Here is a 144,179-nt window from a genome sequence, read left to right as displayed (position 1 = left end):
TTAGGTAGTAATCTATAAGTATAAGTTCGACCGAACAGAGACTAAGTTCTTAGGTTTTATTATAGGAGTAGATAGAGTAAGGACTAACCCTAAGAAGATTAAGGCTATTTATAAGTAGTAAACTCCTATAATAGTTAAAGGAGTTTAGTCCTTTCTTAGGTTCTATAACTTCTATCGTTATTTTATTATTACCTATAGTTATATCGCGAAGCTACTCTACTAACTTATAAAAAAGGACTATATATTTATATAGAGTAAGGACTATATAAATATCTTCTAGTAACTAAAAACTACTCTTTCTTCGGCGTCTATCTTAGCGTACTACTATCCGGAGAGGGAGACAGGACTAGAAATAGATATCTTAAAGGATATTATCGCGGGAGTACTATCCTAGAAGTAGGATAGATTATAGTATCCTATTAGATTCTTCTCTAAGACTATATTACCTAGGAAGTAGAAGTAGGATATCTATAACCGGGAGATACTAATAATTATAGAGAGTATAGATAATTAGCGGGCTAAGCTATCAGGACTATAACGTAAAGAAAGATTCGAGGTCCTAACGGATTACCGGGTATTAGAGTACTTTATATTATCGAAACTTCTAAATACTTATTAAGCTTACTAGGGTTTAAAACTTTCCTAGTATTATTTTATTATCCGCTACTAACTAGGATAATAAAATACTCTTACGGATATATTATCCCGCTTCTAGGTTAAATAATAAGAGGAACTAGAGAGCTAGATATTACTACTAGAATCCTACTTAGACTTCTAGATTATAAATAAGTATAAGACCGTTCGAATTAACCGACTCTATATTAGTAGCGACTTAATTAAATAGTTACTCTTAGTAAACCGGGATAACCTAGAGCTAGAAGTATAGCGTTAGAAAGCCGAATAGGAGAATTCCTTAAGTAGATTTAACTTATAAGAAGGAGTACTAATCTGTAATAAGAAGCTTATAGTCCTAGTATATAGGTAGCTACGAATCTAGTTAATCTCCGAAGTCTATAATTAACTATTTTTAGTCTATCCGAGCGCTAAGAAGCTTTAGAAGTTCCTAGTAAGCTATTTTTAGTAGGAGACTCTTCGCTAGGATATTATTTAGTTTTTAGATAACTATATAATATATAAGTATACTAAAACCTAGCGAATAAAGACTCCGGGACTCCTAAATCTATTACTAGTACCGGATAGATCCTAGTAGTATATCTCTATAGACTTTATATACCTACTAAAAGACCGATATAGATATAATAACGCCTTAATAGTAGTCTATAGATTAATAAAGTAGATAGTTTATATACCCTTATTTAAGGATACTACGGCTAGGGATCTAGTAAAGTTATAGTTAATATACTATTATAGGTAGATAGGACTTCCGGACTTAATTATATCGGATAGAGGACTATAGTTTATTATATTATTCTAGAAGACCCTATATAAGTTAATAGGGATTAAGCGGAAGTTATCTACTCTATATTACCCTTAAATAGATAGATAGTTAGAAAATATAATCTAGTTACTATCTTAATAACTATATACCTTTATAGATAAGTTCACCGATAACTAGTCTAGCCTACTACTAATAATAGACTTTACTTAGGCGATTTTATCTTATAAGTCGACTAGGATCTTACTATACTATACTAAATATAGGTATAAGCTAAGAATAATAGTTAATTAGTAACTTAGTAGTAGTAGATAGGATCTCTATAGGCTAGACCGGGAGATAGCTCGAGACTAGATAGATAAAATTCGCTAAGTTTATAAGTTTATATAGGATAATATAGCTAAAGTATAGGAATATTAGTATACCTAGGCGAATCGATATTATAGGGAGCTAAACTTCGATATTAGGAATCTTATTATAATTACGATAAAGGATAATCGGTAGATCGTAGAAGGGCTATTAGGTAAACTCTATCCGAAAGTAGAGAGGTCTTTCCGGATTATCGAGAAGATAGGATATACTTTTTAACTATAACTACTAGAAGGGTTATTACGATATAATATCTTTAATCCGGAGAAGTTATACTATATAATAAGTATAGATCTACTTCTAGGATAGCCTATCCCTAAACCGGCGATATAGGTTATACTAGAGCTAGAGTATAATATAGAGATAATCCTTACTTCGCGAATTAACCGGTCGAAGCTTTAGTATCAAGTAAAGTAGATAGGATTCGAGAATAATATAATATAGTATAATACTAGTAATTTCCGGACTATAGCTTCGAAACTCCGGGAATATTATAAAACCTATCTGTCCTACCCTAGACCTCCGGTAAACCTTAACTATTAGTTAGAGTATAAGGCTCTTAATAAGAAGCTACTAGTATACCTAGACGATAATATACCGTAATATTACTACGCCTAAGGATAGTCGCGAGTCTAAATAGGGAGTAATATAATATATAGGTAATAAGTTAATAGTTAACTAGCTAGTCGGTTAACTAGTTCGTGAATAGACTTAGAGTATAGAGTTAGTTAGATAAGTTAACTAGTTAGTTACCATAAACTAGTAAGTTTACTAATTAGTTAGTTAGCCGACTAGCGAGTTAGTATTAACTAGTAGGTTAGTTAGCTAGTTAATAGATATAGACTTAGGGAGTTAAGGAGGAGATTATATAATCGATATTTACGTTTATAAGATTAGATATTTACCTACGTATTATTAATAGAAGCCTTATATATATATATACGCTAGAACCTAAGGATTGTTTACCTTTCGGTTTACTTCTGTAGAGGAACCTTCTATCTAGGACTTTCTATAAGGATTCTGCTACCTTACTATAGCCCCGCCTACGATAGGTATTTAAGGTAGTACTTTACCTTCCTTATTTCTTCCTTTCCTTTTTCCCCTTCGTCTTAGTTTTCTTCGTTATATAGGATATAGTTACTTCACCTTCCTTCTTCTATACGTAGGTTATCGTAGCTATACTACCTAGGAGTCATACTTATAGGTTAAGTTATCTTAAAGGTAAACTATAAAGTATAAGGTACTACTAGTAGTAACTAAGTAATAATATAAGATTAATCGCGAAGAACTAAATATATAATAGTAAATAAGTATCCTTATATATCTAGTCCTTCCTATCGTGCGATAAGACCGGGACTTATCGGTTACTAGGATCCGATCCTATTAGTTAATAAGTCCTCTCCTTGTAGTCCTATCGTAGGATAGGATTAGTTACGTGACGAGTTAGTCCTTCGTATCGTTACAGAGGTCCTTTGTAATGTTACAGAGTCTCTCGTAACGTTACTCCTACTAACTAATCTAAGTTAGTTAGTTATTAGTAACCCCTCCCCCGTATTAGCGTGTTACGCCTAAGAGTCTCGTAATATTACTAAGGATCTAGGATAGGATAGATAGATCTTATAATATTCCCGGAGTTTCGAAGCCGCTATCCGGAAGTTACTAGTATTATACTATATTATATTATTCTCGAATCCGATCTACTTTACTTAGTATTAAAGCTTCGACCGGTAGATTCGCGAACGAAGGATTATCTCTATATTATATTCCGGCTCCGGTACGATCTATATAGCTAGTCTAGGTATAGGTTATCCCGGAAGTAGATCTATACTTATTACGTAATATAACTTCTCTAGGTTAAAGATATTATATTATAATAACTTCTCTAGTAGCTATAGTCGAAAAGTATATCCTACTTTTTCGAGAATCCGGAAAGATCCTTCCGCTTTTAGATAGAGCTTACCTAATAGCCCCTCTATAATCTACTAATTATCCTTTATTATAATTATAATAAGGTCTCTAATATCGAAGTTCGGCTTCCTATAATATCGATTCGTCTAGATATACTATCGTTCCTAAGCTTTAGCTATACTATCCTATACGAATTTATAAACTTAGCAAATTTTATCTATCTAGTCTTAAGCTATTTCCTAATCTAGGCTATAGAGATCCTATCTACTACTACTAAGTTACTAATTAACTATTATTCTTAGCTTATATCCTTACTCGGTATAGTATAATAAAACCCTAGTTAACTTATAAGATAGAATTACTTAGGTAAAATCTATTATTAGTAGTAGACTAGACTAGTTATTAGCGAACTTATCTATAAAGGCCTATAGTTATTAAGATAGTAACTAGATTATATTTTCTAACTATCTATCTATCTAAGGATAATATAGGATAGATAGCTTCTACTTAATCTCTATTAATTTATATAGGATTTTCTAGAATACTATAATAAACTATAGTTCTCTATCTAATATAATAGAGTCTAGAAGTCCTATCTACTAGTAATAGTATATTAATTATAGCTTTACTAGATCTCCTACTATAGTATCCTTAAAGGAAGATATATAAACTATCCGCTTTATTAATCTATAGACTATTATTAAGATATTATTATATCTATACTAGTTCTTTAGTAAGTATATAAAGTCTATAGAGATATACTATTAGGACCTATCTGGTACTAGTAATAAGTTTAGGAGTCCTAGGGTTTTTATTTACTAAGTTTTAGTACGCTTATAAGTTATATAGTTATCTAAAAACCGAATAATATCTTAATAGAGAGTCTTCTACTAAAAGTAGCTTACTAGGAACTTCTAAAGTTTCCTAGTACTTAGGTATACTAATAATAGTTAATTATAAGCTTCGGAAATTAACTAAGTCTATAGTTAATTATATACTAGGACTATAAGTTTCTTATCGCGGATTAGTACTTCTTCTCTTAAGTTAAAGTTACTCGAGAAGTTCTCCTATTCTATCTTCTAATACTATATCTCTAGCTACGGATTATCCTAGTTTACTAGAAATAACTATTTAATTAAGTTACTACTAATATAGAGTTAGTTAATTTAAATAGCTTTCTTATACTTATTTATAATCTAGGAATCTAAATATAATTTAGGTAGTAGTATCTAGCTCTCTAGTTCCTCTTATTACTCGATCTAGAAGTAAGATAATATATTTATAAGGATATTCTATTAATCTAGTTAATAGCGGATGATAAAATAGTACTAGGAAAGCTTTAGCCTCTAGTATATTTAATAGATATTTAGGAGTTTCGATAATATAAAGTATTCTAATATCTAATAATCTATTAGAATCTTAAATCTTTCTTTATATTATAGCCCTAATAGCTTAGTCTATTAGTTATCTATACTCTCTATAATTACTAGTATCTCCTAGTTATAGATATCCTACTTCCGCTCTCTAGATAATATAGTCTTCGAGAAGAATCTAATAGGATACTATCTCTTATTCTACTTCTAGAATAGTATTTCTATAATAATATCCTTCGAGATATCTATTTCTAGCCTTATTTCCCGCTCTAGATAGTAGTATAATAGGATAGGCGCTAAAGAGAGAGTAGTCTTAAGTTACTAGAAAGTCTTTATATAATCCTTATTCTATATAAATAGATAATCCTTTCTTATAAGCTAGTATAATAGCTTTATAATATAACTATAAGCTATAATAAAATAGTAGTAGAAGTTATAGAACCTAAGGAAAGATTAAACTTCTTTAACTATTATCAGGGTTTACTATTTATAAATAGTCTTAATCTTCTCCGGATTAGTCCTTACTCTATCTACTTCTATAATATAATCTAAGAACTTAGTCTCGGTTCGGTTAAACTTATATTTATAGATAGCTACTTAAAGACTAGTAGCTTATAACTATTAGATTATAGTATAAATATATTTAATATACTTCTTAGGGTCCTCGCTAAAGATTAAGATATTATCTATAAATATAATAGTAATAATATCTAAGAGATCCCTAGGTACCTAATTAATATACTACTAGAAGAAGATAAGTCTACTATATAATCTAAATAGTATAATCTTATACTTAAAAGTCCTATATTAGGTTATAAATATTATTAAATCTTCTAAATCCGCTACTATTCTAAGTTAATAGAATCCCTAATATATATTAAGTTTAGTAAAGCGTTTTATATAATCTAACTAATCTATTATCTTATTAATAAATAGTAATAAGTAGATATCCTTCTCTATAACTATATTTAGTTATTAGTAATCTATATAGAAATATAGTCTACTATCTATCTTCTTTACTATTAGGATTAGGGAAGTAAAAGGATATCTTAAAAGAATAATAAAGCCCTTTTATAAGTTCTTAAATAGATAATTTCGAACTATCTTAAGCTCCTCCTAGTTTATCTTATAAAAAGGATAATATCCTAGTCTCTACTCTCTATTAAGAAGGATCTTATAGTTAAATAGTCCCTAATATAGTAGTAGGATATCGGACTCTTATTATAAGAAGAACTCCTATAAGTTATAGTATATCTTAGGAATTTACTATTAAATAGACTTCTTCTCTATAACTACTTTATTCCTAGGAGCTAGTTCTATAATTACTATATTAATCTTATTAAGAGTAATAATAAATATCTCGGTATTTTTAGTCTATATATAGTATTTAAATCCTACTTATCTAATAAAAGCTCGAGTAGGGCTAGGGAATATAATATTTAAATCTATATAAGATAGTTAAGAGACTAGAGTTACTAGTTTTCTATCTATAGTAGTTATATAGCTAAATACTTTATAGGACTATATATAATTACTTATAAGTTCCTTAGGAAGTTTATATTCGGTATTATATATAGTTAAGATAATCCGAGACCTATTAATCTATTCCTACTCGATTAGTTACTCTATCTTCCGGTCGCGGGCTTTAGTATAAGCTTAGTACTTCTAATTAACTATCTATAGATATATTAATACTAATAAAGGAATCTCGAGGATTAGTTTCCTAGCTATCTTATCTACTAGTATAACTTTAGTAGACTACTAGATTCTATAATTTATATAATCTAGTAATACTTAGTAATATATAAACTAGGCTTATCTAATAATTATATAGTAATACCCTAAGCTAGTAATAAGGAATAGTATTTAATAAAATTATTATCTATTAATCTAGAGAGTTAGAATAATTATATAAGTAATAGTATTTCTATCTTTCCTATTATATCCTTCTATCTTTACTAACTAGGATAATAGTATCTATAGAATATTCTAAATATCTTAGATAGTATAGGCTAATCCTTTATTAATAACTATATAGGATATTACTCTAGTATCGAGTAAAGTAGTTATATAGATTAACTAACTATTAGATATAAGTATAATTAGAAAAGTAAATTATTTATTATTTCCTAATACTATATATAAGTCTAAAGATTTAACTACTTTTATAATACTTATATCTAGAAGGAAGACTTATTCTAAGCTTAGGCTTTTTCTATCTTAGTAGCTATAGAGATCTCTTCTATATAGCTAGGATTAGGAACTAATATCTCTACTACTAATATAGTATATTTTTTATCCGGATACTTAGAGGATATATATCCGGTCTATCTATATCTAAAGTATTATCCTTCTTTTATATAGTAAGTATAGATCTCTCTATCTAGACTTTTTATATTAGATAATAAGATTATTATTATCTCGCGAGATATAGTACTTAATATTACCGAAGTCGTAGTAGCAGTCTTATTATTAGACTTCTTAGAGAAGTATATCTTAGATAATCTAGATTAGTTAGTACTTTTATTATTAGTAGTCTAGCTATATTACTAAGTAGAGATCTAACTACTTAGATAGAGGGCGTTATACTTCTTTCTAATCTTATAGCTAAACTTAATAAAAGATATAAGAGGCTTATCGATTAAGTCGATATTAATAATCTCTCGGAGTTAGGGAGTTAAGTAGTTCTAGAGAATATACTTCTTCTAGCGTTTACCTATAACTAGTTTACTAGCGTCGAAAAGATAGAAGAACTAAGATAGGAAGTCGCTAAATAACTATCTACCCTATATCTCTAAGTTCTAGAAATCTTATTTAGAATATATAGCTTTATTATAGTCGCTAAAGATAGATCTAAGATACTTAAAGAGATTATTATAGTCCCGGTATTACTCGGAGACTATATCTATTATATACTAATTAATATTTTATTCGGCTATATCTTTATATTAAGTATAAGTATAGTCTAAGACTATAGGATTAGTAAGATCTAGTCCTATATTATATAACTTATACTCTATCGCGATCTTCTAGTTCTCCTAAGTTATTTCTTTTCTATTAGTAAGTAGAAGTAGATCGGGGATCTTAAATTTATATATAATATATATAAAGTCGGAATAGCCTATTATAATAGTATCTATAGTAGTTTTATACTATTTATATTAGTTAGTAGAAGCTATAGGATAGCTTATTATAATTTAGTCGGAGGAAATAGGGTTCTACTAGAAAGTAGTTTATAAAAGCTTAATACTAGTAGTATTAAGATCGGTACGCTATTCGGATTTATAGAGAAGAGTCTTATTTATTATTTTCTAGTTTATTAGTTTAACTATCTTAGTAGTAGCTATACTAAACTACCTATATTATTTCTCTAGTTCGTTCTCGAGATAATATAATTAATTAACTATTACTTACTATATATCCTATATTAAGTCGAATACGAACCTAGGTTCGTTATATACTAAGTCGATAAAATTTTCGCGGCTAAGTTTTCTATCGCGTAAATACTTAAGTATATTATCTAGTTAAGATATAACCTAAATAAAATATATAATATAGTCTTTACGGGGAAGATTATTAGGTCTAGCTAAGAAGCTTTATCGATATACTCTATATAACTCTCTCTAACTAGATTCTTTATTAATACCTAGATATACTATATTAATAGATATTATTATATTAGTTATTAAAAGAGAAAAAGAGAAAAATAAGGAAAGATAATATATAAAGACTTAATAACTTATAATAAGTACTAGTCTATTATATATAGATAAGAGAATATAATAGGTCTTATTTTATATAACTTATAGATAGTATAGCTATATAAATCTATATATAGAAGAAAGAAGGTAAAGTAACTATATCCTATATAATAAGGAAACTAAGATAAAGGGGAAAAAGGAAAGAAAGAAATAAGGAAAATAAAGTACTATCTTAAATACTTATTATAGGCGGACTATAGGAAAATAGTAGAATCCTCCTAGAAAGTCCTAGATAGAAGATTCCTCTATAAAAATAAATAGAAATATAAATAATCCTTAGGCTCTAGTATATATATATATAAGGCTCTAACTATTAATAATATATAGATACCTATCTAATCTTATAAATATAATATCGGTTATATAATCTCCTCCTCGATACTCTAAGTCTATCTCTATTAACTAGCTAACCGATCTACTAGTTAATATAGTTCGCGGTAACTAACTAGTTAACTCCTCTTACTAACTCCGCTCTCTAAGTTCGCTCTCGAACTAGTTAACCGACTTACTAGTTAACTCTTAACTTTTACCTATATATTATACTATTATATTATTATTATTATTAGTTACTAGATAATATCTACTAGGTTATATACTATATACTTTTATATAATTTCTAGTTAGATTCGGGTATTTATAACTAGCTAGTTAACTATTTATAGTAAAAACCTCTCTTCTATAGGCTTCGTCTTTACTTCCTTCTAGTTCTTTAAAATCTATATCTTTTCCTAGTAATATATCTATAAAATCTACCGGTATAGTATAGATTTATAGTATATAGTAGAAATAGGTATTAGAAGGGATTTAAGATAGGATAATAGCTAAGACCGTGTTAATATTTACGTATTAGTTCTTCTACTATTAGTATTAGTCTAGAACTATATCTTTCTAAAATTAGTTATCTCTTTTACGTATATCTAGACCGTTTTTACTAGCCCTACTAATTTTTACTCGATTTATCTTATTTCGATAATATAAACCTTTACTTTATATACTTAGGAAAATAGGATATCCTTAGACTTAGTAGCCTCTATTCCTATACTAGAAATATCTATTAGATAACTATCTAGTAGATATATAAGAGGGGTTATTCCGGCTATTATTTTTCGTAAGAAGATACTAAATAAGAGCTTACTATTTATTAGTAGCTTTCTACTAGTCCTCTATAACTTTTAGTATATTTACCGAAAGACTATTCAAAGTATTTATTAAACTCTCTAAATCCTATCCTCCTCGGAGACTTATATTTCTAACCGCTAGATCGCTAGTTTACGGAGTATCTACTATTATTAGCTTTTTAGAAGATCTTTCTCTAGAATTAGAACTTATATTAGTATTAGTATAGACCTAAATCCCTTTATTAGATATAATATAATCTATTATAAGATCGTAATCCTTTTAGTTCTAGTTAAGATCCTTTACTATCTTTTCGATCTAGCCGAAAGAGATCTATCTCTTATTTTTCGAAGGATAATTAATATTAATATTCTCTTTCTTAATTAACTTCGATTATAGCTTCTCTAGTAGTTCTTTAATAAACTAAGTATACCGCTCTGGTTCGCTAATATCTCTCCTTTTTATAAGATATAAATATACAGAAAAAGATAGTTAAATATATATAGAAATTATCCTACTTAATATAGTTCCTATAGAATATTTATAGCTAAGTCTAGATATAGATAGCCTAAAGACTATCTATATTAAGGGGTCTATATCGTAGGATAGAGAGCCTGTTAGCTAGGTAGAGAGTCTAAGTCTATAGGGTCTGATTTCAAAGACTAAATCTTAGGATCTAGTAGACTCTACTAGTTCCTATAAAATATATATAGAGTTTCTGTGTACCGAGTTCCTATAGCCCTATATAGAGCCCTTAGGGTTATTACCCTAGGGCGACGCGGGGTTAATTCGGCTAGGAATTATCTTAGATTACTATATATAACTTATACTATAATAACTATTCCCCCTATTTATATAGGTTACCCCGACTAGGGATATTTTATCTAGGAGATACTATAATTTAGACTTTATTATAGTACTAAGCGAATAGATCGTAGGTATATTATATCACGGGCTAGTACCCGATATAGGTTATATATATCACGAGACCTTAGTATATTAACGCGGAGAACGCGCGGAATAAACTTCCCCTCCTTAAGCTTTTTATAAATAGTATATTAGCCTAGTTAGATTAAATTAAGTCTTACTTTAGCCCTTTATATACAAAAAGCTTCCTTCTATACCTAGAAGTATTATTAGTTATTAGAAAAGCCCTAAGAAAGCGACCTAGGTACTTATTAGAAATACCCCTAAATCCCTAGCGATTTAGTAATAAATATATATCGGAATAGAATCCTCGCGTATAAAACTCTTAGCGTATAAGATATACTAGAAAGCCCTAGAAGACCTTAATTCCTAGGTATATTAGAATATTAGACGAAAAGTAACCGAAGTATTACCGGTATACTATATAATCTCCTAGCGCTATATAATAGTAGGAATCGATAAGTCTTCCTAGATAGATATAAATATTATTATAATAGATAGTATAGATCTAGGCTATATAGAATAAAGAAAGGAAGCGGTATTACTAATAAGATACTACTTAAGAGGAGTAGATATATTATCTCGAAGTAATACTAAAGTAGTAGGCTTTACTAGCTATAATAATAACTATAATAAATAAAGAGTAGATAATACTAGCGTAATTAGCCGCCGAATTAGTACCGATTCTCCTATAAATAGAGATAATTTATTAGCCGAAGCTATATCTACTAGACCTAAAACTATTCGGTAGAAGTATAAGTAACTAGCTAATCTAGCGAATCTCGATTAAGAATAAGCTTAGCGTAGATAGCGAAGCTATTAGTTCTTTCTAGGATTAATTTATCTATATATTCTCTAGACTAGAGAAGCTAGTATAGAAGAATACTAAAATATTTATAAAACTCTACTAAAATACTAGTAAACTATAGGCCTTACTCGACTTCCTTAAAAGTATTTATAATAATCTAAATTTTAAGATATATATAGTAAGATAACTCTACTCGATTTAATAACTAGAGGATATAAGCTTCTCTAGATTCCTTCTCCGACTAGAGAGGGAATTTACTAATATAGATACTCTTAATTAGTATAATAAGATAAAGTAATAGATCCTTCTTAGTACTCTTAATAAGACTATAATAAATTTATTAATAAATTAGGATATTCCTACTATCTTTTTAGGCCTAATTTCCTAACTCTATAAGATTAGCTCGGATATAGATATCCTTAATATTAATAAGAAGGAATAAATATATTATCCGTAATTAACTAAATAGAATAGCGATAAAATAGATTAGGTACTAACTATATCGGTAAACTATACCGAACTATATATAAAATACTACTAACCCGAAAGTAGAATACCGAAGTAAGCTTAATAGGTTAGCTAGGATAAGATAGATTAGCGATAGGCTAAAGAGAAATACTTACGATATAGAAGATCTAGATATCTTATCGCGAGATATAGGTTACTACTAGTATAATAGCTAAATAGTATATATATCGCTACTTTCTTAAGTAAGAAGAAAAAGGGATATATAGTTAAAGTAAAGAAGTCGAAGCCTAGGAGTAATCTAGATTTAACGACTTCCGATAACAAGAGTATAACTACCGAGGATAATTTAGAAAAAGAGTAACTCTTATTCTAAGCCGCGAGTAGGAGCGAAAGGAAGTCGAAAAGCTACTAGAATATAAGATACTATTATTTATAGTTAATACTAGAGTAAATAGAATCTAATTTATATAAGCTCTTATTAATAGCGATTACTATTATTATATAATAGTAAATAAATCCTTAGTCTAGTTACTCGATCTCCTATATATTAAGATATAGCTACGAATCCTCGACGGAGTTATACCGAATTAGTATAGAATTACCTATACTACCTACTTCGATCTCGATATCTATAGCTATTAATAGGACTATATATTCGTCTATATTATTAGACTATAGAGTAATAATATAATACTTAGAGATCTATAGTTATATAATATAAATAGGCGATATTTAGTAAGAAAAGGATATCTAGATATTTCTATAAAGTCTAGGAAGTAGATAAGATATTAGAATTATATAGATTATACTATTAGACTTATTAGGATAAAGATACTATATATTACCTAAGTAAAGATACTATCTATCTAGTAACTTATATAAAGTATATTAGATATAAATCGCTTATAAATTAGTAAGGTTTTACTAGATAATATCGAGAGAGTACTCTATCCTAAGAAGTATATTAATCTAAAGGATAAGCTACTAAAATACTACTAGCGATAGATAATAGCTTTTAGCTAGTAGCTTACTAATTAGCTACTACTATACTAGCTAGAGATTAATTATAAGATCCCTTTAAAACGTAACCGAAATAGTATCGAAGAGCTACTATTATATAGTCCTCTTTATAGTATAAATAAGAAAGAACTTCTTTATCTACAAAAAATATTAATAGACTACTTAGAAAGAACTTTATATATATAAGCTAATCGCCTATAGTAGTACCGATCTTACTAGTTAGAAAGCTAGATAGAGATATACGATTCTATATTAATTACTAAGGATTAAATAAGTAAATAGTAAAAGATCGCTATTCTCTACTACTAATTCAAGAGATACTATAGAATATAGGCTAAGTCTACTAGTTTATAAAGCTTAATATTATTATAGTCTTCTATAAGATTCGTATTTATCCTAGAGAAGAATAGAAGATAGTATTTCGGACGCGATATAGGCTCTATAAGTAGAACGTAATCTCCTTTAGGCTAACTAGTATACTAGTAATATTCTAGAGATATATTAATTAGATACTATAAGAGTATCTTAATAACTTTATCTTAGTATATATTAATAATATAATAATCTATACTAATAGAACGCTTACGGATTACCGCCGAAAAGTCGGCGATATACTATAGAAGCTAATAGATACTAGTCTATAATATAATATTATAAAGTCGGAGTTTAAATAGGACTTAGTAAAATATCTTAGCTTTATCGTCGAAGCTAGAAAGAAGATCTATATTAATCTAAAGAAGGTAGAGGCTATTAGAGTATAGGAGAGACCGAAGTTAATATAGGATATATAAAGCTTTATCGGGTTCGCGAACTTCTACTAGTTATTTATACCTCGATTCGCCGATCTTTCGGTATTATTAATATAGCTTATAAAAAAAGACGCTATCTTCGAATAGGATAATAACTACTAACTAGTCTTTATAGAACTAAAAGAACTCTTTATAAATATACCGATCCTTACTTACTTCGAGAAAGATTATTAGATAGTCGTAGAAACTAATACTTCTAGCTAGACTACTAGGATAGTTCTATTATAATATAGGCCTAATAGATAACTATAGCTAAGTACTTATCTATCCTAGAAGCTATCCCTAGTAGAAGCGAACTATAAAATCTATAATAAAGAGCTCCTAGTAATTATATAGGTCCTATACGAATAAAGACCGGAACTAAAGATAGTATCCCGATTTACTATTATAATAGACTATAAGAACCTTCGCTACTTCGGTAAAGTATAATATCTTAATAAATAGTAAATATACTAGATAGATCTCCTAATAGAATTTAATTTTAATCTCTACTATTATCTAGATAAGCTTATAGTAAGATAAGATATACTATTATAATAGAGCTAAGATATACTATAGAGTATTACTAACGAAAGACTATCGAACTACTTCTAAGTTCTACTTAAAAGGATTAAGATTAAAATAGAGCGACTAGACTCTTAACTAGTAGATAAATAATCTATTAGAGAGATCGATTTTAAGAGAAATATCCCTTTCTTCGAAAAAGAAGAGCTTTAGGTAGAATAGAAAAGAATAAAGATATCCGATCCGATCTACTAATAAATCTCCTATATCTTACTAATAGAAGAGCGCTAAATTACTACCGAAATAAATATTAAGATAAGTCTATTAGAGTACTATTTAGATAAGTAGGGAGTACTCTATTTTAGGTAATAGATTTAGATTCTAGAGAGCGAGATTCTATATATAGGAATTATATAGAAAGTTTATAATTTATATATTATAGTATATCCTAGATAAGACGCTATCTATTCGATACTATCTCGATAGTTCTTCTAGCTAGGAGTAGTAAAGGATATATAATACTTTCTATAAAATTATATAATCTACGGATAGAGCTTAGTATAGCGAGATATAAAGTATAGACTATTAAAACTACTACTAATTCTATAGCGAATCTAGACTAAGATATTAGTAGACTTTATTACTAGACTACTACTCTTTAGCCCTATAGAAGTAACGAATTATATAGTTATAATTAACCGGTTAATAAAGAGTATAGTTCTAATCGGAATAAAGAATATAAGAGTAGAAGATATAGTAGAGATATTCCTTATATACTTCTATATATATTATAGGATACTACTAATAATTATAAGCGACTATAGCCCCTAATTTATAAGTTCTTTCTAGGAAAGGATATATAAAAGGCTATCGATTTAATACTAATTATCTACTACTTTTTACTCCTAGACCGATAGTATAATAGAGTATACTAATTAGGAGATCGAATAAATCCTATATATATTTATAATATATATATAGGATAATTAGAAGGATCTACTACTAATAGTTACTATAATAATTAATAATCGTAATACTATTTTAACCGGAATCTTACTATTCTTCTTTATCTATAGCTATTATATTAACCCGATTAGTATTAACGAAGTAGGATAACTAGAAGACGCCCTAATACTTCTACGAAAGATAGATAAAATATTCGCGAATTACCTATAAGAAGCTACCGATTAGGCCTAGGCCGCTATAGCTTCTATATAGGCCCTTTAAGAAGAATAAGCGAACCGGTGCTAATAGGCCGTATCTATCTATAAGAAGGATAACTAGATTTAGCTAAATCTTCGGAATATATATACTTAATAACTATTAAAGAAGTTAGATTAGCTATATACTTAATACTAAGTAGTTAATATTCTGTTACTATTTATAGTCCGACTAGATATATCTACCGGTATATACCTAGTATTCTATATTAAGTTAGTTTATCTAGTAGTAATAGACCTATTCCTATCTTAGCTAGTAGATAATCTATAGCTACCGCCTTTACTAGTTAATAGAGAGGAGGAATACGAGGTTAAGTAGATCTTAGCTATCCGATAGAGGAAGATTAGGCGAGGATATTATAATAAAGTACTAGTAAAATAGAGAGGATAGGTAGGGTAGATATAGGAAGTACTAGATTTAGTATAGGATTATAGCGTCTTAGATATCTTTAAGAAGTAGTATAGTACTATTTCGGATATAATTCGCTAGTAAATCGGTACCGAAGCTTATATTATTATACCCCTAACGAGACTAAGACTAGAAGAGGGGTATTATTACGGGCTAGTACCCGATATAGATTATATATATTATAAGATCTTAGTATATTAACGCGGAGAATGTACGGAATAAACTTCCTCTTCTTAAGCTTTTTATAAATAGTATATTAGCCTAGTTAGATTAAATTAAGTCTTACTTTAGCCCTTTATATATTATATATAGAATACTATATCCTTAATTTTAGGAGATATAGATATAAATAAAGGATTCCTATATTATATAGCCGTACTTTTCTACTACTATCGGCGATACTATTTAAAAGAAATCGAGATAGGGTATTTAATCCCTATTCGACGGATTAGTATTAGTCGGGGAGCTAAGAATCTATCTATGATAGAGTACTTTATTAACGATTCGCTCCCGAAGATATATAGAACTAATATTCCTATAGATAAGGATATTTTAACTTTAATCTATCTTCCTTATTTAAGCTTAGTTCTAGAATACCCTATTATTATCAGAATCGTCGTCGCTACGAGGCTACTAGCGGGATAGGCTATATACCTCCTACGCTAAACTTTATAACTATAAGCCCCGATTTTCTCTAGTATCTAAAGTATTTCGGTAGGGCTAAGATAGAATATAACTATCTAGTTATAATAGTCTCCTTCGCTATAGAGTATAAATTTAACTACTTAGGATTAGTACTCTATAATATCTATAAGGATAACTATAATATATATAAGACTATAAGTTTTCTACTCTTTCCTAAAATAATTCTATATTACTAATAGATTATAAGACTCTTATATTAATAATCTAGGATATATAGGTATTCTATTTTCTTCTAAAGGTTTACTAGGTAATCTTTAATAGTACTTAGGAGATTATAGTAGCGCCTAGGCTATTATATATTCCGGTTTAGCTAGTCGGTATTTATTCTAATCTATTTTAGATAAGTAAGAATCTTACTATAACTTTCTTAGGAGTCGTATAGGCCTATAAGAAGAAGTATATTTTCGAAGGTCCGAAGTATATATAAAGAGTACGGATTACCTATAATTCCTTAACGATTTATTCTAATTAATTCCCTTTATAGAGATACTATTATTTTTATTCGGAAAAGATAGCGTTATATTACTAGAATCTTATTATAGCTTTCGGTCCTCTTTTAATATATATAGACTAGTATCTCGGTCTTAAAGAAAGAGATACTAGGTTTATATTATAGTAGACTATACTAGTTAACTTTACTAAGCGCTTAGAGACTATAATAATAGTAAATAATATACTTACGGTAGAAATAACTATAATAAAGAATATAGTATTAGAGTTTATAGAGTATTTCTAATATAAATTATAGTAGATTCGATCTAGTTTCGTCTTATATATTTCTATATATTTTTAAACTTTGTAATAGATTATTTTATATTTTATATATTCTCTTTAGGTACCTATTTATTATATTTAGAGGACTAGTCTTTCTATTTAACTAGAAAATAAAGTTATCTATTAATCTTCGTCTTCTCTTTAATTTCTTTAACTTCGTATTCTTAATTATCTTTAGCGAGGTTAGGAAGTAGGAGTATTTCGGGAGTACTTCGCGATAGATTATTATACTATTTTTCTAGAAGAGAGATATAGAAAATATTATAGAGGTATATATACTTTTAGGATAATACTAGTCTATATACCTAAGTTCTAATTACTTATAGGATTTAGAATAGGCTAATCCTTCTAGAAGTAAGTTTCTTAGATTCTTTAATTTATAAGTTTTATATAGAGAGTATTATAAGATTATTATATTTAAATATTATAGAGATTCTTTTTATATTATAGTATTTTATTATTAATTCGTTAGCTTTTTACTAGTAAGTTATTAACTTCTTATATAAGCTCTATAGTTTCTCGATCCTAGCTTATACTTCTAGTAGCCCTTTTTCTTCTATAGTAGCCTTATTATATATATAGAAGAATATATTATACCCAAAGAGTACTTTATAAGAGCTAAATTTTATTATATTATTTTAGTATAAGTTATAATAGAATTCTATTATTTATAGTAAACTTAGCTATAAAGTCTATTCTTTCCCTATAAAGTATCTTAGGTAATATTTAAGGATTTAGTTTATCTATTCTATTTAGCTATCGGTTTATAGATAAAATACGGTTAAAAACCTAAGCTTCGTCTTAGAGATATTAAATAACGATAGCTAGAATTTACTAGTAAATACTAGACTATAGTTAGATATAATTTCTTCCTATAGTCTATAGACTAATCGATCTTATTATAATATAATTTAGCTAGCTATATAGCGTTAATTATTATATATACTAGGAAAAATTTTATAAATTTAGTAAATCTATCTATAATAACTAGAATCGAATTAACTTTATTTCCTTTATAAATCGTAGATAGAAGGCCTATAATAAAGTCTATCGAGGTTTCTTACTATAGTCGGGCTAGAATTAGAAGGGGCTTTAATAAGCTATACTTCTTATACCTAGGTAGTATAGCTCTCTAGTATATAGGGCAGAACTTTATATATTTTTCTACTTATTTATAGAGATTTTTCTAGTAAAATTTTCGACTAATCGATTTAATTATTCGTAACCGGCTAAAGTATCTCCCTATTACTAGATTATTATAATATAGCTTTATTAGCTCTTACTTTAATTTCTTATTAGTTAGAATATATAGTTATTCCTTAAACTATACTAATTTATTAGGATCGACTAACTAGTACCCTAACGTCAGGATATTCTAGTAAATTAATAAATAAATCTTTCCTATATTAGGATTATCTTACTAGGCCTCGAGTATTATACTTCGTAGATTGCTAGTTATATTTAAGATAATATAATTCACGGCCGGTCGGGATATACGGCCGGTCGGGATACCTAGTACTATTACAAAGATTTAAAATTAATTATCTTAACTAATACCTATTAATTTAACTAAATAATATAATTTTTATATAAAGTAATCCTATAGCTAGTTTAGCTATATCTACTATAGGTAGGCAGAGCCCTTCTAGCCGGTTAAATCGGCTAATTAGGCAAATCGACCTCCTTATACGATACTACCTTATTAGCTTTAGGTAGCTAAATTAGCTACTAAACTAGCTATAGGCCCTCTTCGATCGATAGGCCTTCCTTATAAGCTATCTACCTAGTCGATCGAGTATACTTTTAATATTTCTTTTTATTCGCTACGCGTAGATCGGCGTTTTCCTTTACTAATAAGGTAGTATAATATAAAGCTTAATAGTAGCCCTTAAGAATCTAATTAACTACTAATTTTAATAGGCTTAGAGGGCTTTTTGACCGCTAATCTATTAGCTTTTATTATTTTAGCCTACTTTTCTAGCTACTTTACTATTCGAGGCGTTTTTAGTATAAATTAGCTAGATCTACTACTTAGTCGACTTAATAGTAGTAGAGGCGTTCGAAGCGATATATTAAGCTTAGAAAGTACTCGACTAGTATTAACTAGTACGATACTAGTAGCTACGAAGCTACTTTAGATAATATTCGGTTAAAAAGCTTCTAGCCGTATACGAGGATAATCTATAAGAAAATTAAGCTTATCGATATAATTATAGCCTATTCGGGCTAGATCGCTTACGAAGCGACTATATATATACTTTAGTACTATAAAGTACCTAATATTAAGTAGCTATAGTAGATAAGACGAATATAAAGGTATATAAAATAGTATAATATTATTTTCGGTATAGATTCGATCGAATTAAGGTATAAGATAGCTACTATACCTATTAAGGATTAATAGCCGAAATCATCCTCGTACACGCGAAGTAGTATATAGAATAAAGAGCTTTTAAAGCTAGTAAAGGCCGATTTTATCGGTAGTCTAGCTATTATTCGATACTTCGATTCGCTAATTCCTAGGGATATTCGATAATTTAAACTATCTAGCGATATAAACCTAGTCTTTAAAAATAATATAGGATAGTAGCGTATAGCTATCGGCGTATATTACTTCGATCGTAGTAACCTATTCGCGATTACTAGGCTATAGAATCGATCGCTAACTATAGTATTTAGCGCGCGTAACTATCTTTTATAAGGATATAAGACCTATCACAAAGCCTATCTTATTAAAGTTATAGATATCCTCCGGTTAAATCCTATTCTCCTTAATCGTACGTTATACTATCAAAAACCACTCTTTAATAGCCTTTAGATCCTTATTAAGAGTATACTAATAATTATATCATTTAGAATAGCGTAATTAAAGCTTATCGCGCCGTTTAATAAAGGTTAATACCTAATTAATACTAATAGTTAATAGGGGGTTAGTTCTACGCGCTATAAGAAGGATATTAGCTATCTCTCGAATAGTAGAGGGCCTAGGCGCTACCCTACGCGAATCTATAGAGAGGATCTATTTAGTAAGCGAATCCTCTTCTAATTAAGTTAATTTATAACCTAATAGACGTTTATTAACGTATAAGGATCTTCTATACGCGCGCGCTATAGTATAGAGCGCGGTATACTATATAGCTCCGTAGCTACGCGAATAGATTTAATATAGCTATTTTCTATATTATTAAGGGCTAATAGGATCCTACCCTCCTAATTAGCTAATTTCTACGAAGATTTAGTACGAATTAGTAGTATAGTAGGTAGTTAAATTAGGTAGGGTAGTAGGAATACGCGATTTTAGAGTAGGCGTCCCGACCGGCCGTATATCCCGACCGGCCGTGAATTACGTTATAGGTATATTACCTAAGATAATAATCTACTATCTTTTTATAGTAGGAGTAATAGATATAATCTAGCTCTTACCTCTAAGTATCTAAGATACTATCTAGCTCTTAAATCCCCGAATCCGGTAATAATTCCTTTTTAAATTAATAAAGATCGGTTAGTACTAACTATACTACTACCTAGCTCTATTCTAGTACCTCTTCGGTTACTATTCGGGCCTATAATAGATTTAATAGAGTAGTATTTAAGATATCCCTTAAAGCTAGCCCTATTATCCTTAAGAGTATATCCGCTAGGTTTTTCTTTCCTATATAGTATAAGATTATAAAATTAAATATAGAAAGGATTATATACTATCGTACTTAATATCTATATAATCGCGGGTTTTATATAAAGGATCTTAAGTTATTATAGTCTAAAAATACTTCGATCTAGTATCGAGACTCTTTAAGGTAATATCGCTAAATCTTAAAACTATATATAATTATATATAGCTCTTAGTCTCTATTAGTATAGTAGGATTTAGTATTAGAGAACTTATAAGACTAAAATATAACTAGGTACTAGATTCCTTCGTTATCGGATTAGGATAGTATCCTAGCTATTTCCTATTATAAGATATCTGTTTCTAGTTAGATAGTATAATCGGGATCGAAATATCGTAGAATCGGTACTAACTCGAAAGTATAGAGTAAATTATAAAAAGCTTCGGTCGCGTTAGTACTAAGTTCGATCCTATCTAGTCGTTTTCTTTTCTCGAGCCCTTTTATAAGATCCGTAAGAGGTTTTACGATAGTTAAGTAGTTATAAATAAAGCGGTAATAGAAGTTATAAAATCTAAGAAAGGATTAGACCTTCTTAATTATAGATAGTAGTAGCTACTCCCGAATTAACTTAATATAAGAGGGGTCTATCGATATCCTAGTAGTATTAATAATATAGCTAAGGAATTCTATCTAGTCTTAGTAGAAGAAGTATTTATTAGGATTAATATAGAGTTTATATTACTAGAGTCTTTCGAGGATAAGTCGGATATATTTCGTATATAATTCGATATCCTCCGAGAAGATTAAAATATTATCTAGGTAGACTATATAGAAAAGATCTAGATATTCTTATAGTATAATATAGATATAGTTCTAGAATATAGCTAGAGTATTAGTAAGACTAAAAGATATAACTATATACTTATAGTAGCTATATTACGTTTAGAATACGGTTTTCTACTCGTTATCTTTCTTAATACTAATATAATAGTAAGCTTTTCGGATATCGATCTTAGAGAACTTCTTAGTATATAAGAGATAATCGAGGATTTCGGAGATAAGTAGAAGGGGATAGCGATTCTTTACCGAAATATAATTAAATCCGTAGTAGTCTATATAGAGTTATAATCCGCTATTCTTTTTTAGTATAAAGAGAATAGGTATATCTATAGGACTCTTTAATAGGTAGATTCGATTATTCTCTATATTTATATAAATATATTCCCTAAGTTCCTAGAGCTTAGTATAAGAGAGGAGATAGATAGGCCTATAGGATAAAGTAGAGTCTAGGATAAGATCGATTATATAATTAGTCTTCTTATACTAGGATAGGATCCTTATCTTTTCCGCTAAGTATAAGTCTCTAAAGTTATAGAGTTCTTTAGGCTAACTAGCGATTCCTATATAATTTATAGTTCTTCCGGGATTCCCTCTAATACTAATAGATAGAAGCGAGCTATCAAAGAGTAGATTATTAAGAGTATTAAGATCTATCTCTAAATTAATCTAATAGAATACTACTATAAAGATATATACCTTATTATATATATATTTCGCGAATTAATAGGGAGTAAGTAAATCAAGATTTTAATAGTTAACCCCGAAGTACTATTAATATATATCTATATCGATAATAATTCCTTATATATATAATCTAGGTATCCCTAGTAGTATAGGAGATCCCGTTTTTTAGTTAATAGTATAATACTCTACTATCTAGGTCTTTATAATTTCCTATTAATCGGTTACTATAATTAGGATATAGAAAGCCTTCTTAGTATTACTATATTAATCCTAGAAGTCGCGGAGCTCGGATATCTAGAGGGTAGCTTACTATAGTTTATAAGATTTTATAAGTTTATAGTTAATAACGCTTACGCTTATACTAGTATCTAGACCGATTTTAAGGATAGTATCCTAGATATATATAAGAGTCTTAATTATTAGGAGGATCTCTATAAGTAGCTATTAAGTTAGGATTATAGAGTTTACTCCGACTCGCTAGTATTTTCTTAGTCTTCTATAGTTTTATCGTTAGTAGTAATTTTATTAATATATATATTTAGGCGTTCTTAGCTAGATCTTATCTAGGGATAGTCTAGAGTAAAATATCCCTTCTTCCTATATATATAATAGGTAACTAAGATTAGATCCCTATTCCTATAGAACTAATAATAGGATAAGATAGGAGTATTTTAATTAGGATTTATAGTCTCTTATCCGCGGAATAAGGATTAGTACTTCTTAGTATTCTCCCCTTATCCTTTTTAATCCTAGTCTTTCCTATACTACTTCTTTAGGTTTATTCTAGGTAGATAAGGATTCCGATATCCTATACCTCGGCTATCCTATATATAAATCGCGGCCGAAACTATATTAGTATAATTCTCTAGGAGGTTATTCTAGTATAGTACTTTAAGTTTATTTTTAAGAACTAGATATAGCTTTATATAGTAGCTAAGAGTATACTCTTTTTCCTAAATATTTATATAGTTTTCGATAGATTAAAGATAGTTATAAAATATATATAGATCCTAGTCCTCGAGCTAGTAAGCGCTATAGTATTTTTCCGTAATATTAGCGTCGGTAAATCGACTACCCTAAATAAATTCTAGTATCTAGTTAACAAAGTTATCCTAGATAGACTATTAGACTATAAACTTAGCCTTTTTATAATTTATCTATTAAGCCTATTAGGTTGGTTCTAATATAAAGAATCCGATAGGAATCTTATATAAATTACTTATATATCGGTCGGGACTCGCTTCGAAGATATACTCTAATTTATTAAGCTACTAGATATATTACTCTAGAGTTAATATAGAGCTTAAGTAGTATAAGATATTATTAATTTTAATCTCTATATCTTAGGGTCGATAGGGAAGAGGAGATATAGATTAAAGTTTAGGAGTATCTTATTATCGAATCGTAGTCTTATATTTAAGTTATTAGATCCGTACTAAAAGGCGATCGAGAGTATTTTATTCGTTAGGTTTAGCCTACTTAGAGGACCGTATCTTATAGCTAGATATATCTTCTAGGTCCCGAGAGATTAGGCTAAGTCTACTAGAGGGTTATCTAAGTCCCTTACTAACTTATCTAGATCGTTCTACTACTATAAGACAGACGGATCGTTAATAGGTCGTTAGTATAGATATTTCTTCTCTAGGTAGCTAAATAGGAAGATTTAGTAATTATTAAGGGGTCTATATTATAGGACAGAGAGTCTATTAGCTAGGTAGAGAGTCTAAGTCTATAGGATCTAATTTTAAAGACTAAATCTTAGGATCTAGTAGACTCTACTAGTTCCTATAATATATATATAGAGTTTCCGCGTACCGAGTCCCTACAGCCCTACACAGAGCCCTTAGGGTTATTACCCTAGGGCAACACGGGGTTAATTCAGCCGGGAATCGTTTTAGGTTACTACGTATAACTTACGCTATAATAATCTATATCTTAGTACTAATATTTAAAATCCTTAAAAAATCCTTTCTTATCCTTTATCTACTAGTTAAGATTCTTCTTAACCTAGATATATTAAAGCTATCTATAATAATCTAGAAGGATATCTAGAATCCTTATATTATCTCTTATATTATAGTACTTATATATCTATTTAAAACTATCTAAAAATTCAGAAATATTTCTTCCTTCGAACCGTAATACTCTAGAAGTTCTAGGCTTAGGTATAGTTCTAATAATATATCTTAGTATTTATATCTCCGAAACTAGACCATAGACTTAGATAGGTAATAGCGAAGGAGCTAGTCTTAGAGATAGTAGTAGTAGCGGTAGTATAACTCTTTTACTAAAGACTTTAGATAAGTCTTCTATAGACTCCGAGAAAGCTCGATTACCGGGATTACGATAGGCTTCGAATAAAGTTATATTCGTAGGTATTATATTTATAGGTATATCTATAGATATCTCAGATTCTTCCGGCGGTTTAGATTTAGGTTTCGATTTCGATTATTATTTTAGCTTTATAGATTCTATTAAATTCGGATATTAATATTTTTAGGGTCTTTTAGTTATAATAGAATCTAGAGGTATACCTTTGGATTCGTAATATTCGTAATATTTATAAGATAATTAATTCTTTAAGTTTAAAGGGATCTTTAAATTAGCCGTTAAAATAGATAGTAGTATAACTTTATACTCTTTACTAATTTTCGTTTTTCGTTTCTCTTATTAGATAGGGATTTCTTCTATAGAAGAAATCTATAGCTAATATCTTAAAGTAGTATTCTTATCTAGTAATATCTTTATAGTCGTAGCCTATAGTAGCCGTTCTAAAATAATATACTAACCCTATATAAAGTTCGGATATACTAAGAATATTATTTTATATAGTTAGTCCGGAGTTATTTTTAGTAGTTAAATTAGTATCTTCCGATCCTCCTAGTATTAATTAGCTAATAACCCGCGAACTAGATAGATATATCGGTCGAATAAGGATATTATCTTAGCGGTAGAAGTAGTAGGATCCTTTATAGGCGTAGTCCCTTATATATAGCTAAAAGTTATATATTTAGCTATTTTTCTAAATTCCGTTAGGGTTAAATATATCGCCTACTCTTTTATAGTAAAGTTATAAAATTTTAGTCGTAATAGTAGTTATAGTAGTAGTTATAGTTATAGTTATAGTTATAGTTATAGAAATATTAGTAGTATTAATCTTATTATTAGATCTTCTTATAATTATACTATAGGAATAGTATAGTCCTCTATCTTAGCTACCTTTTTTATAAAGTCCCTATATCGGTTACTAATATAGAGAGGAATACTTAAGATAGTCTAATCTTACTAGATAGGTTAAGTTATAGAGGAACTAAACTATAAGTACTAGTATATACGTCTAGAGATCTCCTAGCCCGACTATATAATACCTATCCGTAAGATATTAAGAGGTAAAGATAAGGATTAAAAAGAGTATATTATTATAATAGAAAAGGAACCCGACTATAAAGACTATACTAAACTCCTATAAAGCTATTTAATCGGATAGTTACTTCTCTTCCTAGTATTATCCTTTAGGTAGTTAAGTTAATTAACCCCCTCTTCTTATATCTAAATAGCCTCTCCCGACTATAAGACTACTATTAGATATATATACCTTAGTAGACTATCTATACTATATATATATAACCGGATTCCCTACTATAATAGTAATCAAAGCTTCTATAAGTTTTAATCTTAGGCCGAACAGAAGGGAATATTATTTTTAGTTAGCGTTTCCTATATATATAAATAAAATAGTATATCTAAAAATTCTAGTTATATTATTATATAAGATACTCGAACTTTAATAGTTATAATACTAAATACTCCTATATTTTTATAGTCTAAAGCTATTCTTATAACTAGTATAGTAGGGAATCCGGTTATATATATATAGAGTAGATAGTCTGTTAAGGTATATATACCTAATAGTAGCCTTACGGTCGGGAGAGGCTATTTAGATATAAGAAGAGGGGGTTAATTAACTTAACTACCTAAAGGATAATACTAGGAAGAGAAGTAACTATCGGATTAAATAGCTTTATAGGAGTTTAGTATAGTCTTTATAGTCGGATTCTTTTATATTGTAATAATATACTCTATTCGATCTTCCTCTTTACCTCTTAATATCCTATAGATAGGTATTATATAGTCGGGCTAGGAGATCTCTAGACGTATATACTAGTACTTATAGTTTAGTTCCTCTATAACTTAACCTATCTAGTAAGATTAGACTATCTTAAGTATTCCCCTCTATATTAGTAAGCGATATAGGGGCTTTATAAAGAGGTAGCTAAGATAGAGGACTATATTATTCCTATAGTATAATTATAATAGGATCTAATAATAAGATTAATACTACTAATATTTCTATAACTATAACTATAACTATAACTATAACTATAACTACTACTATAACTACTACTACGACTAAAATTTTATAACTTTACTATAAAAGAGTAGACGATATATTTAACCCTAACGGAATTTAGAAAAATAGCTAAATATATAACTTTTAGCTATATATAAGGGACTACGCCTATAAAGGATCCTACTACTTCTACCGCTAAGATAATATCCTTATTCGACCGATATATCTATCTAGTTCGCGGGTTATTAGCTAATTAATACTAGGAGGATCGGAAGATACTAATTTAACTACTAAAAATAACTCCGGACTAACTATATAAAATAATATTCTTAGTATATCCGAACTTTATATAGGGGTTAGTATATTATTTTAGAACGGCTACTATAGGCTACGACTATAAAGATATTACTAGATAAGAATACTACTTTAAGATATTAGCTATAGATTTCTTCTATAGAAGAAATCCCTATCTAATAAGAGAAACGAAAAACGAAAATTAGTAAAGAGTATAAAGTTATACTACTATCTATTTTAACGGCTAATTTAAAGATCCCTTTAAACTTAAAGAATTAATTACCTTATGAATATTACGAATATTACGAATCCTATAGTATACCTCTAGATCCTATTATAACCGAAAAACCCTAAAAATATTAATATCCGAATTTAAGGGAATCTATAAGGCTAAAGTAATAATTAAAATCGAAGTCTAAACCTAAACCGCTAGAAGAATCCAAGATATCTACGGATATATCTACGAATATAATACCTATAAATATAACTTTATTCGAAGCCTATCGTAATCCTAGTAATTAAGCTCCTTCAGAGTCTATAGAAGGCTCGCCTAAAGTATTTAGTAAGAGAATTATACTACTACTACTACTACTACTACTACTACTACTACTACTACTACTACTACTACTACTACCTCTAAGACTAGCTCCTTCGCTAATACTAATCTAAGTCTATAGCCTAGGATCGGAGATATAAATACTAAGATATATCATCGGAACTATACCTAAACCTAGAACTCCTAGAGCGCTATAGTTCGAAGGAAGAAATAATTCTAAATTTTTAGATAGTTTTAAATAGATATATAAGCGCTATAATATAAGAAATAATACGAGGATTCTAGATATCCTTCTAGATTACTATAGATAGCTTTAACGAGTCTAGATAGAGAAGAATCTTAACTAGTAGATAAAGGATAAGGAAGTATTCTTTAAGGATTTTAAAGAATAGTACTAAGATATAGATAGCCTATAAGCTACCTATACCTAGTCTTAGCTATAAAGATTCTATAGGAACTATATTAAGTAGGATAATTTCTATATATATTTAACTATCTTTTTCTGTATATCTTTATATCTTATAAAAAGGAGAGATATTAGCGAACTAGAGCGGTATACTTAGTTTATTAAAGAACTACTAGAGAAGCTATAATCGAAGTTAATTAAGAAAGAGAAGATTAATATTAATTATCCTTTAAAAAGTAAGAGATAGATCTCTTTTAGCTAGATCGAAAAAGTAGCTAGGGATCTTAACTAAGATTAGAAGGATTATAATCTTATAATAGGCTATAATATATCTAATAAAGGGATTTAGGTCTATACTAACGCTAATACTAATATAAATTCGAATTCTAGAGAGAGATCTTCTAAAAAGCTAGTAATAGTAGATACTCTACGAATTAGTAACCCTCTAGCTAGAAATATAAGTCTCCGAGAAGGATAGGATTTAGAAAGTTTAACGAATACTTTTAATAGTCTTTTAGTAAATATACTAAAAGTTATAGAGGACTAGTAGAAGGCTACTAATAAATAGTAAGCTTTTATTTAGTACCTCCTTACGAAAAATAATAGCCAGAACGATCCTATTTATATATCTACTAGATAGTCGTAGGATAGATACTTCTAGTATAGGAATAGAGGCTACCGAGTCTAAGGATACCCTATCTTCCTAAGTATATAAAATAAAGGTTTATATTATCGAAATAAGATAAATCGAGTAAAAATTAGTAGGGCTAGTAAAAACGGTCTAGATATATATAAAAGAGGTAACTAATTTTAGAAAGATATAGTTCTAGACTAATACTAATAGTAGAAGAACTAATACGCGAATATTAACGCGGTCTTAGCTGTTATCCTATCTTAAATCCCTTCTAATACCTATTTCTACTATATACTATAAATCTATACTATACTAGTAGATTTTATAGGTATTTTACTAGAAAAAGATATAGATTTTAAAGAATTAGAAGAAAGTAAAGATAAAGCCTATAGAGGAGAAGTTTTTACTATTAATAGTTAACTAGCTAGTTATAAGCGCCTAAATCCGACTAGGAATTATATAAAAATATATAGTATATAACCTAGTAGATATTACAGTTAATAATAATAATAATAATATAATAGCGGATATAGGAGCAAATACTTCCCGAGTTTCTTCTATAGAAGAAATCCGCGATCATAAATAGGAACGCTAACTAGTTAATTAGCTATAGGTTTCTTCTATAGAAGAAATCTATAGCTAGGATAGCTAGACCTAGAAGAATAGTTAAGATATAAGATCTTTAATATCTATCTACTAGCCTAGTCCTAGAAATTCGGTAATAATCTAGAAACGTCCTAAACCTTCTATAGATACTACTACTTAATATAAGAAAGAAATTACTAGAAAATTACTAGCTATTCCTATACTACCTACGATTACTATAGGGGATTTAATATTTATATTACTATAATTATATAGTTAAGTTAGGAATTTTACGAATTCTTTTAAACCTTTAGTACCTATAACTACTACGAATTCTACTATAGCTATATACTTTACTAGTACTTAGTAGATTACGAAGGTAGATAAAGTAAATATATAAGTACTAGATCTTAGGAAATCGGTAAAAGTTATAGCGCCGCGGAATTTAGGTATAGCTAAGGAGTATACTAGAGGACTTCTATATACGAAGATATATATAACGTAATCCACGGTTAACCTAGTCACACGGTTAAGCTGGTCACCCCAGAACACCATAGTAAATGCAGTTTCTCAGGTCTCTGTATAACAACAACAAGAAGTTTATTATGTTTGATTTTTGGTAGTATAGTACATTTTAGTATAAATCCTAGCTAAGCGTGGTTAAAATATAGATGAAATAATTATTTACCTACATTACCAGAATTACGATCCCATTGAGTGATTCGGATAAAATATCTATACTGTTATCCCTTAATGTACTTATCGACCTATCAAAACACTTAATATAACATAGTAAGCACTACATTATCATAGGATCTCATACTCAGTCTTGGTTATTAAAATATCAAGTTGTAAAAAATCGCATTTACTACGGTGTTTTAGGGTGACCAGCTTAACCGTGTGACCAGGTTAATCGTGGATTACGTTATAAGGCTATAAATTAGAAGCCATAATTAATTAGGAATAATTAGTTAATCTTATTTTCTTAGAAACTACTTAAATACTAGACCTTAGTATTTAAAGAGATCTAAAGCTTTATATAGTACCTATTAATAGCCGAATATATCTATTTTATAGAGTAATAGAGGATCTATCTATCTTAATTAGTAATATTACTATATATTCCTACTATATAATTACGAAAGACTATATAGCTAAACTTCTTCTTAGATAAATCTAGCTATATAATATAATAGCCTCTACTATAGAAAAAGCTAGCGGATCTATTAAGATAGCTATCTTTTTAGAAGATCGAACGCGAAAACTAATATTTAAGGCTTACTCTCTAAGCGAGAAGACCTTAGTCTAGGAGTATTAGCTATAGCCTAAAGATTTTATAGAGTCTATAGATATAGAGATAAATTTTTTAGGATATTAGGAAGTATAATCGGCGATATTTCTAGAGTTAAAGTACCGAAATTTCCCTATAACTTACTATATATTTTAACTACGTTTTTAAAATATTCGCTAAAATTACTAAAAATATTCGAAAATAATAAACTTATAAAAATATCTCTAATTATTAAAGAATATCGTTTTAGTTATTATTATAAAATTCCTGATTAGTAGTCTTAAGATATTCCGGAGAAATATCTATAACTAAGATATCTCTTAGCTACGAATCCGCGATTTAGTTCCTCTATAAGAAGTATTCTAGTCTATACTCTATTTAAAAGAGTTACGGATAAAATTAAGCTAGTAAATAAGACTGAAAATAATAGCTTAGTATCTATAAGGTATATAAATTAGAAAGAAATCTACGAAAAGAGATACTTTACTTAGTATTACGTTTCTAATATTAAGATAGAGTTCGATAATCTATTAATTCCGCGGATCTCTATAATTATAAGAGGAGCTCATTTAATACTAGAAAGAGAGGAAAAGATATTAATTAGTAAGAATCTCTTACTAAAAGAGAGGAAGTTACTATATAAGATATTATTTAAAAGAGAAGGATATTTTATATAGGATTAGTCTTATATATCCTTAATCTTTCTAGAAGTAATACTATCTTAATATATTAAGATAATTCTATATAAAGTATAGTAATATCCTAGATTTTGTATTCCGCTAGCTCTAAAAGGGATAGTTAAAGAGATACTATAAGAAAGACTTTAAAAGGGAGTCCTTAAATATTACGATAGTCCCTACCGAAATCCTTAGTTCCTAGTATATAAGAAAAATAGAAAGTATAGATTAGTTAATACTATAATATATATTAATAAAGTAATAATACGCGATACGAATATACTACTAGATATAGACGAATTTATTAAAGAATTTATAGGAATTACGATATCTTCGGTTATTAATCTATTTTCTAGTTATAATTAGATAACCTTAGATAGTCGCGACCGAAATATAACTATAATCTAGATACTAATTAGTCTACTAAGATAGACTATCTTACTATAAGAAGCTTCGAATTCTGTATCCTAATTCTAAAGGGTAGTCTTATAGATTCTAGCTAATATTTTATATATTATAAAACTATTTATAGATAATGTACTAGTTAAAGGTCCTAAATCGCGATATAGGAATAAGTTTATAATACTAGGAATACGTAAATTTATTCTAGAATATATATAAAATCTAGATAAGACTCTATATCTTTTAGAACTTATAGGAGCTAGGGTATCTATAGAGAAATCTTAGCTAGCGATATTAGGCTTAGAAATCGTTAGCTAGATATATAATATAAATAGTCGTAGGCCTAATAAGCGGAAAATTTCTAAGCTTACTTATTAGCTAGTTCCTATAAATCGTGATAAGATACGCTCTTTTATTAGACTTATATATTACGCGGTGCCGACTGGTTACTACGAGTTAGAACGTCCTAGGCCGATACTTACCTACTATCCTAACTTCTAATCCTAAGACTTAGTCTCTCAATCGTACCGTTGCTTCGCAAAGCCTTACTACGGGTTGGATCCTATCGAGTGTCTTGTAGGACGTGCTAGAAGTACGCGCTAAGTAGGTTAATCACTAAGTATTACTACTAAGTAAATCCCCTATCTATAGGTTAGGTTTATCTTAGAGTTAAACCGTAGAGTATAAAGTGCTTTAAGGTAGTAACTAAGTAATAATATATAATTAATCGCGAAGAACTAAATATATAATACTAAAAAGAGTGTCCTTATATATCTAGTCCTTCCTATTACTAATAAGTAGAGACTTATTACTAATATACTAGGACTTATTACCGATAAGTCTATCCTATTACCGATAGGATATAGTTACGTGATAAGTTACTAGTCACCCGTACTTAGGATATAATTCCGGTACTAGTAAAATAGTAGCTGTTCCCTACGTCGCGCTAACCGTCCTATAGAGTAAGAGGGTATCGTTCGTGTTAGTTAGCCGTAGGTCGTTTCTAGCTCCCGCCCTAACTACCCTTATCTTAAGTCCCCAGGGTATACCCGAGTATACCGAAACGTACGTGATAACGCTAATCCTTAGTATCCGCAGAATGATTAGTTCTCGGTCGTTGCTTAAATAACTGCGGCCCCCGCGCTTCTTTGAGGTCCGTAACATTATAGTCTACTTTCGGATCCTAGTAAGAGATTTCTAGTATATAATAGCGCTATTATATATAATCCTATAGAAAGATTCGGTATTCGAATAGGGAGATACTAAGTAGGTTATCTTTAATAAAATTAAGAAAGTACTATATAGCTTTCTAATAGTTATACTAGTCGACTATAGCTAGGATCTATTAGATCTAATTATTATAGTAGATATATCTAAAATTAGATAGGGAGCTATTCTAATATAGAAGAGAGATAGAGTATAATAAGTTATATATTATAAGTCTAGAGTATAGTCTAAAGCTAAGTAGACCTACGATACTAGAAAATTAGAATACTATAGAGTATTAAAAGTATTTAAGAAGCTACGATACTAGCTATATAGTATTCGGTTTATATTAGAGACTAATACTAATATACTAGTTATATAGTTAAACTAACCGGCTTTAGACCTTCCTAGTATCTTAGTAATACGATAGCTAACTTAGATTCGGCTTTTTAATTTAGATATTAAATATATTCCTAGTATAAAGAATAGTATAGCTAATAGACTATCTCAAAAACTAGCTATATCTAAAGATATTAGAGAATAAGAAATAGAAAGAGATATTAATAAGTTTATTATAGTAGGAATTTCCTATCTCTATATTACAATTTCTCCTATAGAAATAATAACTTCTATTAAAATTCTAGTTTTTCGGGATATTTCTTCTATAGAAGAAAACTGATATAAGAACTAGCTAGACTAGAACCTAATTTCTTCTATAGAAGAAATTAGGCCTAATACTTAAATTCTAGATAGACCCTATTTAGCCTAATCTTAGTAAATTATAAGATTTTTAACTATATTCTATAGGCCTCTAGAAATATCTTATAGTAAGTTTAGTATCTTTAAGAAAAAGGCCTTAAAATTTTTAGTCTAAGATTAGTATCTCTTTTATAAAGAATATAGTAGAGACCTAATTATATAGAGAGTTCTAGATAATATTAGACTATAAAAGGAAGTATTAAAAAGGCTATATAAAGAGTTAGGCTATAAAGAACGCGAAGCTATATATAACCTACTAGCTATATAATACTACTAGCTAGGAATATATAATAGGATTATAAAATTTATATATATATATATATTTTAAATACTAGATATAAGATCCTACTAGACTATATAAATCTACTAGAAGTATAAGACTAATATAAATCTAGGAAAAATAGTATATTAATATAACTCTACTACTAAATAAGGAAGGCTAGAAAGAAGTTATCTAGATAAGAGATTCTATAAGTAGATAAGAGACCTATAACGGTCTAAAGGTATAGGAAGCAGTACGAGATCTGAACGGGTCAGGGAGAGGAAGAAGGGAAAACCTACCTACGTAGGGGAAAACCTCTAAACCTCTTAATACTAGGTAATAGCTAGTCCTAGCTATATACACCACATAGCACCGAGGAAGGAAACTCTATTATACCCCTCCTAGGACTAGCTATATAACTAATCTTAAGATTTAAATATATATTATATTATTTAAATCAAAATAGCGTAATAATTAATTAATTAAATAATAAAATTAACGCTTAGTAGTAGCTATCTATTTAAATAGGGTCTTTTAGTAGTAGTAAGCCAGTTGATATTAGCGTATTTATTAAATATAGACTATTGAATATAGTAGAATGATTAAGCCGCTTAAAACGCTTGAAATATTAATTAGATTTTACGTTAAATTTCTTATTAAAATCCTTATTAAATCCTTAGTTAAATTTTTAGTTATATATTTAGTTGAATTTTATATTAACTAGGCGGTTAAAGTTTATATTAAAATATTAGTTGAATATCTAGTTATATCTTAACTTAAAAATCCTGTTGAATATTTTATTAAATAGGTAGTTTAATATTATACGGGATAGAATATTATTAATTAGGTAGTTTAATATTATACGGGATAGATTAGTAAATATTATCGAAATATTAATCATCTTCGTAATATTCAAAGATATCGTCTAGTTAAAGCTTATATTAGTTAAGGTCGTAATCTTTAGTAAGATAGATTTTATAGCGAAGTTAAATATCGAATTAAATATCGGCATATTAGTGTTAAAGCTAACTTTCGAATTTAACTTCTTCTTCCCTTTTATAATATTTAATTATTATAAAGGATTAATAACTAAGATCGTTAAAGAAATATTCAACAAGAGACAGTTTAAGTTTTCTTACGTATTCGTATAGATTTTCCTTCGAAATCTTAATATTATAAGAAATAAAATTACTATAGTCGACCAGATAAACTACTATTTTTACGATAAGGATTTAATGTTTTAAGGAAAGGAAGTTTTCGTTAGAGAGAATTTAATCGTAGGTAATCCTTTAGTAGATATATTCGAATAGAGCCCTTATTAATAAGGGTTTTTGTTATTATAATAATAGTATCGAAGTAAATAATTTTATACTCGCGATCCTATAATATAGTTTTTATAGGACTATATATTAATATAATTTATATAACCTCTTAGCGTAGCTATATAAATATAATAAGCGTGATCCTATAATATAATTTTTATAGGACCACGTAAATATAATTTACGTAATCCCTTAGCGTAGCTATATAAACAAATTTTTAAATTAAATAATTCTGCTCAAACGTACGAAGACGTTAAATCTTAAGTAGAACTAATATAATCAGAGCGTTATAAGCTATAATATTCCCGCTCGAAGGAATAAAGGGTATTAAATAAATCAAGAAGAAGATCTTAAATACTAAGATAGTCGGGCTTATAACCTAAGAGACCTATAATAGTCTAAAGGTATAGGAAGTAGTACGAGATCTAAACGGGTTAGGGAGAGGAAGAAGGGAAAACCTATCTATATAGGGGAAAACCTCTTAACCTCTCAATACTAGGCAATAGCTAGTCCTAGCCATATATACCACGTAGTACCGAGGGAGGAAACTCTATTAGTAGATAGCTAGAGACGAGAATTCTCTAGAAAGTAGATAGAAAGAGCGCTATAAGATTTATTTAGGAGGATATTATTTATAGATATAGAGTCCTATAAGAGATAGTAATCGATTTCGGACCTAAGATATAATTAGAGCTACGGAACTTCTTAAAATCCTATTATATTAATATAATTTTAATCTCTATATATAACCTATAGGTAAATAGCGCGATTAAAAGAGTAATATAAACTCTAAAGGATACTTTATCTTAGCTAATAAATAGGTATAAACTATCCGAAGGAATTAAGCTAAGTTAGTCTTAAAAGCTACTAATCGCGATTTTTATAGATAGAACTACTTTATATATATATACTAGAATCTCTCTTTTTAGATTTATTTATAGATAGGATATAGTTCTACTAATAGAATTAGATATCTCTACTTAGACTACTTTATCTTAGGATAAAGTTAAGATACGTACGGATTTAATTATAATATATATAAAATAGATCGAAAAACGCGACTAGGATATTATAGATATAATACTATAGCTATAGCGGCTAAAGGTCTAGAATAAAGAATACTATAACTTATATCGGAATCTATAGCTTATATCTCTAAAAGAAAAAGATCTTATTCTTCTATATAATACTAGGCTTAAAGATAATATAATATCTAAAAATAAATTATAATTTAGATAGACTAGACTATATCGAGTACGAAGAGATCTAAAAAATAGCGCGTACGAAATTAAGGAATTAGATAGTACTCTTTACCGATAAATAAATAAAGCGAGCGCTAGTATTAATAGGAGTAGGCTAAAAAGATTTTATTACTAGGCTCTTTAGGATAAAAGAAATATAGATAAAGCTAAAAGAATTAAGGCTAAGAATATATTCCTATCTACTACGTAGAGATATAGAAGAGGATAGCCGCTATAATAGAGATAAGATTAAGTTATATTTAAATCAGATTTCCTTTATTAAATTTTAAATACTAATTAGATTATATTATACGAATATTTCGGATTTTATATTTTAAAGCTTTCTCCTTTAAAAGGACTAAATTTATTAAATTTCGGCTTTATTATTATTTAAATTTTACGAACTTTCTTTAAAAATAGCTAGAAAACAGAGGATTACTAGAGATAGTAAGATTTTTAGGATAGGAAGGGACTCTCTAGAGAAGAATATAAAGTATAGATAAATTTATACTAAATTCTATAGATTTCTTCTATAGAAGATATCGATCTATAATACTACTCTAAAAACCTATAATATTATCTACTTTTCTAGACTTAGGATTTTAGTTTCCTTCTATAAAAAAAATACTATAATATCCGCCGCGGAATAGTATCTTAATCTTATATCTTTAATACTAAATAACTAGCTAGTAGCGGTTATTTCCCTAGATTAGATTATCGAAGAGTTATAAGTATTACCTAAAGACTAGATATATTAGACTATTAAGCTCTATCTATATAAGATCTATAAGAAAGGATAGGAATTCCTAGACTCGGTTATAATTAATCTCTATACTTTTATTAAGGATAGCGAATTTTAGAGAGGATATAAGACCTAGAAGGACTTTAAAGATAGCTAGATAGTAGTAAGAGAAGTAGTTAATCGCCGCGAGTATAATAAGAATTATATCTAATAAGTAATATATATAGTACTCTAAGCTTAGAATAGTAATACTAAAAAGATTATAATTAGAGCTAGAACGAAAACCTTTACCGAAAAAGTTAGTAAGTTAATACAGAGCGGAATTAGTTTCGAAGAAATATAGCTTAGAGTTAATAATATTATTCTTTAATGTCTAGAGAAAGTAATATATAGATAAGGAATCCGTAGAGCTAAAGAGGTTATATAAGATAATCTAGATAATATATATAAGTTACCGGATTTAATAGAATTAATACTAGAACGACTATTAAAATATTATCTTTTAATTAATAAGAATAGGTTTATATATAAATATTATCTAATACCGCGGCTTATAGATAAAGAAGCTAAAAATTAGGATATAGTCTCGGATAGTAAAGAAACGTAGATTTCTTCTATAGAAGAAAATTAGCTATAAAGCCGACTATTTTCCTAGGACTTATAAAGAAATCTAATTTCTTCTATAGAAGAAATTCGGCCGCGAAAGAGGACTCCGGAACTATTAGCCCCGATTATAACTAGGAACTCGCGGACTTTATAGAATTTATCCAAATCTATATCTTATAGATATAAGATAGATTTATCTTAGCTAAAAAAGGTAATTCCGAAGGCGAAACTAAATATTAAAAGTAAATATAAAGCTCTAATAATTTTCCGGATTATTAGAAGATTAATTCGCGAAAATATAACCGCGATTAATTCTAATTCGATCTATAAGAAAAATATAACTTAACTTATATATCTATTATATATTTATACTAATAATATAAACTATATAATATTAGTATATTATCTATACTATCTTTATATATAACTAGATAACTAGGACGGAGCTAAAAGAGAGTTTAAAGCCTAGTTTAAGCTATTATCTAGAAAGGAGCTTAGGGATTATTTTCGATTTCTTCCTAAGTTATAGAAGCTACTAGTATTAGATTTTAGGAAATTATTATATCTATCTCTTTAGGATATAAGTCTTTACTATTTCGGAAGAATCCCGGATATCTTTAGGAGGAAGCTAGAAAGATATTAGGATATAGAAGGAAGTATTATTATCCTAATCTTCTTATAGCTATATAATAACTAGGATAGCTACTATCCTCGCGGTATTATAGATATAGTAGAGGAGGAATTTAATATATATAACTAGTATTACTAGTCGCGTAAGTATACTCTAAGAATTAGATAGGCTAAGAATATATAGTATAGTAGTATCTAGTAGCTAATATAGTATAACTATATCTACTACCTATTCTATATACTACTTCGATCTAATTACTAGTATCGCCTAATTTTATTCTCTTATTATATAAAAAGTATATATCCTAGTAAATAGACTACCTTTCGTTATCTTAATATAAATATAACGGATCTACTTATATCCTAATAGATAGCGAATATAATTTAAGGGATAGTCTCTCTAACTAATAAAGACTCGCGAAACTATATAGATATACTACTCGGAATATAAAATTATCTTACCGAATAGTAGTAAGATCTACGCGAATATAGCTACTAAAAGGACGGTTTAGTTTATAAAGTTTCTACTATAATATAGATATCTACTAATAAGAAGAAATTCGGTTATTTTTAGAAGAAAGTTATCTATAAGTAGGGAGAGGTATATATTTCGAAACTATATCTACCTTATAGATTAATAGGACCGGCTACTATCCTTCGGCGAATAATTTTACTATAGTTTATTAGTATTAGAGATAATTATAAGATCTTAGATAGCCCTAAATCCGGTATCTAGTCTAAACTTTTAGTATACTATCGCGATTTTTTATTACTAGAGAAGACTCCTTTAGGATAGTCGAGTTAGAAAAATAGTAGTTAGCTTATATATCCCTTCTCTATATCGATTTAGCTATAAGATTCAAGTCCGATCGGAGATACTCTTATCGGTCGTAAAAGATAGGACTTATCTACTATTATTAACGAGCTAGATATTCTATTTAGTTAGGACTAGTAATATATCTACCGATTAATTTAAAAGTAACGCGATCGAATAAGATAGGCCTATCTTCGGTATTTCTAGATAATAGTATAAGAAGAACGGGCGTAGTTTAGTATATATTCCTATTTTCTATAGAAAGAGAAAGGACTATTAGTAACGCTATAGTTTTTGTAGACTAATAAACCTTTATAAGACTCTTAGAAAAGCTAGTAAAATCCTTAAAGGATATAAGAAATTAACTAAGGGACAGTAAATTTCTAGAAGGGGTAGTATATAGTAGGGAATCCGGTTATATATATATAGAGTAGATAGTCTTTTAAGATATATATACCTAATAGTAGTCCTATAGTCGGGAGAGGCTATTTAGATATAAAGAGAGGGAGTTAATTAACTTAATAACTATATAGATAAGGAAGGATAATAAGTAACTATTAGATTAAATAGCTTTATAGGAGTTTAGTATAGTCTTTATAGTCGAATTCTTTTATATTATAATAATATACTCTATTCGATCTTCCTCTTTATCTCTTAATATCCTACGGATAGGTATTATACGGTCGGGCTAGGAGATCTCTAGATATATATACTAGTAGTTATAGTTTAGTTCCTCTATGAGTCGACCTATCTAGTAAGATCAGACTACCTTAAGTATTCCCCTCTATACTAGCTATATTTTAAATAGAATTAAAATACTAAATAAGATAAAATTACCTTTAGAAATATAGAATAATTTTTAGTATAAGAAGAATAAAACTAGATAAACTAAACTGATTAACTTAGGCTTTCTTAAAATTTAGTACTCTAAAGCCTATATTTATATTCCGAAAGAAAAAAGAACCTAAAGCTAGAAAATAGCCCTAAGAGCCTAAGATTAGTTTTCTTATTAGTTATAAAGGGGAAAATAGCTATTAATTTAGAATCTATAACCCGTAAATATATTAAGTATCTACTTACCGAGATATTATATTCTAGGAAGAACTATCGCTAGATTATTATTTTCTAAAATAAGAAATTAATATTAGCTAGAATATTAGCTTATAGGTTTTATAAAAGGAATTTAATAACTTATAGATTATTAATCGGAGTCTATAATCTTATAATATAGATAACTTTTAAGATAAGCTTATCTAGACTACCTAGTCTATCTATAGATACTAAATATCTCTAGTTATAAATATTCGAAACCTTCTAATTCTATAAGTTTAACTACTATAATACTAAATTTTATAAAATATACCAATTCTACTACTAGTCTATAGTAATAAAATTATTCTAATCTAACTAAGGAGAAGATATTTAGATACTCTATGATATAAATAAATTTAAAATATAGATACTATAGATATAATATAAAAGATGAATTATTTTATAAATTAAGATAACTAAAACGACTAAAGGTCTATAAGTTAACGATTTAATACTTTTTAATATATCTCCTAAATTACTTTTTATCCTTAATTAACCTAAAATAAACACTATAGACCTCTAAAAATTCTATATAAAAGGGCTTAAGAGATCTATAGCAGTCTAAAGATATAGGAAGTAGTGTAAGATCTAAACGGGTTAGGGAGAGGAAGAAGGGAAAACCTCTAAATCTCTTAATACTAGATAATAGCTAGTCCTAGCTACGTATACTACGTAGTACTAAGGGAGGAAACTCTATTATATCTCTCCTAGGAGTAGCTATATAACTAACTAATTTTTATTATATATATTTATAGGTAGTATAAACTAAAACGCCTAAATAAAATATATAAATTATCTCGGTAGATATATTTTAAGTAATCTTCTACGGTCGTCTTAGAATATACCGTTCGGTTTAATTTTTATAAAGATATTAGTAGTATTATCCTTACTTAGAATATTTATTAATTAAATAAGGTCCTTAATTAAATTATTACGGCGTAGTTATACGTGGTGACTTAGGATGATTCACGATCGAATCGACCCCGCGTCGCCTTAGGGTAATAACCCTAAAGGCTCTATATAGGGCTATAGGGACTCGGTACACGGAACCCCTATATATATATTATATAAACTAGTGAAGTCTACTATACCCTAAGATTTAGTCTTTGAAAATTATAACTATAGACTTAGACTCTCTGCCTAGCTAATAGGTTCTCTATCCTACGATATAGACCCCTTAATAATTACTAAATCTTCCTATTTAGCTACCTAGAGAAGAAATATCTATACCGACGACCTATTAACGATCCGCCCGTCTTATAATAGTAGAATAATCCCGACGAGTTAGTAAGGGGCTTAGGTAATCCTTAAGTAAACTTAGCCTAACCCCTTAGGACCTAGAAAATAGGTCTAGTTTCGAGATATAATCTCCCGAATAGGCTAAGTTAAATAAATAAAATACCCTCGATCGCCTCCTAGCGCGGATCTAGTAACTCGAATATAAAGCTACGATTTAGTAACGAGATACCCCTAAACCTTAATCTACGCCTCCTCTTTCCTATTAACCCTAAGACGTAGAGATTAAAATTAATAATATCTTATACTACTTAAGCTCTATCTTAATCCCAGAGTAATATATCTAGTAGCTCGATAAATTAGAATATATCTTCGAAGCTAGTCCTAACCGATATATAAGTAATTTATATAAGATTCCTATTAGATTCTTTATATTAGAACTAACCTAATAGACCTAGTAGACGAATTACAAAAAGACCGAGTTTATAGCCTAATAGCCTACCTAGGATAATTTCGTTAACTAGATACTTAAATTTATCCGAGGGAATCGATTTACGAAGGCTAATATTACGGAAAAATACTATAGCGCTTACTAGCTCGAGGACTAAGACCTATACGCGTTTTATAACTACCTCTAATCTATCGAAAACTATATAAATATTTAGGAGAAAGAGTATACTCTTAGCTACTACGTAAAACTATATCTAGTCCTTAAAAATAAACTTAAAGTACTATACTAGAACGATCTCCCGGAGAATTATACCGATATAGTTTTAGCTACGATCCGTATATAGGATAGTCGAGGTATAGGATATCGGAATCCCTCTCTATCTAGAATAAATCCGAAGAAGCGATACTAGGAAGACTAGGACTAAAAGGGATAATAGAAAAATACTAAGAAGTACCGACCTTCTTTCTATAGATAAGAGACTACGAACCCTAATCGAAATACTCCCGTCTTATCCTATCGTTAGTTCTACGGAAATAGAGACCTATCTTCGGTTATCTATTATATATATAGAAAAAAGGGATATTATACTTCTAACTATTCCCGGGTAAGACTTAGCTAAGGACGCCTAAATATATATATTAACGAAATTATTACCGATAATAAAGCTATAAAAGAATAGGGAAACGCTAGCGAGTCGGAGTAAACTCTATAGCCCCGACTTAGTAGCTATTTATAGAGATCCTTCTAATAATTAAAACTATTATATATATTAAGGATACTACTATTAAAATTAGCCTAGATATAGGTATAAGTATAAGCGTTATTAACTACGAACTTATAAGATCTTATAAACTATAATAAGCTACTCTCTAAATACCTAAGCTCCGTAACTTCTAGGATTAATATAGTAATACTAAGGGCGCTTTCTGTATCCTAATTATAGTAACTAATTAACGAGGAATTAGAAAGACCTAGATAGTAGAGTACTATACTATTAACTAAAAGATAGGATCTCCTATACTACTAGGAATACCCGGGTTATATATATAAGAAATTATTATCGATATAGGTATATATTATTAGTACTTCGGGGTTAACTATCGAAACCTCGATCTACTTATCCCCTATTAATTCGCTAAATATATATATAATAAGATATATATCTTTATAGTAGTATCCTATTAGATTAACCTAGAAATAGACCTTAATACTCTTAATAATCCGCTCTTTAATAGTTTACTCCTATCTACTAATATCCGAAGGAATCCCGAAAGGACTATAAATTATACCGGAATCGCTAGTTAGCCTAAAGAACTTTATAACTTCGAAGATTTATACTCGGCAGAGAAGGTAAGGATCTTACTCTAGCGTAAAGAGACCGATTATATAATTAATCTTATCCTAGGAGCTACTCTATCCTATAGGCCTATCTATCCTCTCTCTCGCGCTAAGCTTTAGGAACTTAGGAAGTATATTCGCGTAAATATAGAGAATAGCTAAATCCGTCTATCGAAGAGTCCTATAAGTATATCTATTCTTTTTATATCTAAAAAGGACGGTAGGTTACGACTCTATATAGACTACTAGGGACTTAATTATATTTCGGTAAAGAATTACTACCCTCTTCTACTTATCTCCGAAATCCTCGATTACCTCTTATACGCTAAGAAGTTCTCTAAGATTAATATCCGAGAGGCTTATTACTATATTAGTATTAAGAAGGATAATAAGTAGAAGACTATATTCCGAATATAATATAGCTACTATAAGTATATAGTTATATCTTTTAGTCTTACTAACGCCCTAGCTACGTTCTAGAACTATATCTATATTATACTATAAGGATACCTAGATCTTTTCTACGTAGCCTATCTAGATAATATTCTAATCTTCTCGGAGGATATCGAATTATATATAAAATATATCCGACTCGTCCTCGAAAGACTCCGGTAATACGAACTCTATATTAACCCCGATAAATACTTCTTCTACTAAGACTAGATAGAATTCCTTAGCTATATCGTTACTACTACTAGAATATCGATAGACCCTTTATAGGTTAAGTTAATCCGAGAATAGCTACTACTATCTACGATTAAGGAGGTCTAATCCTTTCTTAGATTTTATAACTTCTACCGCTACTTTATCTATAACTACTTAACTATCGTAAAACCTCTTATAGACCTTACGAAAGGCCTCGAAAAAGGAAAATAACTAGGTAGAATTAAACTTAGTACCTATATAACCTAGGCTTTTTATAATTTACTCTATACTTTCGAGTCGGTACTAATTCTACGATATTTCGATCCCGATTATACTATCCGACTAGAAACGGACGTCTTATAATAGGGAATAGCTAGGATACTATCCTAACCCGATAACAAAGAAATCTAGTATCCGATTATATTTTAGTCTTATAAGTTCTCTAATACCGAATCCCGCTATACTACTAGAGATTAAGAGCTATATACGATTATATATAGTTTTAAGATTTAGTAGTATTATCTTAAAGGATCTCGGTACCGAATCGAAGTCTTTTCGGACTATAATAACTTAAGATTCTTTATATAAAACCCGCGATTATAAGGGCGTTAAGTATAATAGTATATAACCCTCTTTATATTTAATTTTATAATTTTATACTATATAGGAAAGAAAAACCTAATAGATATACTCTTAAGAATAGTAGAGCTAGCTTCGAGGGACGCCTTAAATACTACTCTATTAAATCTATTATAGGCCTAAATAGTAACCGAAGAGGTACTAGAATAGAGCTAGGTAGTAGTATAGTTAGTACTAACCGATCTATATTAATTCAAAAAGGAATTATTACTAGATTCGGGGATTTAAGAGCTAGATAGTATCTTAGATACCTAGAGATAAGAGCTAGGTCGTATCTATTACTCCTACTATAAAAAAGTAGTAGCTTATTATCTTAGATAATATATCTATATCTCGAATATAACTAGTAACCTACGAAGTATAATCCTCGAGGCCTAGCGAGACGATCCTAATATAGGAAAGATTTATTTATTAATTAACTAGAATATCCCGACGTTAGGATACTAGTTAGTCGATCCTAATAAATTAGTATAGTTTAAAGGATAACTATATATTCTAACTAATAAGAAACTAAAGTAAGAGCTAATAAAGCTATATTATAATAATCTAGTAATAGAGGACTATTTTAGCTAGTTACGAATAATTAAATCGATTAGTCGAAAATTCTACTAGAAAAATCTCTATAAATAAGTAGACAAATACGTAAAGTTCTATCCTATATACTAAAGAGCTATACTACCGAGGTATAAAAAGTATAGCTTATTAAAGCCTCTTCTAATTCTAACCTAACTATAGTAAGAAACCTCGATAGACTTTATTATAGACCTCCTATCTACGATTTATAAGGGAAATAAGATCGACTTAATCCTAGTTATTATAGATAGATTTACTAAATTCATAAAATTTTTCCTAGTATATATAATAATTAATACTATATAACTAGCTAAGCTATATTATAATAAGATCGAATTAGTCTATAGACTATAAGAAGGAATCGTATCTAACTAGGGTCTAGTATTTACTAGTAAATTCTAGCTTTCGCTATTTAATACCTTAAAAATAAAGCTTAGGTTTTTAACCGCGTTTTATCTATAAACCGATAGCTAAATAGAATAAATAAACTAAACCCTCGAATATTACCTAAGATACTTTATAGGAGAAGAATAAACTATATAGCTAAATTTACTATAAATAGTAGAATTCTATTATAATCTATACTAAAATAATATAATAAAATTTAGCCCCTATAAAGTACTATTCGGATATAATATATCCTTCTATATATATAACGAGGCCGCTATAAAAAAAGAAAGGCTACTAGGAGTATAAGCTAGGATCGAGAAACTATAGAGTTTACGTAAGAAGTTAATAACTTACTAGCGAAAGACTAACGAATCGATAATAAAATACTATAATATAAAAAGAATCCCTATTATATTTAAGTATAATAATCTTATAATACTTTCTATATAAAACTTATAAATTAAAGAGTCTAGGAAGCTCGCTCCTAGGAGAATTAGTCTATTCCGAATCCTATAAGTAATCGGAACTTAGGTATATAGACTAGTACTATCCTAAAAGTATATATATCTCTATAATATTTTCTATATCTTCCTTCTAGAAAAATAGTATAATAATCTATCACGAAGTACTCCTAAAATACTCCTACTTCCTAATCTTATCGAAGATAACTAAGAATATAAAGTCGAAGAAGTTAAAGGGAAGGCGAAGATTAATAGATAACTTTATTTCCTAGTTAAATAGAAGGACTAGCCCTCTAAATATAATAAATAGGTATCTAAAGAGAATATATAAAATATAAAATAATCTATTATAAAGTTTAAAAATATATAGAAATATATAAGATAAAACTAGACCGAACCCGCTATAATTTATCTTAGAAATACTCTATAAACTCTAATACTATATTCTTTATCGCGGTTACTTCTACCCTAAGTATACTATTCGTAGTTATTATAGTCTCTAAGCGCTCGGTAAAGTTAACTAGCCTAGTCTACTATAATATAAATCTAGCGTCCTCTTCTTTAAGACCGAGATACTAGTCTATATATATTAAGGAAGGACCGAAAGCTATAATTAGGTTCTAGTAACGTAATACTATCTTTTCTAAATAGAAATAACGGTATCTCTATAAAGAGAATTTATTAGAATAAATTATTAAGGAATTATAGGCGATCTATATCTTTTATATATACTTCGGACCTTCGAATATATACTCTTTCTTATAGGCCTATATAACCCCTAAGAAAGTTATAGTAAGATCCTTACTTATCTAGAATAGATCGGAATAAATACCGACTAGCTAAACTAGAATATATAATAGCCTAGGCGCTATAGTAATCTCCTAGGTACTATTAAAGATTATCTAGTAAATCTTTAAAAGAAAATAGAATATCTATATATCCTAGATTATTAATATAGGAGTCTTATAATCTATTAGTAATTCGGAAGTATTTCAGAAAAGAGTAGAAAACTTATAGTCTTATATATATTATAGTTACCCTTATAGCTATTATAGAATACCGATCCTAAGTAATCAAACTCGTACTCTATAGCAAAAGGGACTATTATAACTAGATAGTTATACTCTACCTTAGCCCTACCGAAATACTTTAGATACTAGAGAAAATCGGGGCTTACGGTTACGAAGTTTAGCGTAGGAGGCGTATAGCCTATTCCGCTAGTAGCCTCGTAGCGACGACGATTCCGATAATAACGGGGTATTCTAGAACTAAGCTTAAATAAGGGAAGTAGATTAAAATTAAAAATCTCCTTATCTATAGGGAGAGTCGATTCTATAAATCTTCGGGGACGAATCGTTAACGAAATATCCTATCGCGGATAGATTCCTAGCTCCCCGACCGATATTAATCAGATAAATAGGGATTAAGTACCCTACCGCGATTTCTTTTAAATAGTATCGCCGATAGTAGTAGGAGATTACGGCTACGTAATATAGTAATCCTTTATTTATATCTATATCTCCTAAATTTAAGGATATAGCGTTCTATATATAATATACCTACGATTCCTTCCCTTAGTACTACGATAAAGTCCGGACTATAGTATCCCCTAGATAAGAATATCCCTAGTCAGGACGACTAGTATAGAAGGGGGTAATAGTTATTACGGCGTAGTTATACGTAGTAACTTAGGACGATTTACGATCGAATCGACCCCGCGTCGCCTTAGGGTAATAACCCTAAAGGCTCTATATAGGGCTATAGGGACTCGGTATACAGAACCCCTATATATATATTATATAAACTAGTAAAGTCTACCACACCCTAAGATTCAGTCTTTGAAAATCATAATCATAGACTTAGACTCTCTGCCTAGCTAATAGATTCTCTATCCTATGATACAGACCCCCTAATATAAATAGTACCTTATAGAGATCTATATTAATTTTAAACTAGTTTTAGGATAGTTTATATTTTTAATTATATTATCGGAGTTATAAAATAATATAATTAGTATATTATTTTTAAAATCCTCTTCTTGATTTAAGGGTTTTATTAATCCTAGTTTAGTAGTAATTTTAGCTAGGTATAAGCCTTCTTTTACGGCGGTCGCTAGCGTATAATATTTAGCTATATTTAAGGATTATATAATAACTTCTTATCTTTTTAAGCTCTATAATATTAGACTCCTAGCGAAAAACTATATATATATCTCTATTAACTTATTCTTTTCTATATTAGTAAATAAGGAATTAACAAAACCTTTAAGACCTTTATTCGGTTCGTAAGTAAATAGAATTCTAAAGTCGCTTATTCCTATAAAATATCTTAATAATATTTTATAGGCTATTATATCTATATATCTCGGGAGTTATTTTATTATTATAACTTAGATATAGTAGCTACTATATTAGGTCTTATTTTAATTAATAACTAATCTACTCTTCCTATTATTTTCGTATAAGTCCCTCTATTAAATTCTTTATTATTTAGATTATTAGGATTATTATTAGGTTAAGGGATTTTCTAAGATAGGGATATAGGAATTAGTAATAGATTATAATTTTTAAGACCCTTATTATAAAGTAATTTAGTTAAGTAAGCCTATTAATTTATAAAAATTATAGAGGGATCTATTTCTTTAATAATATTATATCTAAGAAACCTTTTAAATAGAAGGATTTTTAACTTATATCTCTTAATTTATCCTAAGTAAATTATTATAATATTTTTATTTAATCCTATAGCTAGAATATTATCTATAGAAATTATAATAAAGGCTATTATATTAGAATTTTTAAAAATATAAGATTTTAAGATTAAGGGGGTTAAACTAAGTTAAGCTAGATTATTTTTAAATAATTTATACTATAAATAACTAGCTTATCGTAAACTATATAAAGCTTAGTTTAAAACGTATAAATATTCCTCGCTATTTAGACTATAACTCTTATATCTAGTTATTTATTTTATAAAAATAACCCGATTATTAATTATAGTACTTAGTGATAGAGTTTCCTCCCTCGGTACTATATGGTATACGTGGCTAGGACTAGCTATTGCCTAGTGTTAAGAGGTTTAGAGGTTTTCTCCTACGTAGGTAGGTTTTCCCTTCTTCCTCTCCCTAACCCGTTTAGATCTTGTACTACTTCCTATACCTTTAGACCGTTATAGGTCTCTTAGGTTATAAGCCCGTTCGTCTTAGTACTAGAGGTTACTTATTTCTTAATTTAACTTAACTTAATTTGATACCCTTTATTCCTTCGAGTGGGAATATTATAGCTTATAACGCTCTAAAGTTACTAGTTCTACTTAAGACTTAACGTTCTTAAGGTAAAAGTGCCTACTTAGATATCTAGCAGAATTATATCAACAGTTATATAATTATATAGTTATAAACGATCTAAATTATTTACTTTACTATACTATATAAACCCTTATTAATAAGGGCTTAAGATACTAATATACAAAATATAAAAGATACTAAAATACTAATATACTAAGATACTAATATACTAAAATATACTAAAATACTAAGATACTAAAAATACTAAGATACTAAGATACTAATATACTAAAAATACTAAAAATACTAAAAATACTAAAAATACTAATACTAAATACTAAAATATCGTTTTAATATCCTAAATTTCTAAAAACTATAGCTATAAGGATTAACTATAGTAACTTCGTTAATCCTACTAGTATCCCTTAAAATAGTATTATAACCTAAGTAACCGATATACTAAGAGAATTTATACTTAATAACTTAAATCTCTTAATAAATAGTAAAGAGTTTAACGAATAGATTATAACTATAACTACTATCCTCTACTAAATACGATTATACAGATTCCTTAATATAATAATTCTAAGACCAGAAATTACCGATTCCTATATAAAGAAATAGGTCGATTATTTATACAAAATTTAAGGATAGCTATAGTAGGGTCTCTTATAAGATATTTAATACTAAATAGCTATAACCGGTATAAAGTATAAATTTACTAATAAGTTTATCGTTATTTTAAAAATAATCCTTCGTACTATAGACTTTATAACTTATAATAAAAAGATTCTTAAAGTTATTTAAACAGACCGTTCTTAATTCTTAACTAGACTTAACTTTACCGAGGAGTTACGACGATCTTATACTAGATTAACTCGTAAATATCCTATCCTACCTAGAATTATTCTAGCTATATTATTAAAGGATATTATAACAGATATACTAATTCTTATTACGAATAAAAATAATAATCTTACTAGAAAATATTCTAATCCTATTAAAGTTATAAATACGGATTTATTAAATATTTTTAATAATATAATTAGTGATTTAAAGAACTTACCTACTATAGATATTATTAATTTAGCTATCTTAAAGAAGGATAAGAAAAATAGGGAGTCTGATTTCCTTCCTCTTAAAAACGCTCTACTAAAAGGGAAATTACCTTAGGAATAGGTATAAGAATAGATTAATAGTCTAACCTAAATTTTACTAAATAGATATTATCTATTTTACGGAACCTATAGCTACTTTATAAAAAAATACCTATATCTAGTTATTTCTAAAAGACCTATAAATTAGGAACCTATAAAGGGTATTTAGATTAATTTCCTATAGAGAAACAGAGATAATCCTAATACTATATAACCTAACGATTTTTAGTATACCTATAATAACAAAATTCGTAAGGATAACTATTTAATATTAATACTAAAGACTCCTATTATTTCTAATATAACTTTAAATACTATAATAACTACTACTATTAATCCTTCGGAATATTATTATAGTACTCTTATAATTAAACCCGTCGAAGATATAGAGTATAATTTTTCTATTTAGCTAGTTATATAACCTACCCGCTAAATCCTACCGGTCGTAAAATCTCTAAATTAATAAACCTAATATATTAAATACTAAATTTCATAAATTATACTAAATTTATTACTAATATAATATAATAAAATTATTTCGATATAACTTAATAAAAGAGATCCTAAGACTCTATAATATAGATATTTTTAAAATAAGGAAAAAGTAAATTTAAGGGAAAATATAAATTATTTTACAGATAAAAATAATTTAAAGTTACTAAATACTATAAATCGGTAATTTAATATATTTAGTAATAATACCGAAATAAATCTATACCTATAATAAATTTAACTTAAATACCCTAAACTTACTAAAATTCTATATAAAAGATATTCTAATAAATCAATAATTTTAATTAATATAATTAAAAAATATAAAGCAATAACTTTACAAACTTCGAATATTAGTAATTCTGAATATAATACTTTAACTTCGTCTAAGAAAACAAATCCTCGACTACGCCGTTTACTAAGCTAAGTTATATAACGAAGTTTAAATTCGATTAAAGGGATTTTGAAGAAAAAGAAAAATAGTTAAAATAGTTTAATTTAATTCTTTTAATTTAGGCGTTCCTAAATTTTTATATTACTTACGAGAATATATACTTAAAATTAGTTTATTATATAGCTAGTCCTAGGGGGGTATAATAGAGTTTCCTCCCTCGGTACTACGTGGTATATATAGCTAGGACTAGCTATTACCTAGTATTAAGAGGTTTAGAGGTTTTCCCCTACGTAGATAGGTTTTCCCTTCTTCCTCTCCCTAACCCGTTTAGATCTTGTGCTACTTCCTATACCTTTAGACCGTTATAGGTCTCTTATTTAGATATACGCTAACGATATCCTATTATTCTATTTCCTATTTTCTAATAGTTACTAAGGTTATAAATAGTTTCAAAGAAGTATCTTTTATAATAGGAGCGTATCTATTATCAGATTAGAAGTCGATACTAGGAGTTTAATAGTTCCTATAGATAACCTATCTTACTCGAAATTCTAAGACAAAACTATCAGAGTTATATTTAATATTATAGACCTATTTCCCTAGTAAGATTTTAGTACCTTTTAGTGGTTTATTAATTAGGGTTATTATATTCGAGGCTTAGAACTTTTTTAACTAGGTCTTTTTAGCTTTAAACTATTACGTAGTAAATTCCGTTCTTATAGCTTTCCTATAAGTCGAGGGTATTTTTACTATTACGGATCGAATATTTTCGGATATAGTATACAAAATTCTAGGCCTAATAAAATTATCTAGGATAGAGGTAGTATAAAGAATACCTTCTTTAGTTTAAATTATAAGATATACCGATCCTTCGTCTTTAATTTCTTTAATCGGATATATTTTCCCTTTTTATATATAATAAACTATTCCCTTATCTAGGGTTCTTAGTAAGAGACCTAGAAAGTCTATAGGTATAGGAAGTAGTACGAGATCTGAACGGGTTAGGGAGAGGAAGAAGGGAAAACCTATCTACGTAGGGGAAAACCTCTAAACCTCTTAATACTAGGTAATAGCTAGTCCTGATTATATACTACTTAGTACCGAGGGAGGAAACTCTATTATACCCCCCTAGGACTAGCTATATAACTAACTAATTTTTAATATATATCTTTATACGTAGTATAAACAAGAACGCCTAAGTATAATATCTAAGTTATTTTAGTAGACGTATTCTAAGTAATCTTTTACGATCGGCTTAGAATACGCTATTCGGTTTGATTTTCGTGAAGATATTAGTAGCGTTATCTTTACTCGGAATATTCACTAATTAAATAAGGTTCTTCTTTATAAGATCCTTAATTAAATAGTATCTTATAGAGATCTATATTAATTTCGGACTAATCTTAGGATAGTTTATATTCTTAATTATATTATCGGAATTATAAAATAATATAATTAGTATATTATTTTCGAAGTCCCCTTCTTGATTTAAAGGTTCTATTAAGTATAATTTAGTAGTAATTTTAGCTAGGTATAAGCCTTCCTTCGTAGCGGTCGCTAATATATAATATTTAGCTATACTTAAGGATTATATAATAACTTCCTATCTTTTTAAGCTCTATAATATTAGACTTCTAGCGAAAAACTATATATATACCTCTGTTAATTTACCCTTCTTAGTATTAGTAAAAGAGGAATTAATAAAACCTTTAAGGCCTTTATTCGGTTTATAAGTAAAGGGGATTCTAAAGTCGATTATTCCTACGAAATACCTTAGTAGTATTTTATAGGCTATTATATCTATATATCTCGGAGAGTTATTTCGTCGTTATAATTTAGATACGGCGGCTACTATATTAGGTCTTATTTTAATCGATAACTAATCTACTCTCCCTATTATCTTTATATAAATCCCTTTATCGAATCCCTTATTATTTAGATTATTAGGATTATTATTAGATTAAGGGATTTTCTAAGATAGGGATATTAGAATTAGTAATAGGTTATAATCTTCGAGACCCTTATTATAAAGTAATTTAGTTAAATAGGCCTATTAATTTATAAAAATTATATAAGGACCTTTTTCTTTAATAATATTATATCTAAGAAACTATTTAAATAGGAGGATTTTTAACTTACGTCTCTTAATTAATCCTAAACGAATTATTATAATATTTTCACTTAATCCCGTCGCTAGAATATTATCTATATAAATTATAATAAAGGCTATCGTATTAGAATTTTAGAAAATATAAGGTTCTAAGATTAAGGGAGTTAAGCTAAGTTAAGCTAGATTATTTTTAAAAAGTTTATACTATAAATAACTAGCTTATCGTAGACTATATAAGGCTTAGTTTAAAATATATAAGTATTCCTCGCTATTTAGACTATAACTTTTATACCCTATTAGTTATTTTATAAAAATAACCCGATTATTAATTATAGCGTTAAGATATACGCCGATAATATCCTATTATTCTGTTTCCTATTTTCTAATAGTTACTAAGATTATAAATAATTTTATAGAAGTATCTTTCGTAATAGGAGCGTATCTTTTATTAGGTTAGAAATTAATACTAGGAGTTTAGTAGTTCCTATAGATAATCTATCTCGCTCAAAATTCTAAGACAAAGCTATTAGAGTTATATTTAATATTATAGACCTATTTCCCTAATAAGATTTTAGTATCTTTTAGTAGTTTATTAATTAGGGTTAATATATTCGAGGCTTAAAACTTTTTTAACTAGGTCTTCTTAGCTTCGAACTATTATATAGTAAATTCTATTTTTATAGCTTTCCTATAGGTTAAGGGTATTTTTACTATTATAGATCGAATATTCTTAGATATAGTATATAAAATACTAGGCCTAATAAAGTTATCCGGTATCGAGATAGTATAGAGAATATCTCTCCTAGTTTAAATTATAAGATATACTAAACCCTTATCCTTAGTTTCCTCGACTAGGCGTATTCTTCCTTTTTGTGTGTAACGGACTATACCCTTATCTAGGGTTCTTAGGATAGATTATCTTAAAGAACGGCGTATAGGTAAAGTAGATCTTCGAACTGTTCTAACCTAGTCGGTATAAAAAGTTAGTTAATTTATTAATATATTAATTAGGTTAATCGAGGAATAACGGGAATTTTGTATATCTCGAATCCGATTTTTTGAGATTTATAGTAGTTCTGTGTCTTAATAAGCCGGTTAAGATAGTATATTTTTATAGGCCTTTTTCACTTTATTTATATTAACAGTCTTAGGGGTTAGTAGAAATATACTAGGAATTTTTTTAATACTTTAGATTAGAATATTATATTATAAATAACTAATTTCCGAAGTTTGTGAAGTTATTTATCGAGGTCTTTCGATCGTATTAATTAATATTATTAAGTTAGTCGAACCCCTTTTATATAGAATTTTTAGTGATTTATAGCGGTTATTTTAAGTTAACTAAGGATAAAAGTTAATCTAGGAGATATTACTAAAATTATTAAACCGTTAACTTATAATATTTTAGTTATCCTATTTTATAAAAGAATTTATTTCCTAGGTTATATTTATATTTTCTATATTTTAGGGTTATTTATATTATAGAGTATCTTAGCCTCTTTTCCTTAGTTAGATTAGAATAATTTTATTACTTTAGCTTAGTAGTAAAATTAGTATATTTTATAAAATTTAGCGTTATATCGGTTAGACTTATAGAATTAGGAGATTTTGGACCTTTGCGACTAGGGATATTTAGTATCTACGGGTAGGCCGAGTAGTTTAGGTAGATTCGTCCTGAAATATTCCCGTATTATATAGTTATAAGCTTCGGTTAATAATTCGTAAGTTATTAAGTTCTTTTTGTAAAATATTTAACCTAATATTCTAGTTAATATTAATATTTTATTTTGGAAAATAGTAATTTATCGATAGTTCTTCCTAAAATATAATATCTCGATAGGTGGAAACTTAGCGTGTTTTCGGGTTATAGATTCTGAATTAATAGCCGTTCTCCCCTTTATAACTAATAAGAAAACTAATCTAGGCTCTCGGGGCTATTTTCTGGCTTTAGGTCCTTTTTTCTTTTAGGATATAGATATAGGCTTTAGAGTACTAAACCCTAAGAAAGCCTAAGTTAATCGGTTTAATCTATCTTATTCTGTTCTTTTTATACTAAAAGTTATTCTATTTTTCTAAAGGTAATTTTAATTTATTTAGCCTTTTGATTCTGTTCAAAATATAACTAGTTATAAGAATAGCTTCGGGCTATAAGAATACGGGAGTATTTGGTATCGCAACTATTAGAGTTCTTGTATCCTATATAATAATATAACTAGAGTTTTCAGAGACCCTATTTTATTTATATATATAAGGTACGCTAACTGAAAATGTTGTTCCTTTCTATTCGGCCTAAGATTAAAATTTATAGAAGCTCCGGTTACTATCTATTCGAATTTCTATCGGCTAAATACTATATTTATTAAAAATAGTCGTACAGAATTTAATTAACTTATTAGATACTTATCCTTTTATTTTTAATAGTAAGCTCTATCTGAATCTAGTAGTATTATTAACTATAATTAAGATATTTATTAAGTTTCTAATACTTATAGGAGAGTAGGGCTAGATATTAATATACAAAAATTCCTAAGGGATTTCTGATTTAACCTAGGTTATATAGGATATAATTCTCTTAGATTTTGCTAATCTATATAGTTTATAATCGAAGGTTTTATTACTATAGATATTATTACTAATACGAGTCTGGTTAATTTTCGTAGTTAGTTACCTAATATAACTAAGTCGGGAATGAGTAATTTAAGGTATAATAGTAGCTATCGCGTAGGCCTATTAAACTTAAGTTGTTTTTGGGATCTAGTCGGTAGGTTAGAGTGTTCTTATGTGTAAGAATAGGATACCGCGTTTCCGATAGGTATAAGCTAAAGTAGTATTAGATTCTGGGTTAATAAATTTATTTTCCTAGTCTTTCTAATCTATTTTGTGTTCCTAGAATATTTGAGTTGTTAATAATAGGTTATATACGCTATCTAGTATAAATTTATAGTTAATATCTAATGATTTTAAACTATTTAGGAAAAGTAATTTAATTCTTGTAATTGCTTTTCCTATAGACTTAACGGTTCGTTCTTCGGTAGTTTAGTATTAGTAAGATATACTATTATACTATTAAAATTTTATAATAGCGTTTATATTAATATAAATAGATCGAGAAGTACCGGAATCTATAATCTATTCGTTCTTTAGTAGATCTCCTATTACTCATACTAATTTCGGAAAGGTATCCTTACGAGGTTTATTATAGTATGGTTTTAGGCGAGCTAAAAAATCATACTCTACGTTTTGAATAGAATAAATAGGGTTAATTTAGGTAGTATTAGCTAAGGCTAGGGTACTATAGTAATATTCTGAAGAGTTAACGAAATATTCGGAGGAGTTAATAGTAGTATTTATATTAATATCCTTTTTACTTTTATTCAAAAAGGTATTAGTCGAAAGCGTATTAGTCGTTACGTTTATTATTTTATTTATTAATATAGTTTTAACTATAGTAATTCTATCTTTCCGAATTTTATTATTATAAATAGTCGATATATTCTCGGGTCTTAGAGTATCTAGGTTATCTTTGTTTTTCTAGGGATAATTAATCTAAATACCTTTAACTAGTTTCTAGGTTATAGGTCGTTCGGTAATAATAAGATATAGATATTTCTTTACCGGATAACCGTAGATTCTATAAAATACGTAATTTCTATTTAGTATTAGTTAAGTAGGACTATCTACCTACTCTTTTATCTAAATCTAAATTAGTTTTCTATATAGTAGCACGTTTTTAAGAGGTAGATATTTACTCTCCTTATTATTCTTATTATTCTTTTTCGAAACGGCTAAATTAATAATATCTAATACGGGCAGATTTTTTAAATCGTTAATAATCTTATTAAAAATACTTAGTAGATTAGAGTTTATAACCTTACTCGGATTTAAGTACTTTTTAGCTAGTTTATTACTTTTATTAGTAGTAAGGATAGGTATATTAGTTAATACGCCTTTTAAAAAGATAGCTAAAACTACTCTAGGTTAGACTAGATATTTTCGAGAGAGTTTAGTATAAGATCGTCGTAATTCTTTAGCGAATTCTAAGCTAGATAAGAACTAGGACCGGTCTATTTAAATAAGCTTAATAATTTTCTTGTTATAAGTTATAAAATTAGCTATATATAGGATATCCTTTAAAGTACTAATAAGTTTATCCGTAAATTTATATAATTTTCCAGAAACCGTAACTTAATCTTAAATATCCTTAGAAATAGTACTCTATAGCTATCCTTAGATTCTGTAAGAGTAATCGAACTATTTCTTCGTATATAGGTCCTTAGTATCGGGTCTTAGGATATTTATATCTAGGAATCTATAAAGTCGTATTTATTATAAGGTAATAGTCGTAGTTAAAAGCTACTCGTTAAATTATTTAGTATTTATTAAAACCTTTAAGTTATTTAGCGTAAACTCTTTCGGAGTATTAGTAACTTAGGTTATAATACTATTTTACGGTATAGTAGCCGGGTTAATAAAGTTACTATAGTCTACTAAGTAAACTACTATTTTTACGATAAGGATTTAAGGATTTAAGGAAGGGAAGTTTTTGTTATAGATAATTTAATCGTAGATAACCCTTTAGTAGGTATATTTAAATAAAGCCCTTATTAATAAGGGTTTTTGTTATTATAATAGTAATAGTATAAAGGCAAACAATTTAGCTTATAATCCTATAACATAATTTTTGTAGAACTATACACTAACACAAGAAGCGTGATCCTATAATACAATTTTTGTAGGATTACGTAAATATAATTTGCGTAACCCCTTAGCGTAGCTATATAAACAAATTTTTAAATCAAATAATTCTGCCTAAACGTTCGAAGATATTAAATCTTAAGCAGAACTAATATAATAAGAGCGTCATAAGCTATAATATTCCCGCTCGAAGGAATAAAGGGTATTAGAATAAATTAAGAAAACGATCTCTAGTACTAAGATAGTCGGGCTTATAACCTAAGAGACCTAGAAAGTCTATAGATATAGGAAGTAGTACGAGATCTAAACGGGTTAGGGAGAGGAAGAAGGGAAAACCTACCTACGCAGGGGAAAACCTCTAAACCTCTTAACACTAGGCGATAGCTAGTCCTAATCACATACTACTTAGTACCGAGGAAGGAAACTCTATTACTTAGGATAGATTATATTAAAGAACGGCGTATAGGTAAAGTAGATCTTCGGACCGTCCTAACCTAGTCGGTATAAAAAATTAGTTAGTTTATTAATATATTAATTAGGTTAATTAAAGAATAACGGGAATTCTGTATATATCGAATTCGATCTTTTAAAATTTATAGTAGTTCTATATCTTAATAAACCGGTTAAGATAGTATATTTTTATAGGCCTTTTCTATTTTATTTATATTAGCGGCCTTAGGGATTAGTAGTAAGAGACCTATAATAGTCTAAAGGTATAGGAAGTAGTACGAGATCTAAATAGGTTAGGGAGAGGAAGAAAGGAAAACCTATCTACGTAGGGGGAAAACCTCTAAACCTCTTAACACTAGGTAATAGCTAGTCCTAGCTATATATACTATATAATACCGAGGGAGGAAACTCTATTATACCCCCCCTAGGACTAGCTATATAACTAGCTAATTTCTAACGTATATTTTTACGCGTAGTATAAAACAAAAACGCCTAAATAAAATATCTAAGTTATCTCGGTAGGCGTATTCTAAGTAATCTTCTACGGTCGTCTTAGAATATACCGTTCGGTTTAATTTTTATAAAGATATTAGTAGCGTTATCCTTACTTAGGATATTTACTAATTAAACTAGATTTTTCTTTATAAGGTCCTTAATTAAATAGTACCTCGTAAAGATCTATATTAATTTTAAACTAGTTTTAGGATACTTTATATTTTTGATTATATTATCGGAGTTATAAAGTAATATAATTAGCGTATTATTCTCAAAATTCTCTTCTTGATTTAAGGGTTTTATTAATCCTAGCTTAGTAGTAATTTTAGCTAGGTATAAGCCTTCCTTTACGGTAGTCGCTAAAGTATAATATTTAGCTATACTTAAGGATTATATAATAACTTCTTATCTTTTTAAGCTCTATAATATTAGACTCCTAGCGAAAAACTATATATATACCTCTATTAATTTACTTTTTTCCGTATTAGTAAAGGAGGAATTAATAAAACCTTTAAGACCTTTATCCGGTTCGTAAGTAAATAGAATTCTAAAGTTAATTATTCCTATAAAATATCTTAATAATATTCTATAGGCTATTATATCTATATATCTTAGAGAGTTATTTCGTCGTTATAATTTAGATATAGCGGCTACTATATTAGGTCTTATTTTAATTAATAACTAATCTACTCTCCCTATTATTTTCGCGTAAATCCCTTTATTAAATTCCTTATTATTTAGATTATTAGGATTATTATTAGGTTAAGGGATTTTCTAAGATAGGGATATAGGAATTAGTAATAGATTATAATTTTTAAGACTCTTATTATAAAGTAATTTAGTTAAGTAGGCCTATTAGTTTATAAAAATTATATAAGGACCTATCTCTTTAATAATATTATATCTAAGGAACCTTTTAAATAGAAGGATTTTTAGCTTACGTCTCTTAATTAATCCTAAGTAAATTATTATAATATTTTTATTTAATCCTATAGCTAGAATATTATCTATATAAATTATAATAAAGACTATTATATTAGGATTTTTCAAAATATAAGGTTCTAAGATTAATAGGGTTAAACTAAGTTAAGCTAAATTATTTTTGAATAATTTATACTATAAATAACTAGCCTATCGTAAACTATATAAAGCTTAGTTTAAAACGTATAAATATTCCTCGCTATTTAGACTATAACTCTTATATCTAGTTAGTTATTTTATAAAAATAACCTAATTATTAATTATAGTATTCAGATATACGCTAATAATATCCTATTATTCTATTTCCTATTTTCTAATAGTTACTAAGGTTATAAATAGTTTTACAGAAGTATCTTTTATAATAGGAGCGTATCTCTTATCGGATTAGAAGTTAATACTAGGAGTTTAATAGTTCCTATAGATAACCTATCTCGCTCGAAATTCTAAGACGAAACTATTAGAGTTATATTTAATATTATAGACCTATTTCCCTAGTAAGATTTTAGTACCTTTTAGTAGTTTATTAATTAGGGTTATTATATTCGAGGCTTAGAACTTTTTTAACTAGGTCTTTTTAGCTTTGAACTATTATATAGTAAATTCTATTCTTATAGCTTCTCTATAAGTCGAGGATATTTTTACTATTACGGATCGAATATTTTCGGATATAGCGCACAAAATTCTAGGCCTAATAAAATTATCTAGGATAGAGGTAGTATAAAGAATACCTCCTTTAGTTTAAATTATAAGATATACCGATCCTTCGTCTTTAATTTCTTTAATCGGATATATTTTCCCTTTTTATATATAATAAACTATTCCCTTATCTAGGGTTCTTAGGATAGATTATCTTAAAGAACAGCGTATAAGTAAAGTAGATCTTCGGACCGTCCTAACCTAGTTAGTATAAAAAGTTAGTTAGTTTATTAATATATTAATTAGGTTAATTAAAGAATAACAGGAATTCTATATATCTCGAATTCGATCTTTTAAAATTTATAGTAGTAATAGAGTTTCCTCTCTCGGTACTAAGTAGTATATAATCAGGACTAGCTATCGCCTAGTATTAAGAGGTTTAGAGGTTTTCCCCTACGTAGGTAGGTTTTCCCTTCTTCCTCTCCCTAACCCGTTTAGATCTCGTACTACTTCCTATACCTATAGACTTTCTAGGTCTCTTAGGTTATAAGCCCGACTATCTTAGTATTTAAGATCGTTTTCTTAATTTATTTTAATACCCTATATTCCTTCGAGCGGGAATATTATGGCTTATAACGCTCTGATTATATTAATTCTGCTTAAGATTTAACGTCTTCGAACGTTTAGGCGGAGTTATTTAGAAATTTATTTATATAGATACACTAAGAGATTACGTAAATTATATTTACGTAGTCCTACAAAAACTATATTATAGGATCACGCTTATTATATTTATATATAGTCCTACAAAAACTGTATTATAGGATTATAAGCTAAATTATTTACCTTTATACTTAAGAACCCTTATTAATAAGGGCTTAATTTGATAATACCTACTAAAGTCTTACTTACGACTAAATCCTTTATAACAAAAACTTCCTTTTCTTAAATTATCGAATCCTTAAATCCTTATCGTAAAAATAGTAGTTTACTTAGTAGACTATAGTAACTTTATTAACCCGGCTACTATACCGTAAAATAGTATTATAACCTAAGTTACTAATACTCCGAAAGAGTTTACGCTAAATAACTTAAAGGTTTTAATAAATACTAAATAATTTAACGAGTAGCTTTTAACTACGACTATTACCTTACGATAAATACGACTTTATAGATTCCTAGACGTAAATATCCTAAGACCCGATACTAAGGACCTATATACGAAGAAATAGTTCGATTACTCCTACAGAATCTAAGGATAGCTATAGAGTACTATTTCTAAGGATATTTAAGATTAAGTTACGGTTTCTAGAAAATTATATAAATTTGCGGATAAATTTATTAGTACTTTAAAGGATATCCTATATATAGCTAATTTTATAACTTATAATAAGAAAATTATTAAGCTTATTTAAATAGACCGGTCCTAGTTCTTATCTAGCTTAGAATTCGCTAAAGAATTACGATAATCTTATACTAAACTCTCTCGAAAATACCTAGTCTAACCTAGAGTTATTTTAGCTATCTTTTTAAAAGGCGTATTAACTAATATACCTATCCTTACTACTAACAAAAGTAATAAACTAGCTAAAAAGTACTTAAATCCGAGTAAGGTTATAAACTCTGATCTACTAAGTATTTTTAATAAGGTTATTAACGATTTAAAAAATCTGCCTATATTAGATATTATTAATTTAGCCGTTTCGAAAAAGAATAATAAGAATAATAAGGAGAGTAAATACCTACCTCTCAAAAACGCGCTACTATATAGAAAACTAATTTAGATTTAGATAAAAGAGTAGGTAGATAGTCCTACTTAACTAATACTAAATAGAAATTATATATTTTATAGAATCTACAGTTATCCGGTAAAGAAATATCTATATCTTATTATTACCGAACGACCTATAACCTAGAAACTAGTTAAAGATATTTAGGTTAATTATCCCTAGAAAAACAAAGATAACCTAGATACTCTAAGACCCGAGAACGTATCGACTATTTATAATAATAAAATTCGGAAAGATAGAATTACTACTATTAAAACTATATTAACGAATAAAATAATAAACGTAATAACTAATACGCTTTCGACTAATACCTTTTTAAATAAAAGTAAAAAGGATATTAATATAAATACTACTATTAACTCCTCCGAATATTTCGTTAACTCTTTAGAATATTACTATAGTACCCTAGCCTTAGCTAATACTACCTAGATTAACCCTATTTATTCTATTTAAAACGTAGAGTATGATTTTTCAGCTCGCCCAAAATTATACTATAATAAACCTCGTAAGGATACCTTTCCGAAATTAGTATTAGTAACGGGAGATCTACTAAAGAACGAATAGATTATAGATTCCGGTACTTCTCGATCTATTTATATTAATATAAACACTATTATAAAATTTTAATAGTATAATAGTATATCTTACTAATACTAAACTACCGAAGGACGAACCGTTAAGTCTATAGGAAAAGTAATTATAAGAATTAAATTACTTTTCCTAAATAGTTCAAAATCATTAGATATTAACTATAAATTTATACTAGATAGCGTATACAACCTATTATTAATAACTCAAATATTCTAGGAATATAAAATAGGTTAGAAAGACTAGGAAAATAAATTTATTAACCTAGAATCTAATACTACTTTAGCTTATACCTATCGGAAACGCGGTATCCTATTCTTATACGTAAGAATACTCTAACCTACCGACTAGATCCTAAAAATAACTTAAGTTTAATAGGCCTACGCGATAGCTACTATTACACCTTAAATTACTTATTCCTGACTTAGTTATATTAGGTAACTAACTACGAAAATTAACCAGACTCGTATTAGTAATAATATCTATAGTAATAAAACCTTCGATTATAAACTATATAGATTAGTAAAATCTAAGAGAATTATATCCTATATAACCTAGGTTAAATCAGAAATCCCTTAGGAATTTTTATATATCGATATCTAGCCCTACTCTCCTATAGGTATCAGAAACTTAATAAATATCTTAATTATAGTTAATAATACTACCAGATTCAGATAGAGCTTGCTATTAAAAACAAAAGGATAAGTATCTAATAAGTTAATTAAATTCTGTACGACTATTTTTAATAAATATAGTATTTAGCCGACAGAAATTCGAATAGATAGTAACCGGAGCTTCTATAAATTTCAATCTTAGGCCGAACAGAAAGGAATAACATTTTCAGTTAGCGTACCTTATATATATAAACAAAATAGGGTCTTAGAAAACTCTGGTTATATTATTATATAGGATATAAGAACTCTAATAGTTACGATACTAAATACTCCTGTATTCTTATAGCCCGAAGCTATTCTTATAACTAGTTATATTTTGAACAGAATTAAAAGGCTAAATAAATCAAAATCACCTTTAGAAAAATAGAATAACTTTTGGTATAAAAAGAACAGAATAAGACAGATTAAACCGATTAACTTAGGCTTTCTTAGGGTTTAGTACTCTAAAGCCTATATCTATATCCTAAAAGAAAAAAGGACCTAAAGCTAGAAAATAGCCCCGAGAGCCTAGATTAGTTTTCTTATTAGTTATAAAGGGGAGAACGGCTATTAATTCAGAATCTATAACCCGAAAATATACTAAGTTTCTACCTATCGAGATATTATATTTTAGGAAGAACTATCGATAAATTACTATTTTCTAAAATAAAATATTAATATTAACTAGAATATTAGGTTAAATATTTTATAAAAAGAACTTAATAACTTACGAATTATTAACTAAAGCTTATAACTATATAATATAGGAATATTTTAGGACGAACCTACCTAAACTACTCGGCCTACCTATAGACGCTAAATATCCCCGGTCGTAAAGGTCTAAAATCTCCTAATTCTATAAGTCTAACCGATATAACGCTAAATTTTATAAAATATACTAATTTTACTACTAAGCTAAAGTAATAAAATTATTCTAATCTAACTAAGGAAAAGAGGCTAAGATACTCTATAATATAAATAACCCTAAAATATAGAAAATATAAATATAACCTAGGAAATAAATTCTTTTGTAAAATAGGATAACTAAAATATTATAAGTTAACGGTTTAATAATTTTAGTAATATCTCTTAGATTACCTTTTACCCTTAGTTAACTCAAAATAACCGCTATAAATTACTAAAAATTCTATATAAAAGGGATTCGACTAACTTAATAATATTAATTAATATAATCGAAAGACCTCGATAAATAACTTCATAAACTTCGGAAATTAGTTATTTATAATACGATATTCTAATCTAAAGTATTAAAAAAATTCCTAGTATATTTCTACTAACCCCTAAGACTATTAATATAAATAAAGTAAAAAAGGCCTATAAAAATATACTATCTTAACCGGCTTATTAAGACACAGAACTACTATAAATCTCAAAAAATCGGATTCGAGATATACAAAATTCCCGTTATTCCTCGATTAACCTAATTAATATATTAATAAATTAACTAACTTTTTATACCGACTAGGTTAGAATAGTTCGAAGATCTACTTTACCTATACACCGTTCTTTAAGATAATCTGTCCTAAGAACCCTAGATAAGGGTATAGTCCGTTATATACAAAAAGGAAGAATACGCCTAGTCGAGGAAACTAAGGATAAGGGTTTAGTATATCTTATAATTTAAACTAGGGGAGGTATTCTTTATACTACCTCGATACCGGATAAATTTATTAGGCCTAGTATTTTATATACTATATCTAAGAATATTCGATCCGTAATAGTAAAAATACCCTCGACCTATAGGGAAGCTATAAAAATAGAATTTACTACGTAATAGTTCGAAGCTAAGAAGACCTAGTTAAAAAAGTTTTAAGCCTCGAATATAATAACCCTAATTAATAAACTACTAAAAGGTACTAAAATCTTACTAGGGAAATAGGTCTATAATATCAAATATAACTCTGATAGCTTTATCTTAGAATTTCGAGCGAGATAGGTTATCTATAGGAACTACTAAACTCCTAGTATCGATTTCTAACCTAATAAAAGATACGCTCCTATTACGAAAGATACTTCTGTGAAATTATTTATAACCTTAGTAACTATTAGAAAATAGGAAACAGAATAATAGGATATTATCAGTATATATCTTAACGCTATAATTAATAACCGGGTTATTTTTATAAAATAACTAATAGGGTATAAAAGTTATAGTCTAAATAGCGAGGAATACTTATATATTTTAAACTAAGCCTTATATAGTCTACGATAAGCTAGTTATTTATAGTATAAACTTTTCAAAAATAATCTGGCTTAACTTAGCTTAACTCCCTTAATCTCAGAATCTTATATTTTCCAAAATTCTGATACGATAGCCTTTATTATAATTTATATAGATAATATTCTAGCGATAGGATTAAGTAAAAATATTATAATAATTCGTTCGGGATTAATTAAGAGACGTAAGTTAAAAATCCTTCTATTTAAATAGTTTCTTAGATATAATATTATTAAAGAAAAAGGTCCTTATATAATTTTTATAAATTAATAGGCCTATTTAACTAAATTACTTTATAATAAGGATCTCGAAAATTATAATCTATTACTAATTCTAATATCCCTATCTTAGAAAATCCCTTAACCTAATAATAATCCTAATAATCTAAATAATAAGGGATTCGATAAAGGGATTTATATAAAGATAATAGGGAGAGTAGATTAGTTATCGATTAAAATAAGATCTAATATAGTAGCCGCTATATCTAAATTACAACAACGAAATAACTCTCCGAGATATATAGATATAATAGCCTATAAAACGCTACTAAGGTATTTCGTAGGAATAATCGACTTTAGAATCCCTTTTACTTACGAACCGAATAAAGGCCTTAAAGGTTTTATTAATTCCTCTTTTACTAATACTAAGAAGGGTAAATTAACAGAGGTATATATATAGTTTTTCGCTAGAAGTCTAATATTATAGAGCTCAAAAAGATAGGAAGTTATTATATAATCCTTAAGTATAGCTAAATATTATATATTAGCGACCGCTACGAAGGAAGGCTTATACCTAGCCAAAATTACTACTAAATTACACTTAATAGAATCTTTAAATTAAGAAGAGGACTTCGAAAATAATATACTAATTACGTTATTTTGTGATTCCGATAATACAATTAAGAATATAAACTATCCTAAGATCAGTCCGAAATTAATATAGATCTCTATAAGATACTATTTAATTAAGGATCTTATAAAGAAGAACCTTATTTAATTAGTAAATATTCCGAGTAAAGATAACGCTACTAATATCTTCACGAAAATTAAACCGAACAGCGTATTCTAAGCCGATCGTAAAAGATTACTCAGAATACGTCCACCAAAATAACTTAGATATTATACTTAGGCGTTCTTGTTTATACTACGTATAAAGATATATATTAAAAATTAGTTAGTTATATAGCTAGTCCTAGGAGGGGTATAATAGAGTTTCCTCCCTCGGTGCTAAGTAGTATATAATTAGGACTAGCTATCGCCTAGTATTAAGAGGTTTGGAGGTTTTCCCCTACGTAGGTAGGTTTTCCCTTCTTCCTCTCCCTAACCCGTTCAGATCTCGTACTACTTCCTATACCTATAGACTTTCTAGGTCTCTTAAATAGTTCTATATCTTAATAAACCGGTTAAGATAGTATATTTTTATAGGCCTTTTCTATTTTATCTATATTAGCGGCCTTAGGGGTTAGTAGAAATATACTAGGAATTTTTTTAATACTTTAGATTAGGATATTATATTATAAATAACTAATTTCTAAAGTTTATAAAGTTATTTATCGAGGTCTCTTAAATATATTAATTAATATTATTAAGTTAGTCGAATTCCTGTTAAGAGACCTATAACGGTCTAAAGGTATAGGAAGTAGTACGAGATCTAAACGGGTTAGGGAGAGAAAGAAGGGAAAACCTATCTACGTAGGGGAAAACCTCTAAACCTCTTAATACTAGGCGACAGCTAGTCCTAATTATATATTACTTAGTACCGAGGGAGGAAACTCTATTATACCCCCCCCTAGGACTAGCTATATAACTAACTAATTTTTAATATATATCTTTATACACAGTATAAATAAGAACGCCTAAGTATAATATCTAAGTTATTTTAGTAGATATATTCTAAGTAATCTTTCACGATCGGCTTAGAATACACTATTCGGTTTAATTTTCGTAAAGATATTAGTAGCGTTATCTTTACTCGGAATATTTACTAATTAAATAAGGTTCTTCTTTATAAGATCCTTAATTAAATAGTATCTTATAGAGATCTATATTAATTTCGGACTAATCTTAGGATAGTTTATATTCTTAATTATATTATCGGAATTATAAAATAATATAATTAGTATATTATTTTCGAAGTCCCCTTCTTAATTTAAAGGTTCTATTAAGTATAATTTAGTAGTAATTTTAGCTAGGTATAAGCCTTCCTTCGTAGCGGTCGCTAATATATAATATTTAGCTATACTTAAGGATTATATAATAACTTCCTATCTTTTTAAGCTCTATAATATTAGACTTCTAGCGAAAAACTATATATATACCTCTATCGATTTATCCTTCTTAGTATTAGTAAAAGAGGAATTAATAAAACCTTTAAGGCCTTTATTCGGTTCGTAAGTAAAGGGGATTCTAAAGTCGATTATTCCTACAAAATACCTTAGTAGCGTTTTATAGGCTATTATATCTATATATCTCGGAGAGTTATTTCGTTATTATAATTTAGATATAGCGGCTACTATATTAGGTCTTATTTTAATCGATAACTAACCTACTCTCCCTATTATCTTTATATAAATCCCTTTATCGAATCCCTTATTATTTAGATTATTAGGATTATTATTAGGTTAAGGGATTTTCTAAGATAGGGAAATTAGAATTAGTAATAGATTATAATTTTCGAGACCCTTATTATAAAGTAATTTAGTTAAATAGGCCTATTAATTTATAAAAATTATATAAGGACCTTTTTCTTTAATAATATTATATCTAAGAAACCGTTTAAATAGAAGGATTTTTAACTTACGTCTCTTAATTAATCCCGAACAAATTATTATAATATTTTCACTTAATCCCGTCGCTAGAATATTATCTATATAAATTATAATAAAGACTATCGTATTAGAATTTTGGAAAATATAAGGTTCTGAGATTAAGGGAGTTAAGCTAAGTTAAGCTAGATTATTTTTAAAAAGTTTATACTATAAATAACTAGCTTATCGTAGACTATATAAGGCTTAGTTTAAAATATATAAGTATTCCTCGCTATTTAGACTATAACTTTTATACCCTATTAGTTATTTTATAAAAATAACCCGGTTATTAATTATAGCGTTAAGATATACGCCGATAATATCCTATTATTCTGTTTCCTATTTTCTAATAGTTACTAAGGTTATAAATAATTTAATAGAAGTATCTTTCGTAATAGAAGTATATCTTTTATTAGGTTAGAAATTAATACTAGGAGTTTAGTAGTTCCTATAGATAACCTATCTCGCTCGAAATTCTAAGACAAAGCTATTAGAGTTATATTTAATATTATAGATCTATTTCCCTAGTAAGATTTTAGTACCTTTTAGTAGTTTATTAATTAGGATTAATATATTCGAGGCTTAAAACTTTTTTAACTAGGTCTTCTTAGCTTCGAACTATTACGTAGTAAATTCTATTTTTATAGCTTCCCTATAGATCGAGGGTATTTTTACTATTACGGATCGAATATTCTTAGATATAGTATATAAAATACTAGGCCTAATAAAGTCATCCGGTATCGAGGTAGTATAAAGAATATCTCCCCTAGTTTAAATTATAAGATATACTAAACCCTTATCCTTAGTCTCCTCGACTAGGCGTATTCTTTCTTTTTATATATAACAGACTATACCCTTATCTAGGGTTCTTAGGATAGATTATCTTAAAGAATAGTATATAGGTAAAGTAGATCTTCGAACTATTCTAACCTAGTTAGTATAAAAAGTTAGTTAATTTATTAATATATTAATTAGGTTAATCGAGGAATAACGGGAATTTTATATATCTCGAATCCGATTTTTTGAGATATATAGTAGTTCTGTCTCTTAATAAGCCGGTTAAGATAGTATATTTTTATAGGCCTTTTTCACTTTATTATTAACGGTCTTAGGGGTTAGTAGAAATATACTAGGAATTTTTTTAATACTTTAGATTAGAATATCGTATTATAAATAACTAATTTCCGAAGTTTATAAAGTTATTTATCGAGGTCTTTCGATCGTATTAATTAATATTATTAAGTTAGTCGAACCTCTTTTATATAGGATTTTTAGTGATTTATAGCGGTTATTTTAAGCTAACTAAGGGTAAAAGTTAATCTAAGAGATATTACTAAAATTATTAAACCGTTAACTTATAATATTTTAGTTATCCTATTTTATAAAAGAATTTATTTCCTAGATCGTATTTATATTATAGAGTATCTTAGCCTCTTTTCCCTTAGTTAGATTAGAATAATTTTATTACTTTAGCTTAGTAGTAAAATTAGTATATTTTATAAAATTTAGCGTTATATCAGTTAGACTTATAGAATTAGGAGATTTTAGACCTTTACGACCGGGGATATTTAGTATCTACGGATAGGCCGAGTAGTTTAGGTAGGTTCGTCCTAAAATATTCCTGTATTATATAGTTATAAGCTTTAGTTAATAATTCGTAAGTTATTAAGTTCTTCTTATAAAATATTTAATCTAGTATTCTAGTTAATATTAATATTTTATTTTAGAAAATAGTAATTTATCGATAGTTCTTCCTAAAATATAATATCTCGATAGATAGAAACTTAGCGTATTTTCGGGTTATAGATTCTGAATTAATAGCCGTTCTCTCCTTTATAACTAATAAGAAAACTAATCTAGGCTCTCGGGGCTATTTTCTAGCTTTAGGTCCTTTTTTCTTTTAGGATATAGATATAGGCTTTAGAGTACTAAACCCTAAGAAAGCCTAAGTTAATCGGTTTAATCTATCTTATTCTATTCTTTTTATACTAAAAGTTATTCTATTTTTCTAAAGGTGATTTTGATTTATTTAGCCTTTTAATTCTATTTAAAATATAACTAGTTATAAGAACGGCTTCGGGCTATAAGAATACAGAAGTATTTAGTATTATAACTATTAGAGTTCTTATACCCTATATAATAATATAACTAGAGTTTTCAGAGACCCTATTTTATTTATATATATAAGGTACGCTAACTAAAAATATTATTTCTTTCTATTCGGTCTAAGATTAAAATTTATAGAAGCTCCGGTTACTATCTATTCAAATTTCTATCGGCTAAATACTATATTTATTAAAAATAGTCGTATAGAATTTAATTAACTTATTAGATACTTATCCTTTTATTTTTAATAGTAAGCTCTATCTGAATCTAGTAGTATTATTAACTATAATTAAGATATTTATTAAGTTTCTGATATCTATAGGAGAGTAGGGCTAGATATCGATATACAAAAATTCCTAAAGGATTTCTGATTTAACCTAGGTTATATAGGACACGATTCTCTTAGATTTTACTAATCTATATAGTTTATAATCGAAGGTTTTATTACTATAGATATTATTACTAATACGAGTCTAGTTAATTTTCGTAGTTAGTTACCTAATATAACTAAGTCGGGAATAAGTAATTTAAGGTATAATAGTAGCTATCGCGTAGGCCTATTAAACTTAAGTTATTTTTAGGATCTAGTCGGTAGGTTAGAGTATTCTTACATATAAGAATAGGATACCGCGTTTCCGATAGGTATAAGCTAAAGTAGTATTAGATTTTAGGTTAATAAATTTATTTTCCTAGTCTTTCTAACCTATTTTATATTCCTAGAATATTTAAGTTATTAATAATAGGTTATATATACTATCTAGTATAAATTTATAGTTAATATCTAATGATTTTGAACTATTTAGGAAAAGTAATTTAATTCTTATAATTACTTTTCCTATAGACTTAACGGTTCGGTTCGTCCTTCGGTAGTTTAGTATTAGTAAGATATACTATTATACTATTAAAATTTTATAATAGTATTTATATTAATATAAATAGATCGAGAAGCACCGGAATCTATAATCTATTCGTTTTTTAGTAGATCTCCCGTTACTAATACTAATTTCGGAAAGGTATCCTTACGAGGTTTATTATAGTATAATTTTAGGCGAGCTAAAAAATCATACTCTATATTTTAAATAGAATAAATAGGGTTAATTTAGGTAGTATTAGCTAAGGCTAGGGTACTATAGTAATATTCTAAAGAGTTAACAAAATATTCGGAGGAGTTAATAGTAGTATTTATATTAATATCCTTTTCACTTTTATTCAAAAAGGTATTAGTCGAAAGTATATTAGTCGTTACGTTTATTATTTTATTCGTTAATATAGTTTTAACTATAGTAATTCTATCTTTCCGAATTTTATTATTATAAATAGTCGATACGTTCTCGGGTCTTAGAGTATCTAGGTTATCTTTATTTTTCTAGGGATAATTAACCTAAATACCTTTAACTAGTTTCTAGGTTATAGGTCGTTCGGTAATAATAAGATATAGATATTTCTTTACCGGATAACCGTAGATTCTATAAAATACGTAATTTCTATTTAGTATTAGTTAAGTAGGACTATCTATCTACTCTTTTATCTAAATCTAAATTGGTTTTCTATATAGTAGCGCGTTTTTAAGAGGTAGGTATTTACTCTCCTTATTATTCTTATTATTCTTTTTCGAAATAGCTAAATTAATAATATCTAATATAGGCAGATTTTTTAAATCGTTAATAACCTTATTAAAAATACTTAGTAGATCAGAGTTTATAACCTTACTTAGATTTAAGTACTTTTTAGCTAGTTTATTACTTTTATTAGTAGTAAGGATAGGTATATTAGTTAATACGCCTTTTAAAAAGATAGCTAAAATAACTCTAGGTTAGACTAGGTATTTTCGAGAGAGTTTAGTGTAAGATCATCGTAATTCTTTAGCGAATTCTAAGCTAGATAAGAACTAGGACCGGTCTATTTAAATAAGCTTAATAATTTTCTTATTATAAGTTATAAAATTAGCTATATATAGGATATTCTTCAAAGTACTAATAAATTTATCCGTAAATTCGTATAATTTTCCAGAAACCGTAACTTAATCTTAAATATCCTTAGAAATAGCACTCTATAGCTATCCTTAGATTCTATAGGAGTAATCGAACTATTTCTTCGTATATAGGTCCTTAGTATCGGGTCTTAGGATATTTATATCTAGGAATCTATAAAGTCGTATTTATCGTAAGATAATAGTTATAGTTAAAAGCTACTCGTTAAATTATTTAGTATTTATTAAAACCTTTAAGTTATTTAGCGTAAACTCTTTCGGAGTATTAGTAACTTAGGTTATAATACTATTTTACGGTATAGTAGCCGGGTTAATAAAGTTACTATAGTCTACTAAGTAAACTACTATTTTTACGATAAGGATTTAAGGATTCGATAATTTAAGAAAAGGAAGTTTTTTTATTATAGATAATTTAATCGTAGATAACCCTTTAGTAGGTATATTCAAATAAAGCCCTTATTAATAAGGGTTTTTGTTATTATAATAGTAATAGTATAAAGGCAAATAATTTAGCTTATAATCCTACAATACAATTTTTATAGAACTATATACTAATACAAGAAGCGTGATCCTATAATACAATTTTTGTAGGATCACGTAAATATAATTTACGTAACCCCTTAGCGTAGCCACACAAACAAATTTTTAAATTAAATAATTCTGCCTAAACGTTCGAAGACGTTAAATCTTAAGCAGAACCAACACAATAAGAGCATTATAAGTCATAATATTCCCGCTCGAAGGAATAAAGGATATCAGAATAAATCAAGAAAACGATCTCTAGTACTAAGATAGTCGGGCTTATAACCTAAGAGACCTATAACGGTCTAAAGGTATAGGAAGCAGCATAAGATCTAAACAGGTTAGGGAGAGGAAGAAGGGAAAACCTACCTACGTAGGGGAAAACCTCCAAACCTCTCAATACTAGGCGACAGCTAGTCCTAATCACACACTGCTCAGCACCGAGGGAGGAAACTCTATCACCTCTTATATAGGATTTTTAATAATCTATAGTACTTATTCTAGGTTAACTAAGGATAAAAGCTAATCTAAGAGATATCCCTAAAATTATTAAATCGTTAACTTATAGTATTTTAGCTATTTCGATTATCCCGATTTATAAAATAAATCGTTTTCTTAGTTTTACTTATATTTTCTATATTTTAAAGTTATTTATATTATAGAGTATCCGAACCTCTTTTCCTTAGTTAGATCGAAATAATTTTATTACTTTAGTTTAGTAGTAAAATTAGTATATTTTATAAAATTTAGCGTTATATTAGTTAGACTTATAGATTTAGGGGCTTTTGAATATTTACGACCGGAGATATTTAGCGTCTACGGGTAGACCGAGTAGTTTAGGTAAGTTCATCCTAAAATATTCCTATATTATAAGATTATAAGCTTCGATTAATAATCCGTAATTTATTAATTTCTTTTTATAGAATATTTAACCTAATATTTTAGGTAATATTAATATTTTATTTTAGAAAATAATATTCTGTCGATAGCTCTTCCTAAAATATAATATCTCGATAAGTAGAAACTTAATATATTTTCGGGTTATAGATTCTGAATTAATAGCCGTTTTCTCCTTTATAACTAATAAGAAAACTAATCTATACTCTTAGGGCTATTTTCTAGCTTTAGGTTCTTTTTTCTTTTAGAATATAAATATAGGCTTTAGAATACTAAATCCTAAGAAAGCGTAAATTAACCGGTTTAATTTATCTTATTCTATTCTTTTTGTACTAAAAATTATTCTACTTTTCTAAAGGTAATCTTAATTCATTTAGTCTTTTAATTCTATTTAAAATATAACTAGTTATTAAGATTACTTCGGGCTATAAGAATACGGGAGTATTTAGTATTATAACTATTAAGATTCGTATATCCTATATAATAATATAACTAGAGTTTTTAGAGACCCTATTTTGTTCGTGTATATAGGGCGCGCTAACTAGAAATATTATTTCTTTCTATTTAGCCTAAGATTAAAATTTATAGAAGCTCCGGTTACTATCTATTCGGACTTCTAATAGCTAAACTATATATTTAAGAGACCTAGAAAGTCTACAGGCACAGGAAGCAGCACGAGATCTGAACGGGTTAGGGAGAGGAAGAAGGGAAAACCTACCTACGCAGGAGAAAACCTCTAAACCTCTTAACACTAGGCGACAGCTAGTCCTGATTATACACCACTCAGCACCGAGGGAGGAAACTCCATCACACCCCCCCCAGGACCAGCTATATAACTAACTAATTTTTAATATATATCTTTACACGTAGTATAAACAAGAACGCCTAAGTATAATATCTAAGTCATTTTAGTAGATATATTCTAAGTAATCTTTCACGATCGGCTTAGAATACACCGTTCGGTTTAATTTTCGTGAAGATATCAGCAGCGTTATCTTTACTCGGAATATTTACTAATTAAATAAGGTTCTTCTTCATAAAATCCTTAATTAAATAGTATCTTATAGAGATCTATATTAATTTCGGACTAATCTTAGGACAGTTCACATTCTTAATTATATTATCGGAATCACAAAATAACGTGATTAGTATATTATTTTCGAAGTCCCCTTCTTAATTCAAAGGTTCTATTAAGTATAATTCAGCAGCAATTTTAGCTAGGTATAAGCCTTCCTTCGCAGCGGTCGCTAATACACAATATTTAGCTATACTTAAGGATTATACAATAACTTCCTATCTTTTTAAGCTCTATAATATTAGACTTCTAGCGAAAAACCATATATATACCTCTATTAATTTACCCTTCTTAGTATCAGCAAAAGAGGAATCAATAAAACCTTTAAGGCCTTTATTCGGTTCGTAAGTAAAGGGGATTCTAAAGTCGATTATTCCTACAAAATACCTCAGTAGCGTTTTATAGGCTATTATATCTATATATCTCGGAGAGTTATTTCGTCGTTATAATTTAGATACGGCGGCTACTATATTAGGTCTTATTTTAATCGATAACTAACCTACTCTCCCTATTATCTTTATATAAATCCCTTTATCGAATCCCTTATTATTTAGATCATCAGGATTATTATTAGGTTAAGGGATTTTCTAAGATAGGGATATTAGAATTAGTAATAGATTACAATTTTCGAGACCCTTATTATAAAGTAATTTAGTTAAATAAGCCTATTAATTTATAAAAATTATATAAGGACCTTTTTCTTTAATAATATTATATCCAAGAAACCGTTTAAATAGAAGGATTTTTAACTTACGTCTCTTAATCAATCCCGAACGAATTATTATAACATTTTTACTTAATCCCGTCGCTAGAATATTATCTATATAAATTATAACAAAGGCTATCGCATCAGAATTTTAGAAAATACAAGGTTCTAAGATTAAGGGAGTTAAGCTAAGTTAAGCCAGATTATTTTTAAAAAGTTCATACTACAAATAACTAGCTTATCGTAGACTATATAAGGCTTAGTTCAAAATATATAAGTATTCCTCGCTATTTAGACTATAACTTTTATACCCTATTAGTTATTTTATAAAAATAACCCAGTTATTAATTATAGCGTTAAGATATACGCCGACGATATCCTATTATTCTATTTCCTATTTTCTAATAGTTACTAAGGTTATAAATAATTTCACAGAAGTATCTTTCGTAACAGGAGCGTATCTTTCATCAGGTTAGAAATCGACGCTAGGAGTTTAGTAGTTCCTATAGATAATCTATCTCGCTCGAAATTCTAAGACAAAGCTATCAGAATTATATTTAATATTATAGACCTATTTCCTTAGTAAGATTTTAGTACCTTTTAGTAATTTATTAATTAGGGTTATTATATTCGAGGCTTAAAACTTTTTTAACTAGGTCTTCTTAGCTTCGAACTATTACGCAACAAATTCTGTTTTTATAGCTTCCCTATAGATCGAGGGTATTTTCACTATTACGGATCGAATATTCTTAGATATAGTACATAAAATACTAGGCCTAATAAATTTATCCGGTATCGAGGTAGTATAAAGAATACCTTCCCTAGTTTAAATCATAAGATATACTAAACCCTTATCCTCAGTTTCCTCGACTAGGCGTATTCTTCCTTTTTATATATAACAGACTATACCCTTATCTAGGGTTCTTAGGACAGATTATCTTAAAGAACGGCGTATAGGTAAAGTAGATCTTCGAACTATTCTAACCTAGTCGGTATAAAAAGTTAGTTAATTTATTAATATATTAATTAGGTCAATCGAGGAATAACAGGAATTTTACATATCTCGAATCCGATTTTTTGAGATTTATAGTAGTTCTATATCTTAATAAGCCGGTTAAGATAGTATATTTTTATAGGCCTTTTTCACTTCATTTATATTAATAGTCTCAGGGGTTAGTAGAAATATACTAGGAATTTTTTTAATACTTTAGATTAGAACATCGTATTATAAATAACTAATTTCCGAAGTTTATAAAGTCATTTATCGAGGTCTTTCGATTATATTAATTAATATTATTAAGTCAGTCGAGTCCCTTTTATATAGAATTTTTAGTAATTTATAGCGGTTATTTTGAGTTAACTAAGGGTAAAAGGTGATCTAAGAGATATTACCAAAATTATTAAACTATTAACTTATAATATTTTAGTTATCCTGTTTTGCAAAAGAATTTATTTCCTAGGTCGTATTTATATTTTCTATATTTTAGGGTTATTTATATTATAAAGTATCTTAGCCTCTTTTCCTTAGTTAGATTAGAATAATTTTATCACTTTAGCTTAGTAGTAAAATTAGTATATTTTATAAAATTTAGCGTTATATCGGTTAGACTTATAGAATTAGGAGATTTTAGACCTTTACGACCGGGGATATTTAGCGTCTACGGGTAGACCGAGTAGTTTAGGTAGGTTCATCCTAAAATATTCCCGTATTATATAGTTATAAGCTTCGGTTAACAATTCGTAAGTTATTAAGTTCTTTTTATAAAATATTTAACCTAATATTCTGGTTAATATTAATATTTTATTTTAGAAAATAGTAATTTATCGATAGTTCGTCCCAAAATATAATATCTCGATAGATAGAAACTTAGCGTATTTTTAGGTTATAGATTCTGAATTAATAGCCGTTCTCCCCTTTATAACCAACAAGAAAACTAATCTAGGCTCTCGGGGCCATTTTCTAGCTTTAGGTCCTTTTTTCTTTTAGGATATAGATATAGGCTTTAGAGTACTAAACCCTAAGAAAGCCTAAGTTAATCGGTTTAATCTATCTTATTCTATTCTTTTTATACTAAAAGTCATTCCATTTTTCTAAAGATGATTTTAATTTATTTAGCCTTTTAATTCTGTTCAAAATATAACTAGTTATAAGAACGGCTTCGGGCTATAAGAATACGGGAGTATTTAGTATCGTAACCATTAGAGTTCTTATACCCTATATAATAATATAACCAGAGTTTTCTAAGACCCTATTTTATTTATATATATAAGATACGCTAACTAAAAATATTATTCCTTTCTGTTCGGCCCAAGATTGAAATTTATAGAAGCTCCGGTCACTATCTATTCGAATTTCTATCGGCTAAACACTATATTTATTAAAAATAGTCGTACAGAATTTAATCAACTTATCAGATACTTATCCTTTTGTTTTTAATAGCAAGCTCCATCTGAATCTGGTAGCATTATTAACTATAATCAAGATATTTATTAAGTTTCTGATACCCACAGGAGAGCAGGGCTAGATATCGATATACAAAAATTCCTAAGGGATTTCTAATTTAATCTAGGTTATATAGGACACAATTCTCTTAGATTTTACTAATCTGTATAGTTCACAATCGAAGGTTTTATCACTATAGACATTATCACTAATATAAGTCTAGTTAATTTTTATAGTTAGTTACCCAATATAACTAAGTCGGGAATAAGCAATTTAAGGTATGATAGTAGCTATCGCGTAAGCCTATTAAACTTAAGTTATTTTTAGGATCTAGTCGGTAGGTTAGAGTATTCTTGCGTATAAGAATAGGACACCGCGTTTCCGATAGGTATAAGCTAAAGTAGTATTAGATTCTAGATTAACAAATTTATTTTCCTAGTCTTTCCAACCTATTTTGTATTCCTAGAATATTTAAGTTATTAACAATAGGTTATATACGCTATCTAGTATAAATTCATAGTTAATATCTAATAATTTTAAACTATTTAGGAAAAGTAATTTAATTCTTATAATTACTTTTCCTATAGACTTAACGGTTCGTCCTTCGGTAGTTTAGTATTAGTAAGATACACTATTATACTATTAAAATTTCACAATAGCGTTTATATTAATATAAATAGATCGAGAAGCACCGGAATCTACAATCTATTCGTTCTTTAGTAGATCTCCCGTTACTAATACTAATTTCGGAAAGGTATCCTCACGAGGTTCATCATAGTATAATTTTAGGCGAGCTAAAAAATCATACTCCACGTTTTAAACAGAATAAATAGGGTTAATCTAGGTAGTATTAGCTAAGGCTAGGGTACTATAGTAATATTCTAAAGAGTTAACGAAATATTCGGAGGAGTTAATAGCAGTATTTATATTAATATCCTTTTCACTTTCATTCAAAAAGGTATTAGTCGAAAGCGTATTAGTCGTTACGTTTATTATTTTATTTATCAATATAGTTTCAACAGTAGTAATTCCATCTTTCCGAATTTTATTATTATAAATAGTCGATACGTTCTCGGGTCTTAGAGTATCTAGGTTATCTTTATTTTTCTAGGGATAATTAACCTAAATACCTTTAACTAGTTTCTAGGTTATAGGTCGTTCGGTAATAATAAGATATAGATATTTCTTTACCGGATAACCGTAGATTCCACAAAATACGCAATTTCTATTTAGTATTAGTTAAGTAGGACTATCTACCCACTCTTTTATCCAAATCTAAATTAGTTTTCTATATAGTAGCGCGTTTTTAAGAGGTAGGTATTTACTCTCCTTATCATTCTTATCATTCTTTTTCGAAACGGCTAAATTAATAATATCTAACACAGGCAGATTTTTCAAATCGTTAATAACCTTATTAAAAATACTTAGCAGATCAGAGTTTATAATCTTACTCGGATTTAAGTACTTTTTAGCCAGTTTATTACTTTTATTAGTAGCAAGGACAGACATATCAGTTAATACGCCTTTCAAAAAGATAGCCAAAACAACTCCAGGTTAGACTAGGTATTTTCGAGAGAGTTTAGTATAAGATCGTCGTAATTCTTTAGCGAATTCCAAGCTAGATAAGAACTAGGACCGGTCTATTTAAACAAGCTTAATAATTTTCTTATTATAAGTTATAAAATCAGCTATATACAGGATATCCTTCAAAGTACTAATAAATTCATCCGCAAATTCGTATAATTTTCCAGAAACCGCAACTTAATCTTAAATATCCTCAGAAATAGCACTCTATAGCTATCCTTAGATTCTATAGGAGTAATCGAACCATTTCTTCGTATATAGGTCCTTAGTATCGGGTCTTAGGATATTCACGTCTAGGAATCTGTAAAGTCGTATTTATCGTAAGGTAATAGTCGTAGTTAAAAGCCACTCGTTAAATTATTCAGTATTTATTAAAACCTTCAAGTTATTCAGCGTAAACTCTTTCGGAGTATTAGTAACTTAGGTTATAATACCATTTTGCGGTATAGTAGCCGGGTTAACAAAGTTACTATAGTCCACTAAGTAAACTACTATTTTTACGATAAGGATTTAAGGATTCGATAATTTAAGAAAAGGAAGTTTTTATTATAAAGGATTCAGTCGTGAGTAAGACTTCAGTAGGTATTATCAAATTAAGCCCTTATCAATAAGGGTTCTTAAGTATAAAGGCAAATAATTTAGCTTATGATCCCACAACACAGTTTTTGCAGGACTACACATAAACACAATAAGCGTAATCCCACAATACAGTTTATATAGGACTACGTAAACACAATTTACGTGACCCCTTAGCGTGTCTATACAAACAAATTTCTAAATAACTCCGCCTAAACGTTCGAAGACGTCAAATCTCAAGCAGAATCAACACAATCAGAGCGTCATAAGCTATAATATTCCCGCTCGAAGGAATACAGGATATTAAAATAAATTAAGAAAACGATCTTAAATACTAAGACAGTCGGGCTCATAACCTAAGAGACCTAGAAAGTCTATAGGCATAGGAAGCAGCACGAGATCTGAACGGGTTAGGGAGAGGAAGAAGGGAAAACCTACCCACGCAGGGGAAAACCTCCAAACCTCTCAACACTAGGCGACAGCTAGTCCTGATCACACACCACTTAGCACCGAGGAAGGAAACTCCATTAATATTTATTAAAAATAGTCGTATAGAATTTAATTAACTTATTAGATGCTTATCCTTTTATTTTTAATAGTAAAGTCTATCTAAATCTAGTAGTATTATCTACTATAATTAAGATATTTATTAAGTTTCTAATACTAATAGAGGAGTAGGATTATATATCGATATATAAGAATTCCTAAGGGATTTCTGATTTAACCTAGGTAATATAGGATACGATTCTTTTGGATTTTACTAATCTATATAGTTTATAATCGAAGGTTTTATTACTATAGATATTATTACTAATATAAGTCTAGTTAATTTTTATAGTTAGTTATCTAATATATCTAAGTTAAGAATAGGTAATTTAAGATATAATAGTAGCTATCGAATAGGCCTATTGAACTTAAGTTATCTTTAGGATCTAGTCGGTAGGTTAGAGTATTTTTATATATAAGAACGGGATACTACGTTTTCGATATATATAGGATAAAGTAGCGTTAGATTCTAGGTTAATAAATTTATTTTCCTAGTCTTTCTAATCTATTTTATATTCTTAGAATATTTAGATTATTAATAGTAGGTTATATACGCTATCCGGTATGAATTTATAGTTAATATCTAATAGTTTTAGGCTATTTAGGAGAATTAATTCGATTCTTACGATCGCTTTTCCTATAGACTTAATAATTCGTCCTTCGGTAGTTTAATATTAGTAGGATAGACTATTATACTTTTAAAATTTTACGATAGTATTTATATTAATATAAATAGAGCGAGAAGCCCCGGAGTCTACGATCTATTCGTTTTCTAGTAGATCTCCCGTTACTAATACTAATTCCGGGAAGGTATCCTTATAAGAGTTATTATAGTATAATTTCGGGCGAATAGAAAAATTATACTCGATATTTTAGTTAGGTTAAACGTAGTTAAATTAGGTAGAATTAGCTAATACCAGAGTACTATAGTAATACTCCGAAGAGTCGATATAATACTCTAAAGAGTTAATAGTAGTATTTATATTAATATCCTTTTTATTTAGAAAGGTATTTATCGAAGGTATATTATCCGCTATACTTATTAGTTTATTTATTAATATAGTTTTAACTATAGTAATTCTTTCTTTCCGAATTTTATTATTATAAATAGCCGATATATTTTCGGGTCTTTAAGTATCTAGATTATCTTTATTTTTCTAAGGATAATTAACCTAAATACCTTTAACTAGTTTCTAGGTTATAGGCCGTTCGGTAATAATAAGATATAGGTATTTCTTAACCGGGTAACTATAAACTCTATAGAAGACGTAATTTCTATTTAGTATTAGTTAGATAGGACTATCTACCTACTCTTTTATCTAAATCTAAATATATTTTCTATATAGAGACGCGTTTTTAAGGGATAAGAATTTACTCTCCTTATTATTCTTATTATTTTTCTTCAAAACGGCTAAATTAATAATATTTAATATAGGTAAGTTTTTTAAATTATTAATAACTTTACTAAAAGTACTTAGTAGATCGGAATTCGTAACCTTACTCAGATTTAAATACTTCTTAGCTAGTTTATTACTTTTATTAGTAGTAAGGATAGATATATTAGTTAATATACCTTTTAAAAAGATAGCTAAGATAATTCTAGGTTAAACTAGGTATTTTCGAGTAAGTTTAGTATAAGAGCGTCGTAATTCCTTAGTAAATTCTAAGCCACTCGAGAACTAGGACCGGTCTATTTAAATAAGCTTAATAATTTTCTTATTATAAGTAATAAAGTTAGCTATATATAGGATATCCTTTAGGGTACGAACGAATTCGTCCGTAAATTCGTAGGATTTTCCAGAAACCGTAACTTAATCTTAAATATCCTCAGAAATAGTATTCTATAGCTATCCTTAGATTCTATAGGAATAATCAAACTATTTCTTCGCGTATAGGTCCTTAATTTCGGGTCTTAGGATATTCACGTCGAGAAATCTATAAAGTCGTATTTATCGTAAGGTAATAGTCGTAGTCTTTAGCTATTCGTCGAACTATTTAGGATTTATCAAAACTTTCAAGTTATTTAGCGTAAACTCTTTTGGAGTATTAGTAACTTAGGTAATAATACTATTTTATAGTATAGTAGCTAGGTTAACGAAGTTGCTATAGTCTACTAAGTAAACTACTATTTTATAAGAAGGATTTAGTATTTAAGGAAGAGAAGTTTTTATTATAGAGAATTTAATCGTAGATAACCCTTTTATAGATAAATTTAAATCAAGCCCTTATTAATAAGGGTTTCTATTATTATAATAGTAAAAGTATAAAGATAAATAATTTAGCTTATAATCCTATAATATAATTTTTATAGAACTATATACTAATATAAAAAGCGTAATCCTATAATGTTATTTTTATAGGATTATATAAATATAATTTATATAACCCCTTAGTATAGCTATATAAATAAATTTTTAAATTAAATAATTCTACCTAAATATTCGAAGACGTTAAATCTTAAGTAGAACTAATAGAATTAGAGCGTTATAAGCTATAATATTCCCACTCGAAGGAATAAAGGATATTAGAATAAATTAAGAAAATAATCTTAAATACTAAGATAGTCGGGCTTATAACCTAAGAGATCTATAGTAGTCTAAAGGTATAGGAAGTAAGAGACCTACAACGGTCTAAAGGTATAGGAAGTAGCACGAGATCTGAACGGGTTAGGGAGAGGAAGAAGGGAAAACCTACCTACACAGGGGAAAACCTCCAAACCTCTTAACACTAGGTAATAGCTAGTCCTAGCCACGCACACTACGCAGCACCGAGGGAGGAAACTCTATTATACCCTCCCTAGGACTAGCTATATAACTAACTAATCTCTAATATATATATTCGTATATAGCATAAAATAAAACGCCTAAATAAAATATTATCTCGGTAGACGTATTCTGAGTAATCTTCCACAGTCTTCTTAGAATATACCGTTCGGTTTAATTTTCGTGAAGATATTAGTAGCGTTATCCTTACTTAGAATATTTACTAATTAAATAAGGTTCTTCTTTATAAGGTCCTTAATTAAGTAGTACCTCGTAGAGATCTATATTAATTTTAGACTAATTTTAGGATAGTTCACATTTTTAATTATATTATCGGAGTTACAAAATAATATAATTAGTATATTATTTTCAAAATCCCCTTCTTATTTTAAGGGTTTTATTAATCCTAGTTTAGCAGTAATTTTGGCTAGATATAAGCCTTCTTTTACAGTAGTCGCTAAGATATAATATTTAGCTATACTTAAGGATTAAGCAATAACTTCTTATCTTTTTAAGCTCTATAATATTAGACTCCTAGCGAAAAACTATATATATACCTCTATTAATTTACCCTTTTCTATATTAGTAAAGGAGGAATTAACAAAACCTTTAAGGCCTTTATCCGATTTATAGGTAAATAGAATTCTAAAGTCGATTATTCCTACAAAATATCTTAATAATATTTTATAGGCTATTATATTAATATATCTTAGAGAGTTATTTCGTTATTATAATTTAGATATAGCGGCTACTATATTAGGTCTTATTTTAATTAATAACTAACCTACTCTCCCTATTATTTTCGCGTAGATCCCTTTATTAAATTCCTTATTATTTAGATTATTAGGATCGTTATTAGGTTAAGGGATTTTCTAAGATAGGAATATAGGAATTAGTAATAGGTTATAATTTTTAAGATCCTTATTATAAAGTAATTTAGTTAAGTAAGCCTATTAGTTTATAAAAATTATATAAGGACCTATCTCTTTAATAATATCGTATCTAAGAAACCTTTTGAATAGAAGGATTTTCAACTTACGTCTCTTAATTAGTCCTAAGCGAATTATTATAATATTCTTATTTAACCCTATAGCTAGAATATTATCTATATAAATTATAACGAAGGCTATTATATTAGAATTTTTAAAAAATATAAGGTTCTAAGACTAAGAGGATTAAACTAAGTTAGGCTAAATTATTTTTAAATAATTTATACTATAAACAACTAGCCTATCGTAAACTATATAAAGCTTAGTTTAAAACGTATAAATATTCCTCGCTATTTAGACTATAGCTCTTATATCTAGTTAGTTATTTTATAAAAATAACCCGATTATTAATTATAGTATTTAGATATACGCTAACGATATCCTATTATTCTGTTTCCTATTTTCTAATAGTTACTAAGGTTATAAATAGTTTTATAGAAGTATCTTTTGTAATAGAAGCGTATCTCTTATCGGGTTAGAAATCGATACTAGGAGTTTAATAGTTCCTATAGATAACCTATCTCGCTCGAAATTCTAAGACAAAGCTATTAGAGTTATATTTAATATTATAGACCTATTTTCCTAGTAAGATTTTAGTGCCTTTTAGTAGTTTATTAATTAGGGTTATTATATTCGAGGCTTAAAACTTTTTTAACTAGGTCTTTTTAGCTTCGAATTATTACGTAGTAAATTCCGTTTTTATAGCTTCCCTATAAGTCGAGGGTATTTTTACTATTACGGATCGAATATTTTCAGATATAGCGTACGAAATTCTAGGCCTAATAAAATTATCTAGGATAGAGGTAGTATAAAGAATACCTCCTCTAGATTAAATTATAAGATATACCGATCCTTTATCTTTAATTTCTTTAATCGGGCGTATTTTCCCTTTTTATATATAACGAACTATTCCCTTATCTAGGGTTCTTAGGACAGATTATCTTAAAGAACGGCGTATAGGTAAAATAGATCTTCGAACCGTCCTAACCTAGTCGGTATAAAAAATTAGTTAGTTTATTAATATATTAATTAGGTTAATCAAAGAATAACGAGAATTCTGTATATCTCGAATTCGACTTTTTAAAATTTATAGTAGTTCTATATCTTAATAAGCCGGTTAAGATAGTATATTTTTATAGGCCTTTTCTATTTTATTTATATTAGCGGCCTTAGGGGTTAGTAGAAATATACTAGGAATTTTTTCAATACTTTAGATTAGGATATTATATTATAAATAACTAATTTCTAAAGTTTATAAAGTTATTTATCGGGGTCTCTTAAATATATTAATTAATATTATTAAGTTAGTTAAACTCCTCTTATATAGAATTTTTAGTGATTTATATTACTTATTTTTAGCTAACTAAGGGTAAAAGTTAATTTAAGAGATATCCCTAAAATTATTAAATCGTTAACTTATAATATTTTAGTTATTTCGATTATCCCGATTTATAAAATAAGTCGTTTTCTTAGATATATTTATATATCCTATATTTTAAAGTTATTTATATTATAGAGTATCCGAACCTCTTTTCCTTAGTTAGATCGGAATAATTTTATTACTTTAGTTTAGTAGTAAAATTAGTATATTTTGTAAAATTTAGTATTATATTAGTTAGACTCGTAGATTTAGGAGGATTTAAATATTTACGACTAGAGATATTTAGCGTCTACGGATAGACCGAGTATTTTAGGTAAGTTCGTCCTAAAATATTCCTATATTATAAGGTTATAAGCTTCGATTAATAATTCGTAAGTTATTAATATCTTTTTATAAAATATTTAATCTAATATTCTAGGTAATATCAATATTTTATTTTGGAAAATAATAATTTATCGATAGCTCTTCCTAAAAGGTAATATCTCGGTAAGTAGAAACTTAATGTATTTTCGGGTTATAGATTCTGAATTAATAGCCGTTTTCCCCTTTATAACTAATAAGAAAACTAATCTATACTCTTAGAGCTATTTTCTGGCTTTAGGTTCTTTTTTCTTTTAGAATATAAATATAGGCTTTAGAAAACTAAACCCTAAGAAAGCCTAAATTAATCGGTTTAATTTACCTTATCCTGTTCTTTTTATACTAGAAATTATTCTACTTTTCTAGAGATAATTTAGATTTATTTAGTCTTTTAATTCTGTTTAAAATATAACTAGTTATTAGGACTACTTCGGGCTATAAGAATACAGGAGTATTTAGTATTATAACTATTAAGATTCGTATATCCTATATAATAATATAACTAGAATTTTTAGAGACCCTATTTTATTTATATATATAGGGCGCGCTAACTAAAAATATCGTTCCTTTCTATTTAGCCTAAGATTAGAATTTATAGAAGCTCCGGTTACCGTCTATTCGGACTTCTGATAGCTAAATACTATATTAATAAAGATAATCGTACAGAATTTAATTAATTTATCAGATACTTATCCTTTTGTTTTCAACAGTAAGCTCTATCTGAATCTAGTAGTATTATCGACTATAATTAAGATATTTATTAAGTTTCTAATACTAACCGGGGAGTAGGGTTATATATCGATATATAAAAATTCCTAAGGGATTTCTGATTTAACCTAGGTAATATAGGATACGATCCTTTTAGATTTTACTAACCTATATAGTTCACAATCGAAGGTTTTATTACTATAGACTTTATTACTAATATAAGTCTAGTTAATTTTTATAGTCGGCTATCTAATATATCTAAGTCGAGAATAGGTAATTTGAGGTATAATAGTAGCTATCGAATAAGCCTATTAAACTTAGGTTATCTTTAGGATCTAGTCGGTAGGTTAGAGTATTTTTACGTACAAGAACAGAACACTACATTTTCGATATATATAGGCTAAAGTAGTATTAGACTCTAGGTTAATAAATTTATTTTCCTAGTCCTTCTAACCTATTTTATATTCTTAGAATATTTAAGTCGTTAATAGTAGATTATATACGCTATCTAGTATAAATTTATAGTTAATATCTAATAATTTTAGACTATTTAGGAGAATTTATTCGATTCTTACGATCGCTTTTCCTATAGACTTAATAGTTCGCCCTTTAGTAATTTAATATTAGTAGGATAGACTATTATACTTTTAAAATTTAATAATAGTATTTATATTAATATAAATAGAACGAGAAGTACTAGAGTCTATTATCTATTCGTTTTTTAGTAGATCTCCCGTTACTAATACTAATTCCGGGAATATATCCTTATAAGAGTTATTATAGGATAATTTTAGGCGAACAGAAAAATTATACTCTATATTAGGCTAAATATAGTTAAGTTAGGTAGAATTAGCTAACGCCAGAGTACTATCATAATACTCTAAAGAGTTAATAGCGGTATTTATATTAATATCCTTTTTACTTTTATTTAAAAAGGTATTCGTCGAAAGCGTATTAGTCGCTATATTTATTAGTTTATTTATTAATATAGTCTTAACCGTAGTAATTCTATCTTTTCGAATTTTGTTATTATAAATAGCTAATACGTTTTCGGGTCTTTAAGTATCTAATTTATCTTTATTCTTCTAAGGATAATTAACCTAAATACCTTTAACTAGTTTCTAGGTTATAGGTCGTTCGGTAATAATAAGATATAGATATTTCTTAACCGGGTAATTATAAACTCTATAAAAGGCGTAATTTCTATTTAGTATTAGTTAAGTAGGACTATCTACCTACTCTTTTATCTAAATCTAAATTAGTTTTCTAAATAGAGGCGCGTTTTTAAGGGGTAGGAATTTATTCTCCTTATTATTTTTCTTCGAAACGGCTAAATTAATAATATCTAATATAGGTAGATTTTTTAAATTATTAATAACTTTATTAAAAATACTTAGTAGGTCGGAATTCGTAACCTTACTCGGATTTAAATACTTCTTAGCTAGTTCGTTACTTTTATTAGTAGTAAGGATAGGTATATTAGTTAATATACCCTTCAAAAAAATAGCTAAGATAATTCTAGGTTAGACTAGATATTTTCGAGTAAGTTTAGTATAGGAGCGTCGTAATTCCTTAGTAAATTCTAAGCTACTTAAGAACTAGGACCGATCTATTTAAATAAGCTTAATAATTTTCTTATTATAAGTTATAAAGTTAGCTATATATAGGATATCCTTTAGGGTACGAACGAATTCGTCCGTAAATTCGTAGGATTTTCCAGAAACCGTAACTTAATCTTAAATATCCTTAGAAATAGTATTCTATAGCTACCCTTAGATTCTATAAGAGTAATTAAACTATTTCTTCGCGTATAGGTCCTAGATTTCGGGTCTTAGGATATTTACGTCGAGGAATCTATAAAGTCGTATTTATCGTAAGGTAATAGTCGTAGTCGATAGCTATTCGTTAAACTATTTAGGATTTATCAAAACCTTTAAGTTATTTAGCGTAAACTCTTTTAGAGTATTAGTAACTTAGGTAATAATACTATTTTATAGTATAGTAGCTAGGTTAACGAAGTTACTATAGTCTACTAAGTAAACTACTATTTTTACGATAAGGATTTAGTATTTAAGGAAGGGAAGTTTTTATTATAGATGATTTAATCGTAGATAACCCTTTAGTAGATATATTTAAATAAAGCCCTTATTAATAAGGGTTTTTATTATTATAATAGTAATAGTATAAAGGTAAATAATTTAGCTTATAATCCTATAATATAATTTTTATAGAACTATATACTAATATAAGAAGCGTGATCCTATAATATAATTTTTTATAGGATCACGTAAATATAATTTACGTAACCCCTTAGCGTAGCTATATAAATAAATTTTTAAATTAAATAATTCTGCCTAAACGTTCGAAGACGTCAAATCTTAAGCAGAACTAATATAATAAGAGTATTATAAGCCACAATATTCCCGCTCGAAGGAATAAAGGGTATTAGAATAAATTAAGAAAACGATCTCTAGTACTAAGATAGTCGGGCTTATAACCTAAGAGACCTATAACGGTCTAAAGGCACAGGAAGTAGCACGAGATCTGAACGGGTTAGGGAGAGGAAGAAGGGAAAACCTACCTACGCAGGGGAAAACCTCTAAACCTCTCAACACTAGGTAATAGCTAGTCCTAGCCACGTATACCACGTAGTACCGAGGGAGGAAACTCCATTAGGAAGTAATACGAGATCTAAACGGGTTAGGGAGAGGAAGAAGGGAAAACCTACCTACGCAGGGGAAAACCTCTAAATCTCTTAATACTAGGTAATAGCTAGTTCTAGCTACGTATACTATATAGTACCGAGGGAGGAAACTCTATTAGGGCTTTAAGTAAACAATAATATTAATTAATATATTTAAAAGAACCTTATTAGATTACTTTATAAGCTTCGTAAATTAGTTACTTTTAATATAATATTCTAATCTAAAGTATTAAAAAAATCCCTAGTATATTTCTACTAATCCCTAAGACCGCCAGTATAAATAAAATAATAAAAGGCTATATAAATATACTATTTTAACTACTTTATTAAGGCTAGGAACCTCTAAAAATCTTAAGAAGTCGAACTCGAGATATATAAAATTCCCGCTAGTCTTTGATAGAGTTTCCTCCCTCGGTGCTAAGTAGTATATAATCAGGACTAGCTATCGCCTAGTATTAAGAGGTTTGGAGGTTTTCTCCTACGTAGGTAGGTTTTCCCTTCTTCCTCTCTCTAACCTATTTAGATCTCGTACTACTTCCTATACCTTTAGACCGTTATAGGTCTCTTAGGTTATAAGCCCGACTGTCTTAGTACTAGAGATCGTTTTCTTAATTCATTCTGATACCCTTTATTCCTTCGAGCGGGAATATTATAGCTTATAACGCTCTTATTATATTAGTTCTGCTTGAGATTTAACGTCTTCGAACGTTCAGGCAGAATTATTTAATTTAAAAATTTATTTATATAGCTACGCTAAGGGGTTACGTAAATTATATTTACGTGATCCTATAAAAATTGTGTTATAGGATCACGCTTCTTATATTAGTATATAGTTCTACAAAAATTATATTGTAGGATTATAAGCCAAATTATTTACCTTTATACTATTACTATTATAAGAATAAAAACCCTTATTAATAAGGGCTTTATTTAAATATATCTACTAAAGGGTTACCCACGATTAAATCATCTATAACAAAAAACTTCCTTTTCTTAAATCATCGAATCCTTAAATCCTTATCGTAAAAATAGTAGTTTACTTAGTAGACTATAGTAACTTTATTAACCCGGCTACTATACCGTAAAATGGTATTATAACCTAAGTTACTAATACTCCGAAAGAGTTTACGCTAAATAACTTAAAGGTTTTAATAAATACTAAATAATTTAACGAGTAGCTTTTAACTATAACTATTACCTTACGATAAATATGACTTCACAGATTCCTAGACGTAAATATCCTAAGACCCGATACCAAGGACCTATATACGAAGAAATAGTTCGATTACTCCTATAGAATCTAAGGATAGCTATAGAGTACTATTTCTAAGGATATTCAAGATTAAGTTACGGTTTCTGGAAAATTATACGAATTTATGGATAAATTTATTAGTACTTTAAAGGATATCCTATATATAGCTAATTTTATAACTTATAATAAGAAAATTATTAAGCTTATTTAAATAGACCGGTCTTAGTTCTTATCCAGCTTAGAATTCGCTAAAGAATTACGACGATCTTATACTAAACTCTCTCGAAAATACCTAGTCTAACCTAGAGTTATTTTAGCTATCTTTTTAAAAGATATATTAACTAATATACCTATCCTTACTACTAATAAAAGTAATAAACTAGCTAAAAAGTACTTAAATCCGAGTAAGGTTATAAACTCTAATCTACTAAGTATTTTTAATAAGATTATTACCTATTTAAAAAATCTGCCCGTATTAGATATTATTAATTTAGCCGTTTCGAAAAAGAATAATAAGAATAATAAGAAGAGTAAATACCTACCTCTTAAAAACGCGCTACTATATAGAAAACTAATTTAGATTTAGATAAAAGAGTAGGTAGATAGTCCTACTTAACTAATACTAAATAGAAATTACGTATTTTATAGAATCTACGGTTATCCGGTAAAGAAATATCTATATCTTATTATTACCGAACGACCTATAACCTAGAAACTAGTTAAAGGTATTTAGGTTAATTATCCCTAGAAAAACAAAGATAACCTAGATACTCTAAGACCCGAGAACGTATCGACTATTTATAACAACAAAATTCGGAAAGATAGAATTACTACTATTAAAACTATATTAACGAATAAAATAATAAATATAACGACTAACACGCTTTCGACTAATACCTTTTTAAATAAAAGTAAAAAGGATATTAATATAAATACTACTATTAACTCCTCCGAATATTTCGTTAACTCTTCAGAATATTACTATAGTACCCTAGCCTTAGCTAATACTACCTAAATTAACCCTATTTATTCTATTCAAAACGTAGAGTATGATTTTTTAGCTCGCCTAAAACCATACTATAATAAACCTCGTAAGGATACCTTTCCGAAATTAGTATGAGTAATAGGAGATCTACTAAAGAACGAATAGATTATAGATTCCGGTACTTCTCGATCTATTTATATTAATATAAACGCTATTATAAAATTTTAATAGTATAATAGTATATCTTACTAATACTAAACTACCGAAGAACGAACCGTTAAGTCTATAGGAAAAGCAATTACAAGAATTAAATTACTTTTCCTAAATAGTTTAAAATCATTAGATATTAACTATAAATTTATACTAGATAGCGTATATAACCTATTATTAACAACTCAAATATTCTAGGAACACAAAATAGATTAGAAAGACTAGGAAAATAAATTTATTAACCCAGAATCTAATACTACTTTAGCTTATACCTATCGGAAACGCGGTATCCTATTCTTACACATAAGAACACTCTAACCTACCGACTAGATCCCAAAAACAACTTAAGTTTAATAGGCCTACGCGATAGCTACTATTATACCTTAAATTACTCATTCCCGACTTAGTTATATTAGGTAACTAACTACGAAAATTAACCAGACTCGTATTAGTAATAATATCTATAGTAATAAAACCTTCGATTATAAACTATATAGATTAGCAAAATCTAAGAGAATTATATCCTATATAACCTAGGTTAAATCAGAAATCCCTTAGGAATTTTTGTATATTAATATCTAGCCCTACTCTCCTATAAGTATTAGAAACTTAATAAATATCTTAATTATAGTTAATAATACTACTAGATTCAGATAGAGCTTACTATTAAAAATAAAAGGATAAGTATCTAATAAGTTAATTAAATTCTGTACGACTATTTTTAATAAATATAGTATTTAGCCGATAGAAATTCGAATAGATAGTAACCGGAGCTTCTATAAATTTTAATCTTAGGCCGAATAGAAAGGAACAACATTTTCAGTTAGCGTACCTTATATATATAAATAAAATAGGGTCTCTGAAAACTCTAGTTATATTATTATATAGGATACAAGAACTCTAATAGTTGCGATACCAAATACTCCCGTATTCTTATAGCCCGAAGCTATTCTTATAACTAGTTATATTTTGAACAGAATCAAAAGGCTAAATAAATTAAAATTACCTTTAGAAAAATAGAATAACTTTTAGTATAAAAAGAACAGAATAAGATAGATTAAACCGATTAACTTAGGCTTTCTTAGGGTTTAGTACTCTAAAGCCTATATCTATATCCTAAAAGAAAAAAGGACCTAAAGCCAGAAAATAGCCCCGAGAGCCTAGATTAGTTTTCTTATTAGTTATAAAGGGGAGAACGGCTATTAATTCAGAATCTATAACCCGAAAACACGCTAAGTTTCCACCTATCGAGATATTATATTTTAGGAAGAACTATCGATAAATTACTATTTTCCAAAATAAAATATTAATATTAACTAGAATATTAGGTTAAATATTTTACAAAAAGAACTTAATAACTTACGAATTATTAACCGAAGCTTATAACTATATAATACGGGAATATTTCAGGACGAATCTACCTAAACTACTCGGCCTACCCGTAGATACTAAATATCCCTAGTCGCAAAGGTCCAAAATCTCCTAATTCTATAAGTCTAACCGATATAACGCTAAATTTTATAAAATATACTAATTTTACTACTAAGCTAAAGTAATAAAATTATTCTAATCTAACTAAGGAAAAGAGGCTAAGATACTCTATAATATAAATAACCCTAAAATATAGAAAATATAAATATAACCTAGGAAATAAATTCTTTTATAAAATAGGATAACTAAAATATTATAAGTTAACGGTTTAATAATTTTAGTAATATCTCCTAGATTAACTTTTATCCTTAGTTAACTTAAAATAACCGCTATAAATCACTAAAAATTCTATATAAAAGGGGTTCGACTAACTTAATAATATTAATTAATACGATCGAAAGACCTCGATAAATAACTTCACAAACTTCGGAAATTAGTTATTTATAATATAATATTCTAATCTAAAGTATTAAAAAAATTCCTAGTATATTTCTACTAACCCCTAAGACTGTTAATATAAATAAAGTGAAAAAGGCCTATAAAAATATACTATCTTAACCGGCTTATTAAGACACAGAACTACTATAAATCTCAAAAAATCGGATTCGAGATATACAAAATTCCCGTTATTCCTCGATTAACCTAATTAATATATTAATAAATTAACTAACTTTTTATACCGACTAGGTTAGAACAGTTCGAAGATCTACTTTACCTATACGCCGTTCTTTAAGATAATCTATCCTAAGAACCCTAGATAAGGGTATAGTCCGTTACACACAAAAAGGAAGAATACGCCTAGTCGAGGAAACTAAGGATAAGGGTTTAGTATATCTTATAATTTAAACTAGGGGAGGTATTCTTTATACTACCTCGATACCGGATAACTTTATTAGGCCTAGTATTTTATATACTATATCTAAGAATATTCGATCCGTAATAGTAAAAATACCCTCGATCTATAGGGAAGCTATAAGAACGGAATTTACTACGTAATAGTTCGAAGCTAAGAAGACCTAGTTAAAAAAGTTTTAAGCCTCGAATATAATAACCCTAATTAATAAACTACTAAAAGGTACTAAAATCTTACTAGGGAAATAGGTCTATAATATCAAATATAACTCTGATAGCTTTATCTTAGAATTTCGAGCGAGATAGGTTATCTATAGGAACTACTAAACTCCTAGTATCGATTTCTAACCTAATAAAAGATACGCTCCTATTACGAAAGATACTTCTGTGAAATTATTTATAACCTTAGTAACTATTAGAAAATAGGAAACAGAATAATAGGATATTATCAGTATATATCTTAACGCTATAATTAATAACCGGGTTATTTTTATAAAATAACTAATAGGGTATAAAAGTTATAGTCTAAATAGCGAGGAATACTTATATATTTTAAACTAAGCCTTATATAGTCTACGATAAGCTAGTTATTTATAGTATAAACTTTTCAAAAATAATCTGGCTTAACTTAGCTTAACTCCCTTAATCTCAGAATCTTATATTTTCCAAAATTCTGATACGATAGCCTTTATTATAATTTATATAGATAATATTCTAGCGATAGGATTAAGTAAAAATATTATAATAATTCGTTCGGGATTAATTAAGAGACGTAAGTTAAAAATCCTTCTATTTAAATAGTTTCTTAGATATAATATTATTAAAGAAAAAGGTCCTTATATAATTTTTATAAATTAATAGGCCTATTTAACTAAATTACTTTATAATAAGGATCTCGAAAATTATAATCTATTACTAATTCTAATATCCCTATCTTAGAAAATCCCTTAACCTAATAATAATCCTAATAATCTAAATAATAAGGGATTCGATAAAGGGATTTATATAAAGATAATAGGGAGAGTAGATTAGTTATCGATTAAAATAAGATCTAATATAGTAGCCGCTATATCTAAATTACAACAACGAAATAACTCTCCGAGATATATAGATATAATAGCCTATAAAACGCTACTAAGGTATTTCGTAGGAATAATCGACTTTAGAATCCCTTTTACTTACGAACCGAATAAAGGCCTTAAAGGTTTTATTAATTCCTCTTTTACTAATACTAAGAAGGGTAAATTAATAGAGGTATATATATAGTTTTTCGCTAGAAGTCTAATATTATAGAGCTCAAAAAGATAGGAAGTTATTATATAATCCTTAAGTATAGCTAAATATTATATATTAGCAACCGCTACGAAGGAAGGCTTATACCTAGCTAAAATTCCTACTAAATTATACTTAATAGAACCTTTAAATCAAGAAGGAGACTTCGAAAATAATACACTAATCACGTTATTTTGTGATTCCGATAATATAATTAAGAATATAAACTATCCCAAGATCAGTCCGAAATTAATATAGATCTCTACAAGATACTATTTAATTAAGGATCTTATAAAGAAGAACCTTATTTAATTAGTGAATATTCCGAGCAAAGATAACGCTACTAATATCTTCACGAAAATCAAACCGAACGGCGTATTCCAAGCCAATCATAAAAGATTACTCAGAATACGTCCACCAAAATAACTTAGATATTATACTTAGGCGTTCTTGTTTATACTACGTACAAAGATATATATTAAAAATTAGTTAGTTATATAGCTAGTCCTAGGGGGGTATAATAGAGTTTCCTCCCTCGGTACTAAGTAGTATATAATCAGGACCAGCTATCGCCTAGTGTTAAGAGGTTTAGAGGTTTTCCCCTACGTAGGCAGGTTTTCCCTTCTTCCTCTCCCCAACCCGTTCAGATCTCGTACTGCTTCCTATACCTTTAGACCGTTATAGGTCTCTCAGTCTTTAATTAACTAATTAATATAGTAACTAATTAACCGAATTTTTAAACCGATTAAATTAGAATAGTTCGAAAATCTACTTTACCATTATACTATTCTTTAAGATAATCTATCCTAAGAAGATTAGATAGGAGAATAGTCTATTATATATAAAAAGGAGAAATATATTTAATTAATAAAACTAAGGAGGAAGGCCTAATATATACTATAGTTAAAGATATTAGAGAAGATATTTTTTATACTATACCCGCTCTAGATAATTATATTAGGCCTAGTATTTTATATATAGTATCTAAAAATATTCGGTTAGTAATAGTAAAAATACTATTAACTTATAGAGAGACTATAACAATAGATTTCGCTAAGTAATAATTCGAGGCTAAGAAGACTTAATTAAGAAAGTTTTAAGTATTAAATACTATAGCCCTCATTAATAAACTACTAAAAGATACTAAAATTTTACTAGGAAAATAGGTCTATAATATAAAATAAGATTCTAATAGTTTTATATTAGAATTCCGAGCTAGATAGGTTATCTACAGGAATCATTAAACTCCTAGTATTAATTTTTAACCTAATAAGAGATACACCCCTATTATAAAAGATATATCTATAAAATTATTTATAATATAAGTAACTATTAGAAAATAGGAAATAGAATAATAGGATATCGTCGGCGTATACCTAAATACTATAATTAATAATTAGGTTATTTTTATAAAATAACTAACTAGATATAAAGTTTATAGTCTAAATAGTAAAGAATACTTATATATTTTAAACTAGGCCTTATATAGCTTATAGTAGGCTAGTTATTTATAGTATAAATTATTTAAAAGTAACCTTATCTAACTTAGTTTAATACCCTTAGTTTTAGAACCCTATATTTTCAAAAATCCTAATACTATAGTATTTATTACTATTTACGTAGATAACATTTTAGCTATAGGATTAAATAAGAAGATAGCGACTATCCGATTAGGCTTAATTAAGAAATATAAGTTAAAAATCCTTCCTTTTAAGAGGTTCCTCGGATATAATATTAGTAAAGAAAAGAGACTATATTTAATTTTTATAGATTAATAAGCCTATCTAACTAAATTACTTTATAATAAGGATCTAGTAAATTATAACCTATCCCTAATCCCTATATCTCCGTCTTAGAAAATTCTCTAACCCGATAATAACCCGGATAACCTAAATAATAAAAGCTTTAATAAAGGGATTTATATAAAGATAATAGGAAGAGTAGATTAGCTATTAATTAAGATAAGACCTAATATAGCTACTACTATATCTAAATTATAAAGACGGAACGACTCTCCGCGGTATATCGATATAATAGCCTATGAAATATTATTATAGTATTTTATAGATATAATCGACTTTAGTATTCTATTTACTTATAACCCGGAAAAAGGTCTTAAAGGCTTTATCGACTCTTCTTTTACTAATACGGAAAGAGGTAAATTAATAGAAGTATATATCTAGTTCTTCGCTAGGAGTCCTATATTATAGAGCTTAAAAAGATAAGATATTATTATATAATCCTCTAGTATAGCTAAATATTATACTTTAGCGACTATAGTAAAAGAAGGATTATATCTTACTAGAATTACTATAGACTAATATTTAATAAAGCCTTTAAGTAAGGATAAGAACTTTAAAAGTAATACGCTAATTATCTTATTTTGTAACTCTAATAATATAATTGAGAATATTAACTATCCTAAAATAAGTCTAGAGCTAATATAGATCTCTATAAGGTACTATTTAATTAAGGAACTCGTAAGGAAAAACCTTATCTAATTAGTAAATATCCTAAGTAAAGATAACACCGCCGATATATTTACGAAAGTTGAGCTAAATAGTATTTTTTAAGAAGACTATAAAAGATTACTTAAGATATATCCGCTAAAATAACTTAAATTTTTTCTTCTTTAGCGTTCTTCTTATTATTTTTATATTCCTTATAGGATATACTTTAAAAATTTAGTTAGTTATATAGCTAGTCCTAGGGGGGGTATAAAAGAGCTTCCTCCCTCGGTACTACGTAGCTGGGACTAACTATTACCTAGTATTAAGAGGTTTAGGGGTTTTCCCCTATATAGGTAGGTTTTCCCTCTTTCCTCTCCCTAAGACGTTCCGATCTTATACTACTTCCTCTACCTTAAGACTTCTCTAGGTCTCTTATACTCTATTATATTTCTAAAATTAGATAATTATATTTATATCGATATAAATAGAGTAAGAAGTACCGGAGTCTATAATCTATTTATTTTTTAGTAGATCTCTAGTCACTAATACTAAGTAAGGGACTATATTATTATAAGGGTTATTAGAGTATAAGATTAGGCGTATAGAGAAATTATACTCGGTATATTAGATAGATTAAATAGAGTTAAGTCGAATATAACTAGGAAGAGCTAATACTAGAGTACTACAATAGTACTCTAAAGAGTTAATAGTAGTATTTATATTAACGTCTTCCTTATTTTTATTTAAAAAGATATTAACTATAGTATTTATTATATTTATTAGTTTATTTATTAATATAGTTTTAACTATAGTAATTCTATCTTTTCGAATTTTATTATTATAAATAGCGAAAGCGTTTTTAGGTCTTAGTATATCCGGGTTATCTTTATTCTTCTAAGGATAATTAACCTAAATACCCTTAATTAGCTTCTAATTTATAGGTTATTCGGTAATAATAAGATATAGATATTTCTTAACCGGGTAACTATAAGTTCTATAGAAAGTATAATTTCTATTTAGTATTATTTAAGTAGAATTCTCTATCTATTCTTTTATCTAGATCTAAATTGGTTTTCTAAAAGATAGCCTATTTTTAAGAGATAGAAAATCACTCTTCTTATTATTCTTATTATTTTCCTTTAAGATAGCTTAGTTAATAATATCTAAGATAGATAAATTTTTTAAAATATTAATAACTTTATTAAAAATACTTAGTAAGTTAGAATTTATAATCTTAATCGGATTTAAGTACTTTTTAGCTAGTTTATTACTCTTATTAGCCGCTAGGATAGATATTTTAGTTAATAAGCCCTTTAAGAAGATAGCTAATATAATTCTAGATAGGATAGGATATTTTCGGGTAAGTTTAGTAGAAGGATATCTTAATTCCTTAGTAAATTCTAATCTAGCTAAAAACTAGGAGTAGTCTATTCAAATAAGTTTAATAATTTTCTTATTATATATAGTAAAATTAGCTATATATAGAATATCCTTTAGAGTATATATAAATTTATCTATAAACTTATAGGATTTTCTAGATACTATAACTTAATCTTAAATATCTTTAGAAATAGTATTCTAGAGCTATTCTTAGATTCTATAGGAATAGTTAAACTATTTTTTTATATAAAGATCCTTAGTATTAGATCTTAGGATATTTACGTCGAGAAATCGGTAAAGTTATATTTATTATAAGATAATAGTTATAGTCGTTAGCCATTCGTCGAATTATTTAGTATTTATTAAGATATTTTAGTTATTTAGGGTAAACTCTTTCGGAGTATTAGTAACTTAAGTTATAATACTATTCTAAGATATAGTAGCTAGATTAATAAAGCTACTATAGTCTACTAGATAAACCGCTATTTTCGCGATAGGGATTTAGTATTTAAGGAGGGGAAGTTTTTATTTTAGAAGATTTAGTTATAGATTACTCTTCAGTATATATTCTTAAATAAAGCCCTTATTAATAAGGATTATTATAATAGTAATATTAAAGTAAATAATTTAGCTTATAATCCTATAAATAGTTACTTATAAGTATAATCCTATAAACTTTAGTATAAGTTTATAGGACTATATAAATATACTTCGCGTAACCTCCTAGCGTAGCTATATAAATAATTTTTTAAAATAAATAATTCTGCCTAAACGTTCGTAGATATTAAATCTTAAGCAGAATTAACAAAATGAGAGCGTTATAAACCATAAGATTCCCGCTTAAAGGAATAAAGGGTATTAGAGTTAAATTAATAAACGATCTTAAATACTAAGATAGTCGGGCTTATATCCTAGGAGACCTAGAAAAGTCTAAAGGTATAGGAAGTAGTACGAGATCGGAATAGGTTAGGAAGAGGAAGAAGGGAAAACCTATCTACGTAGGAGAAAACCTCTAAACCTCTTAACACTAGGTAATAGCTGGTCCTAGCTATATAACTACGTAGTACCGAGGGAGGAAATTCTATTAACTTTCTAAAGTTTAAATATTAGTCTTTCTTAATATAGTACTATAACTTAGGCTATTAGGAAAATATATTCCGAGATAGATTCTTTGCCTAACCCGGCTTAAATGAACCTAGTTCGATTACGCCGTTTACTAAGTTAAATTCTAGAACGAAGTTTGAACTCGATTAAGGGTATTTTAAAGAAGAAGAAAAATAGTTAAAAAATTTTTTAGTTTTGATTTAGGCGTTTTCTTGATTTTATTTTATTTTATATTAATAACGACGATATACTCTTAGAATTAGTTTACTATATAGCTAGTCCTAGGAGGGGTATAATAGATTCCTCCCTCGGGGCTATATATAGCTAGGACTAGCTATTACCTAGTGTTGAGAGGTTTAGAGGTTTTCCCTTTACGTAGGTAGGTTTTCCCTTCTTCCTCTCTCTAACCCGTTTAGATCTCGTACTACTTCCTATGCCTTTAAGCCGTTATAGGTCTCTTAATTTATAATAGTATACTTTAAGAATCAGTTAGTTATATAGCTAGTCCTAGGAGGGGGTATAATAGAGCTTCCTTCCTCGATACTACGTGGTTTACGTGGCTAGGACTAGCTATTACCTAGTATTAAGAGGTTTAGAGGTTTTCCCCTACGAAGGTAGGGTTTCCCTTCTTCCTCTCCCTAACCTGTTCCGATCTCGTACTGCTTCCTATACCTTAAGACTGTTATAGGTCTCTTAATAGGTTTTATCGATTGAGAGTATTTATAATCGATAAAATTTAGCTAGTAGATTATTTAACTAATAGAATAGAAAGATTATACTCTATATTTTTAATAGGAAGACTAACTATAAGTATACTATAATAATATTCCGTAGATTTAATAGTAGTAGTTAATATATTAGTATTATCTTTGTTTAATACTGATAGAGTTTCCTCCCTCGGTACTACGTAGTATACGTAGCTAGGACTAGCTATTGCCTAGTGTTAAGAGGTTTAGAGGTTTTCTCCTGCGTAGGTAGGTTTTCCCTTCTTCCTCTCCCTAACCTATTCAGATCTCGTACTACTTCCTATACTTTTAGACCGCTATAGGTCTCTTAGGTTATAAGCCCGACTATCTTAGTATTTAAGATCGTTTTCTTAATTTATTCTGATACCCTTTATTCCTTCGAGCGGGAATATTATAGCTTATAACGCTCTAATTATATTAGTTCTACTTAAGATTTAACGTATTCGAATATTAAGGCAGAATTATTTAATTTAAAAATTTATTTATATAGCTACGCTAAGGGGTTATATAAATTATATTTATATAATCCTATAAAAAAATTATATTATAGGATCACGTTTCTTATATTAGTATATAGTTCTACAAAAATTATGTTATAGGATTATAAGCTAAATTATTTATCTTTATACTATCGCTATTATAATAACAAAAACCCTTATTAATAAGGGCTTTATTAAAATATATCTACTAAAGAGTTATCTATAATTAAATTATCTATAACAAAAACTTCCCTTTCTTAAATACTAAATCCTTATCGTAAAAATAGTACTTTACTTAGTAGACTATAGTAACTTCGTTAATTTAGCTACTATACTATAAAATAGTATTATTACCTAAGTTACTAATACTCTAAAAGAGTTAACGCTAAATAACTTAAAGGTTTTAATAAATCCTGAATAGTTCAACGAATAGCTATTAACTACGACTATAATCTTATAATAAATATAACTTTATAGATTCCTCGACGTAAATATCCTAAGACCCGAAATCAAGGACCTATACGCGAAGAAATAGTTTAATTATTCCTATAGAATCTAAGGATAGCTATAGAATACTATTTCTAAGGATATTTAAGATTAAGTTACGGTTTCTAGAAAATCCTACGAATTTACGGATAAATTCGTTTATATCCTAAAGGATATCCTATATACGGCTAACTTTATAACTTATAATAAGAAAATTATTAAGCTTATTTAAATAGACCGGTCCTAGTTCTTAAGTAGCTTAGAATTTACTAAGGAATACGACGCTCCTATACTAAACTTACTCGAAAATACCTAGTTTAACCTAGAATTATCTTAGCTATCTTTTTGAAAGGTATATTAACTAATATACCTATCCTTACTACTAATAAAAGTAACGAACTAGCTAAGAAGTATTTAAATCCGAGTAAGGTTACGAATTCCGATCTACTAAGTATTTTTAATAAAGTTATTAATAATTTAAAAAACTTACCTATATTAGATATTATTAATTTAGCCGTTTCGAAGAAAAATAATAAGAATAATAAGGAGAGTAAATTCTTATCCCTTAAAAACGCGTCTCTATATAGAAAATATATTTAGATTTAGATAAAAGAGTAGATAGATAGTCCTACCTAACTAATACTAAATAGAAATTACGCCTTCTATAGAGTTTATAGTTACCCGGTTAAGAAATATCTATATCTTATTATTACCGAACGACCTATAACCTAGAAACTAGTTAAAGGTATTTAGGTTAATTATCCTTAGAAAAATAAAGATAACCTAGATACTTAAAGACCCGAAAATATATCGGCTATTTATAATAATAAAATTCGGAAAGATAGAATTACTACGATTAAAACTATATTAATAAATAAACTAATAAGTATAGCGGATAATATACCTTCGATAAATACCTTTTTAAATAAAAAGGATATTAATATAAATACTACTATTAACTCTTCGGAGTATTATATCGACTCTTCGGAGTATTACTATAGTACTCTAGTATTAGCTAATTCTGCCTAATTTAACCATATTTAACCTAACTAAAATATCGAGTATAATTTTTCTATTCGCCCGAAATTATACTATAATAACTCTTATAAGGATACCTTCCCGGAATTAGTATTAGTAATAGGAGATCTACCAAAAAATAAATAGATCGTACACTCCGGGGCTTCTCGCTCTATTTATATTAATATAAATACTATCGTAAAATTTCAAAAGTATAATAGTCTATCCTACTAATATTAAACTACCGAAGGACGAATTATTAAGTCTATAGGAAAAGCGATCGTAAGAATCGAATTAATTCTCCTAAATAGTATAAAACTATTAGATATTAACTATAAATTTATACCGGATAGCGTATATAACCTACTATTAACGACTTAAATATTCTAAGAATATAAAATAGATTAGAAAGACTAGAAAAACAAATTTATTTACCTAGAATCTAACGCTACTTTAGCCTATATATATCGAAAACGTAGTATCCTGTTCTTATATATAAAAATACTCTAACCTACCGACTAGATCCTAAGAGACCTATAGCGGTCTAAAGGCACAGGAAGTAGTACGAGATCTGAACGGGTTAGGGAGAGGAAGAAGGGAAAACCTACCTATATAGGGGAAAACCTCCAAACCTCTTAATACTAGGCAATAGCTAGTCCTAGCCACGTACACCACGTAGTACCGAGGGAGGAAACTCTATTATACCCCCCCTAGGACTAGCTATATAATAAACTAATTTTAAGTATATATCCTCGTAAGTAATATAAAAATTCAGGAACGCCTAAATCAAAAGAATTAAATAAAACTATTTAACTATTTTTCTTTTTCTTCAAAATCCCTTTAATCGAATTCAAACTTCGTTATATAACTTAGCTTAGTAAACGGCGTAGTCGAGGATTTATTTTCTCAGACGAAGTTAAAGTATCGTATTCAGAATTACTAATATTCGAAGTTTATAAAGTTATTTCTTTATATTTTTTAATTATATTAATTAAAATTATTAATTTATTAGAACGTCTTTTATATAGAATTTTAGTAAGTTTAGGGTATTTAAGTTAAATTTATTATAGGTATAGATTTATTTCGGTATTATTACTAAATATATTAAATTACCGATTTATACTATTTAGTAACTTTGAATTATTTTTATCCGTAAAATAATTTATATTTTCCCTTAAATTCACTTTTTCCTTATTTTAAAAATATCTATATTATAGAGTCTTAGGATCTCTTTTATTAAGTTATATCGAAATAATTTTATTATATTATATTAGTAATAAATTTAGTATAATTTATAAAATTTAGTATTTAACGTATTAGGTTTATTAATTTAGAGATTTTGTGACCGGTAGGATTTAGCGGATAGGTTATATAACCGGCCGAACAGAAAAATTATACTCTATATCTTTAACAGATTTAATTATAAGAGTACTATAATAATATTCCGAAGAATTAATAGTAGTAGTTATTATAGTATTTAAAGTTATATCAGAAATAACAGGAGTCTTTAGTATTAATATTAAATAGTTATCCTTACGAATTTTATTATTATAGGTATACCAAAAATCGTTAGATCGTATAGTATTAGGATTATCTCTGTTTCTCTATAGGAAATTAATCTAAATACCCTTTATAGATTCCTAATTTATAGGTCTTTTAGAAATAACTAGATATAGGTATTTTTTTATAAAGTAGCTATAGGTTCCGTAAAATAGATAATATCTATTTAGTAAAATTTAGGTTAGACTATTAATCTATTCTTATATCTATTCCTAAGGTAATTTCCCTTTTAGTAGAGCGTTTTTAAGAGGAAGGAAATTAGAATCCCTATTTTTCTTATCCTTCTTTAAAATAGCCGAATTAATAATACCTATAGTAGATAAGTTCTTTAAATTACTAATTATATTATTAAAAATATTTAATAAATCTATATTTATAACTTTAATAGGATTAGAATATTTTCTAGTAAGATTATTATTTTTATTCGTAATAAGAATTAGTATATCCGTTATAATACCCTTTAATAATATAGCTAGAATAATTCTAGGTAGGATAGGATATTTACGAGTTAATCTAGTATAAGATCGTCGTAACTCCTCGGTAAAGTTAAGTCTAGTTAAGAATTAAGAACGGTCTATTTAAATAACTTTAAGAATCTTTTTGTTATAAGTTATAAAGTCTATAGTACGAAGGATCGTTTTTAAAATAACGATAAACTTATCGGTAAATTCGTACTTTATACCGGTTATAGCTACTTAGTATTAGATATCTTATAAGAGACCCTACTATAGCTATCCTTAAATTTTGTATAAATAATCGACCTATTTCTTTATATAGGAATCAGTGATTTCTAGTCTTAGAATTATTATATTAAGGAATCTATATAATTATATTTAGCGGAGGATAGTAGTTATAGTTATAATCTATTTATTAAACTCTTCGCTATTTATTAAGAGATTTAAGTTATTAAGTATAAATTCTCTTAGTATATCGGTTACTTAGGTTATAATACTATTTTAAGGGATACTAGTAGGATTAATAAAGTTACTATAGTTAATCCTTATAGCTATAGTTTTTAGAAATTTAGGATATTAAAACGATATTTTAGTATTTAGTATTAGTATTTTTAGTATTTTTAGTACTTTTAGTATTTTTAGTATTTTTAGTATATTAGTATCTTAGTATCTTAGTATTTTTAGTATCTTAGTATTTTAGTATATTTTAGTATATTAGTATCTTAGTATATTAGTATTTTAGTATCTTTTGTATTTTATATATTAGTATCTTAAGCCCTTATTAATAAGGGTTTATATAGTATAGTAAAGTAAATAATTTAGATTATATATAACTATATAATTATATAACCGTTTATATAATTCTGCTAGGTATCTAAGTAGGTACTTTTACCTTAAGAACGTTAAGTCTTAAGTAGAACTAGTAACTTTAGAGCGTTATAAGCTATAATATTCCCGCTCGAAGGAATAAAGGGTATTAAATTAAGTTAAGTTAAATTAAGAAATAAGTAACCTCTAGTACTAAGACGAACAGGCTTATAACCTAAGAGACCTATAATAGTCTAAAGGTATAGGAAGTAGTACGAGATCTAAACGGGTTAGGGAGAGGAAGAAGGGAAAACCTACCTATATAGGGGAAAACCTCCAAACCTCTTAACACTAGGTAATAGCTAGTCCTAGCTATATATACCACGTAGTACCGAGGAAGGAAACTCTATTAATAATAACCCTAATTAATAAACTACTAAAAGGTACTAAAATCTTACTAGGGAAATAGGTCTATAATATTAAATATAACTCTGATAGTTTCGTCTTAGAATCTCGAGCGAGATAGGTTATCTATAGGAACTATTAAACTCCTAGTATCGACTTCTAACCCGATAAGAGATACGCTCCTATTATAAAAGATACTTCTGTAAAACTATTTATAACCTTAGTAACTATTAGAAAATAGGAAATAGAATAATAGGATATTGTTAGCGTATATCTAAATACTATAATTAATAATCGGGTTATTTTTATAAAATCACTAACTAGATATAAGAGTTATAGTCTAAATAGCGAGGAATATTTATATATTTTAAACTAAGCTTTATATAGTTTACGATAAGCGGGTTATTTATAGTATAAATTATTTAAAAATAATCTAGCTTAACTTAGTTTAATCCTCTTCACCTTAGAATCTTATATTTTCAAAAATTCTGATATAATAGCCTTTATTATAATTTATATAGATAATATTCTAGCTATAGGATTAAATAAAAATATTATAATAATATACTTAGGATTAATTAAGAGATATAAGTTAAAAATCCTTCTATTCAAACGGTTCCTTAGATATAATATTATTAAAGAGATAGGTCCTTATATAATTTTTATAAACTAATAGGCCTACTTAACTAAATTACCTTATAATAAGGGTCTCGAAAATTATAATCTATTACTAATTCCTATATCCCTATCTTAGAAAATCCCTTAACCTAATAATAATCCTAATAATCTAAATAATAAGAAACTTAATAAACGGATATATACAAAAATAATAGGGAGAGTAGGTTAGTTATTAATTAAAATAAGACCTAATATAGTAGCCGCTATATCTAAATTATAACGACGAAATAACTCTCTAAGATATATAGATATAATAGCCTATAGAAAATTATTAAGATATTTTATAGGAATAATTAACTTTAGAATTCTATTTACTTATAAACTAGATAAAGGCCTTAAAGGTTTTATTAATTCCTTCTTTACTAATACAAAAAAGGATAAATTAATAGAAGTATATATATAGTTTTTCGCTAGAAGTCTAATATTATAGAGCTCAAAAAGATAAGAAGTTATTATATAATTCTTAAGTATAGCTAAATATTATACTTTAGCGACTGCTATAAAGGAAGGCTTATACCTAGCTAAAGTTACTACTAAGCTAGGATTAATAAAACCCTTAAATTAAGAAGGGAATTTTAAGAATAATACGCTAATTATATTATTTTATAACTCCGATAATATAATTAAAAATATAACTATCCTAAAATTAGTCTAAAATTGATATAGATCTCTACTAGGTACTATTTAATTAAGGATCTTATAAAGAAAAATCTGGTTTAATTAGTAAATATCCTAAGTAAGGATAATACTACTAATATCTTTATAAAAATTAAACCGAACGGTGTATTCTAAGACGACCGTAGAAGATTACTTAGAATACGCCTACCGAGATAACTTAGATATTTTATTTAGGCGTTTTTGTTTTATACTACGCGTAAAGATATATATTAGAAATTAGCTAGTTATATAGCTAGTCCTAGGGGGGGTATAATAGAGTTTCCTCCCTCGGTCCTACGTAGTATATATAGCTAGGACTAGCTATTACCTAGTATTAAGAGGTTTAGAGGTTTTCCCCTACGTAGGTAGGTTTTCCCTTCTTCCTCTCCTTAACCCGTTTAGATCTCGTACTACTTCCTATACCTTTAGACCGTTATAGGTCTCTTACTAGTATTAGCTAATTCTACCTAATTAAACTATATTTAGCCTAATATAGAGTACAATTTTTCTATTCGCCTAAAATTATCCTATAATAAATCTTATAAGAATATATTCCCGGAATTAGTATTAGTAATAGGAGATCTACTATAAAACGAATAGATTATAGACTCCGGTACCTCTTATTCTATTTATATTAATATAAATACTATTATTAAATTTTAAAAGTATAATAGTCTATCCTACTAATATTAAACTACCGAAGAGCGAACTATTAAGTCTATAGGAAAAGCGATTATAAGAATCGAATTAATCCTCCTAAATAGTCTAAAATTATTAGATATTAACTATAAATTTATACTAGATAGCGTATATAATCTAGTATTAACGACTTAAATATTCTAAAAATATAAAATAGGTTAGAAGAACTAGGAAAACAAATTTATTAACCTAGAGTCTAATACTACTTTAGCCTATATATATCGAAAATATAGTATCCTATTCTTAAACGCAAAAATACTCTAATCTACTAACTAGATCCTAAAGATAACTTAAGTTTAATAGGCCTATTCGATAGCTACTATTATACCTTAAGTTATCTATTCCCGACTTAGATATATTAGATAACTATCTATAAAAATTAACTAGACTTATATTAGTAATAATATCTATAGTAATAAAATCTTTAATTATAAACTATATAGATTAGTAAAATCTAAAAGAATCGTATCCTATATTACCTAGATTAAATCAGAAATTCCTTAGGAATTTTTATATATCGATATATAATCCTACTCTCCTATTAGTATTAGAAATTTAATAAATATCTTAATTATAATTAGTAATACTACTAGATTTAGATAGAGCTTACTATTAAAAATAAAAGGATAAGTATCTAATAAGTTAATTAAATTCTATATAACTATTTTTAATAAATATAGTACTTAGCTATTAGAAGTTCGAATAGATAGTAACCGGAGCTTCTATAAATTTTAATCCTAGGCTAAATAAAAAGAAATAATATTTTTAGTTACTACGCCCTATAAATATAAATAAAATAGAGTCTCTAAAAACTCTAGTAATATTATTATATAGGATATACGAACTTTAATAGTTAAAATACTAAATAATCCCGTATTCTTATAGCCCGAAGTAGTCCTAATAACTAGTTATATTTTAAATAGAGTTAAAAGACTAAATAAATTAAAATTATCTTTAGAAAAATAGAATAATTTTTAGTATAAAAAGAATAGAATAAGATAAATTAAACCGGTTAATTTAGGCTTTCTTAGGGTTTAGTATTCTAAAGCCTATATTTATATTCTAAAAAAAAAAAGAATCTAAAGCTAGAAGATAGTCCTAAAAGTATAGATTAGTTTTCTTATTAGTTATAAAGAGGAAAACGGCTATTAGTTTAGAATCTATAACCCGAAAATATATTAAGTTTCTACTTATCGAGATATTATATTTTAGGAAGAGCTACTAATAGATTATTATTTTCTAAAATAAAATATTAATATTACCTAGAATATTAGATTAAATATTTTAGAAAAAGAGATTAATAACTTACGGATTATTAATCGAAGCTTATAACCTTATAATATAGGAATATTTTAGGACGAACTTATCTAAAATACTCGGTCGATCTATAGATACTAGATATCTCTAGTTATAAATATTTAAAATCTCCTAAATCTATAAGTCTAACTAATATAATACTAAATTTTATAAAATATACTAATTTTACTACTAAACTAAAGTAATAAAATTATTCCGATCTAACTAAGGAAAAGAGCTTCTGATAATCTATAATATAAATAACTTAAAAATATAGAAAATAGAAATATAACTAAGAAAACGATTTATTTTATAAATTAGAATAATTATAATAACTAAAATATTATAAGTTAACGATTTAATAATTTTAGGGATATCTTTTAAATTAACTTTTACTCTAAGTTAATCTAAAATAAGCGCTATAAATTACTAGAAATTCTATATAAGAGGGGCTCGACTAACTTAATAATATTAATTAATATATTTAAGAGACCTCGATAAATAACTTTATAAACTTTAGAAATTAGTTATTTATAATATAATATCCTAATCTAAAGTATTTAAAAAATTCCTAGTATATTTCTACTAATCCTAGAGGCCGCTAATATAAATAAAATAGAAGAGGCCTATAAAAATATACTATCTTAACCGGCTTATTAGGATATAGAACTACTATAAATTTCAAAAAATCGAGTTCGAGATATACAGAATTCCTATTATTCTTTAATTAACCTAATTAATATATTAATAAACTAACTAATTTTTTATACCGACTAGGTTAGAATAGTTCAAAGATCTATTTTACCTATATATTATTCTTTAAGATAATCTATCCTAAGAGCCCTAGATAAGGGAATAGTTCGTTATATATAAAAAGGGTAAATATAGCCGATTAAAGAACTTAAAGATAAAGGATTAGTATATCTTATAATTTAAACTAGAGGAGGTATTCTTTATACTATCTCTATCCTAGATAATTTTATTAGGCCTAGTATTTTATATACTATATCCGAAAATATTCGATCTATAATAGTAAAAATACCCTCGACTTATAGGAAAGCTATAAAAACGGAATTTACTATATAATAGTTTAAAGCTAAAAAGACCTAGTTCAAAAAGTTCTAAGCCTCGAATATAATAACCCTAATTAATAAACTACTAAAAGATACTAAAATCTTACTAGAGAAATAGATCTATAATATTAAATATAACTCTAATAGCTTTATCTTAGAATTTCGAGTAAGATAGGTTATCTATAGGAACTATTAAACTCCTAGTATTAATTTCTAACCCGATAAAAGATACGCTTCTATTATAAAAGATACTTCTATAAAATTATTTATAATCTTAGTAACTATTAGAAAATAGGAAAGAGAATAATAGGATATCGTTAGCGTATATCTAAATACTATAATTAATAATCGGGTTATTTTTATAAAATTACTAACTAGATATAAGAGTTATAGTCTAAATAGCGAGTAATATTTATATATTTTAAACTAAGCTTTATATAGTTTACGATAAGCTAGTTATTTATAGTATAAATTATTTAAAAATAATCTAGCTTAACTTAGTTTAACCCTCTTTACCTTAGAATCTTATATTTTCAAAAATTCTGATATAATAGCCTTTATTATAATTTATATAGATAATATTCTAGCGATAGGATTAAGTAAAAATATTATAATAATTCGTTCGGGATTAATTAAGAGACGTAAGTTAAAAATCCTTCTATTTAAAAGGTTTCTTAGATATAATATTATTAAATAAATAGGTCTCTATATAATTTTTATAAACTAATAAGCTTACTTAACTAAATTACTTTATAATAAGGATCTTAAAAATTATAATCTATTACTAATTCCTATATCCCTATCTTAGAAAATCTCTTAATCTAATAATAATCCTAATAATCTAAATAAATAATAAGAAATTTAATAAAGGAACTTATACGAAAATAATAGGAAGAGTAGATTAGTTATTAATCAAAATAAGATCTAATATAATAGCTACTATATCTAAGTTATAATAATAAAATAACTCTCCGAGATATATAGATATAATAGCCTATAAAATATTATTAAGATATTTTATAGGAATAATCGACTTTAAAATTCTATTTACTTACGAACCGAATAAAGGCCTTAAAGATTTTATTAATTCCTTATTTACTAATATAGAAAAGGATAAATTAATAGAGATATATATATAGTTTTTCGCTAGGAGTCTAATATTATAGAGCCTAAGTAGATAAGAAGTTATTATATAATCCTTAAGTATAGCTAAATATTATATACTAGCGACTACTATAAAAGAAGGCTTATATCTAGCTAAAATTACTACTAAACTAGGATTAATAAAACTCTTAAATTAATAAGGGGATTTTAAAAATAATATACTAATTATATTATTTTATAACTCCGATAATATAATTAAAAATATAAACTATCCTAAAATTAGTCTAAAATTAATATAGATCTCTACGAGATACTATTTAATTAAGGATCTTATAAAGAAGAACCTTATTTAATTAGTAAATATTCTAAGTAAGAATAACGCTACTAGTATCCTTATAAAAATTAAACTGAATAGTATATTCTAAGACGACCGTAGAAGATTACTTAAAATACGTCTACTAAGATAATTTATATATTTTATTTAGGTATTATAGTTTATACTATCTATAAATATATATAATAAAAATTAGTTAGTTATAGAGCTAGTCCTAGGAGGGGTATAATAGAGTTTCCTTCCTTAGTACTATATAGTATATATAGCTAGGACTAGCTATTACCTAGTATTAAGAGGTTTAGAGGCTTTTCCCTCTATAGATAGGTTTTCCCTTCTTCCTCTCCCTAACCTGTTTAGATCTTATACTACTTCCTATATCTTTAGACTACTAGAGGTCTCTTAGTAATAATCTAGTATAAAGTAGTATTAAGAAGATACTAATACCTAACTTAGCTAAAGAAGAGAATAAATATAAACAAGAAGAAATTAAGAACGAAGCTAAGATTAATTAGTAGCTTTATTTTCTAGTTAAATAGAAGAACTAGCCTTCTAAATATAATAAATAGGTTCTTAACTATAATATAGAAAATATAATAAAAGCTATTATATAATTTTAAAAATATAAGAAAACTAAGATAGTAAAAACTAAATAATAAATATAAGACTTAAGCCTAAAATACCCCTAAACCACCCTTAGAACTCCTCTATAAGCTCTAATACCTAATTATATATAGCTATAGCCTCGGCTACTAATACTCTATAATTATTTATTATATTTCTTAAATAAGTTACGAAATTTACTAGACCGACTTACTATAGTATAAATCTAGTATCGTCTTTCTCTAGATCTAGTAATAAGTTAATCTACTTAGTTAGAGCTCCTATAATTAATATCTAATTATAGTACTAATCGTGTATTTTTATATAATAGAAATAGTAGTAACGCTACTAGAGTTAGCTTATATTTACGCTATCGAAATACTAGGTTTTCCTTATTAACTATTATAGAGGGGAATACTTAAGGTAGTCTAATCTTACTAGATAGGTCGAGTTATAGAGAAATATAACTACTAGTATATACATCTAGAGATCTCCTAGCCCGACTATATAATATCTATCCGTATAATATTGAGAGGTAAAGAGGAAGATCAAAAAGAGTATATTATTATAATATAAAAGAATCTAACTATAAAGACCGTACTAAACTCCTATAAAGCCGTTTAATCCGATAGTTACTTATTCTTCCTTATAGCTATTAAGTTAATTAACTCCCTCTTATATATCTAAATAGCCTCTCCCGACCGTAAGACTACTATTAGGTATATATACCTTAATAGACTATCTACTCTATATATATATAACCAGATTCCCTACTATATACTACCCCCCCCTAGAAATTTATTATCTCTTAGTTAATTCTCTATATCCTTTAAGGATTTTACTAGCTTTTCTAAGAGTTAAGAGACCTATAGCCGTCTAAAGATATAGGAAGTAGTATAAGATCTAAATAGGTTAGGGAGAGGAAGAAGGGAAAACCTATCTATAGAGGGGAAAGCCTCTAAACCTCTTAATACTAGGTAATAGCTAGTCCTAGCTATATATACTATATAGTACTAAGGAAGGAAACTCTATTATACCCCTCCTAGGACTAGCTCTATAACTAACTAATTTTTATTATATATATTTATAGATAGTATAAACTATAATACCTAAATAAAATATATAAATTATCTTAGTAGACGTATTTTAAGTAATCTTCTACGGTCGTCTTAGAATATACTATTCAGTTTAATTTTTATAAGGATACTAGTAGCGTTATTCTTACTTAGAATATTTACTAATTAAATAAGGTTCTTCTTTATAAGATCCTTAATTAAATAGTATCTCGTAGAGATCTATATTAATTTTAGACTAATTTTAGGATAGTTTATATTTTTAATTATATTATCGGAGTTATAAAATAATATAATTAGTATATTATTTTTAAAATCCCCTTATTAATTTAAGAGTTTTATTAATCCTAGTTTAGTAGTAATTTTAGCTAGATATAAGCCTTCTTTTATAGTAGTCGCTAGTATATAATATTTAGCTATACTTAAGGATTATATAATAACTTCTTATCTACTTAGGCTCTATAATATTAGACTCCTAGCGAAAAACTATATATATATCTCTATTAATTTATCCTTTTCTATATTAGTAAATAAGGAATTAATAAAATCTTTAAGGCCTTTATTCGGTTCGTAAGTAAATAGAATTTTAAAGTCGATTATTCCTATAAAATATCTTAATAATATTTTATAGGCTATTATATCTATATATCTCGGAGAGTTATTTTATTATTATAACTTAGATATAGTAGCTATTATATTAGATCTTATTTTGATTAATAACTAATCTACTCTTCCTATTATTTTCGTATAAGTTCCTTTATTAAATTTCTTATTATTTATTTAGATTATTAGGATTATTATTAGATTAAGAGATTTTCTAAGATAGGGATATAGGAATTAGTAATAGATTATAATTTTTAAGATCCTTATTATAAAGTAATTTAGTTAAGTAAGCTTATTAGTTTATAAAAATTATATAGAGACCTATTTATTTAATAATATTATATCTAAGAAACCTTTTAAATAGAAGGATTTTTAACTTATATCTCTTAATTAATCCTAAGTAGATTATTATAATATTTTTATTTAATCCTATAGCTAGAATATTATCTATATAAATTATAATAAAGGCTATTATATTAGAATTTTTTAAAATATAAGATTCTAAGATTAAGAAGGTTAAACTAAATTAAGCTAGATTATTTTTAAATAATTTATACTATAAATAACTAGCTTATTATAAACTATATAAAGCTTAGTTAAAAATATATAAATATTTCTTACTATTTAGACTATAACTCTTATATCTAGTTAGTTATTTTATAAAAATAACCTAACTATTAATTATAGTATTTAGATATATACTAATAATATCCTATTATTCTATTTCCTATTTTCTAATAGTTACTAAGATTTTAAATATTTTTATAGAAGTATCTTTTATAATAGAAGCGTATCTTTTATCGGGTTAGAAATTAATACTAGGAGTTAAATAGTTCCTATAGATAATCTATCTTACTCGAAATTCTAAGATAAAGCTATCAGAGTTATATTTAATATTATAGATCTATTTTCCTAGTAAGATTTTAGTATCTTTTAGTAGTTTATTAATAAAGATTATTATATTTAAGATCTAGAACTTTTTTAACTAGATCTTTTTAGCTTTAAACTATTATATAGTAAATTCTATTCTTATAGCTTTCCTATAAGTCGAGTATATTTTTACTATTATAGATCGAATATTTTCGGATATAGTATATAAAATACTAGGTCTAATAAAATTATCTAGGATAGAGATAGTATAAAGAATACCTCCTCTAGTTTAAATTATAAGATATACTAATCCTTTATCTTTAAGTTCTTTAATTAGGTATATTTTCCCTTTTTATATATAACGAACTATTCTCTTATCTAGGATTCTTAGGATAGATTATCTTAAAGAATAATATATAGATAAAATAGATCTTTAAACTATCCTAATCTAGTTAGTATAGAAAGTTAGTTAGTTTATTAATATATTAATTAGATTAATTAAAGAATAATAGGAATTCTATATATCTCGAACTCGATTTTTTGAAATTTATAGTAGTTCTATGTCTTAATAAGCTAGTTAAGATAGTATATTTTTATAGGCCTTTTCTATTTTATTTATATTAGTAGCCTTAGGGGTTAGTAGAAATATACTAGGAATTCTTTTAATCCTTTAGATTAGGATCTTATATTATAAATAACTAATTTCTAAAGTTCATAAAGTTATTTATTAAGATCTCTTAAATATATTAATTAATATTATTAAGTTAGTTAAGCCTCTTTTATATAGAATTTTTAGTAATTTATAGTACTTATTTTAGATTAACTAAGAATAAAAGTTAATTTAAGAGATATCCCTAAAATTATTAAATTATTAATTTATAATATTTTAGTTATTTCGATTATTCTAATTTATAAAATAAATCGTTTTCTTAGTTATATTTATATTTTCTATATTTTAAAGTTATTTATATTATAGAGTATCCGAATCTCTTTTTCTTAGTTAGATCGGAATAATTTTATTACTTTAGTTTAGTAGTAAAATTAGTATATTTTATAAAATTTAGTATTATATTAGTTAGACTTATAGATTTAGAAGATTTTAAATATTTATAACTAGAGATATTTAGTATCTATAGATCGACCGAGTATTTTAGGTAAGTTTATCCTAAAATATTCCTATATTATAAAGTTATAAGCTTTAATTAATAATCTATAAGTTATTAATTTCTTTTTCTAAAATATTTAACCTAATATTCTAGGTAATATTAATATTTTATTTTAGAGAATAATAATCTATCGATAGCTCTTCCTAAAATATAATATCTCGATAAGTAGAAACTTAATATATTTTCGGGTTATAGATTCTAAACTAATAGCTAATTTCCCCTTTATAACCTATAAGAAAACTAATCTATACTCTTAGAACTATCTTCTAGCTTTAGATTCTTTTTTCTTTTAGTATATAAATATAGGCTTTAGAATACTAAACCCTAAGAAAGCCTAAATTAAATAGTTTAATTTATCTTATTCTATTCTTTTTATACTAAAAATTATTCTACTTTTCTAAAGGTAATTTTAATTTATTTAGTCTTTTAATTCTATTTAAAATATAACTAGTTATTAGGACTACTTCGGGCTATAAGAATACGGGATTATTTAGTATTTTAACTATTAAAGTTCGTATATCCTATATAATAATATTACTAGAGTTTTTAGAGACTCTATTTTATTTATATATATAGGGCGTACTAACTAAAAATATTATTTCTTTTTATTTAGCCTAAGATTAAAATTTATAGAAGCTCCGGTTACTATCTATTCGAACTTCTAATAGCTAAGTACTATATTTATTAAAAATAGTTATATAGAATTTAATTAACTTATTAGATACTTATCCTTTTATTTTTAATAGTAAGCTCTATCTAAATCTAGTAGTATTATCGACTATAATTAAGATATTTATTAAATTTCTAATACTAATAGGGAAGTAGGATTATATATCGATATATAAAAATTCCTAAGGAATTTCTAATTTAACCTAGATAATATAGGATATAATTCTTTTAGATTTTACTAATCTATATAGTTTATAATTAAAGGTTTTATTACTATAGATATTATAACTAATATAAGTCTAGTTAATTTTTATAGATAGTTATCTAATATATCTAAGTCGAGAATAGATAACTTAAGGTATAATAGTAGCTATAGAATAAGTCTATTAAACTTAAGTTATCTTTAGGATCTAGTCAGTAGATTAGAGTATTTTTATATATAAGAACAGAATACTATATTTTCGATATATATAGGCTAAAGTAGCGTTAGATTCTAGATTAATAAATTTGTTTTCCTAGTCTTTCTAACCTATTTTATATTCTTAGAATATTTAAGTTATTAATAGTAGGTTATATACGCTATCCGGTATAAATTTATAGTTAATATCTAATAGTTTTAGGCTATTTAGGAGAATTAATTCGATTCTTACGATCGCTTTTCCTATAGACTTAATAATTTATCCTTCGGTAGTTTAATATTAGTAGGATAGACTATTATACTTTTAAAATTTCACGATAGTATTTATATTAATATAAATAGAGCGAGAAGCCCCAGAGTCTACGATCTATTCGTTTTTTAGTAGATCTCCTATTACTAATACTAATTCCGGGAATATATCCTTATAAGAGTTATTATAGGATAATTTTAGATAAATAGAAAAATTATACTCTATATTAGGCTAAATATAGTTAAATCAGGTAGAATTAGCTAATACTAGAGTACTATAATAATACTCTAAAGAGTTAATATAATACTCTAAAGAGTTAATAGCGGTATTTATATTAATATCCTTTTTATTTTTATTTAAAAAGCTATTTATCGAAAGTATATTATCTACTATACTTATTAGTTTATTTATTAATATAGTTTTAACTATAGTAATTCTATCTTTCCGAATTTTGTTATTATAAATAGCTAATACGTTTTCGGGTCTTTAAGTATCTAGGTTATCTTTATTTTTCTAAGGATAATAATTAACCTAAATATCTTTAACTAGTTTCTAGATTATAGGTTATTCGGTAATAATAAGATATAGGTATTTCTTAACTAGATAACTATAAACTCTATAGAAGATATAATTTCTATTTAGTATTAGTTAAGTAGGACTATCTATCTACTCTTTTATCTAGATCTAAATTAGTTTTCTAAATAGAGATATATAGTTTATTACTTTTATTAGTAGTAAGAATAGGTATATTAGCTAATATACCCTTTAAAAAGATAGCTAAGATAATTCTAGGTTAGACTAGATATTTTCGAGTAAGTTTAGTGTAGGAGCGTCGTAATTCCTTAGTAAATTCTAGGCTACTTAAGAACTAGGACCGGTCTATTTAAATAAGCTTAATAATTTTCTTATTATAAGTTATAAAGTTAGCTATATATAGGATATTCTTTAGGATATAAACAAATTTATCTATAAATTTATAGGATTTTCTAGAAACTATAATTTAATCTTAAATATTCTTAGAAATAGTATTCTATAGCTATTCTTAGATTCTATAGGAGTAATTAAACTATTTCTTTATATATAAGTCCTAGATTTTGGGTCTTAGGATATTTATATCGAGGAATCTATAAAGTTATATTTATTATAAGATAATAGTTATAGTTAATAGCTATTCGTCGAACTATTTAGGATTTATTAAAACCTTTAAGTTATTTAGCGTAAACTCTTTTAGAGTATTAGTAACTTAGATAATAATACTATTTTATAGTATAGTAGCTAGGTTAATAAAGTTACTATAGTCTACTAAGTAAACTACTATTTTTACGATAAGGATTTAGTATTTAAATAAGGGAAGTTTTTATTATAGAGGATTTAATCCTAAGTAATCCTTTTATAGGTAAATTTAAATTAAGCCCTTATTAATAAGGGCTTTTATTATTATAATAGTAATAGTATAAAGATAAATAATTTAGCTTATAATCCTATAATATAATTTTTATAGAACTATATACTAATATAAAAAGCGTGATCCTATAATATAAATTTTATAGGATTTTATAAATATAATTTACGTAATCCCTTAGTATAGCTATATAAATAAATTTTTAAATTAAATAATTCTATCTAAATATTCGAAGATATTAAATCTTAAGCAGAACTAATATAATTAGAGCGTTATAAGTTATAATATTCCCGCTCGAAGGAATAAAGGGTATTAGAATAAATTAAGAAAACGATCTTAAATACTAAGATAGTCGGGCTTATAACCTAAGAGACCTATAGCAGTCTAAAGATATAGGAAGTAGTATAAGATCTAAACGGGTTAGGGAGAGGAAGAAGGGAAAACCTATCTATATAGAAGAAAACCTCTAAACCTCTTAATACTAGGTAATAGCTAGTCCTAGCTATATATACTATATAGTACCGAGAAAGAAAACTCTATTAAGAGTCTTATAAAGATTTATTAGTCTATAAAAACTATAGTATTACTAATAGTCCTTTCTCTTTCTATAGAAAATAGGAGTATATACTAAACTATACCTATTCTTCTTATATTATTATCTAGAAATACCGAAGATAGGCCTATCTTATCTAATTATACTACTCTTAAATTAATCGGTAGATATACTACTAGTCCCGACCGAATAGAATATCTAACTTATTAATAATAGTAGATAAGTCCTATCTTTTATAACCGATAAGAGTATCTCTAATCAGACTTAAATCTTATAGCCGAATCGATATAGAGAAGGGATATATAAGCCGACTACTATATTTCTAACTTAACTATCCTAAAGGAGTCTTCTCTAGTAATAAAAAATCGCGATAGCATACCGAAAGTTTAGACTAAGTACCGGATTTAGGACTATCTAAGATCTTATAATTATCTCTAATACTAATAAACTAAGATAAAATTATTCGCTAAAGACTAAAAGCTAGTTCTGTTAATCTATAAGATAGATATAGTTTCGAAATATATATCTCTTTTTACTTATAGATAACTTTCTTCTAAGAGAGACCGAATTTCTCCTTATTAGTAGATATCTATATTATAGTAGAAACTTTATAAATTAAACTATCCTTTTAGTAGCTATATTCGCGTAGATCTTACTACTATTCGGTAAGATAATTTTATATTCTAAGTAGTATATCTATATAGTTATATAAGTCTTTATTAGTTAGAGAGACTATCCCTTAAATTATATTCGCTATCTATTAGGATATAAGTAGATCTATTATATTTATATTAAGATAATAAAAGATAGTCTATTCGCTATCTATTAGGATATAAGTAGATCTATTATATTTATATTAAGATAATAAAAGATAGTCTATTCGCTAGGATATATACTCTTTATATAATAAGAAAACGAAATTAGTCGATACTAGTAATCCGGTCGAAGTAGTATATAGAATAGATAGTAGATATAGTTACGCTAGACTAGCTACTAAATACTACTATACTATATATTCTTAGCCTATCTAATTCTTAGAGTAGACTTATATAATTAGTAATATTAGTTATATATATTAAATTCTTCCTCTACTATATCTATAATACCGTAAGGATAGTAGATATCCTAGTTATCTTATAGCTATAAAAAGATTAGGATAATAATACTTCCTTCTATATCCTAATCTCTTTCTAGCTTCCTCCTAAAGATATCCGGGATTCTTCCGAAATAGTAAAGACTTATATCCTAAAGAGATAGATATAATAATTTCCTAAAATCTAATACTAGTAGCTTCTATAACTTAGAAGGAAATCGAAAATAGTCCCTAAGCTCCTTTCTAGATAATAGCTTAAACTATACTTCGAACTCTCTTTTAGCTCTATCCTAGTTATCTAGTTATATATAAAGATATTATAGATAATATATTAGTATTATATAGTTTATATTATTAGTATAAATAAATAATAGATATATAAGTTAAGTTATATATTCCTTATAGATTAAATTAGAACTAATCGTAGTTATATTTTCGCGAATTAATCTTCTAATAATCCGGAAAATTATTAGGGCTTTACGTTTATTCTTAGTATTTAGTTTCGTCTTCGGAATTACCTTTTTTAGCTAAGATAAATCTATCTTATATCCGTAAGATATAGATTTAGATAAATTCTATAAAGTTCGCGATTTCTTAGTTATAGTTAGGACTAATAGTTCTAGAGTCCTCTTTCGCGGCCGAATTTCTTCTTTAGAAGAAATTAGATTCCTTTATAAGTCCTAGGAAGATAGTTAGCTTTATAGCTAATTCTCTTCTATAGAAGAAATCTATATTTCTTTACTATCCGAGACTATATCCTAATTTTTAGCTTCTTTATCTATAAGCTATAGTATTAGATAATACTTATATATAAATCTATCCTTATTAATAGAAAGATAATATTTTAATAGTTATTCTAGTATTAATTCTATTAAATCTAATAACTTATATATATTATCTAGATTATCTTATATAACCTCTTTAGCTCTATAGATTCCTTATCTATATAGTACTTTCTCTAGATATTAAAGAATAGCGTTATTAACTCTAAGCTATATTTCTTCGAAACTAATTCTACTCTATATTAACTTACTAACTTTTTTAGTAAAGGTTTTCGTTCTAGCTCTAATTATAATCTTTTTAGTATTACTATTCTAAGTTTAGAGTATCGCGTATATTACTTATTAGATATAATTCTTATTATACTCGCGGTAATTAACTATCTTCTTCGCTACTATCTAGCTATCTTTAAAGTCCTCCTAGATCTTATATCCTCTCTAAAATTCGCTATCCTTAATAAAAGTATAGAGATTAATTATAACTAAGTCTAGAAATTCCTATCCTTTCTTATAGATCTTATATAGATAGAGCTTAGTAGTTTAATATACCTAGTCCTTAGATAATACTTATAACTCTTCGATAATCTAATCTAGGGAAATAACTACTACTAGCTAGTTACTTAGTATTAAAGATATAAGATTAAGATACTATTCCGCGGCGGATATTATAGTATTTTTTTTATAGAAGGAAACTAGACTCCTAAGTCTAGAAAAGTAGATAATATTATAGGTTTTTAGAGTAGTATTGTAGATTAATATCTTCTATAGAAGAAATCTATAGAATTTAGTATAAATTTACCTATACTTTACGTTCTTCTCTAGAGAGTCCCTTTCTATCCTAAAAATCTTACTATCTCTAGTAATCCTCTATTTTCTAGCTATTTTTAAAGAAAGCTCGTAAAATTTAAATAATAATAAAGCCGAAATTTAATAAATTTAGTCCTTTTAAAAAAGAAAACTTTAAAACGTAAAATCCGAAATATTTATATAATATAATCTAATTAGTATTTAAAATTTAATAAAGGAAATCTAATTTAAATATAACTTAATCTTATCTCTATCGTAATAGTTATCCTCTCCTATATCTCTATATAGTAGATAGAAATACGTTCTTAGCCTTAATTCTTTTAGCTTTATCTATATTACTTTTATCCTAAAGAGCCTAGTAATAAAATCTTTTTAGCCTACTTCTATTAATACTAGCGCTCGCTTTATTTATTTACCGGGAAAGAGTACTATCTAATTCCTTAATTTTATATACTCCGTTTTTTAGATCTCTTCTAACTCGATATAGTCTAGTCTATCTAAATTATAACTTATTTTTAGATATTATATTATCTTTAAGCCTAGTATTATATAGAAGGATAAGATCTTTTTCTTTTAGAAGTACTAGCTATAGATTCTGATAGAGTTTCCTCCCTCGGTATTATATAGTCTATATAGCTAGGACTAGCTGTTACCTAGTCTAGTACTAAGAGGTTTAGAGGTTTTCCCCTACGTAGGTAGGTTTTCCCTTCTTCCTCTCCCTAACCCGTTTAGATCTCGTGCTACTTCCTATGCCTTTAGACCGCTATAGGTCTCTTAGGTTATAAGCCCGTTCGTCTTAGCACTAGAGGTTACTTATTTCTTAATTTAATTTAACTTAATTTGATACCCTTTAGTCCTTCGAGCGGGAATATTATAGCTTATAACGCTCTGAAGTTACTAGTTCTGCTTAAGACTTAACGTTCTTAAGATAAAAAGTACCTACTTAGATACCTAGCAGAATTATATAAACGATTATGTGATCACGTAGTTATATACGATCTAAATTATTTACTTTACTATACTATACTATACTATATAAACCCTTATTAATAAGGGCTTAAGATACTAATATATAAAATACTAAGATACTAAAATATACTAAAATACTAAGATACTAAAATACTAAGATACCTATATATAAGATACTTAAATACTAATATACTAAAATATAAAAGATACTAAAATACTAATATACTAAGATACCTAATATAGAAAATATAAAAATACTAAAAATACTCTTATAAAAATATTAAAATATCGTTTTAATATCCTAAATTTCTGAAAACTATAGCTATAAGGATTAACTATAGTAACTTCGTTAATCCTACTAGTATTTCTTATAACGGTATTATAACCTAAGTAACCGATATACTAAGGGAATTTATACTTAATAACTTAAATCTCTTAATAAATAGTAAAGAGTTTAACGAATAGATTATAACTATAACTACTATCCTCCGCTAAATACGATTATATAGATTCCTTAATATAACGATTCTAAGACCAGAAATCACCGATTCCTATATAAAGAAATAGGTTAATTATTTATATAAAATTTAAGGATAGCTATAGTAGGGTCTCTTATAAGATATCTAAAACTAAGTAGCTATAACCGGTGTAAAGTACGAATTTGCTAATAAGTTTATCGTTATTTTAAAAACGATCCTTCGTACTATAGACTTTATAACTTATAATAAAAAGATTCTTAAAGTTATTTAAATAGACCGTTCTTAATTCTTAACTAGACTTAACTTTACCGAGGAGTTACGACGATCTTATACTAGATTAACTCGTAAATATCCTATCCTACCTAGAATTATTCTAGCTATATTATTAAAGGGTATTATAACGGATATACTAATTCTTATTACAAATAAAAATAATAATCTTACTAAAAAATATTCTAATCCTATTAAAGTTATAAATACGGATTTATTGAATATTTTTAATAATATAATTAGTGATTTAAAGAACTTATCTACTATAGGTATTATTAATTCGGCTATTTTAAAGAAGGATAAGAAAAATAGGGGGTCTAATTTCCTTCCTCTCAAAAACGCTCTACTAAAAGGGAAATTACTTTAGGAATAGGTATAAGAATAGATTAATAGTCTAACCTAAATTTTACTAAATAGATATTATCTATTTTACGGAATCTATAGCTATTTTATAAAAAAATATCTATATCTAGTTATTTCTGAAAGACCTATAGATTAGGAACCTATAAAGGGTATTTAGATTAACTTCCTATAAAGAAATAGAGATAATCCTAATACTATACGACCCGACGATTTTTGGTATATCTATAATAATAAAATTCGTAAGAATAACTAATTAATATTAATACTAAAGACTACTATTATTTCTGATATAACTTTAAATACTATAATAACTACTACTATTAATTCTTCGGAATATTATTATAGTACTCTTATAATTAAAGCTATCGAAGATATAGAGTATAATTTTTCTGTTCGGCCGGTTATATAATCTACCTACTAAATTCTACCAGTCGTAAAAACTCTAAATTAATAAATCTAATACATTAAATACTAAGTTCTATAAATTATACTAAGTTTATTACTAATATAAAGCAATAAAATTATTTCTATATAACTAAACGAAAGAGATCCTAAGACTCTATAATATAGATATTTTTAAAATAAGGAAAAAGTGAATTTAAGAGAAAATATAAATTATTTTACGGATAAAAATAATACAAAATCACTAAATACTATAAATCGGTAATTTAATATATTTAGTAATAGTCCCGAAATAAATCTATACCTATAATAAATTTAACTTAAATACCCTAAACTTACTAAAATTCTATATAAAAGACGTTCTAATAAGTTATTAATTTTAATTAATATAATAGAAAAATATAAAGAAATAACTTTATAAACTTCGAATATTAGTGATTCTAAATATAATACTTTAACTTCGTCTGAGAAAATAAGTTCTCGACTACGCCGTTTACTAAGCTAAGTTATATAACAAAGTTTAAATTCGATTAAAGGGATTTTAAAGGAAAAGAAAAAGAAAAATAGTTAAATAGTTAATTTAATTCTTTTAATTTAGGCGTTTTCTTAATTTTTATATTACTTACGAAAATATATAATTAAAATTAGTTTATTATATAGCTAGTCCTAGGGGGGTATAATAGAGTTTCCTTCCTCGGTATTATATAGTCTACGTGGCTAGGACTAGCTATTACCTAGTCTAGTACTAAGAGGTTTAGAGGTTTTCCCTTACGTAGGTAGGTTTTCCCTTCTTCCTCTCTCTAACCCGTTTAGATCTCGTACTGCTTCCTATACCTTTAGACCGCTATAGGTCTCTTAGATTCTAATATAAGTTATAGTATTCTTTATTCTAGACCCTTAGCTACTATAGTTATAGTATTATATCTATAATATCCTAGTTAAGTTTTTCGATCTATTTTATATATATTATAATTAAATCTATATATATCTTAACTTTATCCTAAGATAAAGTAGTCTAAGTAGGGATATCTAATTCTATTAGTAGAACTATATCCTATTTATAAATAAACCTAAAAAAAGGGATTCTAGTATATATATATAAAGTAGTCCTATCTATACTAATTATAATCGGTAGCTTTTAAGACTAACTTAGCTTAATTTCTTTAGATAGCTTATATCTATTTATTAGCTTAGATAAAGTATCCTTTAGAGTTTATATCGCTCTTTTAATTACGTTATTTACCTATAGATTATATATAGAGATTAAAATTATATTAATATAATAGGATTTTAAGAAGTTCTATAGCTTAGAATATATCTTAGGTCTAAAATCGATTACTATCTCTTATAGGACTCTATATCTATAAATAATATTCTTCTAAATAAATCTTATAGCTCTCTTTCTGTGAAGGGCTAAAGCGAGACTTAAATTTAATCTGACTAGGCTATAATCTATATATAAAAAGCTTAAAGAAAGGAAGTTCTTTCTTCGTATTCCTTATATTAACACGCTAAGGTCTTATAATATATATAACTAATATCGGGTACTAGCCTATAATAATACCCCCCTCCTAACCTTAGCCTCGTTAGGGGTACGATAATAGGGGTTTTAGTATCGATTTACTAGCGAATCACGCTAGAAACGGGACCGTACTACTCTTTAAAAGTATCTAGTATAGCGTATTACTAGACTAAGTCTATCCTTTCCTATATAGGATCTATCTATCCTATCTATTTTACTAGTACTTCGTCGCGATATCCTTACCTAATCTTCCTATACTATATAGCGAGGATCTATTTAACTTTATATTCCTCCTCTCTATCGATTAGTAGTAGTAGTAGCTATATATTATCTACTATCTAGAAAGAGAACGGGTCTATTACTACTAGGTAGATTAGTTCGATATAGAATACTAGATAAATACCGATAGGGATATCGAGTCGGACGGTAAATAGTAATAGAATATCTACTACTCGGTACTAAGTATATAGCTAGTCTAGCTTCTTTAATAGTTACTATATATATATATTTCGAAGGTTAAGCTAGATCTAGTTATCCTTCTTATAGATAGGGATAGCCTATTGTTATCGGTTTATCTACTCTTCTTAGAGGGCCTATATAGAAGTAATCGTAGCCTAGGCCTAATCGGTAGCTTCTTATAGGTGATTTACGAAAGCTTCGCCCGTCTTTTCTAGTAGAGTTAAAGCGTCTTATAGCTACCCTACTTCGTCGATACTAATCGGATCGATATAGTAGCTATATATAAAGAAGAATAATAAGATTCCTATTAAGGTAGTATTACGGTTATTAATTACTATAGCGACTATTAGTAATAGTCCTATCTAGTTATCCTAAGTATATATAGTAAATATATATAGAATCCGCTCGATCCCTTAGTTAGTATACTCTATTATACTATTAGTCTATAGATAGAAAGCGGTTAATAGTTAATACTAAATCGATAGTCTTTTATATACTATTCTCTAGAAGGCGTTTATAAATTAGGGGCTATAGTCGCTTATAATCGCTAGTAGTAGTCTATAATATATATAGAAGTATATAAGGAAAGCCTTTATAATATCGCTTACTATTATCTCTTTTATTCTAATAAGAATTACGCCCTTTATTAACCGGTTTATTATTACTATATAGTTTATTACTTCTATAGAGCTAGAGGGTAGTAAGCTAGTAATAAAATCTACTAATATTTCGGCCTAAATTCGCTAGGGAATTAGTAGTAGTTTAAATAACCTATATTTCGTATTACGCTAAACTAAGCTATATCTATAGATCGTATAGTTCCGAAGGAAATATCGGATGTTCTTCGCCGCTCCTAGCTAGAAGAACTATCGAGATAATATTAAATAGATAGTATCTTATCCTAGATATACTATAATATATAAATTATAGATCTTCTATAGGATCCTAGTTCGTAGAGCTTTACTATTAGGGATCTAAACCCTTTATCTAAAATAGAGTAATCCGCGATTATCTAAGTAGTACTTAGATAAGCTTATTTTAATATTTATTTCGGTAGTAATTCGGCGCTCTTTCTTCGATAAGATATAAGAGATTTATTAATATATTATATTAGAGAGATAAGCCTTTTTCTATTCGTCTTAAAGTTCCGGTTTATTAAAAAGGGGAATATCTCTCTTAAAGTCGAGCTCTCTATCTATCTAGTTATTAATAGATTATAGGATTACTTAACCTATTTTAATCTAGATCCTTTTAAGTAGAATTCGGAACCGATTCGATAGTCTTTTATTAGTAATACTCTTAGGTATATCTTAGCTTTATTATAATAATATATCTAGTCTAGCTACTAGCTTACTAGGATAGTAATAAAGATTAAAATCGAACTTTATTAGAAGATCTACCTAATATATCTACTATTTATTAAGATACTATATCTTACTAAAATATTATAGGTTCTTATAGTCTATTACGATTATAAATTAGAGAACTATCTTTAGCTCGGGTCTCTATTTATATAAGACCTATATAATCGCTAGAAGCTCTTTATTATAGATCTTATAGTTAGACTCTACTAGGAATAGCTTCTAGGATAGATAGATATATAGTCTTAGCTATCTATTAGGTCTATACTAAGATAGAACTATATCTATTATCTAGCTAGAAGAGTTAGTTTTAATAATAGTTTCGCGATCTTCTTCGAAATACGCTAAGATTAGTATATTAATAAAGAGGTTCTTTAGCTCCGCGAAGGCCTATTAGTAATTTTTATCCTATTTAAAAATAGTATCTTTCTTTATTAACTATATTAATAGTACCGAAAGATCAGCGAATTATAGTATAAATAGTTAATAGAAGTTCGTAAATCTAATAAAGCTTTATATATCCTATATAGACTTTAGTCTCTCCTATACTCTAATAGCTTCTACCTTCTTTAGGTTAGTATAGATACCCTTCCTAGCTTAGATAATAAAGCTAAGATACTTTACTAAGTCCTACTCGAACTCCGATTTTATAATATTATATTATAGCCCTATATCTATTAGTTTCTATAGTATATTACTAACCTTTCGCTAGTAGTCCGCTAGTATTCTATTAGTATAGATAATTATATTATTAATATATACTAATATAAGATCGTCTAGGTACTCCTATAGAGTCTAGTTAATATACTATTAAAATATCGCTAGTACTCCTATTAGTCTAAATAGTATTATATTCTACTTATAGAGCCTATATTATATCCGAAAGACTATCTTCTATTCTTCTCCTAGATAGATATAGATCTTATAGAAAGCTATAATAATATCGAGCTTTATAAACTAGTAGATATAATCTATATTATAAAGTATCTTACGAATTAGTAATAGAGGATAGCGATCCTTTACTATTCGCTTATTTAACCTCCGGTAATCGATATAAAAACGTACGTCTCTATCTAGTTTATAGATTAGTAAAACTAGTACTACTACTAGTAACTAATTTACTTATATAAAGTTCTTTCCGAGTAGATCTATTAATATCTTCTAGAGATAAAGGAGCTCTTTCTTATTTATACTATAGAGTAGACTATATAGCGGTAGCTCTTCGATACTATTTCGGTCGTATTTTAGGAAGATCTTATAATTAATTCCTAGCTAATATAGTAGTAGCTAGTTAGCTAACTATTAGCTAAAAACCTTAAGCTACTACTAGTAGTACTTTAGTAGCTTATTCTTAGATTTAATATACTTCTTTAGTTATAATACTCTCTCTATATTATCTAGTAAAACCTTACTAATCCGTAAGCGACCTAGGTTCGATATACTATATATAAGTTATCGGATAGATAGTATCTCAGCCTATTCTACTTATAGGATCTTTATCCTAATAGACCTAATTATATAGTCTATATAGTTCTAATATCTTATCTACTTCCTAGACTTTATAAAGATATCTAGGTATCCCTTCCTAGCTAAATATTATCTATTTATCTTATATAGCTATAGATCCCTAAGTATTATACTATCTTCTTATAGTCCGATAATATATATAAATATATAGCCCTACTAGTAACTATAAATATTAAGATCGAAGTATATTATATAGATAATTCGGTATTAATTCGGTACTATCCTATTAAGGATTCGTAGATATATCTTAATATATAGGAGATCGAATAATTAAACTAAGGACTTATTTACTATTACATAGTAGTAGTAACTACTATTAACGAGAGCTTATATAAATTAAATACTATTTACTCTAGTATTAACTATAAATAGTAGTATTTTATATTTTAGTAGCTTTTCGATCTTCTTTTACTCCTACTCGTAGCTAAGAATAGGAGCTATTCTTTTTCTAAATTATCCTTAGTTATTATTATATTCTTATTATTAGAAGCTATCCCTACTAATTAGTAGTCGCTTATAGGCTTTATTTTCTTTATATATATAGTATATCCTTATTTCGCGCCCGAACTAGAAGCGATTTATATATAGTTTAGTAGTTAAGCTAGTAGAAGTATATACTTCGCGATAAGATATCCTAATCTTCTATATTATAAGTATCTTTCTTCGGTTAATTATCTATCTAATTTATCCTAGCTAATCTATCGGGCTTATTTCGGTAACTTATCTTCGGATTAATAGTATTTTATATATAACTTAGTATAATTTACTAATATAGTAGATATCTAGTCTATCTTATTATTATTCTATCTAGATAAGTATAGGTAGTATATTTATTCTATCTTATTAATATTAAGAGTATCTATATCTAAGCTAATCTTATATAGCTAGGAGATTAGATCCGAAAAGATAGTAGGAATACCTCGATTTATTAATATATTTATTATAGTCTTATTAAGAGCTCTAAGAAGATTCTATCTCTTAGCTTCGTTATACTATTCTAGAGTATCTATATTAGCGAATTCCTTTTCTAGTCGAGAAAGAAACCTAGAAAAGCTTATATCTTCCGGTTATCGAATCTAGTAAAGTCTTCTTACTATATATACTTTAATATTTAGGTCTCTATAGATATTCTCGAGATAGTCGAGTAGGACTTACGGTTCGCTAGTATTTTAGCAGAGTTTTATAAAGATTCCGGTATTTTTCTTAGTAAACTTCTCTAATCTTAAGAATATATATATAAATTAGTCCTAGAGAGAATCGATAGCTTTACTATCTACGCTAAGTTTATTCTCGATCGAAATACGCTAGGTTAGCTATTTACTTATATTTCCGCCGAATAGCTTTAGGTCCGGTAGACGTAGTTTCGGTCGATAGGTAATTACTATCCGTTAGGACTCCGGTATCGATTCGATTACTAATTATACTAGTATCGCCTATTCTTCGTTCGTTATTATTATAGTAGTTATCGCTATTAGTAAGACCTACTACTTAAGTATTATCTCGAGATACTATATTTATTCTTCTTAAGTAGTATCTTACTAGTTACGCTACTCCCTTTCTTCGTTCTATATTACTTATATCTATACTATCTACTATAGTAGTATTTATATCTATTCTAGAGGGCTTATTAATTCCTAATACTATATAGCTATTAGGAGTTATATAGTATACTAGTAGCGTTTCGGTCGCTTCTTATCTACTTTCTATTCTAATATTCTGTTATACCTAGAAACTATAGTCTTCTAGGTCTTTCGGTATATATTAAGCGTTTCTATTCTGATATATATTCGTCGCTAAATTACCGGGGATTTAGGGGTATTTCTAGTAAGTACCTAGGTCGCCTTCCTAGGACTTTCTAATAACTAATAATACTTCTAGATATAGAAGGAAGCTTTTTATATATAAAGGGCTAAAGCGAGACTTAAATTTAATCTAACTAGGCTATAATCTATATATAAAAAGCTTAAAGAAAGGAAGTTCTTTCTTCGTGTTCCTTATATTAATACGCTAAGGTCTCGTGATATATATAACTAATATTAGGTACTAGCCTATGATAAGAAATCCGTAGCTAGGATAGTTAGACCTAGAAAAATAGTTAAGATATAAGATCTTCGATATCTATCTACTAGCCTAGTCCTAGAAATTCGGTAATAATCTAGAAATATCCTAAATCTTCTATAGATACTATTACTTAGTATAAGAAAGAAATTACTAGAAAGTTACTAGCTATTCCTATACTACCTATAATTACTATAAGAGATCTAATATTTATATTACTATAATTATATAGTTAAGTTAGAAACTTTACGAATTCTTTTACATCTTAAGTACCTATAACTACTATTAATTCTACTATAGCTATATACTTTACTAGTACGTAGTAGGTTACGAAGATAGATAAAATAAATATATAAGTACTAGATCTTAGGAAATCGGTATAAGTTATAGCGCTATAGAATTTAGGTATAGCTAAGGAGTATACTAAAGGACTTCTACGTATAAAGATATATATATAAGGCTATAAATTAGAAGCTATAATTAATTAGGGATTATTAGTTAATCTTATTTCCTTCGAAACTACTTAAATACTAGACCTTAGTATTTAAAAAGATCTAAAGCTTTATATAGTACTTATTAATAGCTAAATATATCTATTTTATAGAGTAATAGAGGATCTATCTATCTTAATTAGTAATATTATTATATATTCTTACTATATAATTACGAAAGACTATATAGCTAAACTTCTTCTTAGACGAATCTTACTATATAATATAATAGTCTCTACTATAGAGAAAGCTAATAGATCTATTAAGATAGCTATCTTTTTAGAAGATCGAATATAAAAGCTAATATTTAAGGCTTACTCTCTAAGTAAGAAGACCTTAGTCTAGAAATATTAGCTATAGCCTAAAGATTTTATAGAGTCTATAGATATAGAGATAAATATTTTAGGATATTAGGAAGTATAATCGGCGATATTTCTAGAGTTAATATACCGAAATTTCCCTATAACTTACTATATATTTTAACTATATTTTTAAAATATCCGCTAAAATTACTAAAAATATTTAAAAATAATAAACTTATAAAAATATCTCTTATTATTAAAAAATAGTATTTTAGTTATTATTATAAAATTCCTTATCGGTAGTCTTAAGATATTCTAAAGGAATATCTATAACTAAGATATCTCTTAGCTATAAATTCGTAATTTAGTTCCTCTATAAAAAGTATACTAGTTTATACTCTATTTAAAAGGGTTACGGATAAAATTAAGCTAGTTAATAAGACTAAAAATAATAGCTTAGTATCTATAGGGTATATAAATTAGAAAGAAATCTACGAAAAGAGATATTTTACTAAGTATTACGCTTCTAATATTAAGATAGAGTTCGATAACCTACTAATTCCGCGGATCTCTATAATTATAAGAGGAGCTTATTTAACGCTAGAGAGAGAAGAAAAGATATTAATTAGTAAAGATCTTCTACTAAAAGAATAAGAGTTACTATATAAAATATTATTTAAAAGAAAAGGATATTTTATATAGGATTAGTCTTATATATCCTTAATCTTCCCGGAGGTAATACTGTCTTAATATATTAAGATAATTCTATATAAAGTATAGTAATATCCTAGATTTAATATTCTACTTATACTAAAAGGAATAGTTAAAGAGATACTATAAGAAAGACTTTAAAAGAGAGTCCTTAAATATTATAATAATTCCTACTAAAATCCTTAGTTCCTAGTATATAAGAAAAATAGAAAGTATAGATTAGTTAATACTACGATATATATTAATAAAGTAATAATATATAATACGAATATACTACTAGATATTATCACGGGCTAGTATCTGATATTAGTCACGTATATCACGAGACCTTAGCGTGTTAATATAAGGAATACGAAGAAAGAACTTCCTTTCTTTAAGCTTTTTATATACAGATTATAGCCTAGTTAGATTAAATTTAAGTCTTACTTTAGCCCTTTATATATAAAAAGCTTTCTTCTATACCTAGAAGTATTATTAGTTATTAGAAAGTCCTAGGAAGGCGACCTAGATACTTACTAGAAATATCCCTAAATCCCTAGCGATTTAGCGACGAATATATATTAGAACAGAAACGCTCGATATATACCGAAAGATCTAGAAGACTACGGTATTACGCGGAGCCGACTGGTTACTATAAGTTAGAACGTTCACGGGTTATACTTACCTAGTTCTAACTACGAATTCTAAGAGTATCTCTTAATCGTACCGTTACTTCGTAAAGCCTTACTGCGGGTTGGATTCTATTAAGTATCTTACAGAACGTGCTAGAAGTACGCGCTAAGTAAGTTAATCACTAAGTATTACTACTAAGTAAATCCCCTACTTATAGGTTAGGTTATCTTAAAGGTGAACTATAAAGTATAAAGTACTAAAGATAGTAACTAAGTAATAATATAAGATTAATTGTAAAGAACTAAATATATAATACGAAATAAGTATCCTTATATATCTAGTCCTCCCTAGGGTAGATAGTCCCTAAGGAGTATATCCTACTCCTTAGAGTATATCGACTTCCTAGAGTATATCCTACCCCTCTAGATAGATCTACTTCTTAGTATTATATATAGAGTTACTAGGTACTTATACTTATAGTATACTCTAGGTACTAGTAAGATAGTAGCCGTTTCCTATATCGCGCTAACTATCTTATTAACTAATCGGGTATTAGTTATAATAGTTAGTTATAGGCTATTTCTAGCTCCTATCCTAAGTATCTATCTTAGGGTTCCCTAGGATCTATCTAAGTATACCGAAATATATATAATAATACTAATCCTTAGTATCTATAGAATAATTAGTTTATAGTTACTCCTTAGATAGTTACGGTTCCTACGTCTTCTTAAGATCTATAATATTATTCTCCTCTTCCCTAGCTTTTATTCTTAAAAGTACTTTAACTACCTACTCCTTCTCTAGTAAATATAATCTATTTATATTTTTCTTATTTTTCTAATTTCTCCTATTAGCTATATATCTATCGTAATATATCTATTAATAATATAACTCGAAAGTAGAACCGGTTAAAATAATATAACTCTATTCTCTTAAAGGATTCTCTAGCCGAATTCCCTTATAGTTTCTACTCCTCTTATAATTCTCCTTATATAATAGCCCTAAAGAACCGTAATTATACTAAGTATACTCGCTATAGTTATAAATATAAGTAGAAACTCTATAGTAATACTAAGTAGGATACTATACTCCGAAGTAAGTAGAAGGTAGCTAAGGAGTTAGCGATAGCTAAGAAATAGTAAATAGATTTAATAATAAAGATTATTCGTTTACGAAAATAGTAAAAATTCTTAAAAGATCGAAGTAGTTATATATTAGGATATAACTTAGATATAATAGCTTAGTTAGATAAGAAAGATCCTCTTAGTACTAAGGATCTTACAGAGCTAGATCGTCTTATAGATAAGAATAATACTCGCGCGTTTACTACTATATTAGAGAATATTACTCTAATCTAGATACTAGTAGGGATAAATCCGGAGTTATCTTCTTTCTAGAATAGTGTAGATTTTTCCGGTTTAGAGGATTCTCCTTCTACTAGTAGAACTATCGAACTAGCTAGTAGTAGCCTATTAGGTTCTCGATAGATTCTTATATATTTTTAGAGGTATCGTACTTCTTCTATTTTATAAGGTAGTAAGACTTTCCGCTAATCTTACTTATTATTAGTATCGCCTCGACTTTATACTCGTTTTCTATTTCTTCTTCGATTTCTATATTAGTAGCGATTTCGGCGTTCTTAGGTACTTTCTCTAATAATAAGATATAAAATATTATATAAATATATTATATACTATTAGGTAGCTTTAGATAATAATTAAGTAGTCCTATTTTTTCTATAATTTTAAATAGTCCTAATTTTAAGATAGTCGAGTTTCGCGCTAGGTTATCTAGTATAAATATTACGTCGTAAAAGGTAAACTTTCTCCCCCCTTTAAAATTCCGGCGCCTCCTAGCGCGCTTAGTTATAGTAGAACTTTATATATATATTAAGAAACTCGATATCTCTAGATAGTTATAGATATAACTATTTTAATCTAGTCGCTAAGAGTTAAGATAACTCTACGAGTAGTTATTTTCCGATTAGTTCTCCGATAATAGTAGGATTAAACCTATAGTTTATAAAGAATAGTATTTCCTTTATTATAGTATATATTATATTATTATATATAAACTATACTATTAGTAGTAATCCTATCTAGTCGTCCTATTAATAGTTTATATAGTATCGAAGGTATTATTCTAGGATCTAGTTAACTTATTCCGTTTATCTATTAGTCTACGGATAGTATATAGTAGAGAGTCTATACTTAATACTAAGTTAGTCCGCTAGTAACTACTATATATTAGATATAAATAACTTATCTCTATCCGAGGTAATCTTACTCGGTATTCTATAATTAGTAAATATATATCTAAGTAATAGATTAGCTATCTATTATATATCGATAGTTTCCGTTATTAGTATTATATATATATATTTAGTTAGTCGGTTAACGACTACTATAATTATATTATTATCCTCCGAAATAGGTAGTTTTATAATAAAATCTATTATAATCTATTCCTATAGTCGCTTTAGTACTTACGCTAATTTTATTCCTCTATATAGTATATATTATAATAATTTATTCTATTAGTATAAATCGTATTATCGAATATATTTTCTAACTTTTCTATAGAGTACTAGGATATAGTAATTCTATATAATTTTCTCGATAGTTTTTTCGATACTAAGATATTCTTATATTAGTTTATTATAGTATAATTAGATAATATTAGTTTAGAGGTTCCTAGGAATATATACTAGGCTATAAATAAGGATTAGACCGTCTTTTATTAGGACTGTATTATTACCTAGAATCTTTTATAGTAACTTATCGGTTATTATACTCTCTCGAATTCTCTCGAGCTATTAGTCGTTCTATAATTCGCTAGTTACTATAAGAATCTAATAATTATATATAATATACCCCTCGCTATCTATAGTTAGGATAGCGGATACTATCTCCGTAGTTCTAAGTTTATAGTTAGGACGTCGACTTAGCGTATCTATTACTATATTCTTAGTCCTCTTATAGTATATAATCTTAAAGTTATACTAGACTAATATTTCTATCTATCTAGCTTATTATTATATAAGTTTCTTTATCGTTATAAAGTAGATAAGGTTATAGTAATCCGTCCTAACGATTACTATATACTTAGCTTCCTCTAAGTATATCCTCTATATCTAGAATACTAATATTATAGCTAATAGTTCTTTATCGTAGATATTATAATTTAATTCCGCTAGTATTATTTTACGAGACTAGAAAGCGATAGGTCTAAGCTTATCGTCTTATCCTAGTTATATAAGCTAAGTCCCGAGCGTAAAGTCTAATACGTTAGTCTCTATAATAATAGATATATCGTAGTTAAATATCGTAATAATCGCTTCTCCTACTAGTTTATTATATATCTTCTTAAGTATAGTAAACGACTTTTCTATCTTATTATCCTATTCGAATAGTACGTTCTTCTTAGTAAATCGGTAAAGTCCTACTATATATTTTAAGTATTATAGAACTAGTTTCCGATAGTAGTTAGTAAGTCTAAGAAAGCTTTATATATCCTTAATATATATTAGTATTAGCTATTCGAGGATACTCTTAACCTTATCTTATTCTATCCTAAGTCCGTTAGGACTAATAGTATATCCGAGAAAGCTTATTTATTAAATATAGAATTTATACTTTTTAAGCTTAAGTATAACCTTTACTTCCCTTAATCGCTATAGTACTAACTTATTATATTCGATATATTCCTTCTTAGTTTTAGAGAATATAAGGATATCGTCGAGGTATATAATAATAAACTTATCTAGATAATCCTTTAAAATCTTAAAGATAAATTATTAAAATAATACTAATATATTAATAAGTCCGAATAATATAACTAAGTACTCGAAGTATCTATACTTTATCCTAAACGCTATTTTCTATTTATCTCCTCTCTTAATCCTAAGTTAGTTATATATATTAGTAATATTATATCTAGTAAACTATCATACTTCCTAGATAATATCCTAGATTTCGTTAATTAATAGTAATAGATACCGGTCCTTAATAGTAATATCGTTAAGTTATTAGTAGTTAATATATATTCTAAGCTCTTCTCCTTTCTTTAGTATAAATAGGATCGGGTATCCTATTAATAACTTCGAATATCGAATATTTCCTTTCTTAAGATTATCTTTAATATACTCCTCTAGTATCGCTAACTCTTTCTACGATAATAGATAAATTAGTATAAACTTTAGTTTCTAGCTATCTTTAATCTTAATCTTATAATTAAATAGACTATACTCTAGTAGCTTACTATCTAGTAGTAGTATAAATATATCCTAGAATTCTATATATATCTTAGGAATCTAGTATCCTTCTTCTAGTACTCCTATAGCGTAAAGGAATATCTTCTTATCGCTAATAAGAATATATTTCTTTAGTTCCTTATCTAATATATCTAGTTATTATTCCTTAGTTATAATATCTCTAATATTAGTTATTCTCTTATTAGATCTATCTCCTAGCCGAAAACTCCTCTTAAGTTCGTCTTTATAAGAGTTTCTATAAGTATCTATATCCCCTTCGCTAGATCTCTTTAGCGCTTATTACTCCTTACTTCCGGTCTATATCTCGCTAGTCTATTTATAGTCGTATCTATCGAAAAATATATATCCCTACTACTAATTAATAGCTAGGTTATACTTTCTTAGCTAGGATACTCTAAGTACTATATCGTATTCTCCGAGGCTCGTAATATCGAAGTTAATTACCTTAAAGTAGTCTCTAATAACTATTAGTAAAGATCTACTCTTATATATAATCCCTAGTCCTAGACTCTCTCTATTAAGTCCGATAATCGGTTAAGATCGTGGTTTCTCTACTTCTTAGATCTTATATTAGTATTTATATCGTAGACTTATAAAGTTTCCTACTACTTCTGAGTTAAGTATTACTCTAGTTAGTCGAAACGCGATATTAGTAGTAACCTTTATATATACGCCCTATATAGTAGCTATAAGATATTACTATTTAATATTTATCCTCCGGTTTCCGAACTAGAGTCCTATATATTCTAGTTTCTAGTTAGGCCTCTTTTCCTAATATAGCGGTTTAGATTCTAGACTTCTTTCTGTGACGTATACGTAATAAGTTAATAGTTAACTAGCTAGTCGGTTGACTAGTTCGTGAATAGACTTAGAGTGTAGAGTTAGTTAGATAAGTTAACTAGTTAGTTACCGTGAACTAGTAAGTTTACTAACTAGTTAGTTAGCTAACTAGCGAGTTAGCGTTAACTAGTAGGTTAGTTAGCTAGTTAATAGATATAGACTTAGGGAGTTAAGGAGGAGATTATATAATTAATATTTACGTTTATAAGATTAGATATTTACCTACGTATTATTAATAGAAGCCTTATACGTATATATATACTAGAGCCTAAGGATTATTTATCTTTCGGTTTACTTCTATAGAGGAACCTTCTATCTAGGACTTTCTATAAGGATTCTGCCGTTTTATAGTAGTCCTATCTACGATAGGTATTTAAGGTAGTACTTTACCTTCCTTATTTCTTTCTTTCCTTTTTCCCCTTCATCTTAGTTTTCTTTATTATATAGGATATAGTTACTTTACCTTCCTTCTTCTATATATAGGTTATCGTAGCTATACTATCTAGGAGATATATAAAAACTAAGATCTTTAATATTCTTTTTACCTTTATATAATAGACCGGCGCTTACTATAAGTTATTAAGTCTTTATATATTATCTTCTCTTATTTTTCTCTTTTCCCTTTAAATAATCGATATAGTAGTATCTATTAATATAGTATACCTAGATATTAATAAAGAACCCGGTTAGGGAGAGTTACGTAGTATATATCGATAGAGCTCCTTAGCTAGACCTAATAATCTTTCCTATAAAGACTATAATATATATTTTATTTAGGTTACGCCTTAACTAGATAATCTACTTAAGTATTTATACGATAGAAAACTTAGCTATAAGAACTTTATCGACTTAGTATATAACGAACCTAGGTTTATATTCGACTTAATATAGGATATATAGCGAGCGACGGTCGACTACTTATATTATCTCGATAACGAAGTAGAGGAATAACGTAGATAGCTTACTATAGCTACCGCTAAGGTAGTTAAACTAATAAACTAGAAGATAATAAATAACGAGCTCCTCTATAAGTCTAAGGAACGTACTAATCTTAATACTACTACTATTAAGCTTTTATAGATAATCCTCTAGTAGATCTATACCTCCGCCGATCGAATCGAAATAAGCCGCCCTATATCTCCTACTAACTAACGCGAGTAGCGTAAAGCTACTATAGATACTACTATAATAGGCTATTCCGATTCTATATATACTATATATAAATTTAAGATCCCCGATCTATCCCTACTTACTAATAGAAAGAAAATAACTTAGGAAAACTAGAAGATCGCGATAGAGCGTAAGCTATATAGTATAGGACTAGACCTTACTAATCCCTTAGCTTTAGACTATACTTACTCTCGATATAGAGATATAGCCGAACGGAATATTAATTAATATATAATAGGTATAGCCTCCGAGCGATACTAGAACTATAACGACCTCTTTAAGTATCTTAGATCTATCTTCGGCGACTATAATAAAGCTATACACTCTAAATAGGATTTCTAGAACTTAGAGATATAGGGTAGCTAATTATTTAGCGACTTCCTATCTTAGTTCTCTTATCTCTTCGACGCCGGCGAACTTATTATAGATAAGCGCTAGAAGAAGTATACCCTCTAGAACTACTTAACTCCCCGACTTCGGGAGATTATTAATATCGACTTAATCGATAAGCCTCTTATATCCTTTACCGAGTTTAGCTATAAGGTTAGAAAGAAGTATAATACTCTTTACCTAAATAGCTAGATCTCCGCTTAGCGACGCGGCTAGACTACTAATAATAAAAGTACCGACCTATCTAGAGCGTTAAAGGTGTATTTCTCTAAGAAGTCTAATAATAAAACTACTACTATAACTTCGGTATTATCTAGTACTATATCTCGCGAGATAAAAGTAATCCTAGTATCTAATACTAAGAGTCTAGATAGGAAGACCTATATCCGCTATATAAAGGAAGGATAATACTTTAGATATAGATAGACCGGATATATATCTTCTAAGTATCCTAGTAAGGAACGCGCTACTTTAGTAGCTAAGATATTAGTACCTAATCCTAGTTATATAGAAGAGATCTCTAAACCCTCCGAGGCGGGAAAAGCCTAAGCCTAGAATAAGTCTCCCTTCTAGGTATAAGTATTACGAAAGTAGTTATACCTTTAGATTTATATATAGTATTAGAAAATAACGAATAATTTACTTTTCTAATTATACTTATATCTAATAGTTAGTTAATCCGTATAACTACTTTACTCGATACTAGAGTAATACCCTATATAGCTATTAATAAAGGATTAGCCTATACTATCTAAGATATTTAGAATATTCTATAGATACCTTTACCCTAGTTAGTAAAGATAGAGGGATATAATAGGAAAGATAGAAACGCTATTATCTATATAATCGTTCTAACTCTCTAGATCGACGGATAATAGTTTTATTAGATACCGTTCCTTATTACCGGTTTAGGTTATTACTATATAATTATCGGATAAGCCTAGTTCGTGTATTATTAAGTATTATTAGATTATACGAATTACCGAATCTAGTAGCCTACTAAAGTTACCCTAGTAGATAAGGTAGCTAGGAAACTAACTCTAGAGATCCCCCTACTAGTATTAATATATCTACAGATTATAAATCAGAAATATTAGATATATACCGAAGCCCGTAACTAGGAAATAGAGTAATAGATCGAGTAGGAGCAGATCGATAGATCTCGGGTTACTTTAACTATATATAATACCGAATATCGACTTCCTAAAGAGTTCTTAAGTAATTATATATAAGCCTATAAGATATTTAGCTATATAATAGCCAGGGATAGAGAACCGGTATAACTCCTAGGTAGTATAGCTACGATAACCTATATATAGAAGAAGGAAGGTGAAGTAACTATATCCTATATAACGAAGAAAACTAAGATAAAGGGGAAAAAGGAAAGGAAGAAATAAGGAAGATAAAGTACTATCTTAAATACCTATCGTAGATAGGGCTATAGTAAGGTAGTAGAATCCTTATAGAAAGTCCCGGATAGAAGATTCCTCTATAGAAGTAAACCGAAAGATAAATAATCCTTAGGCTCTAGCGTATATATATACGTAAGACTTCTATTAATAACGCGTAGGTAAATATCTAATCTTATAAACGTAAATACTAATTATATAATCTCCTCCTTAACTCCCTAAGTCTATATCTATTAACTAGCTAACTAACCTACTAGTTAATACTAACTCGCTAGTCGGCTAACTAACTAGGTAGTAAACTTACTAGTTTACGGTAACTAACTAGTTAACTCCTTTAACTAACTCTATACTCTAAGTCTATTTACGAACTAGTTAACCGACTAGCTAGTTAACTATTAACTTATTATCTATATATTATATTACCCCCTGTTTAGACTTATAACTATCCTTAGATACGGTAATATTACGGTATATTATTATCTAGGCGTACTAGTAGCTTCTTATTAAGAGTCTCGTACTCTAACTAACGGTTAAGATTTACCGGAGGTCTAGGGTAGGATAGGTAGATTTTATAATATTCCCGGAGTTTCGAAGCTATAGTCCGGAAATTACTAGTATTATACTATATTATATTATTCTCGAATCCTATCTACTTTACTCGATACTAAAGCTTCGACCGGTTAATTCGCGAAGTAAGGATTATCTCTATATTATACTCCGGCTCTAGTATAACCTATATCGCCGGTTTAGGGATAGACTATCCTAGAAGTAGATCTATACTTATTATATAGCGTAACTTCTCCGGGTTAAAGATATTATATCATAACGACTCTTCTAGTAGTTATAGTCGAAAAGCGTGTCCTATCTTCTCGATAATCCGGAAAGGCCCCTCTACTTTCGGATAGAGTTTATCTAATAGCCCTTCTACGATCTACCGATTATCCTTTATCGTGATTATAATAAGATCCCTAACATCGAAGTTTAGCTCTCTATAATATCGATTCGCCTAGGTATACTAACGTTCCTACGCTTTAGTTATATTATCCTATATAAACTTATAAACTTAGCAAATTTTATCTATCTAGTCTCGAGCTATCTCCCGGTCTAGCCTATAGAGATCCCGTCTACTA

This window comes from Penicillium diatomitis (genome assembly GCF_028827545.1).
Source record: "Penicillium diatomitis strain IBT 30728 chromosome Unknown utg000001l_segment0_segment0, whole genome shotgun sequence".
In the NCBI taxonomy this organism is placed as follows: Eukaryota; Fungi; Ascomycota; class Eurotiomycetes; order Eurotiales; family Aspergillaceae; genus Penicillium; species Penicillium diatomitis.
This window is presented reverse-complemented; position numbering follows the sequence as displayed.